Source organism: Enhydra lutris, unplaced genomic scaffold (assembly GCF_002288905.1).
Source record: "Enhydra lutris kenyoni isolate GAN:26980312 unplaced genomic scaffold, ASM228890v2 scaffoldscaffold3, whole genome shotgun sequence".
Lineage (NCBI taxonomy): Eukaryota > Metazoa > Chordata > Mammalia > Carnivora > Mustelidae > Enhydra > Enhydra lutris.
Window position 1 is genome coordinate 85,373,320 of NW_019154087.1, and position 136,376 is coordinate 85,509,695.

At 53.2% G+C, this 136,376-nt stretch overlaps 8 protein-coding genes across 20 annotated transcripts in view; 4 read left to right on the plus strand and 4 right to left on the minus strand.

Annotated features, from left to right (window-relative positions):
* LOC111156370 (piwi like RNA-mediated gene silencing 2) overlaps positions 1-10,236 on the minus strand; it is an 87,513-nt gene extending 77,277 nt beyond the window's left edge. The window contains exon 1 of the mRNA XM_022517200.1: positions 10,138-10,236. Within this exon, the coding sequence (XP_022372908.1) occupies positions 10,138-10,236 (99 nt within the window). The remainder of the gene's footprint in view (positions 1-10,137) is intronic.
* Positions 10,237-23,588: 13,352 nt separating this feature from the next.
* LOC111154669 (RNA polymerase III subunit D) lies at positions 23,589-28,591 on the minus strand. 2 transcript variants are annotated; one of them, XM_022514481.1, is made up of 9 exons: positions 28,481-28,591; positions 28,109-28,278; positions 27,175-27,218; positions 26,399-26,550; positions 26,115-26,239; positions 25,759-25,927; positions 25,137-25,402; positions 24,544-24,696; positions 23,589-24,383 (listed from the first exon to the last, which is right to left on the minus strand). In XM_022514481.1, exons 2-9 carry the CDS (start codon positions 28,271-28,273, stop codon positions 24,261-24,263), a joined length of 1,197 nt encoding a protein of 398 aa, XP_022370189.1. In that variant the 5' UTR covers positions 28,274-28,278; positions 28,481-28,591; the 3' UTR covers positions 23,589-24,260. The 2 variants fall into 2 exon arrangements, with proteins under 2 accessions (XP_022370189.1, XP_022370180.1); XM_022514472.1 differs by having other exon boundaries at positions 25,125-25,402.
* A 13,169-nt stretch (positions 28,592-41,760) lies between these two features.
* On the plus strand, positions 41,761-47,314 carry LOC111157762 (phytanoyl-CoA 2-hydroxylase interacting protein). The gene is made up of 4 exons (XM_022519392.1): positions 41,761-41,925; positions 43,153-43,327; positions 45,003-45,120; positions 46,780-47,314. The coding sequence occupies exons 1-4, from the start codon at positions 41,761-41,763 to the stop codon at positions 47,312-47,314; spliced, it is 993 nt and encodes a 330-aa protein (XP_022375100.1).
* A 6,699-nt stretch (positions 47,315-54,013) lies between these two features.
* LOC111156717 (bone morphogenetic protein 1) lies at positions 54,014-96,096 on the minus strand. 5 transcript variants are annotated; one of them, XM_022517780.1, is made up of 20 exons: positions 95,933-96,086; positions 88,726-88,836; positions 86,300-86,473; positions 86,004-86,121; positions 85,516-85,694; positions 84,649-84,754; positions 83,073-83,197; positions 82,397-82,512; positions 74,573-74,675; positions 72,873-72,989; positions 72,479-72,624; positions 72,197-72,392; positions 68,228-68,353; positions 67,300-67,460; positions 66,740-66,920; positions 62,600-62,725; positions 59,585-59,712; positions 58,997-59,210; positions 57,128-57,378; positions 54,014-54,734 (listed from the first exon to the last, which is right to left on the minus strand). In XM_022517780.1, exons 1-20 carry the CDS (start codon positions 96,084-96,086, stop codon positions 54,600-54,602), a joined length of 2,967 nt encoding a protein of 988 aa, XP_022373488.1. In that variant the 3' UTR covers positions 54,014-54,599. The 5 variants fall into 5 exon arrangements, with proteins under 5 accessions (XP_022373488.1, XP_022373473.1, XP_022373480.1 ...); XM_022517765.1 differs by having other exon boundaries at positions 86,300-86,464; positions 88,723-88,836; XM_022517772.1 differs by having other exon boundaries at positions 86,300-86,464; positions 88,714-88,836.
* Positions 96,097-97,074: 978 nt separating this feature from the next.
* On the minus strand, positions 97,075-99,798 carry LOC111157157 (surfactant protein C). 4 transcript variants are annotated; one of them, XM_022518445.1, is made up of 6 exons: positions 99,730-99,798; positions 98,835-98,993; positions 98,361-98,483; positions 98,003-98,113; positions 97,478-97,625; positions 97,080-97,280 (listed from the first exon to the last, which is right to left on the minus strand). In XM_022518445.1, exons 1-5 carry the CDS (start codon positions 99,769-99,771, stop codon positions 97,488-97,490), a joined length of 573 nt encoding a protein of 190 aa, XP_022374153.1. In that variant the 5' UTR covers positions 99,772-99,798; the 3' UTR covers positions 97,080-97,280; positions 97,478-97,487. The 4 variants fall into 4 exon arrangements, with proteins under 4 accessions (XP_022374136.1, XP_022374153.1, XP_022374145.1 ...); XM_022518428.1 differs by lacking the exon at positions 97,478-97,625 and having other exon boundaries at positions 97,075-97,280; positions 99,730-99,794; XM_022518437.1 differs by lacking the exon at positions 97,080-97,280 and having other exon boundaries at positions 97,488-97,651; positions 97,999-98,113; positions 99,730-99,771.
* A 5,776-nt stretch (positions 99,799-105,574) lies between these two features.
* On the plus strand, positions 105,575-112,602 carry LOC111157047 (leucine rich repeat LGI family member 3). The gene is made up of 8 exons (XM_022518261.1): positions 105,575-105,887; positions 106,796-106,867; positions 107,725-107,796; positions 108,143-108,214; positions 108,310-108,381; positions 108,987-109,156; positions 109,303-109,467; positions 111,785-112,602. Exons 1-8 carry the CDS (start codon positions 105,682-105,684, stop codon positions 112,600-112,602), a joined length of 1,647 nt encoding a protein of 548 aa, XP_022373969.1. The 5' UTR covers positions 105,575-105,681.
* A 4,892-nt stretch (positions 112,603-117,494) lies between these two features.
* Positions 117,495-121,517, plus strand: LOC111154779 (receptor accessory protein 4). 3 transcript variants are annotated; one of them, XM_022514697.1, is made up of 8 exons: positions 117,497-117,985; positions 118,786-118,858; positions 119,243-119,319; positions 119,414-119,534; positions 119,965-120,078; positions 120,470-120,605; positions 120,762-120,916; positions 121,021-121,517. In XM_022514697.1, the coding sequence occupies exons 1-8, from the start codon at positions 117,954-117,956 to the stop codon at positions 121,087-121,089; spliced, it is 777 nt and encodes a 258-aa protein (XP_022370405.1). In that variant the 5' UTR covers positions 117,497-117,953; the 3' UTR covers positions 121,090-121,517. The 3 variants fall into 3 exon arrangements, with proteins under 3 accessions (XP_022370397.1, XP_022370405.1, XP_022370413.1); XM_022514689.1 differs by lacking the exon at positions 120,762-120,916 and having other exon boundaries at positions 117,495-117,985; positions 121,021-121,516; XM_022514705.1 differs by lacking the exons at positions 120,470-120,605; positions 121,021-121,517 and having other exon boundaries at positions 120,762-120,897.
* Positions 121,518-128,821: 7,304 nt separating this feature from the next.
* Positions 128,822-136,376, plus strand: part of LOC111155178 (HR, lysine demethylase and nuclear receptor corepressor) — a 14,218-nt gene continuing 6,663 nt past the window's right edge. For 2 of the 3 annotated variants that reach the window (XM_022515276.1, XM_022515292.1), the window contains exons 1-5: positions 130,064-130,785; positions 131,533-132,307; positions 133,662-133,812; positions 133,892-134,079; positions 135,483-135,644. In XM_022515276.1, coding sequence (XP_022370984.1) covers positions 130,126-130,785; positions 131,533-132,307; positions 133,662-133,812; positions 133,892-134,079; positions 135,483-135,644 — 1,936 coding nt within the window. In that variant the 5' untranslated portion in view covers positions 130,064-130,125. Of the gene's footprint in view, positions 128,869-130,063; positions 130,786-131,532; positions 132,308-133,661; positions 133,813-133,891; positions 134,080-135,482; positions 135,645-136,376 lie in introns of those variants that run through there. The other variant, XM_022515284.1, reaches the window with a different exon arrangement.

Genomic DNA, 136,376 nt, shown 5'->3' on the forward strand with positions numbered 1-136,376 from the left:
TAAGGGGCGGCCCTGACCGGTCTGTTTGACAGTCGGTTTGATTCTTGATGCTTGGCGCGAAATAAAGTTTGGCTTGACCTTCGCTTTGTATCACTCTTGCTCCTTTGACCATGGACCCATTATTGGGGTACCCAACATCATGACTTCAAATACTCTGGCCCTTTGTCCCCGTAACTACTTCCATTCTGACCACATTTCCAGATTATTTTTGTTCATAAAATAAAGTCACCACCGCCACAGCAAGATCAAGGGCAGAAAATTACATTGCCTGTTTGGCCTAGAAACTATAGGGAGGATTTAAGTGGAAGTAGACCTATGTCTGCAGTACCTCTGGGTTCCAGGTAGGGGTAAATACAGATCCTCCCAGGAGAAATACAGCTTCAAACGGGCCCCAAAGCTCCCATATACAGTGTCAATAGATATGAGGTCACAAGAAAAATAAACAAATCACAAAACACATTAGAATCAAAATGGGTGAACTGTTCTTTTGTTTTTTGTAATTTAAATTTAAAATATACGAGTGCACATTTAAATACACACATTCACTAGGCTCAATTAGGAGACAAAACACCCCATTAAAAAGTAGAAGGTGGGGCTCGTGGGTGGCTCAGTCAATTAAGTGTCTGCCTTTGGCTCAGGTCATGATCCCAGGCTCAGCAGGGAGTCTGCTTCTCCCTATGCCCCTGGCCTCCTCCCAGCTCCTGTGTGATCTCTCCTTCTCTCTCAAATAAATAAATAAAATCTTAAAAAAAAAAAAGGGAGGTAAGTGATTAAACTGATCTTTCACCAAAGAAGATACAAAAATAGCTAATAAGCACATGAAAATATGCTCAATATCATTAGTCATTAGGGATATACAAACTAAAACCACAATGAGGTATCATTTCATACCCACTAGAATGGCTATAATAAGAAAAACAGATAATACCTGTCATGGTTAATTTTATGAATCAATTTGACTGTGCCATCTCTGGAGTGCCTAAAGATTTGGTCAAACATTATTCTGTGTTTTGGACGGGCTCAACATTTGAACTGATATCTGAATAAAGCAGACTGCCCTCTGTAATATAAGTGAGCCTCAGCCAATCAGGTGAGGGCCTGATTAGGACAAGAAGGCTAATTCTCTCTGGAATAAAAAAATTCCTCTTTACCTGCGTGCTTTTGAACTGAGACAGAACTTTTCCCCACCTTCAGACTCAAACTAAAACACTGACTTTTTCTGGGTCTTGAGCCCATTAGCCTTCCATTTGGAACAGCCATGTGTGTATCCTAATGGTTCTTTTTCTCCAGAGAACCCTGACTAATAACAGATTTTGGAACCATGAAGTGGGATGCTGTTGTAACAAGTACATAGAAACGTGACTTTGGAACTGGGTGGTTGATGTAGACTGGAAGAGTTTGGAGGTGCGTGCTAGAAAAAGCCTAGATTGCCCTGAAAAAAACTATTGGTAGAATTATGGATATTAAAGGTGCTTCTGGTAAGATCTCAGACTGAAATGAAGACCACGTTATTGGAAACTAGAGGAAAAGTGATTCTTGTTATAAAGTGGCAAAGAACCTGGTTGAATTGTGGTCTAGTATTTTGTGGAAGATTGAACTCATAAGCGATGAACTAAGCAAATTCTAAAATTTGCTTCTAAGCAAATTCTTAACTCTAAAATTCTAAGCAAAATGTTGAAAGTGAGACCTGACTTCTCCTTCCTGCTTCTAGTAAAATGTGAGAAGAGAGAGATAAATTGAAGGAAAAATTTAGTGAAAAGGAATCAGAAATTGAAGATTTAGAATGTTCTCAACCTATCTATATTGCAAAAATGAGAAAACTGGTTCTGGAGAGGACACCAAGGGTGTGGCTAGACAATCCACCCCATTAGGAGATTATCCATGATTATCTGTGGAGATAATCAGCTATCTCAGCAGAAGCTAGGAGTAAAGATGGGATTATATCCGCAGAGACACTGCCAGTTTGAATCAAAAGGAAAAGAGATGGGCTGAAAGAAAGAAGACTTTTGGACTTCTGGGACTCTAGAGGACAGGACAATAGAGCTATTCAGCATGACCTATCCTTTAAGAAGAGGGAAGAATAAAAAAAAGAAAGGATAGAACCCAAAGGTGACTCAGAGACCTTCAGGGCTGGCACTCCCACCCCAAGCCTGGGAGGCAAAGCTGTTTCTTCTTTATACGTTTGCAGCTGGAGAAGAGTATTACCTCAGGATGAATGAAACCTCACTTGTCACCCCTACCTGATTTAGATCCAGATGAGACTTTGGACTGGGGTTAATGCTGTAATGGGTTAAAACTTTGGGGGGGCATTGGGATGGGGTGAATACGTTTTGCATGTGAGAAGGACATGAATTTTGGGAATCCACAGAGCAGGAAGTTATGGACTGAATTTTGCCCTCCCTAAATTCTTATGTTGAAACCTGCTGCCGAATGTCACTGCATTTGGAGACAGGACAGAGATAATTAAGGTTAAATGAAGTCATAAGGGTAGAGGCTGCATTCTGATAGGATTAAGAAGAGGAAGAAACACCAGAAATGTCACTTTCTCTCCCTGCAAGCCAAAAGGAAAGACCTTGTGAGGACACAACAAGAAAGTGGCTATCTCTGGAGGCCAAGGAAGGCTTTCACCAGAAAGGAGTTTGCCAGAACCTTGATCATGCACCGCTTCTTCTTCTTCTTCTTCTTCTTCTTCTTCTTCTTCTTCTTCTTCTTTTTATATTTATTTATTTGAGCGGCAGCTGGGTGGTTCAGTCGGTTAAGCGTGGGCCTTTAGCTCAGGTTGTGAACTTGTAGTGCTGGGATCAAGCCCCATGGTGGGCTCCCTGCTCAGTGGGAGTCTGCTTCTCCTTCTCCCTCTCCCTCTGTGTGTTCTCTCTCTCTTTCTCTCTCTCGCTTTCACTCTCTCTCAAATAAATACATTTTAAAATCTTTAAAATTAAAAAAAAAATTTTTTTTAAGATTTTATTTATCTGAGAGAAGGAACACAAGCAGGGAGAGTGGGAGAGGGAGAAGCAGTCTTTCCGCTGAGCAGGGATCTGTATGTGGGGCTCTATTCCAGGACCCTGAGATCATGACCTGAGCCAAAGGCAGACACCTAATGACCGAGCTACCCAGGTACCCCTAAAAAAATTTTTTTTTAATTAAAAAAAAAAGATTGAGAGAGAGTGTGTGCGCACAGCGCACAAGTTGGGGGAGGGGCAGAGGGGGGAGACTCTCCAGCAGACTCCCTGCTAAGTGCAGAGCTGGCTTGGGGCTCAGTCTCAGAACCCTGAAATCATGACCTGAGCGGAAATCAAGAGCTGGTGGGTTAACCAACTGAGCCACCCAGGCGCCCCTTGAATGTCTGCGTTTAAGCACCGCCTTCACCACACCTCACATCTGTGGTATTTTGTTGAGGAAGATCTAGCTGCCTATAATAAATGTCAACAAGAATGCTGAAGTGTAAATAACTGACATTAAGCTTTTGATTGCTGAGGCATCCATTTCAAAGACATGCATCTCAAACTAATTTTATTGCCAGATAAACAACTAGATAAGGAGCCAGGCTGTCTGTATCCATGAAGTTCCCCTTAGGAAAGCCTTGTCCAACTCCAACTTCTTGAGTGCTCCTGCTTTTCCCTACCTACTCCCTATTTCCTGCTCTTATGTTTTGTTTTTGTTGAAAAATTTTTTTTAAGATGTTATTTATTTATCTGTGAGAGTGAAAGAGAGCACAAAGCGGGGAAGAGGGGAGGCAGAGAGAGAGAGAGGGAGAAGCCAACCCCCAGCTGAGCAGGGGGGGCGGGCATAACTCTGGCTTGATCCCAGGACCCTGGGATCATGACCTGAGCCCAAGGCAGACATTTAACCAACTGAGCCACCCAGACACCCCAAAGATTTTATTTTTAACTAATCTCTACATCCAGTGTGAGGCTCACACTCAAAACCCTGAGATCAAGGGTCACATGCACCACCAACTGAGCCAGTCGGCCACCCCATGCTCTTATGTTTTAAATACACCTAATAAAGAGTAATCCCACAAAAAACCCACCCTTGATCCTAATAAGGACAGAACCCCAGGTCCCCCACCCCCACCCCGCCACACACACACACCTCATCTCTCTCCTTCCTCTCTGTCCCCTAGACCTTGCTGTGTGGCTCTCAGGCATACTGTGTACCCTCCAGGACTTGTGGGTAATAAACTTTGGGCTTTTTTTTTTTTTTAAGTCCCTTAATGGTTGTTGCTGAAATGGGTCTTGCAATCCTAAGAACCACAATACTGGCTCTAGTCCAGGAAATATCTGTGGGGTTTTGCCACAAGTAGTACAGTGAATGCCAGGTGCCCCCAGGCATTCCTAGCTGAAAGCATCACAGTCAATAGGTTAAGCCTGACGCAAAATAGATGCGGTGAAACCAGAACCCCTCATACAGTGCTGCTAGGGATGTAAAACCGTGCAGCCACTTTGGAAAACATTTGGCAGTTTCTCAAAAAGTTGAACAAAAAATTACTGGAGGAACCAAAAACTTCACTTCTTGGTAACTACCTAAGAGAAATGAAAACATATGTCCACACAAACCGTGCACGCGAATGTCATAGCAGCATTACCGATTAGAGCCAGAGCTTAAAAACAGCCTGAATGTCTGACAACCGGAGAATGGATAAGCAAAATGTGGCATATCTAAACAATGGATAAATTCAGCAGGAAAAAGGAACAAACTATGCCACATGCCATGGATGAACTTCAAAAGCATTATGTTAGTGAATGAAGCCGGACACATACCACATATTATATGACTCCATTTCTAGGAAAAGTCAAGAAAAGACAAATGGGGGACGCCTGGGTGGCTCAGTTGGTTAAGCAGCTGCCTTCGGCTCAGGTCATGATCCCAGTGTCCTGGGATCGAGTCCCACATCGGGCTCCTTGCTCAGCAGGGAGCCTGCTTCTCCCTCTGCCTCTGCCTGCCATTCTGTCTGCCTGTGCTTGCTCTCTCTCCCTCTCTCTCTCTCTGACAAATGAATAAATAAAATCTTAAAAAAAAAAAAAAAAAAGAAAAGACAAATGGGTAGAAACAGAGTATAGAAAAGCAGTTGCCTGGGTCTGGGAGTAATAATGAAGATGAACTATTATTAATGAACCCAAGGGATCTTATTAATGTGATGAAAATGTTCTAAAATTGATTTATGGTGATGTCTGTACCACTCAAAAAATTTACCAAAAATTCTTGAATTGTACACTCGAATAGGGTCAATTTTATGATATGTAATGTATACCATAATAAAGCTGTTTTAAATACACACATTAGGAAACAAGCAGAAACTGCAGTGAATAGAATCGGACCCACAAATATCTCAAAACAAGGATCACTGGACACTATAAATAAATCTATGTTTTAAGAAGTAAAAAATGACAATTAAAATCACGAGGAAAGAGCAAAGTCTATCAAAATTAACTAGGCAGACTTGAAAAGAACCAAAATAGAGCTTCTAAAAATGAAGAATATAAAAATTGAAATGAAACACCTAGGGGAGAATATGACACAAGAGAGCAGACATGGCTGAGGGGGGCCCATAATGAATCACTAGGGTAATCTGAAAGAATTACCCAGAATGTAGCACTGATGGAAAATATGAGAGGTTGAGACACATGGAGAACAAAGTTAGAACAAAAGATCCAACAGACTTTGAGCAGGAGGAAATATAGAGAAAAGAGGAAAGATACATTTAAAAGAGTTAATGGCTGAGAATTCTTCAGAATTGATGAAGGATACAAATCTCTGGAATCAGAAGCCCAAGGAATCTCAAACAGAAAAGTAAAAAGAAATCTACACTTAGCATCACAGTTGCACTGCACAATATCAAAGCCAAAGATAAGATCTAAGAAAAAACACATTCCCTACAAATGAAAGAAAATTGGCTCAATACAAGAAGCCTTGAAGACAGTGGTATGATATATCCACAGGCCTGAAAGGTTAAGGAAAAAACAACAACACATTGCTGTCAACAGAGAAATTGCATTATCTAGTGAAATTTTCTTTCCAGAACAAGAGTAAAATAAAAATTTTTGAGAGAAACACAAAAGAGAGATTGACCTCCAGCAACTAAATAATTTCTAAACACTAAAATGAAGAAAAATGAAAAATCTGAGAAAAGGAGTCATAAAGTAGTTGGCTGAATAAAATAATAATAATAGGGGCACTTGGGTGACTCAGTTGGTTAAGCGGATGCTTTCAGCTCAGGTCATGATCCCAGAGTCCTAGGATCCAGCTCTGTTCCCTGCTCAGTGGGGAGTCTGCTTCTCCCTCTGCCTCTCATCCCGTTCGTGCTCGTGCTCTCTCTCTCTCTCTCTCAAATAAATAAATAATTTTTTTTAAAGTAGTAATAATAATGTCTAATAGGTGGGAAACCTAGCAGGAACTCCTCTGAAGACAGAACCCAAGATAAAAGTTTCAGTGCCAGGATTTTATTGGTCTGTGTGTGATCCCAGGGAACAAGAGTAAGGGATGGAGAAATGATGGAAGGCAGGAGCGCTCAATCAAGGATACATGATTAATTTGGCCACTGCTACAAAGTTCTGGTTCTTCCATCACTCAGGACCATTTGAGAAACCATATGATGTACATATCAAGACTACTCATCCTGGGGGATGTTCCCGCGAAGAGTACTTGGGATGCATGTATCCATTGATTCTCTCCTCTTCCTTGGTCAAAGGCTCACCTCAAAGAGTGTTAACCCCTTATATTTTCTAGGTGCACCATGGTGTCCCAGTGCTCTTCTATGCCTTGGCGTCAACATAGATGCCTCAGTATAGAAGGCAGGAGATGCACAGAGCAAGCCTGAGGCTAGGCATTTTCAGATTCTATCTGTGTAGACCTGGTAAGTGCCCACAGAGATGTTTACCACAGAGCGGCTATATAAAGAGAGGTAAGGCTGAGAGGATCTGTAATGAGGCATAGAAGTATTCAATACAGTGAACTTAAAAAAAAAAACAAAACAGATTTCGAGGGTGAAGAAAAAAAACATATAGGGATGCCTGGTGACTCAGTTGCTTAAGTGTCTGCCTTTGGCTTTGGTCATGATCCCAGGGTTCTGGGATCAAGCCCTGCATCGGGCTCCTTGCTCAGTGGGGAGCCTGCTTCCTCCTCTGTCCACCCTCTGCTCTCTCTCTGTCTCAAATAAATAAATAAATCTTTTTTTTTTTTAAAGAAAAATTACATATAAGTAAAGAGGATGTTAATTTGAATTAAAGCATTATAAAGTTCTGGAGGAGGGTAAAAATAATTAACTCTACACTCTGTAAGTATGCATATTAAAATTTTTAAAAATAATTTTTATGGGGGGTGGCTGGGTGGCTTGGTCAGTTAAGTGCCTGACTCTTGATTTCGGCTCTGGGTCATGAGATCAAGCCCTGTGTGGGGCACCATGTTCAGTGGGGAGTCTGCTAAAGATTCGCTCCCTCTCCCTCTCCCTCTGTGCTCTCTCTCTCAAAAAAGTAAATAAATCCTTTAAAAAATCATAATTTTTATTGGAGGTGCCTGGGTGGCTCAGTAAGTTAAGCATCTGTCTGTTGATTTTGGCTCAGGTCATGACGTCAGGGTCATGAGATTGAGCCCTGCATGGAGCCTACTTAAGATTCTCTCTCTCTCTCAGGGTGCCTGGGTGGCTCAGTGGGTTAGGCCTCTGCCTTCAGCTCAGGTCATGATCTCAGGGTCCTGGGATCGAGTTCCGCATCAGGCTCTCTGCTTGGTGGGGAGCCTGCTTCCTCCTCTCTCTCTCTCTGCCTACTTGTGATCTCTGTCAAATAAATAAATAAAATATTTTAAAAAAAAAAATTCTTTCTCTCTCTCTCTCTCTCTCCCTCTGTGCCCCCCACCCCAGCTCATGTTCTTTCCCCTTTAAAAAGATATAATAGGGGCGCCTGGGTGGCTCAGTGGATTAAAGCCTCTGCCTTCCGCTCAGGTCATGATCCCAGGGTCCTGGGATCGAGCCCCACATCGGGCTCTCTGCTCTGCCGGGAGCCTGCTTCCTCCTCTCTCTCTCTCTGCCTGCCTCTCTACCTACTTGTGATCTCTGTCTGTCAAATAAATAAATAAATAAAATCTTTAAAAAAAAAAAGATATAATAATAATTTTCATTGAAGCTTAATTAACATAAATTTAAAATTTTAATTAAAAACGAAGGTATAATCGAAATAAAACTTTATGTTAGTTTTGGGCGTACAACATAATGATTTGATATTTGTATACACTGTGAAATGATCACACAATATGTCTATTCAACACTTCTCACCGTATACAATCACAAAAAACAATTCTTCTTGTGATGAGAACTTATTTACTTTCTCAGCAACTTTCAAATACACAATACAGTATTATTAACTGTAATCAGCACTCTGTACATTAAATCCCATGACTTATTTATTTGATAATTGGAAGTTTGTATATTTTGACACTCTTCATCCATTTCTCCCAACCACCATCCCCTTCCCCATCTCTGGCAATCACCAGTCTGTTCTCTATATCTAGCCCATTTTTTTTTAAAGATTTTATTTATTTATTTGAGAGAGAGAGAGTCTGCTCGGGCACAAGCAGGAGGAGCAACAGACAGAGGGAGAGGGAGAAACAGACTTGCCTCTGAGCAGGGAGCCTGATGTGGGATTTGATCCCAGGACTCTGGTATCATGACCTGAGCCAAAGGTAGACATGTAACCGACTGAGCCATACAGGCATCCCTTGCTTGTTTTTTAGATTACACACGTAAGTGAGATCATATGGTATTTATCTTCCTCTGTCTGACTTAGTTCACTTAGCATAATACCCTCTAGTTCCACGCATGTTGTCACAAATGGCAGGACTTCCTTCTTTTTTATGGCTGAATAATATATATGCACGCATATGAAGTTGCAGATCATATGGATCATGTGGTAGTCCTATTTTAAGACTGCTTCTCTCCACCTGTTTTAAGAAGCATTTAAGGAAATAAAATGCATATATTTCCAATCAGTAAGAAAAAATGAGAAAAAATTCAATTAATCCAAACAAAAAGGCAAGAAAGAGGAGCAATAAATCACAGAAAAATCTGGACAAAGAGAAAGTACCAATTAAGTGGTAGAAATAAATTGAACAGTATTAGTAATAATGATAAATATAAATAGACTGAACTTTCCAAGTAAAAGGCAAGGCTTATCAGGCTAGATTTAAAAAACAAAATCCAGGGGGCACCTGGCTGGCTCAGTGGGTTAAAGCCTTTGCCTTTGGCTCAGGTCATGATCTCAGGGTCCTGGGATCAAGCCCTGCATCGGGCTCTCTGCTCAGTGGGGAGCCTGCTTTCCTTCCTCTCTCTCTGTCTGCCTCTCTGCCTACTTGAGATCTCTGTCTGTCAAATAAATAAATAAAATCTTTTTTAAAAATCCAATAATATGACATTTAATTAAATAGAGATAGACACAAAACATAATAATAGAGAAAGGTTGGAAGTCAAATGTTAAAAAAAGAAAAGAAAAAGGAATCTTGTGCTGCTGTATCAATTTCAGCTAAAATAACTTTAAAGTGAAAGTATTACTAGGGAACAAGTGGGTCAATGAATAATGATGGAGGATTCAAGGAGTTTTAACCATTCTGAAGTTATATGCACCTAATAACACAGCATCAAAATACATAAAACAAAAACTGATGAATAAAAAAAAAAAACCCACCGACAAACTGGAAGTTGACAACATACATCTCCCAGTAATTGATTGATCAAGCAATCCAAAAAAACAGTAAGGTTAGGGAAGACTTGGATAACACAGATCACAGGCTTTATTGGTTTTGTTTATGTGTTTGCTGTTTAACAAATACCCATATAGAGTTTATTATGTAGCAGGTGCTATTCTGAAAGAAATTTTGTCAAGAACTGGAAAGAAAGGGTTCTTATCTGAATATCTTCCAGAGGCAAGGTGGTGTCATTGATCACTTCAGCTAAATTCAGGGACAAATTTCACAGTACTTTTTCTAATAGGACAACTCCTATCATGAAGATAACTGCCTACAGCATGCACATGAGTAACAAGCTGGTTATCTCCAAGTAATAAAGGACATCCTCATTTTGAAGAGATCTCTGCTGTTGTCTGAGAGCCACAGGACCTACTGGTAGTGTTCTTACGGTCTCTTATTACTCACCATTAAGTGCAAGTCACCATGATCTGGGGAGGCAGGCAAGTTAACGCCTAGCTTCCATGAACCAAAGGTGTTCACAGTGCTCCTAGAAAAAAAGAGCATGATTTCCAACTGCTGGGTCCCCCAAGTAGGACCCTACCTCAGTCAGGGGTTCAGGCTGATAATATCTCCAATGTAGCCTGCCAGCAGGATTGTAATCCTTAGGGTTCTAAGTGTTGTTCCAAGAATCAAACCTAGCCCTTGTTTCTAGAGGGACTGCTAGGCGGCAGTCAGTTTACCCTCCTCTATCTGTCCACACCACCAGCCAAGTGGCATTCATCCATCCACCACACAAAACACCATCCATCCATCATGGGATAACTGATCAATGGCTAGGGAATGATGGTGAGATCCAGAGGTGCTATTGGGTGTTTTGTGTGGAAGGGGCAGCGCTAGGAGCGGATTCTGCTTTTTCTGATAGACTCTAGCTAAGATTAAAGGGAATGGTGATCGAATGGGAGGCCAACTTAGCAGTCAGTTCAGTGTCAAGGGCTTGCAACAGGTGGAGAGAAGCAGGATGCTTTTCTTTTGTGGGGAAGCTCTAGAGGCAGTTCTGGAAGACAAAGATCATTAATGTCCTGCCCTCTCCCATGCCTTCCACAGGACTGAAGTGGTTCCTCCCTGGTGCCTAATTCATCATTCTCCCCCCACTGTGTGCCACTCCAGTAACTATAAACTTACTATTTGCCACACCCAGACCATTTGTCCAGAAGGATCCGGTACAAGAGGGAGAAGGGTATTTTTATAAAATTTAATCAGTTGTGTTCCTAGTGTCTGAGTAATTTCTTTCACAGCAACTCAGGACAAAAGAAACACTTAAAAGTCCCATTATTAATTTGTCAGGTCCAAATATCTTAATACATATTTATTCTGTCACCGCTTTATAGCCATTTGAAAAAATAATACATATAAATGGAAAGAAAAATAATACTTTTATTCTATTTTTAAGCAACCATAATTACTTGCTAATGGGACATGCTGGGTACTATATGTGTTCTTAAACCTTGGCATCAGATTGAAAATCTCTCACACAGTTAGTGCCTTTTATCACAGCAACAGCAGGAAACCCAACTTTGCAAAGACACGACCCTACTAATAGTATAATAATTCAATGTTGGAACCATGATCGACTTTATACCAGTGGTTCAGTTTCCCACAGATGTTGAGGATCACAGTGCTTCCCTAGAACATTTAGAATATTCTCTGGTGGCCCATGGGCTTACTGCAGAACCCTGCCATGCATGATACAGTTTGGGAACTGTGGGTCTCACACGGAATTGTTTAGTTTGGGACACAATGTCCTTGGCGGGGAAAATTCAAAATCAGATTGTCACACTCAATATTCCTTAATGGTGTGAATGTTAACAAACTGTATAATAACATTTTTAAAGATTTTTTTTTTAATGTATTTGACAGACAGAGATCACAAGTAGGCAGAGAGGCAGGCAGAGAGAGAGAGAGGAGGAAGCTGGCTCCCCAGTGAGCAGAGTACCCGATGTGGGACTCGATCCCAGGACTCTGGGATAATGACCTGAGCCAAAAGCAGAGGCTTTAACCCACTGAGCCACCCAGGCACCCCTATAACAACATTTTAAACACTTGATCATCAGCACTCAACTTGAATGCCCTAGGCCTCCTTTCAGCTGGGCAGCCACCAGAGGATGAAGCTGCCAGGTCCGCTGGGGTTGCCTTCAGGAGAAAGAAACACCACATGCATCAGGGAATCTCAAATTCTCAAAATACGTCTGTGTAACATCCCACCTTTCCCCTGGTTAGTACCAGGGAGTGGCCACGAAGAAATGATTGCTTTCTAAAACAGTCAAATTCAGTGACCACACTGCCTTACTAACTTGCTCTGACCAGGAGGAAGTGATGGAGGCCGGGTCAGAAACGGTTTTGAGTTGAAATTTGAAGAATCAATTCCAATGTGCCACAGTCCCGGATTCCTGTGGATGGTGGATAGTACCGAAGGTCCGTGAGATACCTCGAGTAGCTTGAGAGCCCGCTGTGATCAAAGCTGCATCGTGGTCAGACCGCAAATGTCTGAAAACCCAGAAATAGAACAAATACCAGTTTCAAGGGCTCCAAGAAGCTAGCCAACAGTCAGCTGATTGGACTGAACACTGCAGCAACATTGCAACCCGAAAAATGGTCAGCGGGGTGAGCCTCCACCAGCAGCCCTGGGAGGGGATCAAACGTTCGATGGACTCAACTGCCTCACCCTGTGCAATGGTCTCCCTCTCCGTGAGGTAAATAGTTCAACTTTTATTATGAGTTGCAGGCCTGGTATGCCGTCATGGCTGATGCATCTGAAATACAGAGTCTTTCCTCGGTGCCCAGTCTATGCTGGTGGGTGTGCTGCGTGTCTTCTTTAATGACGGGTCCAGGCAGTGAACAGGGCTATCTGGGCAGGGCAAGCTCGATCTGCAGCTTGAATTGGGTCGATCTCAGAGGAAGGAGCCTCACCATGAGCACCTGCCCGAGTGACCTAAACAGTTCCATCAGCAGCCATGATTTGGTCCCACGGTTCGTGACCCCAAAGAGGGAAGAACCTGCCAGTCTGTAGTTTTCCGAGCAGTAGATCGAATGGCTAGGCCATTGTTAACAGCCCAAGAGGCAGTAAAAACGTAACAAGTTTCTTCAGCGATCCTCCCTGGAGCTGTGAGGATGGCTCTGAGCTCCGCCCACTGAGAGCAGCGAGCACATGAGCACATCTGTTTTCCACTCTACATCGCGGGCACCGATGCGGACCAGCCACAGCGGCCCGGCGGCCATGACAGGTTTCAGCAGAGCCAGACCATCAGGGAACCAGGCCCATGCATGTAGGGGAACCTGTGTGGACTGGGAGCCCCATGAAGCAAGTGGCTTTGCTTCAGCTGTGGAGTGGAGGATAACCTTTCCCCCAAAGGGAGAGCTGCCTTTTCTTCACGTAAAGCTGAAAGTGCCACCGAGGCCCCTTAGCGGTAGACTTCAATATACCATTTCCATCGGACAAGTGAGGCTTCTCAGGCCCTTTCCCACATTATCCGTTGTTCAGTCTGAGTTAACCTACTCCCTCCCCCCACAAGGTAACAGTCACAGGTATGTGTTTTAGCCCCATCAGGTGTTCAGCTTTGACAAGAACCCCACATAAACTAAGAGCTGCTTTTCGAAAGAGTTGTACCTCTTAGCCACATGAGGGAGGCAAACCCCTTCTATTCCCCCCCCCCCCGCCACAAAAAGGGGTGCCTCCTGGTGGTGGCCGCCTCCCTGGTAAATGATCCATCAGGAAAATGATGAGTCAGAGAGATATTTAGCTTAAAGGGGTCATAAGGTTATGGAGTCCCCAAAACACTAGCACTTCTCTGATGCAGAATTCCAGATTGATCTAATCCCTCCAGGCATTTCTGAGCATTCACAGTGCGTTCATGGAAAACACTGATGCCAATTACACACTCAGCATTGAAAGCCACCAGAACAGTACACTGACTTGGCCTAAAGCCCTGCCCACAAGGTCAATGAGATCCTTTCTTCTCTCCGGAAAAGTGAGGGACATTCTTTTTTTTTTTTTTTTTTAAAGATTTTTTATTTATTTATTTGACAGAGAGAGATCACAAGTAGGCAGAGAGGCAGGCAGAGAGAGAGGAGGAAGCAGGCTCCCTGCTGAGCAGAGAGCCCGATGCGGGGCTCGATCCCAGGACCGTGAGATCATGACCTGAACCGAAGGCAGTGGCTTAACCCACTGAGCCACCCAGGCGCCCCTGAGGGACATTCTTGAAGCGAGGAGACTTGCAAAGTCCTTTTTTTGCAATTGCTCAGAAATGTGGACCAATTCTTCAGCACACACCTACAACCTACATGAGAATAGCCTTCATTCTTTCAACAAATATTCATTTGGTACCTATTATGTGCAAGGAACTATTTCAAGTTCTGGGGAAACAAAATAAACAAATGAACAAAACAGTCTCTACTGTCACGTAGCTTATGCTCTAAGGGGAAAAAAGGGAAGTAAAAAAATACGTTGGGTGATGATAGATGCTATGGAAAAAAGGGAGCAGGAAAAGGGGCACTAGGAGCGTGGGGGATGGGACCTCACTAATTTCCACACTAATGTAGTGTGGTCAGGTTATGTAGTCTCAGAAACCTGAAGGAGTGAAGGAACAAGACATGAAGAGATCCGGGGAAGTGGGCTCTAGGCAGGGGTTAAATAATGCCAAGACCCTAAAGCTGGAGTCTGCCTGCTTTGTTTCAAAAGTAGAAAGGCCTGTGAGGCTGGGGTTGGGTGACCCAGGAAGGTAGGACACGAGATCATAGAGGACACACGAGGAGGATCCATGAGGTCTTCGTAGATTGAAAAGACTTGGCTTTTACTCTAAGTGAGGTGGTAAGTGGCATGATATGGCACATTTTACCGGGATCTCTCTGGCTGTGTGTTGAGAACAGACTGGTGGCTGGGGGCTAGGGTAGGAGGGTAGGGGGTGGCATAGTAGAGGCAGGCAGATTGTTTAATAGGCAATCATAAAAGTCCCACAAGAGAGGATGCTGGGTGGGTCAAGAGTGATAATGCTGAAAGTGTGGTAAGAAGTGATAACATTCCAGATAAATCCTTTTTAATTATGATTTTGAAAAATAGAATCACAGCACCATTATCACAGCTTAAAAAATAACAATAAATATTTAATATTATCAAATATCTAGTCAATACACAAATATACAAAATTACCTTGAGTTTTTTTTTTTTTTTTTACATTTATTAGAAATGTCAAAGATAAAGCTGGATAGTAGTTGAAGCAGTGAAAACAGATCTTATTCAGTATTCCCTGACAGTAGGCAAAAGAGCTGAGCTCCATTCTGATTTGTGAAGAGGCAACAGGGCATTTTAAACGGAGAATGAAGAGCATGGCCTCACGCTAAAAATTATAAAGGGTTGGTTACTGTAAATGTGATTAGGCCAGCAGTGTCTGCTAGCTGGCAATTATGGAAGTTAGGAATCCATTTTCCCAGAGACAGGGAGATGAAAGACCTCTTCTTCCTGATTATACTTCAGAGGAATGGCTTTCCGGTCCCTGAGACAGACATTCGGAAGTTACAGAAGGTACACAAACATCTTGAAGGGACAGAGGAAGGATTCACAACTGCAAGCCCTTTTTAATGAGTGCTCTAAGAAAATGAGATGGGGCCGATGTCAGGTATTAGCTAAAACAAACAGCAATTTTTTTTTTTTTTTTTTTTGACAGCTCTGAGCTTTTCCAAAAGGGAACTCAAAAGGAGCTGGGTTGTCCCAGGGATGAGGCCTTCGGCTGCTAGAAGGCATGTTAGAGTTTGGTCAAGCCTCAGGGTGAGGGTTTAAAGGGAGCCTTCATATTGAGAGGTTTTTGCAGTTCTCAGAATCTATATCAGATAAGGTCCATATATTGTAACTGACTGACATTCTCTCTTAAATTTCTTTTAATCTATAGGGCCGTCCTGATTCTTCCTTTTTATCCCTTACGACTTGTTTGTTGAAGAAGTGGAGTCATTTGTCCTGAGACACAATCAAGATTTTGCTTACTGGACTCTCATGGCTTATTTTAACATGTTTCTTGGATCCTATATTTCTCTGAAGTTGGTACTTAGGGTCGAGTTGCCTAGTAGACATACAAAAAGAGATGGGAGAGTAGGCAGCTGGATATGAGGTTTGGAGACAGGAGGGATCCAACTGGCAACAATAAATTGAAAGTCATGGGCATAGAGAGTTTAAAGCCAATTCCAGATGTGAAAGGAGAAAGCTGAGGAAACGAGAGGACATGAGAAACCCTCAAAGCATTTAGAGGTGCAGAGATGGGGAGGTACTGGGAAGGATGAGGAGCACATTCAATGTGAGGGGAGTGACCCCGAAGCCAAGAAAAGAAGGTACTTAAAGGAGTGCTCAACTGTGTCAAATATGGTAACAGATTCTATCAAATAAGGATTGCGAATTTCTATTGTTTGGTAAAGACGTCACTGGTGACCTTGAGGAGAGCTCTTTGGAATGAGTTCAAGAAAGAATCAATGAGAACATGGGGAGACATGTAAAGACAACTCTTTCAAGACGTTTTACTGCAAAGGGAAGCAGAGGAAAAAGGCTTAACTGGAGGTCAACACAACCTTGAAGGAAAATTTGTTGTTTTCAAGATGGATCAGTAAGAGCCCATTGGTATCCTGTGAAAATGATCTAATAGAGGGGGAAATTGGGGTATTGTGTAGGGGGGTTGCTGGAGCAATATCCTTGGAATAGGAAGAGGGGATGGAATCTAGTGCCCCAGGGAAGGGTCTGGTCTCAGAGAGGAGCAAGACAGTCCATCCACAGTAATAGGAGGTGAGGCTGTGCACTGGGACACAGATGCAGACAGAGCCCTCAATGCCATAGAGGGACCACGTGTTCTAAGTGCTCCTGCTTGCTTACTGCAATAAGAAACAGGGTTGTCAGCTAAGACTGAGAAATGGAGAGCTGTCGGAGGTTTGAGGACACAGGAATAGTGGTTAGCTGGTACTCTCTGGGGAGTGAGGAAAATAAAAAGACTAAGAAAATATAGATTATTGGTCTTAAAGTGAGACCATCAGCTTGCCGGGTGTTTCTCCAGCCAAGTTTAAGCTCTCAGAGGAAATGCAGAGTAAGCAGAGATTTAGATCTATCTAAAAGTGGGATTTTTTTTCCCAATGAGTAAGACAGGAAAGAAGAGCAAGGGCACTGAGGGTGTATGCAAGGAAGTTGTTATAATGACCACGCATGATATCTACAGAGGCAATTGAGGGTTTGCTTATGTAAGTGATGTGCCTTAGAAACCCTTCCCTGTCACAACTGGGACCAGCAGTTCAGGTTTGTTTGTTTTTAAGTAGGCTCCACCCAGCATGGAGCCCAGTGCAGGGCTTGAACTCGCAATCATGAGATCAATACCTGAGCTGAGATCAAGAGTCAGTGCTTAACCGATTGAGCCATCCAGGTGCTCCTGTTCAGTATTATTAAAGTAAGTTAAGCAGATGTGACAAAGTGTACTCGTTGTTCCACAATATCCTCTTGTTTCCTTCTTCCATGATCATGAACTTTGACTCTTAGGAGGGTACATGCTCATTCAAAACAAAGGCCGTATTTCTCAGCCTCCTTCAAGGCCAGGGGTGACTATGACTCTACTTTCTGGACAAAGATATATAATCATCAATATTACAAGACAGCTCCCAGGAAACTCCCTAAAAGGAGATACGATACACACTCTGTCCTTTAGCAAAGGGGAGGGCTATGAACCTTTCATTTATCTGGCTGCCTGGGGTGGGGATGCCATGACTAGAGCTCTGGTCTTGCACTTAGAACATGAGGATGAGGTCCACACCCTAGACACTATAGGGAGATAAGCTGGAGGAACCCTAGGCCCTTGGCTCTTTGTGGCCCAGAGCTGCTATCCATACCAGTTCAGACTACATTTTAGAGATTTTAGAGGAGAGAAATAAAATCCTATTTGTTTAAACCACTGTTTTTGGATGGCTCCATTTCTCATAGCTGAATCTAATGTTAACTGATACTCTGGGGAACATTCCTAGTAAAAGAAACGTAGCTATTTTAAATATTTTAACTTGACACTTATTAACGGACATTCATCCACTGGTCTTTTGGTGTAGGGACAAGTCCTTCTCTTTGAGTAGGGTTCCACTAATTAGCATTCCACAGAAACTACACATGCCCATGATGCACTGCTAAGATCACCAGTTTGGATTTCTCCAAAAGCAGAATACAAAGGCAAAGTCTTAGGGAACTTGTGAAACCATGTGAAGGCAATACCCTGGATGTTTACAATTACTCCCATCTTTATGTCTTCCTTGCCTACACCTAATTCAACAGTATTTTTTATCGACTCACTTTTATTAAGTCTTTCCACAGCATTTGCTTTGGTTTAGGAGAACTTTGTTTTAGCATTCGCTGTTCGTCAGTGTATATAGTATTTCATTACATATTTACCTTATTTTCATCAGAAGTACTTTCTTTTAGCCCTCATATTTTATTAGTTTACGCAATGTTTAACTGAATTCCACAATTAAAACAGCGAACACAACTGGCAGAAGCAAGCTGGGGAAAACATAACTGACTTTGCACATAACCCAACTGAGGGAGCAGTGCATTGTTCCCAGCATCAACCCTCTCTGATGTTTGTTGGGAGGGAAGAGAGGGAATGTCAGTTACCTGTCCACTTGAGTACAGGTCAGATCTGCTACTCAGCCTCTTTTTACATTTATATAATTTAAAAGAATCTTGATGATACATTTAACTTTACAAATGCAGGAGCAAGTCTTACACACTGTTCATGGGCATGTGAAGGCATTCTGGAGGACAGTATCTATCAAAGCCTTAAAAATGTCATAGACCTGACTCGGCAAAGCCATTTTTAATAAAGAATCCTACCAAAATAATTGAGACGTTTCTGAAAGAATTCCTATGATTATCTTGCCCTAGGAAAAGGTTTAAGAGCCACATGGAGTATGGCTAGTTTTATGTACCGACTGTGCTTTCATTTGGAATATACGGTTTTGAAGGAATGAATCAGAGAGAACTGTAACTTTGGATTGGCACCATGACATGGTCACAGAAAATTTTTATTAAAATTTTGGATCCTTAAGCCAACTGTGATGAATACAGCTTATGGGAGCTCAAGTGCTACCTGATTACTGGGGTTAGAAAGGGAATACCACCAAATAAATAAGTAAATAAATAAAAACAAAATAAATGAAAGAAAGGGAATACCACATTCCCCCAAATCTCTTGTGCTGGGGTTCTGGATGTGAATCAGGTTCCATCAAATGAGATGTGAAAGGTGGAAGGCAGGCCACCTTCCTACCATTATAGCTGATTCCTGCCAAAGTTGTGGAGTCTGATTCTTCTTTCCCTCACACCCCACCTTAATATCAGCGTAGCATGCTGGCTCCACCTTTGAAGGAACTACCCAGAATCCATGCACTTCCTAAAACCTCCCCTCTTCCCACCCTGGTCCTCAGCACAACCAACCGTCACCAGGATGACTGTAGCAGCCTTCAGACCTATCTCTGCATCTACCTTTACCTCGACCCGGCAGTTCCAGTGAGCCTTCTAAAACCCAGGTTAACACTTGTGACAGTGAACCATTTCACTTAGAAGACAGCCCAGTTCGCTTAGTGGCCTAAAGACCAGCTGACCTGGACCACCCACCCCACACTTCCTTTGCTGCGCTGCAGTTCTCCCTCCTGGTTTCAGCTCTAGCCAGCCTCCTTTGCTGCTCCCGATTCTGGCTGTCCTCACCCCCTACTGGTCCTGCCAGTTCACTTCCTCCAGTGACACTTCCTGAACTATGATATGCTGAGTTACCACCTGGAGACTCCCTCTCCCATTTCAAAAAATTCCCAAGTGCCTGTCACCTTCTAAATACCACACAACTTATTTTTGTTTCTTGTCTGTCCCCCCACTAAAATGTAAGTTCTGTCAGGACAGACATCTTCCACCTTTGTCACTGTCACTAAGCTGCAATGTGCCTAGCACCCAGGAGGCATTGTCTGTGGGCTTTTTCCTTCAGGTGTCCCAGGGTCCAGTCTTCAGCTCTGTGGTTCTCCAGAGGCAGCTGGAACTGTGGGGATTTGATCACTGGACTGCAGCTATGCAGTGTTCTGTAACTCAACAGCTCCACAGCCGGATTCTCCACCCTCCCCACTATCACTATCGTAGAGATCATTGTAGAGGTCGTAGCACCCCTGGTGGGAGTTCTCTGGTGTTCGGATTCCTGGAGGCTCAACCTATTACTCACTCCTCCAGCTTTCCAATGAGTCTATAAACACTTATTTTCCTGTATTAAATGCTTCTGTTTAGAATAACTGGAATGGTTTTTATTTTTCCACGGAACCCTGAAAATTACACGAGGTAGAGCTGTCGGACCAATGACAAAAAAAATGACTGCATTTTTTTCTGACTGACTGGGTCTTAGATGTAAATGAGCCAAACAGAAGAAAGCCCTGCCCCTACCTCAGTCCTTGGGGAGTTCCATCAGTGACTGCTCCAACACAAGGGAACAAAAGAAACTCTTCAGAAGAGCTGAATCAGAAGTTGGCCACACAGGGAGTTACTAGAGTTGGCATTCTCGCTCCATTTTTTTCAGAGGATACCCCTGAGATCCAGTCCCTCCAGTCCCTACCCTCTATTGGTAGAACTTTGGCAGCTGAACCATATCCAAGAGGAGCTGTAAACACCACATCTGTCACTAGCTAGAGCCATCTGAAGAGGGGAAATGCCACAACTGTGAATGTCCTGCATTAGGATGAGGGTTGCAGCACATGACTAACAGGCAGTGGATGTCATTTTTCACATAATACCTAAGAAATAAGCCTCCTTTCCTTTAAAGAGCCAAGTGTTAAGTGGTCAATTTAATTGGACCATGGAGGTAGGTCTAGGATTAAAAGAGCCTGTCTTTGGGGCGCCTGGGTGGCTCAGTGGGTTAAGCAGCTGCCTTCGGCTCAGGTCATGATCTCAGGGTCCTGGGATCGAGCCCCGCATCGGGCTCTCTGCTCGGCAGGGAGCCTGCTTCCTCCTCTCTCTCTACCTGCCTCTCTGCCTGCTTGTGATCTCTGTCTGTCAAATAAATAAAAAATAAAAAATCTAAAAAAAAAAAAAAAAAAAAAAAGCCTGTCTTTAATTCACTCAGCCAGCTCACACAAATCTGAACTACAAGATGCTCATTTAACAAAGAACTGTATGTATTTTTAAGATAAAGCACGTGATGAGACAACATAATATTTTTACCATTATTTTAGAGTCTGAAAAAGAATATGTACTAAAATGTTAAACTGATGTATTTAGAAGAAAACGTAACTGGACATTTAAAAAACTCTACCTAGATATACCTCAACTCTTTGTCATTCCTACAAATAAAACTCTGTTTCAGGGAACAGGTTGCCAAAGGCCCAGGGACAAACTGCTCCATCCATCTGCTTGGCAGCACCGCATCTAAGGGTGGGAACGTGACCCAGCTCTGTCAAAGAGACACAGGGGCAAGTGTCTTTGGGCTTCTGAAGGATATTGCCAAGAGCACAGTGAGGAGAAAGTTCCTTTACCACTGCCCATTTTGCTTCCTGCTGTGGCTTTGGACACTCATTTGGAGAAATGATCCTGAGCTGTGGCAGCCGCTTTGCAACATGGAGGCTAGCAGAACAAATGGATCTAAGCAAATCTTGATGACATTTTGGCTGCCACCCAACTCTAGAGCCATTTATCTCTAGGCTTCTGGTTACTGGTGATAACTACACATCCTGACTGCTTACGCCACCGTCAGCCTGGCTTCCTGTTATACTTGTGCTGCTCAGACTACAGAGCCACTCTTCTGTCTGGCACCAAATGAATGCTTTATGTTCACTCTAATTTAAAGATCTATTTATTTATTTATTTATTTATTAGAGAGAGAGAGAGAGATCACAAGTAGGCAGAGAGGCAGGCACAGAGAGAGGGGGAAGCAGGCTCCCCGCTGAGCAGAGAGCCCGATGCGGGGCTCGATCTTAGGACCCTGAGATCATAACCTGAGCCAAAGGCAGAGGCTTAACCCACTGAGCCACCCAGGCGCCCCTGTTCACTTTAATTTAAAAACAACCCTATTAAGTGGCTACTGTTACCTCCTGTTTATAGAAAACAAATAAAACTGAACTTAGAGAGACTAAGTAATTTTCCCCAAAGTTACTGGTAGAGTTGGATTCAAACCCAAGCCTGGCTTTAGAGCCCACAATGTCACTCTACTCACACAGTTAAAAAATGGACATGTCTATAGTTCTCTCGTTTAGAATTGTAACAAAATGCCTACACACAGATGCAGGTAGTAATAAATTTGCATACATTTGCACTCACACATATGAATTTGGACTTTAGGATTTTTCCTCCCGTTATTTGCGTTTATATGCTGGTAGGAACGTATGCTTCAGCGGCTTAGTCAAGAAAGCAGACTTGTTTCAACTTTTCCCCACACTTTCACTGATGACATCCATTCTGTGTATCGGGGATACTGAGACAGGTCATGGGGACTCTGATGCAGGGTCATTAACTGTCAATTCCCAAGATACCTGTAATGGAGAACGGGAAAGTGGTACATGCTCTTCCTCAAGCCTTCCTGGGAGAGCTGAAGATGGCAAAATACCAAGAGTTAACAAGGCAGGGCCTTTGAATTAGCCCAGAAAAACAGAAGAGTGTTTTTGAACTGAAGAAACAGAAGAGAAACAGAGGACTGCAACAGAGGCCCGGTGGCAGGTCATCACCTCTCTAAAAGAAGAAAAGCACCTGAGCACAGAGAACATAGCTCAGCCTTCGACCAAACAGAACTTCCACGGTTCATGTTTCCACAGAAGCCTTCTGTCCCTTACAAGAGACCAGAACAATCTGACAGATGGAGCGCATGTAAGCTCTTAGCTACAGGAGGGGCAATGTTCAATCCCCCTCACAGCTGCTGGCTAGGCAGTTTGAGGGGCTCAGCATAGGCAAACCACAGTCGTCATGAACAAAAAGCAGACTCCATGGGACAGAAAGGTGAGACTAAAGGAAGGCATACCCATCCTAAACCTCCAAGTCAGGAGGAGGCAGTCTTCTTGAGCCTGTGTGGTCCATCGCTGTTCCAGAGGTGGCTGGCTAAGCTCACAGCAAAGGGAGCTATGACATCAGTCACATGTCTAATGAACAGACACTGCTGCAGGCAGCTTTCCCAACCCTTAACATGACTCCCACCATTCAAACAGGGAAAAAATCCCCAGTCCTGTGGACAGGGGATGAGGGAGAAGCTGCTCCTCCAAGAATGACACACTGGAAGGATCAAGAGCATGATGATTTGGTAAAAAGAACAAGGTCACAGACCCATGAACTAAAAGGCCAGCAGGGATTGGGATGTGGACCTGGTGATGGCAGGACAGGAGGGACAGGGGCACCTCTCGAATTCAAAGGTTTTGAAGTGGGAGGCCATCTGTCAAGCATCAAAGAGGCCACTACACAATAAATCCCTAATTGCCGTCTTCCTAAGGTTTTTTAGCAGTATTTGAGAGTGTTTCTAATTCTGAGTGCTCACAGGGTTCTGTTGGGAAATATTTAAATGGAAGCCAAGAATACCGCTAGTTATTGCAGGGCTTGGGGGTGGGGGATGAGTCCTGGGAACCCCTGCCCCGCCCATGTCTCCCAAAGGCAAGTGTAGGGTGCTGGAAGGAGTCTCTGACTTCACCTCCGGTAGAACCTGCAGCTAGCACCTCATAGCACTGAACAGGTGGCACTTAGCTAAGAGTGCTCAGGAGAAAATGGGTAGAGCGGCTGAACCTGTATCTTCAGAGCTTCTGGGCCCAGGGGGATGGCACGTGCAGTCAGGAGGCAGGGAGAGAGCAGCTCTAGACACGTCTTCTGAGAGATTCCCGGAATCTCTATTTTGTTTGAAAACAGACTCAGGCAAAGGGAAGGGAAACTAACATTTATTGAGTGCCCATTGTGTTTATCTGGCCTTGTGCAAGGAGTTTTCACCTACAGCATTCCATTTCATCCTCACACCAACCCTGTGAGGTAGGTATTATCCTCATTTTTGTCCCATGAGGAGTATGAGGCTCAGAGAGATTAGGTAGTTTTTCCAAGGTCGCATAGCTAGTAACTGATGGAGCTGGGATTGAGCACTGAGTCCCAGACTCAAAAATTCCCTGCTCTCTCTCCAACACTGCTTCTTGGGAAAGAGAAGGGAGCAAAAGCAGCAATAGTCCTTACGCTTCCTACCCTGAGAACAAGCCAGTCAGCAAAAGGAGGAACATGGACTTTCCCACAGACCCTCCCCTCTCTACCTGGGGAGGGTACAGTCGCTCGAAGAGATAAGACATAAATATAAAAATAAATAGAAGGGACAAGTCCCCCAGCAGCGAGGATGTGCAGGATCCATGCTGTGGGAAGGCCACTGTGCCATTCACAGCTGCCGTGGGAGGGAGCCACATGGGCCCTGTGGGGGAAACTGGGACAATGGCTGCCAAAGGCTGGAGTGGGTGGGCTAAACGGGCCCCTTCTGGGTCGCACAGATTTGAGAACAAAACGTCTGGAGCAGGCAGCAGCCGTGGGCACAGTCACCATCATCCTCCATCTGCTCATTTTACCGGTGTTTGTGATCCAAGAGGGACTCAAAATCGGGGGAACATACAAGTTTGTGCTTTATGTGTCCCAGGACCGTCATCTCACCGGTCCGACTGTCTCCAAGGCCCACGGACACGAGCTCCTGCCAATCAAGAGACAGCGATGAGAACCGAAGCTACATGGCCTGTTATTCAGTCCTGATTTTCATGCAATAACCCCAAGAATGCGTCTCCCTTGGTGCAGACCCCTCAACACTCCTTACCTCTTAAGGAACCCCTACTACTACCCTTACGGGCTCTCACCTGCAGAAAGGAACAGGCGGTTCCCATTGTTACGTCTAGGGTCACCTTGCCCAGGAGGAGCTGCACCTTTCCTGACTTGCGGATGAGCAGCTTGCCAACCTGACCCTCTGTCAGGTCAGCCAGGGTACACGCATTCTCTGCCAGCCTGGCTTCCTGCGGAGAGAATCAGAAGACGGAAACAGGGTAAGGAGCTGCTTCCTCCATCCTCCATAAATGACACCATTTCCAAAGGAAAGCATCAGCAGCAGAGGTTAGAATGAGCTCCTCCAGAGGACCTTTCCCCAGGGATCCCTGCCATTGGCTGAATGACAAAACCCAAAGCAAACAGATCAACAAATGGACAAAATACTGGTAACTGCTCCGGCGGAGGGATGGTACATGAGCATTTATGTTCTCTCATCCATGTATGTTCAAAATATTTCATTATAAAAAGTAAACACGCATAATAGGAGTTGAAGTACAAAGCCCCAAGTCCCTTGTGGGTAGAGAGAACAACATTTTGGCTTGGGTGACACACCTCTGCTTCCCCAAGAGCTCACTGTTTCCCTTCCTGGTCCCCTTGGCATTTTCGCAGAACTCACTCCTGTGCATACCCGGTCTTTCTCCTGCTTTATAACCACCATCTGGCCATCCTCGCTCTGCACCTCTGTCTTGATAGGCTTGATGTCCTGAGTAGGCGGCTGGCCAGGGAGCGTGTCTGGCAGCTGAAGGAACAGCAGCTCTTCTTCCTGGGTGAGGCTCAGCTCCCTGAGCAGCTCTGCCACAGATACGTCCTTTGGGAGGCCCGGGGTCTTTCTGGCTGTCCTGGGAGGAGCCTTGATCTTGGCTTCCTCCTCCTCATCTCTGGGCTCCTCTTTCACTGCCCAAGGTAACACAAATGGAAGGGCGATGAAGTGGCCATCTCATTGTACCCATCCCTTCATCCCCCTCTGCTTCACGGTCACTCAGCCACGAAGTGGGAGGGAATCACTGGTTATGAAGAAGGATCCAGGAGTTGTGTGACTTATCTAAAAAGGAGCATCTGAGACTAGGCCCACAGATCTATGTCAGCATGAACCTTCTGAGAGTGAGAATTCAATGTCCCTGTTCAGGTCATGTATTTTATAGCCAGAATGGGAGAGGACCTGCTTATGAATCTGGGAGGCTCATTCCTGGAGAGGAGTCCTGAGGGCCAGCCACAGGGAAGGAGAGGAGACATTAATGGACACAGAGTACCTTTCACAACAGGTACATCCACCTCCATGTCCTCTTCCTTGGGGCCAGCCAGCCAAGGTTTAACATCTGGCTCTTCATTCTCTTCCTTAAAAAGCCACCCTGAGTGGGCCAGCGGCAGCTGCACAGGCATGTTTCGAGTGTCATTCCTCAGCCCAGGGTCATCGATGAACTACCAGGGAAGAGTCAGGGGGTCACGTGGTCTGGCTAGCATGCATACATACCTGGACTGCAGACCACCACAGCCTCTTCTGAATGAAGATTCCTGCTGTTCACAGGCTTCCAGGATATCAGAGAGCTCTTCTTCCCCCAAGCCCAGTTCCCCAGAAGCCCATTCCTCCTGGCCGAGTGGTACCTACATCATCCTTCTCCAGCATGCGCAGGATCTGTTTCGTTTCTTCATCTGTCTCCCTCTTTTCTTTTTTGATGTTGATGATATGAGAAGGTCCCATGTCTGACACATCCACTGTCTTATCCCAGTTCCCTGTGGGAAATCATTCAGTTCACCAGAGGTACGGAAGAGGCCAACAGCAAGGAAAACTGAACTGGGAGCAGGGGAATTTTACTGCCCTTGCCCTTCTCTTGGGCAGTCTGGACTGAAATCCACTGATTCTTTCCTCCCGGAACCCCAGAAGCTCTGTACCCTTTTTCTTCATCATTTCAGCTGGACCCTGCTCAAAGATGGAATGGGACTGGATCACTTCTGGGCGGCCCCGGCCCCGTCCATGCCCTTCTCGCTGTCGGTCTCTATCCCTGTCACGCTTCTCCTTCTTGATGGTTACTTCTTCCTTGGGCCTGGAAAACAGAATGGAGTTAGGGAAACCACTCACTCACTCTGTCTCAGAGAACTGGTCTTACTTTACCACACGACTCTACTCCACCTGAGTGGAGAATTAATGAGACAATAACTGTAGCAGAAGAAGCAGAATTAGACCCTAAGTCTAACACTTTTTTTATTTCCTTGATGGGGCAGCGTCCCTTCAGTTTGCTTTACATTTTACATTCTTGCTTGAGAATATGCATTAGAACTACAACTCAAAAACTGAATTACAGACTGCCCCAAAATGTGGACTTTTTAGTATTGCTTGAAAGCAAGAAGGTTGTAATACAAAAGAACGTAAGTGAAAACCTGACCCATTTTTTGTCTAAACTAGTGCCTCTCAACTCTAGCTGTAAAAGATAATCATTCTGTTTCATTGCAAAAAAGTAAAATCTACTATTTCTAGAGACAGACTTCCAGGCCATCAGTGTTTTTTTAAACTTGCACATTAGAATCACCTGGGAACCAGGGTCCAAAAATCACTAGTGAAAAAAATTAATACACAAATTTAGATTTCTGAGCCACATCCCTAGTTATTTCCCAGAAGACCCAAATTCAGAGCAGTAAGGGGAAAGTTTTTAGAACGCCCAGCTACTTACTCTTCCTTGATTTTCCGACTGATGATATTTGGGGTGAAGGTTTTCTGAAAATAAAATACGGGAGTCACTCATTTGGTAAGTTCTGATCCCAAAGTAGAGAGAAAAATGAACATTCTCAAAGGTCATTCTACCTTCACCATGGTTGTCAACGATTTAAAGAGACAGACATGTACCTAAAAGGGACAAACACCCTGTCCGGATAGCTGTGGACTTACACACAGAACAGGGCACCAAAACCTATTCAAGCTAGCAGCCTCAGCTTTGCCCTCTCCAAGGAGAGCCCTGAAGACTTTGAAAACTTATTTGTCTAATCTCACTTCCGGTCATCAAATTGCTATAGAAACCATAAGGTATCATAGGGAAGAGCACTAGCAGCAAGGTTCAAGTAGGAAGTGAGTCAGCCAGCACTCCCAAACAGACGATACTGCAAGACTGCCACCAGCATTTCCAAAGGCAAACAAGTCTTTGAAAACTGGCTGCTTTATGCTTCTATTACAGCGCCCACCCCAGGGGGTGGGATAAATTTTAGGGCTGTACTTACATCTACAGTCATAAACACAACAGAAAAGGACACAGAGCCTCCAATGTCCTGCCTAGGATTCATTGCCTGCTGGCCTTCATGGGTTTCTTAAAGGTGTCCAAAACACATTAAAAAAAAGGGGGGGAAATAAGCACTGCTCAAGTTGCTTGGGAAGTAATTAGGATTCTCTGCCCTTCAGCCATCTCTGAGAACCAGGTCAGCATCTCGCACCCAGTATCTGGACCTGAAAGTAGGCAAACTCCCTAGAATCTGTCAGCAGAAGTCTGGGGGCGAGTTTCGTTAGGCCTAATACCAGGCTTGGCACACGGTAGGCCCTACGTGAACATCAGCTGAACCCCAGGGTCCCGGAATTCAAGGTAGCAGGGTTTCTTTAGAAAGGTGCCATCGGGGTACCTTCTTGACTCCTCCAAGGGTGAGGTCCCTGGAGCGGATGGAGGGAAGGCGACCTGGAGTGAGTGGAGGCGCCGGCCGCCGCCCGATGAGCCCCCGTCCCCCAGAGAGGAGGGGGCGGGGACCTCCCGGAGCACTCGGCTCGCCCGTAGCGTTTCCTTGCGACATTTTGCCTGGGAGAAAGGAAGGAAAGGGGCAACAAAGTCACTCGAGGGGGCGGACACACGGACCCTGGGCGGAACCCCACCCACGTGGCCTCCCGCCCCCCAGTCAGTGCGTCCCTCCCTTTCCACGTGGCAAGACTCCCCGGACCACCCAGTCGCTCTCAGCCCAGGCCCCCGGCCAGGCACGAGGCAGAGACGCACCCCCGCGTACCTGGGCTGTGGCTCCACACCACGCGCGTCCCGACTTCACCTCCTTCGCGGCCCGCAGAAAGCCCTGGCTCTCTGCGCCCGGCGGAAGTCTGCGTGGCAGGGCCCGGGCGCCGCCATCTTGCCGCGGGGCGGAAGTGAGGTCGGTGGGCGGGGCCGGGCCACAGTATTTATCCGGCGGCGCCTCGCTCCCCTCCGCCTTCTCTTCCCGGTTCTTCCCGGAGTCGGGAAAAGCTGGGTTGAGAGGGCGAAAAAGGAAGAGGGGTCTGGTCTAGGTTACGCTGCGGGGCCGCGCTCGGGGGTCTTGGCCCGAGCCAAGGGGGCAGAGGCGCCTAGCTCCGAGTCCGGGGGCTGTAGCGGCCGCTACGACCCAGCATGGGGATTCGCGGTGGCGGAACCTCTGGGAGCGGTGGGGTCGCGGCTCGGCTCGGCTCGGCTCGGCTCGGGACGGGGGGCGAAGGCGAGACCCGGACTCAGAGTTGAGTAGGCCTGGGCCCGGCCGAGCTGCGGCTGTGGGCTCGATGATGACCTTGGAGTGGTCACTGTACTCTGGGCTGTGGCCTCGCCCTCGCTTGGGGGTCCTTCCCTTGGGCTGCTGGTGGGATCCTGGGGTGGGGTTGTGGGCGCAGCACTGGGGCACCCGCCCTGGGCTCCTGACTGCTTACCTTTGCACGCACCCACGTTCCAAGCCCTGAACCCGAAAAACGAAGTTTGCTCCATTGGGAGGGACGAATTTAAAGAACTTTCATGGTGACTGCGGCATTTGTAATTTAACATTAAAAATGCCTTTACTGGGGCGCCTGGGTGGCTCAGTGGGTTAAAGCCTCTGCCTTCGGCTCAGGTCATGATCCCAGAGTCCTGGGATCGAGCCCCACATCGGGCTCTCTGCTCCGCGGGGAGCCTGCTTCCTCCCCTCTCTTTCTCTGCCTGCCTCTCTGCCTACTTGTGATCTCTCTCTCTCTCTCTGTCAAATAAATAAAAAAAATCTTAAAAAAAAAAAAAATGCCTTTACTGTTCTCCATAATCCCAAACCATGTAAAAACCACGTAACATTGCCGAGAGTTTGAGGGGAGGAAATTATTTCTGCTACAATTCCACATAGAATACTACTATTAAAACTTTTGTAATATATTGCAATCCCCTGGTAGAGCTGTCATATTGTACCACAATTTTGAATCCCCCCTTTTGAAATAACATTTCTCTGTTGCTGCATCAAATGAGTAATTCTTGGGTCTATGTCATAATTTCCTATTTTCCTATTTGGACACTTAGATTGTTTTCCCCCACTGCTGCTGTAAATAACGCTGTAGTGAACATCTGGTGCATTTAAGGTTTTTTCTTCTTTTGGATTATATCCCTAGGACAACTTTTCAGACTTGTGATAACTGGCCAAGAGAAGATGTACTTTATTTTTTAAGTAAAATTTTTGAGAAAATAGATCACATGCAAGGTGTTTTGTTTTGTTTTTTTAGAGCGAGAAAGGGAGAGCAGGAATGAGCAGGGAGAGAGAGGGAGAGAGAAATCTCAAGCAGACTCCACGCTGAGCTGAGCGCACTGACCCCCACACTGGGCTTTATCTCATGATCCTGAGATCATGATCTGAGCGGAAACCAGGAGTCAGATGCTTAACAGACTGTCACCCAGGTGCCCCAGATGCACATGTGGTTTTAAGAAGTAATACAGAGATCTCAATTTTTTTCCAGTAGAAACATATCCTAAAACTATAGTACAATTATCACAACCAGAATATTGACATTGATACATTAGAAATATAAAACATTTCCACCAATGCAAAGATCTCTTTTAGTTGTCTTTTTATAGCCACACCTCCCTCTTTCCGCCCACCCCTGGTAACCACTAATCTGTTCTTCACTTTCATACTTTTGTTATTTCAGAAGTGGAACTCGTTCAAAAATGGAATCATACAATATGTGACTTCTTGGGATGGCTTTTTTCACTCAGCATAATTTCCTTGAGATGATCCAAATTGCTGAATGTATCACTAGTTCATTCCTTTTTATTACTAAGTATCCATGGTTTGTTTAACCATTTGTTCTTTGAAGGACATCCGGGTTGTTTCCAGTTTTTGGCTCTATTATAAATAAAGCCCCTATGAACACACATGAAACGGTTTTGTTCTTTACAAAGATACCTATTCATTATAGAAAATTTGGAAAATTTTAACAAACACCCAGAAGCAAATGAAAGTCATCCATTACATGCTTGAAATTGTTTTCCTAGGCATGTGGCTTTTTAAAAATTGAGATGTTTTACACAATGTTCAATAATCTGCTTTTGTTTCTCCTAACAATATACTATAAATATTTTTGAGTTACTGAATATTCTTTTAAATTATCATTTTTAATGGCTAAATAGTACTCCACATTGTTGTCTTGCACCATAATGTCTTTAACCAGTTTCCTGTTAAGCAGGAAACCAGTTTCCTTCCTGCAATGCTGATTGGAATTCTGCAAAATTTTTCACCCCAACAGGACAAGAGGAGAGAAGACTTAAATCAAGACTTCCATCTTTAACATTTTGGGGCTTGCTTCCTAACAACAATTACTATAATTTCCCATTAAGAACATTCTCCTGTGTTCCCTCTAATTAGGCTAATATACCTTTGGCACCATTCTCCTTTCTTTCATCTTCTTCTTCCTCTACCTCTACTTCTTCTTCTTTTTCTAGAGAGAGAGAGACAATGTGCACCCACGTTGGGTTGAGGAGGTGAGGTGGGGGAGGGAGAGAGAGAACGTCCAGCAGACTCCTTGCTAAGGGCAGAGCTGCAGGCTTGGCACAGGGCTCAATCTCATGACCCTGAGATCATGACCTGACCTGAAATCAAGAGTCAGAGGCTTACCCGACTGAGACACCTAGATGCCCCACACTATTCTCTTTTCTTTCTTTACTTGCTCTAACACCTCCCTCTCTGTTTTCTTCAAAGGCTATATTCTTTCATCTAGCCTCAAAAGAAACTAGTAAATCCTTACCAGCTGAACCCCATGTCATCACATCTGTGATTCTAGCAGTTTTTAATTGTCATTAGTAACAGTTTGTTTCTACATATTCATAGTAAAGGTGATCATCTCATTGTTGTCTCATTGATTAATGAAATTAATAAACTCTTAAGAGCAAATACAGTTTGTTGTTGCTGTTGTTGGTTCCCAAATGCAGAATTCAGAAGATGTAAACAGATTCTTTAAAAAAACTGTTTCTGTGAACTCTTGTTGGGCATTGGGAATACTAAATGAATAGGGAACTGTTTTGAATATGTATCAGTAGAAGAAAAGGAATGTGTGGTATGAAAAAGCTATCCAAGCTCAAGCCATTACATGTTCTCTCTGAGTAATTTCTCCTGATTTGTTTGCATCATTTTGCAGGCCATTATTTGCTGGTTCCTCCTCGTCTCCTTGACCTTGACACTTTGGAGAGCCCTTGGATTCAGTCCTCAGAACTCTTCCCTTTTTTCTCTATACTTACTCCTTTGGCCCTGTTCAGTTTCTCTGCTTCAAACCCTGTGCTGAATGATGATAATCCTCGGTGCCTATCTCAATACGGACCTCTCTGAACACCAGATGTGTATATCTGCCTATCCCCCACTTCCACTTTGATGTCTACAAGGCATCTCAAACCTATGTCCACATCCAAACTTTTGATCTCCCTCCTCAAACTACTTTGAAATGTTCCCCATCTCAGTCCGTGGCATCCCTCAGGCTGCTCAAGTCAAAAAAAAAAAATTAAGATTTTATTTATTAATTTGACTGCAAGAGGGAGATCACAAGCAGGGGGAGTGGAAGAGGGAGAACCAGGCTTCCTGGCGAGCATGGAGCCGGATGTGGGACTCGACCCCAGGACCCTGGCTGGGATCATGACCTGAGCCGAAAGCGGACGCTTAACGACTGAGCCACCCAGGCGCCCCTCAAGTCAAAATTTTGCAGTTATTCTTCACTCCTGTCTTTCTCTCATGTGATGCCTTCAGTGCATCAGCTTTTCCAGATATATCCAGAATCTTACCACTTCTCATCACATTCACTGACATGCCACCCTGGGTCTGGCCACCATAATTTTTTGGGGGGGCTGTGATTATTTTAATAGCCTCCTAACTGGCCTCCCTGCTTCCACCTGTGTCCCATCAGTTTAGTTGCAACATAGCATAATTAACATATTTCGCATCAGGTCACGTCTCTGCTCTCTACTTCCTAGAGGCTTCCCATTTCAGAGTAAAGACCAGAGAGTTTAGACTGGTCTACACAGCCCTACATAATCTGTCTACCTACCTACCTGCCCACCGTCTCTCTGTCCTTAACTCCTACCACATGCCTGTCACTCACTCTGCTCCAGCGGCACTGGTTCCTTGCAGTATCTGGATCAATCTGGGATGCTCCCTCTTCAGAGCCTCTGTACCAGCTACCTGGAAATGCCCTTCCCCCATGGAATTCTTTTTTTTTTTTTAAAGATTTTATTTATTTATCTGACAGACAGAGATCACAAGTAAGCAGAGAGGCAGGCAGAGGGTGGGGGGTGGGGAAGCAGACTCCCCGCTGAGCAGACAGCCCAATGCACCGGATCCCAGGACCTTGGGATCATGACCTGAGCCAAAGGCAGAGGTTTTAATCCACTGAGCCACCCAGGAGCGCCCCGCCCCCCCATGGAATTCTGCATGGCTCTCCTCCCGTCCTCAACCAGGGTTTTTTTTTTTTTTAATCCCAAAGTCACGTTTTCAAGAAGGCCTTCTCTGATGGTATTCAAAATTGTAACCTCCCCCATGACATTCCCTATCCCTATTTACTGACTTTTTTTTCTCCACAGCGCCATGACCTAGTAGACTCCAGAGTTTATTTGCCTCTCCATCTTCTCCCCACCAGAAAGTAAGCCCCGTAGGAGTAGAGACTTCTTTTCCTCCTCCCCTGCAGTATCCTCACTGCCTGAAACAATACCTGACACAGAGTCAGCACCCAATAAATTTTTGTTGAATGAACAAATGAATTCCAGGCTGCGTTGAGACCAAGTAGCGAATCCGGATGTGTATTAGAGAAATAAAAAGGGTGGATTGTTTCCAGGTGGATTATACAAGTGATTGAAGTTTAGCACGGCTGAGGTAAAAGCCATCCTTGCATTGCACATCCGTATGTCTTCTCTGTAGCTTCTCTGTGTGCTAGTTGCTTATGTGCACTAAGTAAAGTAAATGCTGAGCGAGTGGAGGGAAGGCTTTGAGGCATGAGGGCAGTTTCTGGATCCGCAGCATCGAAGTCTTGTCCCTGAGATCTCGCTACGAAGTGCCCAGGTGCATTCCATACCTTCTATGTTGTGCTCTTCCCCTTCGGGTACAGTTCAGTGACTATGCCAGTCTTGTGGATTCATCCTATCGGTCCTTCCACTTCTCACAAAGCTTGTGATTCTTTCTTCATTGTTCTGAGCTTTGTCCCTTGAAGTTTCTCTTTGCCCTTCCAGTATTTCATTACTGTCTCTCCTATAGCTTTTCAGGGTGCTTAAATATAATTCAGCATTTTTTCCCGTCTTAAAACTGTTAAATATTTAAGTAAAAAACAGCTAAAAACACTTTAAAAGTTCAATGGAGTGAGAGTTGTAAGAGGTCTAATATAATTTCAAAATGATAAAGTAAATAAGCACCGAGAAATCCATACGGTTCTTACACACAGTCACTGCCCTTTCCTGTCACTGCCAACACATTGTAAATGAACAAAGTGGTTTTTATGAGCTGTCTGGATGTGTCTGCATTCATTGGCTCTTGAGATCCTTACACTTAGCTCAACCATGGGGAAATACATGTAAACATCTTGAGTCTATAAAATTTACAAACAATATTAAGACTGTAGGTCTTTTTTGCTTACAGCTTCTCTCTATTGCCTCACACTCTATATTTGCTCTATGTCCTTCAATTATGAAGAACCCAGCCCTTGCACTCAGACTTGAATTTGAATCAAATTTTACATCTTATGGGCTGAGTCTCATTTCCCACCACCAACCCTACTAAGATAAGGTTGAAAGGTCCACCTCTCAGGGCTGTGGTGAGAATCCCATGCCTCGGGTCTTGGTGCTTAAGAATAAAATAATAAAATTAACAATAATAATAAAATAGTTTTTGTTATTATTGTAATCATACCCTGGATATAATATTAAATATGGAAACTTCCAAGCATGTGCAAAAGTGCAGAGGATAGCTTATTGGATCTCCAAGTACCCAGCTTCAAAAATTATCTACCCATGCCAATCTTGTTTCATCTGTCCATCTCATGCCCCTCCAGATTATTTTTATTTTTTCCAGATTATTTTTAAATAGTCACGGATACCATGTTACTCACTCATAAATATTATAGTATGCATCTCTGAAGGATATTCTTTTTATTTTTTATTTTTATTTTTTTTTTAATTTTAATTTATTTATTTGACACAGAGAGAGAGAGAGAGAGAGAAAGCATGAGAGCAGGGAGGGTCAGAAGGAGACGCAGACTCCCTTCTGAGCAAGGAGCCCCGATGAGGGACTTGATCCTGGGACTCCAGGATCATGACCGGAGCCAAAGGCAGTCGCCCAACCAACTGAGCCACCCAGGTGCCCCAGGATATTCTTTTTAAAAATAACCATAAAGTATCTTTATCAGAGTATCATTCTTAAATACTATCAAATACCCCCTTAGCATTCAAATTGCCCAATTGTCACACAGGGTTTTCTTTCTTTCTTTTTTTTTTTTTAAGATTTTATTTATTTATTTGACAGAGAGAGATCACAAGCAGGCAGAAAGCCAGGCAGAGAGAGAAGGGGGGTGGGAAGCAGGCTCCCTGCTGAGCAGGAGCCCGACGCGTGACTTGATCTCAGGACCCTGAGATCACGACCTGAGCCAAAGGCAGGGGCTTAACCCACTGAGCCACCCAGGCACCCAGGGTTTTCTTTTTTTAATGGTTCAAGTATCCAAATAAGGTCTATACCTTTGAATATTTTATTGGAGATATAATTAAGGTGTGGCAGAGTTTTTGCTGTAAAAATGTTCCTCGCAGTGTTGTTTAGAATGGAGAAAATGTAAAATAATCATAGTAGAGTAGGGGATTGGTGTATGATCTGACAACAGAAGATACTCAGCAATTTAAAACAATACCGTAGAAAGACTGTGTCATGAACAGAAAAGATATCGGTAAGTGAAAAAGGCAGGTTACAAAACAATATTTACGCTTTCTATTTTTGTTATTAAAATATGTATCTGAACGGTGGGGGAAATGAATGATTTTAATTCTCCCTTCAATTTTAGAATCAAAATTTCTCATCTTTTTATAGTGATCATGGATTCCTTGTGTAATAAAAAGCTATTAAAAATAAAAATGCAGCAGAAGGGCATCTTGGCGGTTGTCTGGTTTCATACAGAGTTAGTTCTATTTGGGTTGTGAAGCTTTCTCCTTACCATGTGTTCTCTCATGTGATCTGAGGAGAAGTCCTCAGAGACAGGAAGCAGCAAAAGCCCTGAAGGGGTCTGTGGCTTCCCTGGAGGCTATCACACAGCTCCACAGAAGCGCATACAGATGGCTACTGTTCACCCTTGGGACACATGATCTCATGCGCCCTCCAAGTGCCATCCCGGGAAGGTGGGAGGCAGAGGTGTGCTAGGACACGTCTTCCTCTTAAGGAGGGAAACCGAGTCACAGAGAACCTGACTTTTCCTCACACCACCCCTCAAGGTAGTTGTGGTGCCAGGTTTGGGTCCAGATGTCTGGCGCTGGCCATAACCAGGAGATTACGTTTTGCACCCCTTCAGAATTGCGACATTTCAATGTAGGTGTGCGAGGGGTGGGACCTAGGTATGTTTGGCTGAGGCAGTGCTTAATCCTGTCTCAGTGTACTGCACCACACTGCATTCTGTGGTTCAGGATCTGACCAGACTTGCTTGGGTTCTCCACACCCACCCAGGGAAGGATTGGCGCCTGCTTGTCCTTGCTCTCTGTAAAATTTTCACATTCTGTCCACTGTCACCTCCTCTAAACTTTGCTGCCTGCTGATGTCCGCAGCCCCCAAGTCCCTCTCGGTGAGTGTCCCTTGCATTCAGTTCATGCCTTCTATGGCACACTGAGCCCTCAGGCAGGAGCTGAGAGGTCTGTCCCTGGCTCCTGCCCCAAGCCCTCCCCACCCCCCACCACACTCCTGCTTCCACGGTCCCCTCTTGGCTGTGCTCTGCCTGGACTCAAGCTAGTTTTGACTCCTCCTTCTCTGAATCCCTATCTGTACCCTGCAATTTAGTTGTATATTTCTTATTCTCTATGTCCACCTCCCCCCGCCCTCAACAAAAGACCATGGGCTCCTTGCAGGCAGACACGAGTAATCATGATGGCAATGACAACAGTTCTGATGGGTCACTGGGCCCTTCTTGTGTACCAGCCCCACAGCTGAGTGATTTACACAATTTCTCATTTAGTATTGATTATCTCACTCGGCAGATGAAGAAATTGAAGCTCTGAGAGGTTGAGGAACTTGTCCAAGATCACCCAGCTAGAAAATGATAGAACAGGAATTTTAACCATATCTGACTGTAAAGTCCGTGCTTTTCCACACTGTGCATACTCTTTGTCACTGTTGGTTGTTTGATTCAAATTTCCTTGAGTGCTCTTCACAGCTGCATCCCTGGGGTTTTCGTGTGGTGGTGGAAAAGCCTCCTGTCAATAAGAAAGCTGATAGTATTCTCCCAAGCCCAGATGGTTGGTTGGGATGAGAACACTCCAAGCTCTCTGTGTGTTCTTCCCACCCCCACTTTCTTGCCTCTGCACACCCTTCTCTGCCCCACAACCTCTCTCTCTCTCTCTCTCTCTCTCTTTCTCATCCCTTTCCCTGGGGACATCTGAGCAGCCAGAGGACTCTCCCTAGATGATCGAGGATCGTCAGCGGGTCTAACATCTTGTGATAGCTTTGGTAAGAAAATGGAGCCATGGGTCAGCCAGAGTCCCCGAGGAGAGAATCCAGACTGAAGACCGAACTCCCATACCCCGTCTGGACCCTTTCCCGTCACAGCTCCCCTTCCCTTCCCCGACTCAGAATCCTTGTCTGGGGACTCCAAAGCCTCTGGGCTCAGCCTCACCCCTCTCCCAGCATCCTAAAGTTTGGGGGCTGCATTTAAGTGAGAGATTTCCAAGTCGAGGTGTGTTAGAGAGACTTCTGAGAGCAGCTTGTCCTGCAAGAACAGGGGAAAAGTGGCAGCCATCGCTGCTGTGTCTGAGGACATCAGCGGAACTTCCTGGGAGACCCTCTGCCCTTTCCCCTCCCACCAGCCCAGGGAGCGGGGACCAAGCTTGCTTATTGTCACCTGACGCTGGGCAGCCACTGATCCCATTGGTGGAGCCAGATTCGGTCTGGCTCTCTCGTTCTTTCTCGCCTTCTCTGCCTCTCTCTCTCTCTCTCTCTCTCCTCCACGCTGCTTTGATTTCGCTCTTGCCTCTCCTTGCACTCGGCTGGGAACATCGCCTCTCTGGGGGCAGCAGCCTGCGTGCGCTGCAGAGCCAGGAGGGAGCTGCCTGCGGGGCATGGAAGAAGCCTCTTTGGCGGCCTCCAGAGGAGCGAGAAGAGCGAGAAGAGCGAGAGGAGCAAGCGAGCGCCACTGCCTGTGACCCAGGCGTCGCCGCTGCCCCTCTCCCTGGGGAGAGCACGTCCACACAGAGGTTTCTCCCTTCCCTCCCTTCCAGGTCTTCCTCCGCAGAGCCCGGTGGAGCCAGGTGAGTGCGCGTCCTCCCCAGAGCATCCCTCTGTCAATTCTGAGAGCGACTCAGGTGGCAAGGGGCTAGGAGCTGGGGGCATCAGGGGCCTGCCACCATCCACGATGCCCACCTAGATCGCCAGGGCCAACGACCTTGTCCCCCGTACCCCGTCCCCCAGGGCCTTGGCAAAGGGATTAACAGCTGGATCCAGTCCCCTGGGGCACCACAGTCAGTCACCCCGTGACCATTCTGCTGCAGTCAGCTATGCCAACGGGGACAGCGCGGTGGGGGTCAATGTCCCCCCTGGCCGGTGGGGGACTTTTCTGGAAGGGCATGGGCAAGGGCTGTCGGTGTGTACGGCACGTAGGCATGCTTGCGAGGAGACTGGAGGTTTGCTTGCGTAGATAGTTCTGTATGCACGCACTTCTGCTCTCCTGTGGGCTTCCGCCACTGGGGGGCCTGTTTAGGGACATATGTTTCTTGTACACGTGAACTACGTGTGTGGGGGCTCACTTCTCTGAGTAGCCTCTGGGTTCCGGGGGTGGGGGCAGTGTGAGGCGGTGTATTTATGGAGTGGACATATCCTTGTCATGTGTGTGGGAGGACATGGTGAGGAAGGGATTGCATGTAACTAAAGGGTTTCTATGTGGGGAGGGGCAACTCCGGAGCAGAAAGGGGTAGGTAGGTGGAGAGTGTGGGCAGAAGCCACTGTCTGTGCGCAGACCCACGTAGCTGTGCAAACCTGTTGGCATGTGGAGGATCGGGGCTGGCAGAGTGTGGCTAGGGACAAACCAGATTTTCAAAGTCTGGCTCTCTGAGCCTGGAGAAGATTTGAGAGAGGCTACCGGGATCTGGGCGGGGGTGGACATGTGTGTGAGTGTGCATGTGTGTGTGCAAGCCGGCGTGTGAGTTGCGTGCCTTGCGTGGAGGAAGCACAGGTGCCTGTTGGCGCCTGTGGCTTTCTTTTTTTCCCCAAATATGGCTTGCAACTAGGTGTGCATGCATATGTGCGTGTGTGAGCCTGTGGACTTCAACATGTGTGGGTCTGGGTGGAGGTGTGACAGCTCGTAGAGGGAAAACTGAGGGACATTCTTAGACTGTGGAAGGTGGCGGAGGCACCTGAGTGCATAGGTGAGTGCGTGGGAGTGAGGCTGTCTGAGGAGGTGTGGGCAGCCCTTGTGTGGCAGGTGTGGGTGGGCACATTCGGCGCATGTGTGTGCGTGCGTGTATGTGTGTGCACTCATGGGCCTGCCTGTGTGTGGGTGTGTAAGTGCTTGTCTTGGCAGTGTGGGTGTTTCTCAGGTGCTGTCTCAACCTGTCCCTCACACCCTGACGTTCCCCAGGCACCTGGACTTGGAGAACTGGGGCTCACACCCACCCTCGGTCCACCCTGGCTTTGCTGTTCTCCCAAGTGTCACTCACGACCACTCTCCCAGGCTAGCACAGGGGGAGTAATCTCAGCGCTGCTAGAACTGTAGAAAGGAAATGATGAGCCAGCTCCTGGAGTCTGCACCCCCCCCCAAAATGGCTGCCCTTCTCTCTGGTGGAGAGTCTGAGGAGAGGAGTACTGAGGCAGGAATAGGTGCCCACCTGTGAGGTAGGCAGAGACTGAATCTGCTGTGGGTGGGAGGTGGTCACTCAGGCCCTCTGTGGGGTAGGAGTGTGTCTGTGTTGGTGTGTGTGTGTGTGTGTATCTGTGTGAGTGTCTGTGTGCATACGTGTGTCTCCCTGGGAAGCTCCTCACTGGAAGCCCAGAGCATACCAAATCCCCAAGTCTCCACATCTGTCCCCATGAATTATAAACTGGTTTATTACACAGTTGTTTCACAATCCTATCCTGCTTTATTTTGGGATGGACCTGGTACACCCCCATGCTTGTTTATCACAGGACTCCCTGTGCACAAGCCACCGACGTGTGGCTGAACTTCATGACAGGTAGGCTTAGAGTAGGAACCCAAGATGAAACTCAGGCTCAGGGAGCATCCTGGAACAGGTAAAAGCCATCACCCATATCCTTCCCTCTGTGCCTGCCACTCAGGCGCCCACGGATGAATTTAGCCCACCAGGCTCCACAACAGGCTTTAACTGACAGGCGAGTGTGGGTTGGATCTTCTGGAAGCTATAAATAGAAGTACCTGCTTTTGAAGGCACGAGGTACCCTCACCCTTAGCACCTGGGGAAAAAGAGGAGAAGCAGCAGAAGGGGGAGAAAAGGAAACAACATTCCAGAAACCTGAGGTGTGCTGGGATGGGGCTTTAGAAGGAACCGGGAAGGCACGAGCTCCACTGGGCACTAAGCAAATGGCCGGAGGCAAGTCCAACCCACGTTCATGTTCTTGTCCCACAGACAGTCCCGCCCCTCTCCCTGCCCCTCTCCCTTCCCACCCTGTTCCCCAGAGCTCATGAGCCAGGCCACAGTCAAGGCCAGCATTAGCTCTTGCTAGCTAAAGCACAGGTGAGCGCCAGTGGTGTGGTCCTCTGATCTCTGAATCAGCAGCCCAGGTGGAAGCAAAGGGGTGAGAGAAGAGGAAGATGAGAGAAAATGTAGTTACTCGAAAGGGAAAGACAGAAGAAGAAAGATAACAGTAAAACCATGTGCACTGACGCATATACACATGCCATGCACATCACACACATATCTCACACACACACAAGGGGACACAACCTTAGCTCAATGACTAAGAGTTTGGGCTCTGGAGTCAGATGTGAGTTCAAATCACTTCCTAGCTGCATGACCTCTGGCATCTCAGTATCCCCCCAACCTCAGTGAACCCATCTGTAAAATGGGGATAATAATAGTACTTACCTATGGTGAGGCTTGCTTGAGATGATACTTGGGCAATTATTACCACAGATCAGCCTGTCGTGGATGGCAAAGGTAAACCGAATTATTTAAACAAGTCGAGCAACAAAGGATCAGCTGAGAGGAAAGAGTGACAGTTGAAAAGTTGGGGGCGGAAGAAGAGCTATGGCCGGTGCTGGCCCCTCCCGCCACTGGTATATCCATGTGCATCTCCGTGGCGCTTGGACTCCCAGCCTTGGATCTTGGCAACCCTCCCTGAGTCACCCTGAGGGAGGAGGGAGGTCTGAGCCCGAGCGGCCTGGCACCCTTGGCCTCTTGGCTACTGGGGCCCTCTGCCCACCTCAACCCTCATGCTGGTCTCCTCAGTGGGTGCTTCCTGTCTCTCCTATACCGCCTCATACAGTTCTCTCCACCCCCCCCCCCTTCTCTTTTCACCCCTGCTGGCTGAGGGCTCCCCCCTCGGTTCCATCTGCTGCGAATCTGTCCTGTCGGCGTTTGCAGCATTCCCACTGCCTCGGCCACCTGTCAGGTGCCGTCTGCTCTGCAGACCCCTCTGAGGAGAGCCAAGAGCCCCCCCCCAGGGGGGACACCCCATCCCACCCTTGGTCCTACCCCTCTATCTTCCCATGCACTCTTCCCATCCGATGCAATGAGGCGGGTGCAGTCAATGGATTCCCAAGGTTCCAGTTTGCAAAGCATGTTGGGAACGAGACATTCCAGAAAACTCTGGTGGGGAAGAAGGGGCTAATTCTTCCTCTCCCCTCAGTCCCCACAGGAGCCAAGCCAGAGGGGAGCATGGAGCTGCTGTCCACGCCCCACAGCATTGAGGTCAACAACATCACCTGTGACTCCTTCCGCATCTCCTGGGCCATGGAGAACAGTGACCTGGAGAGGGTCACCCATTACTTCATTGACCTTAACAAGAAGGAGAACAAGAACTCCAACAAGTTCAAGCACCGGGTGAGTAGAGGGTGCCCAGAGGGCCTCTCGATCATACCCCTCCTTGAAGGAGTCAGGGTAATGGAGTGCTGTGTGGTGATCGTCGGGAGTCAGACAGGCCTGGTTCAAACCCAGGCTCTTCTCAGTGTGGAAACTTAGGAAAGTTATTTAGCCTCATTGAGCCCAAGTCCCTTCACTGGTAAAAAGGGAATAATAATGCCAGCCGCCATGGGCCTGTGAGAGGCTTCCGTGAGGTAATGTTCGCATGGTGTCTGGCTTGGGGCCGAGCTACCGTGAACACCATGATCGGCCTCACGACTGGGCCTTCAGACGGGGTGGGAAAACCTGAGGGGGGCCACAGACACCACACCTGGGGCTGGTGTCTCAGGGAATGACAAAGCCGCTGACTCAGGAAGCAGCTTTGTTGTTGACTGTGTGGGCGACACGGGCCATGGGAGGACTGGGGCTCTTTGCTTGGTCCTCACTGACCCCTCTTAGACTGCTGTGATCCTCTCAGCCCCCGGCCCTCTGGCCTACTGGTGGCTGGGTTGAGGAGAGCAACATGGCAGAGTCCTCCGCTGACTGGGGTGTCCTTTCCCTGGGTTAAAGCCGGTGTGGGGGTGGGTGGGAGGAAGGCTCCCATCTTCTCACACTGGCAGAGGGGAAGGGGAAGAGTGAGGTGGGAAGGAGCTGGTTCCCACGACGACTGCATCATGTGGGTTACTCACCCTCTCTCTCTTTGGAACTGGCTCTCCCGATCTGGGTGTCTTTTGGCAGGCCAGTTGCCACGGTGACGTGAATGTTCAACACCACCCCCTTAACCCTCCCCCCCCCCCAAAGAATAAGGCATATTTTCCCTTCCTCCCTGGCTCTCAGCATTTGCTGTTGCCGTGGAGACGGCACTGCAGTGTGCAGAGCTCTCGAAGTCTCCCTCGAAAACGGAGGTCTCAACGTGCTCAACTTTTCGGCCTCCACCCCCGTGGCCTTTCTCCTTAGCTCCCAAGAGAACGGGCATCAGGGGGCCATTATGAGGGGTGGAGGCTGGGGGTTATCTGTATGGCCTTTCCAATGGCCACTGCTTGCTTCCGCAGGAAAATGGTGGCCAGGGCACCGAGCCATTGAATCATGGAGATTTTGGCCCTCCTCAGGCAGCCTAGGGGCTGGCTGGGGAGCATGAGGCCTGGTGGAGTGCCAAGTTTGGGAGTGACCCCCTCTTTGACTCTAGGCTCTCTGCATCCCATTTCTCAGGATGTCCCCACCAAGCTTGTGGCCAAGGCCGTGCCACTGCCCATGACCGTGAGAGGCCACTGGTTCCTGAGCCCCCGCACGGAGTACAGCGTGGCTGTGCAGACGGCAGTGAAGCAGAGTGACGGGGAGTACCTGGTATCTGGCTGGAGCGAGACGGTCGAGTTCTGCACCGGAGGTGAGGCCCTGCTCTCCCGCTGCTTTGACACATCAGGCTTAGTTAGGGTCAGGAGGGGGCTGTGCCTTAGCCCTGCAGCCGCTTATGAACACCTCCTGAGGGCACTGGGCTTTGGCCGACAGGGCGGCCCCCATGGACGAGACCCACCACGCCTGCCCCCAACAAGCCTGCGGTCTGACACAGGAGGCAGACGTCAGGGCTCCTAGTTGTGTTGGCAAAACCACTTCCATATGGGGATGACCTTCTCTGGCTCGGGGCAAACATACTGTTCTGAATTGCGGTAAAATATACATAACACAGAGTCTCCCATTTCAACCAGTTAAGTGTGTGGGTCGGTGGCATTAAGTCCGTTCACAGTGGTTGTGCGACCAATCTCCAGATCATTTTCATCTTCCCAGATTGAAACCCTATACCCTCTACATGACAGGTCCCCTTCCCTCCTCACTTCAGCCCCTGGCAACCACCATTTCACTCTGTGTCTTCTGTAGCTATGACTATTCTTGGTATCTCCTGTGAGGGAAATCATGCAGCATTTGTCCTTCTGGGACTGGAGCGTTGGCTCTGTCATTTTACTCAGCATCCTGTCCTCAAGTTTGGTTCATCCGTGTTGAGCACGTGTCAGAACGTCCTTCCTTTTTAAGACAGAATAATAGCCCGTTGTATACGTAGACCGCACCTTGTTTATCCGTCATCCACTAATGGACAGTCAGTGAGTAGGAATAATAATAATAATCCCATTTGCTCGTCTCGAGTCTCCACTTAGCCGGGGAACATGACCCCTATTCAGGGGTCCTGCAAACCCTCTTAGCAGAATTTCGTTGGCAAATTCCAGCACGAATAAGCGCCAGGCTTATGTGTCCCCACCTGGTTTTGGATGACCCAGGATCTGCCCCACAAATAGTCCACTCTTTTGGTGTCCACAGTGAGAACTGCTCCAGATCTCTCTCTGTCACATGGAAAGGGCAGGGAATATTCTTAGCCCCAGGCTTTTGAGGCGGCTGGCTCCATCCTCTGCCAGGGCCCGTGCCCTAAGTCTCCTTGACTTGCCATTCTCTTTCAAGCAGTGCTTTTCCTTAGCTTGGCTGTAAAGCCCCACTCTGGGGTGCTCTTGCTCCCTGTGGGGAAAGCCTCTTGGTTTACCCCAGAGCCCCATCCGCAGTGGGAGTTTAATTCAAACTGGGGAGCTGGGGATGGCTGAGGTCCAGTCCCCACTCTTCTTGCCAAACCCAGCACCCTGGCCAAGGCTGCATCTGCAAAGGAGGAAAGGGCACCTTTTTCTAATCTGTACAAAGGCCCTGTCTTGGTTGGCAGCAGCTCTGCCTGGGCCCCAGGACTCCTCTTCACATGAGCATGGCCGGAGATCACAGCTCCTGGGCCCCCTGGTATGACTTTGTAACTGGGAAGCCCCTGCCCCTTTTGGACTCAGCGAGCCTGAGCCTCTGGCAATGGGAGGGCGGAGGTGATGAGGACGAACAGCATCCAGCTGTCCATGTTCCCAGCTGGGCCCCCTGGCCTGGTCCTATGTGGTCCAAGGTGCTGTGACTATTTGGTGTCCCCTGTTACTCTGAGGACAGGGGTGGGCTGACATAGTCTGTGTGCAGTGGGCGAGTGTGGGGGCAGGGCGAGGCTGTGATACCCAGCCTGACCCTGGGCTTACCAGCTGGGACTCTTGCAGATTACGCCAAGGAGCACCTGGCGCAGCTGCAGGAGAAGGCCGAGCAGATCGCAGGCCGCATGCTCCGCTTCTCTGTCTTCTACCGCAACCACCACAAGGAGTACTTCCAACATGCCAGGTACAGCGTGGTCCCCCGCAGGGCCCCGGTCTTGCTTTCCATCCCGCCTCTGTTTTGCCTGGAGGGTGCTGGCTGTCTCACGTCATGCCTACCTTGTCACTGCCAGCCCCTCCTAAGGAGACCCTATGATCTCTTACCCCAGGCTGGCTGCTGAGGACTGGGCTCCAGGGAAGGAAAGGGCTCTCGGGTTGGGGCTGCATGGGGGAACCATGGTATTTGGCCTGGTGAACAAGATCTTGGGTTTGCTCTTTCTTTGGGACAGTTCCTTTCACTGGGTTCTGATGCCAAGAGTCAGCTGTCTTTCCAATTCAGGCTCTGGGTTCTAGGGGAAGGTGGTGAGGGGAGCACAGGGCGAGAGGATTCTGTGCATGAACGGTCCTAGTCTTCAAGCTGTGTACTGTGGAGCCTGGAGTCTCCAGGGAGGTGTTGCTGGGCATTTTAGGGGGGTAATGAGGGGTCATAGGGGAAATCAGGGGGAGGCTTGGTGGGCCCCACACCTGTCGTTCAACTGAAGCAGCTTCAATTTCATTGCCTATCGACTGCCTACGTATAATATCCTTTGGGAAAGAGAGGGGCTCTGTAGTCCAAAAATATTTGATCCAATTGATGATCTGGTCCAACCCACCCAGCCTACAGATGGGGAGCCTGAGGCCCAGGGAGACAGTAAGTCACCAGTCACCTGGGACATCCAGGACACGACAAGGGTGAAGCTGTCTGGGGCTGCCCATCCCCCCAGGCCTGCTGCTCCAAGTCTATGCCATTCTAAGGCTGGGCTAGGGCAACCTGCTAGTCTTACTGTCTTTGTCATTGCATTCAGCTGGACTGGGGTGCTCCCACCCTACCCCGGGGTGGCAGGGAGCTAGTGGGGTCTTTGGTTTTTGTACTAAAGAAGAGAGGCAGCAAGGTGAATGGTGAGCACACTGGCCCAGTTCCAGCTCCTCTGTCAGCAAGCAGGCAAGAGAGGGAAAGCACCCATATGTGCCAGGATGTAAAGATGAATAAAGGACAGAGTCCCCCTCTTGAAAATCTGAGAGTCTATCAGTGGGACAGTACAGACAGACGGAATGTAAGAAGTACGTGTGATTGTTGGGTAAAATTCAGTGTCTGCACACAGTAGGCAGTCAAAGTTTTGTGGAATAGAAGTGCCTGATGCTCCTGGAAGATTCTGGAGAGGAGGGGACACCTGTACGGGGCCTGGAAGGATGATTAGGAGTTTACCGGGCCAGGTGAAGACAGGGGGGAAAGGCAGTCCAGGCAGAGGGAAGAGCACTGCAAAGGCACAGAGGCAGGAAAGTCGGGGTTCGTGTGTGGCTGGAGGATGTTACTTGTGGGTGTGGGGATGGTGGGAGGTGGGGTCAGAAAGACCAGATCTTGATGCCCTTGCTTTTCATGAAAGCTCCATCAAATGGTTTTAAGCTGAGGAGTGGTAGTTTCAGACCTCTCCTCTATGAAGGAGTGGGTTGCATCAGCCTATCTCCAGGGCTCTCCCCGCTCTCACATTCTGGAATGTTCTATTTGCGATGGACGGAGGCGGCAGCTGGTGGGAAAGCTGGGAGCCGTGCTGGCTCCTTTCTCAACCACACATAGCAGCCAAGGCTCAACCCAGCTAACCAGCAGCATTTTCTCTTCCCTTTGGCATTTTTCCCCTGGGATGGGTAGGACCCACTGCGGGAACATGCTGCAGCCCTACCTGAAGGACAACAGCGGCAGCCATGGCTCCCCAACCAGTGGCATGCTCCATGGCGTCTTCTTCAGCTGCAACACAGAGTTCAACACAGGCCAGCCTCCTCAGGACTCCCCCTATGGCCGCTGGCGCTTCCAGATCCCCGCCCAGCGCCTCTTTAACCCCAGCACCAACCTCTACTTTGCGGACTTCTACTGTATGTACACAGCTTACCACTATGCCATCCTGGTGCTGGCCCCCAAGGGCTCCCTGGGGGACCGCTTCTGCCGTGACCGCCTGCCCCTCCTGGACATTGCCTGCAACAAGTTCCTGACCTGCAGCGTGGAGGATGGGGAGCTGATCTTCCGCCACGCCCAGGACCTCATCCTGGAGATCATCTATACGGAGCCCGTTGACCTGTCCCTGGGCACCCTAGGGGAGATCAGCGGGCACCAGCTCATGAGCCTATCCACTGCTGACGCCAAGAAGGACCCCAGCTGCAAGACCTGCAACATCAGTGTGGGCCGCTAGGGACTCCTGGGGAGCTGGGGGGCTAGGGAGAGATGACAGGCAGGGTGGCGATGGGTGGCATAGGTTCAGGGAGCTGGCTTTCTCTCCCCTGCCCCCCCCCCCCCCGCTCCCTCCACGCCACGGCCTCCCCCTTTCCCACCCCTTGGCGTTAGAGGCAACAGAGGGTGTCCCCTTGGTAGGCGTGGCCTATTCACCGCCCCGGTGGACTTGGTAACGCTTCTTAGCCTCCGTAGGTTGGTGGAAGGAGGGTAGATTTCCGGAGATTTCCCCGTTCCTGGTTTCCCTCAATCCTGCTGTTTCTTGCTTCTTCCCAGCCTCCGTCTCATGGAAACTTACAGCCTGGGGGCTGTAGCTGAGCAGCCACCCCGGGCCAGAGCCCACGTGTTGCTTGTCCGCCCCCAGAGGCGCTGCAGAGAGCGGCCGGGCGCTCGTCTTTAGCCCCGCCCACCGCACTCAGGGCCAACCACAGAATACCCCTCCCCTCTGTGCGGGTCCCGGGGGCTGCAGACTCCAGGCCTGGCCCTTTTCCCTCTATACATAGTCTCCTGCACCGCTCTGACCCCCAGCTGCTCCTTGACCCCCAGCACCCTCTTCCTGCATGGGGAGAGCTGTCCTTCACCCCCCCTTCTCCACCTGCCCTCTAGAAAGGGGCCCTCTTTTTCCTCTTGGCTTTGGGGGTTCCGGGCTGTTGGGACTTTTCCTTTCTCGTCTGGAGATGCTGTATACCCCAGCGTATCTTCTCCCTTGCTCAGAGCACTGAGGTCTGCAGTAGCAGCCACTGGGGTCGAGGAGGGGGACAGAGACCCCTGAGACCCAGAGGTACCCCTTCTCAGCCGGAAGTGGGCCGCCTCCTGCCCTGAGGGGACCCGGTGTGGAACTATAGTTGCAGGGTTTCCGAAGAGCCCTGGCACCCTGCCTGACTGTGCGCTTTGCTCGCTCTCTCTGCCGCGGTGCGGTGACTGCACTGTGCCTGCGTGTGATCTGGACTGTGGCTTCCCTGCCACCGCACCTCACGCCTCGCCCACTGGCACTGTCTGCTCCCCACCACGAGCCTGTTGGCGGAGAGCCCCTTCCCTGGGGAGTTCTTCGAGAAGTCTTCCTGGGCCTCCCAGCGTTTTCGCCTATCTCCTACTTTGGTACGGGTCATGAAGGTGGTGAGGGTGGACCCCTGGGATAAGCAAAGGGGGTGGGGGGGGCAGGTGGAGGTGTGGATGGAGACAGCTAGCTGTTTGGGAGGATGGTGGAGGTGATGTCAGGCAGAGGACAGCAGCCCCCACAGTGACAGCCAGATTTCTGTAGTGAAGTACAGAAGGGGCCAGAAGGCCAACAAGGCCATATCTCAGTAAGGGCGCAGGTGGGACAGCTGGTCGCCTCTTGTGTAGCCACAGGGAGTGGTGTGGTCAGCTGTCTCCATGGCATGGAGCAGGTCTGGAGGCCCTGGGAGATGCATGGAGGAGAGGACATGGGCCCCCAGGCCTTTTCCCCCTCTGCTGACTGCGTTGCTGTGGGGGGTGGCCCTCTGCTCTCTCCTGGCCCTGTGTCTGCCCTGAGCTGGGGGCACACCCGCCTGTGTTGTGCTTGCGACCGTGCATCAATAAAGCGCCATGGCCTGAGAGCCTGACTCTCTGTGAGCTCTGGGAGGGGTGGGCAGTTGTACAGTCACAGAGGAACTCACCCAGGGACATCCCCCAGGACGAGACATCTGGAACCGTCTCAGGGTGTTCCAAATCTTGCTGCAGGAGGCAGGGCCCTATCTCTAGCTTGGAAGGGATTTTGGAGGTCTTTTGGTATTCCCCTGCACTTTGCAGAAGGGGAAACTGAGGCCTCTGAGAGGGGAACCTGGGGCAGTCTGGAGACACAACCAAGGTCCCCTGTTTGGAGCCCTTCCCCATGCAGCAGCCTGCCACCGCGTCAGACCCAGATGCTGGCGAATTTCCCTCCCCCAGAGCCCAACTCTCCCCTCCCCAGCAGGGCTCCTCATTTGCAGATCTGAGTCACCTCTGCGTCTATTATTATGGACTTATTAAAATGATCCTCTGCTGGAGTAGAAAAGCTCCAGAAAAATTAGAGTCACCTCGCTGACACTGCTGGCTCAGGACCAAATGAACATGTCATTCAGAGCTTGGGGTACAGCCTCCTTGGGCTAGGGGAAAGCTGAAGGGCAAGTGACCAATTCCGGAGGGCCTGCTATGGGCCAGGCATTTGGCCAGGTGCTTTCACACACATTGGTTCATGTGTTTACAATGGCCCTGTGCCGTAGTAGTCCCATTTAACAGATGAAGAAACTGAGGCACAAAAAGTTAAAAGGCTTGCCCATGCCTTCCAGCTGGCAGGCAATGATGCCTGGATTTGATTCAGGAGCTGGAATCTTCCCATTTCACTGTCCTGCCTCACCTAGTGTATGCCAGGAGCCACCTGAACAGTGTGACACGGACAGGCCGGTCTCAACACATGGCCCTTGAAAGGGTCTCCCCTGGACAGCTCTTCTGGCTGATCAAGGCTGCACCTTGATCTTGAATAACACCAGGGGGGGCTGTGGAGTCACAAATGCCAAGGTGCCTTCTTTTAAAGGAGTGGTGAGCAACACTGGGTGTCTAGAATTCCGCAGATTGGGAATGACCTCCAGGGCCCATCCTTCTCTCCTCTGGTCAGGAGACCCCCCACCCCACCCCAGAATCCTTCAGGGGTGCAGGGTTTTCAGAATCCTTCCCGGATTAGTCTTCCTTTTGTGGAGCCAACAGAAAGATTGGCTCCCAGTGTCCTCTTAGTGGGGGATGAAGGCAGCCAACTGAGGTGGGGGTGGGAGTGGGGCCACTTTCCTTGCTCTCTCCAGATGGCCGCTCTGCTCCGCTCGCCGGTTGCTGGAGGCGCTTGTCAGAGCTGGGTCAGGGCACGGGCTGGAATCTGGCCGCCTGGAGGTCCTTTCTGGCTCGTGCCCCTCTAATCTGACCTGATGGAGGGAGAGCGGTCTACATGCAAGCGAGCGCACGTGTGTGCGTGCCACACACACACACCACCTCCCTAGACACACTTGGCTGCCACAGAGAGCCACAAGGTAAGGGACGACCCTGAACTGTAGCTGCCACTGTCCAGCCGAGGGGCTGCCCGACTTAGACCTGCTAGCAGGCAGAGAGGGAAAATGAGGCAGTGGCCACCAAGGGGTGCCTTCAGGTGACAAGTGGGGTGTTCTGCTGTGGGGGCACAAATACAAAGACACACCTAACAGAGACACATGGTTGCATGCCCTCATGCCCCCAGCTGTCTGTTTCTGTCTCTCTGCTGGCATCTTTCTTTTTGTCTTGGATGGATGACAGTCTCCCCAAGGTAGTGGGTGGGGAGGTGCCAGTTCTGAGGACCCTCATGGTTTTGTGTGGTTTTGGTATGTGTCTCTTTTCCATGTTAGGAAAAAAGGTGGCAGGGGTTCCAAGGAAAGGGATGAGGAGGGACCATTCCCCCAAATGGAGAGAGGCCTTCAGGAAGCTGAACTGAGGTGATTGGCCATAAAACAGCTTGGCCACAGCATCTGGAGGAGATTGGAACCAGATGTTCCTGAGGTGGGGGAGGGGAGGCTGTGGGGCCGGGAGGAGATTGGAGCAGGAGAAGCAGGCTGGTCAGTAGGAGGCTGTTATTGGGGGCCTCGTGTCTCTCTGAGGAAGACATCTGGCTGCCCTCTCCCCACTCCCCAAGTCAGACACTATTTTTGCAAACTGGAGCAGCAAATCTTTTCACAGATTCTAGAATCAGCCCTGTGTGTAGGGACAGTCAAGCACAGGGTGTGACTTGGGAGGTGCCCAGAAAGGCTACCAGCTAGCCAGAAATGTCTCCTGCTGTCCCACAAGGCCCCGCCTTGCTGTGGGCCAAGCATGGCCTTCTCTGGCAGGAATACTTCTGCCCTAAGCTCCTAACGCTTGACTGGAAACTAGTGTACCCAGAAGTTTCCTTTTTGCATAGAAAGAGAATAGTCCAGGAACTGGAAAACTGTCTGGCAAAGAGAAGGAAAAGAAGGCCCAATATACAGAGAGCCTCCTATTTGCCAGGCACTGTATCAGGATCTCCTCTAAGGGCATCTCATTGTTTCCTTGAAACCCTGTAAGATGTTGTCATTCCATGTGTCTGGATGAAGAAACTGGGGCTCAGAGAGTTTAAAGGACTCACCCAGGGGCACGCAGCCACCAAAGGGTAGAGCTTGTGTTCGAAACTGGCTATATTTGCATGCAAGCTTATGACCTTTTGAAGAAAGAGAATCATATAGGGTTAGACGGAGGGGAAGGGAAAAGGAGGAAAGAGAAGGAAGAGGGTGGTGGTGTAGGGCATGTGACTTTCCTTCTACTATAGTTGAGCCACACTTGGCCCTAGGAGCTCCCCCGCCCCCTTACTGCTGAGGAACCCCACCCTTGGGCTGCTTGGAGCCTAAACCCTGGGTGTTCTAATCCACCTCAGCCATGGCAGGAAGGGTTGCCGGGGACAGGGGAGAGGCTTGGGGATCAAGGGCCGCAGGGAGGAGACAGCTGGCCAGCGCCATTGGACAAAGGATGGCAGAGCCACATCTCCTGACTGCCAGGCTAACGCTGTTGCCCCAGCCTCTGGCCTCTGTGGGCTAGAAAAGCACTCCCAGAGGCAGGACCCTGAAGGTCCATGGTGTGTGCTAATCTCAACCTGGGAGCATGGTCTGGGGCAGGTCCATCTCGGCTCTTCTACTCCTGGCCATGTACTCAGGAGTGAGGGAGCCCTCAGGGACTTGAAGATAGTTGGAGGAGCAAGCGTCCCTTTCCCTGACATGGAGTCAGCTCAGCTGCTGGGTGGCTAGCTGCACTGGAGTCAGCCTAGTCTAGAACCCAGAAGGTGAGGGTGGGTGGGGCTCTGAGGGCAGGCGTGCTGATTAAGTTCTGGAATTTGTATCAGTGGTCTGCACCCAGGTCCCAAGCAGCCTCTACCACTCAGAGGCAGCCTCTGAAGACAGGCCCAGGGCAGACAGCGAGGGCCCGCCAGCACGGTCCCTGTGTCATTAGAAGGGTCTGGGTCTATGGTAGTGATGGAGTCTGGGGACAGGGGCCTGGGGTGGCTGCCTGAGCTGCTCCTGCCTGTGGCATTGCTGTTCCCAGAGCCCTTATTCAGGGTGGAGGACCAGCTGCTCTCTGTGGGCTGGAGCCCTGAATTCTGCATGGGGTTTAGGATCCTGGCTCCTTCTGGACGTGTGGCTAATGACCTGGGAGCATGGTCCTTTGAGCTTCCGAAGAACCTGGAGGGCTGGTGAGGAGAGCTGTGGCGATGGACTACAAATTCTGCTGCGGAGGAGCTGAGGCCAAGTTGGTTGGCAAAGGGTCTGGGGGAGATGCCCAGGCAGCTGCCACAGTTTGGGGGCCTTTCTACTCTACTCATGGCCTCCGGGGCAAGGTCGGAGGAGGTGGGGGTAGGGAGGGGTGGCTATGATGTCCTGGGCTGTGATCTCACTGGAGCAAGAGGCAGTAGCCCCTCGGGCCATCACCCCCTGCCTCACAGGACCTCAAGGGCTCCGCTGCCATCAGGACTGGATGAGGAGCTGCAGCCTTGTGGTGGGAGCAGGCTGGCTTCCTGGAAGGAGAGGGTCCTGCCTACACATCAGATGCCCGCAATGCGTCTGGTTTCCACGACGGCATTCTGCTGAAAGGGCCCATCTGGGGTGCACCAGGCGATGCTGCTGCCTGGGGGTAGGTCCCCTCCCACGGTCCAGGGAGCATCTGGCACAACACGTGCCTCAGCAGTGGGTGGGGTGGGGGGGGCGGCACGCTGGAGGCCAGTGAAAGACCTACAGACCCACTGAAGGATCTCAAGGAGCCCCAGGGCCAGGAGCCAGATGCCTGGCTCTCTCTCAGATACGGTAGTGACTAGCCCAGGCCGGAGAACCCGGGTCCCCTCCCTGCTTTCTTTGCCCTTGAGATCCGTGAAGAGAGAGGGGAGAGAGAGGTTCGTTTGAATAGAGGGTGCAGGGATGTGACTTCTCTCCTCCTGGCCTCTGGGAAACAGGTCTGGACCTCACAGCTGGCTGGGGAGGGAGGAGGCAATGGCAGGAAGGAGGAGGCCAGATGAGACACAGCTTTGGGAGAGGGGGCCAGAGCTGGAATGTTTGCTCAGTGGCTGCTGAGTGTCTGGCTCTTGTCTCCATGAGAAGAGAAGGACCCGCAGGGGGCCAGCACTCAGCGTTTGACCTTCAGGAAGGCAGAGTTTAATGGAAGGCAGAGTTTAATGGCCATTTGTGGACCTGTTCCGGCTGATGCCAGTGTTCTGACTTCTGGTGGGCTTCGTAGGACACCCTCCAGCCCACCCACCCCTTTCCCCAGACAGAGACAGAAAACCTGGATGGACACCAGCTGGACAGAGGCATGCCCGTCCCCTTTTACATACCTCCCCCTCCCTGCCCCCACACAGCCTCTTTACAGAATGTTCCACTCCTCACGCTGTGTGGGAGGGCTATGAGCACTGCATGTATGCTGTACGCCTACAGGCTGAAGTGTGCGAGGCGGCTGTGTTTGTGTGTGCCTGAGTGTGAAATCACACCCTCAGGGATGGATGGGCAGCCAGCGAGGCCAGGTGTCCTGGCCATCGGCTGGTCCCAGACGCAGCAAGCCTGCACATCTGGAATGAGACAGCCCCCCTCCCCCACCCCCCTCCCCCGCCCCGCCATGTCCCAGACGGCATCTGGCACAAGATCCTGGCTGTAACACTTTCAGTTTATTGTCTGGGTGCCCTGGTGTGGCTGACCAGCCGCTGGGCCCGAGAGAAGCCCTGTCTTGTTTCCCCACCCCCTCCCCTGCGTTTCCCCACTGTGGCTCCTGTGGGACTCCTGTGGACACTCACGCCCCAGGAAGTGGGGAAGTGGGGGCTTCAAAAAACCAAAGGGAGTTTGGAGGAGGGGTGGGAAACGTACATTACAATGAAGATATACCACCGGCTCTAGGCAATGCAGCCAGCTCGCAGAGAGGGCAGGGAAGATGGGCGGCTGGGCTGACAGACGCTCTCCCCACCAGGCCAGGCCCCCAGAGAGGAACGGCCACTTCAAGTGTCTCAGTGAAAGCTCTGGCTCCCTGGCTCTGGCCCCCTTGCTCTGGTGGGGGCAGGGAGGAAGGGATCATGAAGGAGTCCAGTTCCCCCACCTCCTGAGGACAGCCTCACCTGGACCTTCGGCCTGCAGGTCTTGGCGCCTGGGGGACTCCTGGGGGACAGGGACGGGGTGCCCACCTCCCACTGTGCAGTCCAGGTGACTGAGGGCAGCAGGCCTCCCGTCCCCACCCCCACGGGAGGGCAGTGGTCATTTCCTGCTGTGCAGTGTGTCCTGGAACTTGGTGCTGGTGTACCGCAGGTGAAAGCCTTTTTTGGTGATGGTGTCATCTGAGTGGAATTTCACCAGGACAGAGTCTCCCGCTGAGTACACCTCCTCAGGAGGCTGACAGAGGAAAGGGATGGGCATGAGGCTGAGGCTGCTGTTTTTTTCCTCCCTGGGATCCCTTGCTCTAAGGAAGGTGGGCGCTCCCAGACATTCACCAGATTCCCCCAGCCCCACTGACAAGAAGGAAGACTATTGCTACCGGGAGTTTAAGGGGCTTCCTGGAGGAGGGAAGAAAGCAGGGGACAGGGGAACTTGTCTTTCAGTTCAGACTCACACTTACTCTAAACCCAGCGCTGCTATGAACTAGCTAGTTGTGAAGTCTTAGGCAAGGTGCTGGCCCTCTCTGGGCCTCACTTCCCTCAAGGGCAAATGGAAGAAAAGCTCCCTGCTCTCCAAGCTTAGAAGGGTGCCCCCGCCCCCTGCCCCCACCCCATCAAGTGGGGTAGTTCAGGGTGGGGAGCAAACGAGAGGAGGGTTGTGAAAGCATTTTGTAAAGGGAGTGGGTCCTCTGAAAGGCTGTCTTCTCACTGTCTCAGCTGTCTCCTGGACAATATGGGACAGCTGTGTCCCCAGGCGTGGATGTGGCCATTCCCCTCCTGTCCTCTCCTAGTTCTGGCCACGGTCAACTTCCCAGGCTCCTGCAAGCCCCTCCTCCCCTCCATCGCGGGCCTTCGGAGCAGAGCAAGAGCTACCGGCAGAGCATCAACACAGATGCTCTGGCTCTCATGGCATAGAAAGCGTCATTTCCGAGAACCTTGGGGACATTTCCAACAACCTTGCCAGGAAGCCCTGACGGGCTTGGGTTCCTTCCCCAGGTTCCCTCCCGTTGGCTGCAGCCTGGTGGAAGTCTCTGGAAGAAGCCACCTGGGGACACCGGATTTGATGTGTGGCTCAGTGGAATGTGCCAGATTAAGGGAGTTACAGAGGGCAAAGTGGGGAGGGGGTGCTGGTTTGGCAGCCAGGGGACTCCAGAGCAGTGAGCCAGGCAGGTGGGGGGCGGGCGGTTTGTGTGCCCTGCTCCTGCCCCACCTCCCCACCTCCTCACCCTGTCCCAGCCCTACAGAGGCTGAAGCTCTGTCCTAAGGGCACATTCAGCTGGCTAATGCTGGACCCAGCGGGTGCTGCAGCTCTGGGAAGTTTAACCCTTCCTCTGGTGCCCAGGCTGCCCTGGAGCATGGCCAGGAAAGAGGGGAGGGACCAGGGAGGTGACAGGAGGGAGGGTGTGTGTGTATGTGTGTGTGCGTGCGCGTGTGCGTGTGCGCACGCACGCACGTGCCTGTGTATAATGGTGTGTGTATGTGCCCGTGCGTGCACCCGTGTGTAATGGTGTGTGTGTATCCATGTGTGCACCCATGTGTAATGGTGCGTGTGTAGTGCGTGGATATGCCCATGTATAATGGTGTGTGTGTGTGGTGCGTGCATGTACCCGTGTGTAATGGTGTGTGTGTGTACCTGTGTGTAATGTATGTGGTGTGTGCATATGCCCATGTGTAATGGTGCGTGTGCACACCTGTGTAATGGTGTGTGTGCACCTGTGTGTAATGGGTTGTGTGTGGTAAGTGCATGTGCCCATGTGTAATGGTGTGTGTTTGTGGACCTGTGTGTAATGGGGTGTGTGTGTGTGTATGTGGTACATGCATGTGCCTGTAATGGTGTGTGTGTGTGCCCCTGTGTTCACCCATGTGTAATGGAGAGGGAAGATGATGTTCTCTGAAGGGGGAAAGGATTCACAAAAACAAAAGAAAAAAACGAAAGAAGCCACAAGCTCTGACTGAGGGGAAAATAAATCCACCTTTGTGGTTTTCCCGTGGCCTCGGTTAAAATCCCATTGAACAAGCTTTTGCCCACTGCCTCTCCAAGTGCCATTTTTATGACCCAGGAAGCAATGCTCAGCATCTGCTTGGACAACAGCACCAACGGCTCCGGGACCAGCTGGCCTCCCACCAAGGGGAGAAACTGGCAGTGGAAGAGATGAGGGTGTTTTTACGGGCCAGCCAGAATGACTGGTGAGCACAGCTCGGCTCAGGCCTCAGGTTCCTGGCTCTTGCCCCAAACCTCTGCCCCTGACCCCAGGCCCTGGTAAGCTGCCTTGGGACTGAAACAAGGGATGGGGGGGTGGTTAGGCAGAGGGAATTCCAGCCTCCTCTCCAGATGCAAGCTACCCCGTAGGTCCAACGAAACAGTCCTGAGCCGGCTTGGGTCAGGGCAGGGCCCGTCCCAGAGGCTGCAGAAACCACAGTGTTGGCCAAAAAAGGACCAAATTTCCTGGGTGGGGATGGCCCAGGGCAGGGCAGGCCTCCGTGAGCAGCCACCCACCAGGCCGGGTCTCCAGGCTCCTGCAGAGGGCCGGGCCTGTGCTACCACCCATTCCGGTATCCCACAACTGCTGAGGCCGCATGGGCGCTGGGGGGTGGGTGGGAGCACGGGGGCGGAGGGGGGTGGGGTCTCACCCCTGAGCCGCAGTAGCGTCCCAGTCTGGGGGCTGTGCTGTCATAGCCATCGAAGAGCTCCATGTAGTCATAGCCACAGTCTGTCTCCTCCTCCACCTCGAAGGTCTGGAACACCAGCTCCACGCCATAGCCTTCCTCCGCCACGATGACCCACTCGCAGTCCACCCCCCCAGGGTAGTTGTTGTCACCAAACTGGGCGTGGGAGTAAAGATCCTTTGTCTTCACCTCTGCCCGCACCTGGCCTCCACACTCTGTGGGAGGACAGCAAGATCAGCCACCAGTGCCCGAGCCCAGCCGAGGGCCAGGTGCTGCACCTTACCACGCTGAACAGGCACAGCTGGATGGAGACCCCGCAGGGAGGGCCACATGGCTGGTGGTGGGCAGGTGTGGACCTGGCCTAGGACTCGGCCCAGGACAAGTGGATCGACGCCCACAGAGGCCCGGGGACACACTGGGCTGCTTGGGGAGGGCATGCTTGTCAGAAGAGGACATTGCTAATTTGCTCCGTCTGACGGCCGCTGTGGAAGAATGTGGGCCCTAGTTGCCAGAGCTTCCATTCTTCAGAGAGAAGAGCTACATCTGGATATTCGGTGAAAACTCTTGATTTTTAAAATATTGGCTCACATTGTTAAAAAACACAGTGTGGGCCAAACAGAGCAGGTCTGAGGACCAGAGAGAGTTCTGGGCCTCCAGTCTGTGACCCTCTGCTGGGAGGGGCAAAGGAGAGCATGCTTGGCAGGGACGGTGATGTCCATTCTCCCCAGGAAGCCCTCTGGCCTCTAGGAGGCCCGGTGCTTATGCTTCCCTGGAGGGGTGGGGAGGGGGTGGGACGGGCCCCAGAGCAGGAACTGAATTGCAAGGGTGGAGGGGAGGCTGTGCACCCATTGGTCCTGGGGATGCCCCAACAGGGGGCTCAAGACCCACAAGGAGCCTGTGAAGCCTGCGCCAGACACCCTTGCTCTGACGTTCCAGGCCTCCCCAGCCTGGGCTCCGGCCTATCTCTGCCGCCGCTCCGTTTCCACCTTGCGCCTCTCCTCACACACCTGTTGCTCAGGCCAAACGAGAGGACCTCTGGCCACCTGTACATACCCCGAGTTATCTTGGGGTTGCCGCTGTGCCTGGGCTCCTCCCACCGCTGGAATGACCCCGACTCCCACTCGCCGCTCGAGCTTATCATGTTTTGTCTCGTGCTCTCGTTATCTGTGCACTGCCCGGCTCACCTCTGGACTGGGAGTTCCCGGGCTGAGGGTGGGGGAAGGGTTCCTGCCTGATTCACCGCCCTGTGCCCCTCGGAGGCTCGCAGCGGGGCCACAGCTCAGTAAAGGGTTGCTGAATAAACAGACAAGGGATCATGAAGGAAGCCCCTCCAGGGCCGAGATGTTTGCTTCATTTTGGGGACCAGCACCTACAGCACTGCCTCAAACATGTTATGTGTTAATAAATATCTGTAGGATGAATGAATGGGTGACTTCTGGGGTTGGAATGTGGGTGGGCTGCTGTATGGTCAGGCATCCTACCGCTGGGGACTCTGGGGCTTCCCTCCCTATCTCTGGCTTCCCCACCCACTGCAGTCACTGCCCTCTGTTTTCCAACTTCACGGTCCCTAATCGGGACCTCCCCCACTCTCTTTTTAATGCTCCCTCTCTGCTCCCCGGCCCAGCCCCTGGAACACAGCCTTTCCCCACCCAGGCCGCAGGCTTGGTCCAGCTGTGCCCTCACATGCTCTTTATCACAACCCCCGACACCCCACCACCACCTTGAGCCTCCCGAGCCTGGGCCTGCCTTTGGGACCAGCACCAGCAGATGCTTGCTGAACATGACAACATGTGGGCACTGGCTGCCCAGTGCCCTGGCCTGAGGCGGCCTCACCTGTGGAGTGTGATGCCTGGAAGCCCTTTCTCTGGACGGAGTTGTCCGAGTAGAAGCGCAGGAACATGCGGCTGCCGGTGGCCAAGACCGGCTCGGGCTTCTTGCTCCCACAGAAACGGCCCAGGACAGGGGCCTTGGCATCCCGCCCATCGTAAACCTCCAGATGGTCATAGGCACACTCGGGCTGGGACTCGATGTCCATTTCTACGAAGGTCTGGAGGGCATGAGGGAGGATAGCAAATTCAGAATGTGGCTGAGGGGCAGCAGCAAGGGGGCCCCATATCTAGGCCTCTGGACCCTAGCTCCTGGAGACTGGGGACGTGGTCACTGCTGGTGGCACGGCTGGAAGCAAGGAAGGAGGACCCGGGTCGGGGGGGGCAATGGAAGACAGGGCCTATGTCCAGACCCGACAGGGGTCTCACTAGGATCCTCAGAGGGGTGACAGCCTGTGGGCTCAGCCAGGCCAACGGCCTGCAGTCTGCGTCACTCTGAGTCACCCAGGGTTTTGGAACCGACAGGAAACAGGCGGCGGCAGGATGGCACGCAGGAGCAGGGGTGTCCGTGCAGGCTGGGGTGTGGCTGCCTTACCAACTTGACCCGGTGGCCGGGGGTGCTGGAGATAGCCCAGGTGCACTCCTTCTTGCTGGGGTATTTGTCAGGCCAGTTGGGGCTGGTGATGGTGCCACTGGTGGATGTCACCTTGTGGTCACAGCCGGCTACGGGGAAGTGAGAGGAAGAGGATCAGCAAGGACCCCAGGGCTCCAATGCCTCCTGTGAAGGAAGAAACAAAGCCCTTTCCTCCTGCCCTCTTTGCTTCTTTCTCTTGTCCCTCATCTGCCCCTGGATGGAAGGCTCGCATGACTTCTTTTCTGTCCTGGTACCTACGGCTGGAGAAATAAGCTGCTAGCTTCCATGCGGGGCCCTGCCTGGCAGCATCCATAGAAGCCACCCTCACAGCTGCCCCTGTGCAGATCCCTGGGTCTCGGAGGCCATCGGTCACACCCCCTCTGCCCTCCGTGACGCTGTCATCCTCTGGCTTGCCACACCTCCACAATCACAGAAGACATTGGTACCTGACTCAGTTCTCTACCCACTCCTGAGGCCAACCTAGGGCTGGCCTTTCTGTCCCTGATCTTCTCAGCTCTCCTGGTGCTTATCTTCTTCCTCTCAAGGGGGGCTTGCTTATGACCTTACCCTGGGCCTTGCCATTACCCACCAAATCCTCGTGCTACAAATATTATCTCTCTGTGACTACCCCCTGTTCTTCTAGGGTGTTCAGGCCCTCACTGTCCCTTCACTGCTTCTTCAGCTTTAAGAGAACACTCCATGGCCTCTATCCTTCTGGATTCTCCCAATATTTCCTCCTTGGTTGACTTAATTTACTTCCCTATCTGGCTGGACCATGGGGCCGATCACCCTGGCTGCCCTACTATACCAACTTGGAGAACCTCAACTGTGGCCCAACCACTGGAGACCCAGACCACTTGGTACTCTTGGAGCTATCCTTCACCAGCTCTGCCTCTCACCTTCTCACCTCCTCAACAGCAGCTCCAAACCCTCAGCCCTCTCAACCCCCAGCCCCTCCCACCTGGACGACCAGCTCATCTCCTGTCTCCTGGAGAAAATCAGGGCCTCAGATAGGAACCACTTCAACTTCCTGGCCCCTACCTGCAAACTCACCTTCCCTTTTCCTCATCTCTAAGAAGGTGTCTCTCCTTCTGTGAACTGGGGCTCACTGCTACCCACCAGCTGGGAATGCTTATACTGCAGATTACCCACCCTCACTCCCTGTGCCAGCTCTGCCAGGCCGTGGACCTTCCTAAAGCTTTGCCCCACCCAGAAACAGCTCTCCCATGGCCCTATGATCCCCTCCAGCTGCTGCCTATCCTCTCTCCTCTTCTTGTCCGTCGACCTTCAAGAACACTTGCTGTCACCACCCCCTTCTCACTCCTTCTGGCTGCTCCATCCATTGCAATCTGCCGTCTGCCTCTGAGAGCGTCCTCCCCAACAAATGGAAGAGCTGGTGCTCGTTATTTATTATCATCCAATCTGACAGGTCCCCCCGGGGAAAACGGGCAGCCGGTGCACGGTGGGCTGGGGAGGAGAAAGGGACAGGCGGGGCCTATGGTCAGCTGCTCGCGGGACGGATGCATAGCCACGAGGCTCTGGGAGCAGCGGGCGGGCTGTGCAGAGGCCCTCATGGAGGCAGGTGGAGCCCCCGTCAGCCTTCTGTGGTTCCCCACCGCCACACTCACTGCCATCCCCCATTTCTACACTAGCCTGCCTTCCAACTTCTGTGTGCAGGCCCACCTCTCCCCCAGCTAGACTGCAACCTCCTCGGGGGCAGAGGGACACCCCTTGAGCCCCCTGCCAAACTCTGCACAGCACTCAGGAACTACTGACCTGTAACTTGCCTAGCATGTCAGTAAGGCTGAGTGCTTCTGAAGTGACTCAGCATGAGGTCCAGGCTATCTGCCCAGAAGCGTAAACCCTCTCCCAGCTACCGTGTTGGTGTTGATGTACTCTTTTTCACACAGTACAGAAAGATGGGGGGAGGGAGTGCACTTTGGACAGCCTCGAAATAAGGTCCCCTCCAGTTAAAAGATGTAGAGGCCCTATGAGTCAGGAACTCCGTATTTGGAGAGCCCGAAGGGATGGGGTTGGAAGCTCTGGAACGCCCATTGTGTCACTGTGGAGTGCTTCAGTTCTGTTTGTCTTAGCCAGAAGTTTATTTGTCTGTACCTTGGTTGACAGTGAGAAGAGGCATTTGCCAGGCATTGGGCTAGGTGCTCAAGCGAGATCTATAAAACATAGCATGTGCCAAGGTAGGGCCCACTGTTTGATCATCTCATGAATAAGGAACCTGAAGCTCAGAGAGGAGAAGTGACTCACTGAGAGTCACGCAGACATTCAGTGGCAGAGCCGAGTCTGCATTGTGCTGCTGGGATAGTGTCCCCAGCAGGCAGGGGACACGATAGAATTAATGACTTGGAAGGCCAATGCTATGTCGTGGCCACAGAAGTACTGGATGATATTGGTGATGATATGAGAGCTGTTTTCAAATATCTGCAGGGCTTCAGTGTCTGGGAAGCAGTGACCCTGTTCTGAGTGTCCCTGGGGGGTCTGAAGCGTGACCCATATGGTTGACATATGTAGTTGTGCTTGCTGTGAGCTCCGTGCCCTGAGGAAGTGGCTCGGTGACCACCTAGCTGTCCCGCGGGAGCAAAGGGAGGCCCTTGAGGGTGTGCGGCTGGCCAAGCGGCAGGGCTGGGCCAGGCAGTCCATGCCCTTAACTGCCATGCCATCTGGGACATGGATTTTAAGAACCAACAACCACATCACTCTCAGGATGGAGGTTGGGGATGGGCGTGAGCGCCTCCCCTCCTGTTGGGCACAAGGAGAGATGGAAGTGTGTGGGGGGAGTCTTCGGACCTGGTGGGAGGCCGAACAAGGTGACCTCAGAGGCCACACTCATGTCCTTGGTCGACGGGAGCCAGATGGTGTTTGGCACCCCCAGCCTTCTGGGCCCCGGCCTCCAGTCCCTGCGGCTCTAGGTGGGCCCTGCCCTGGGGGCTCTGGTGGGGCTGCCCCAACAGTGCTCACCTTCCTTGCAGTCGTGCTTGTTGTCGTGGAGGACGAAGCCGCTGCGACACTGGCACTCGTAGCTGCCGAACGTGTTGACGCAGTCTTGCTGGCAGCCACCGTTATCCTTGGAGCACTCGTCCTTGTCTGCAGGGGAGCAAACAAGGCGGGGCCCAGGTCTGTGCAGGGCCAAGGGCCAGGTGGTTGTCCCAGGGGCAGCGGGAGGCTGGCTGGGCTTCCTCCCCCCGGGGTGCCCAGGCCATGGTGGCGATGGCGGTGGTGGTGGTGGCAGGGTCCCAGGCGGTGCCTCCAGCAGAGCCAGCAGAGCGGCCCAGCTGTGGGGAGAGAAAGTAGAAGTGGGATGGACGGAGGGCTGGGGGCTGGAGCTGACCAACGTGGGCACCCTCTACCATTACCTGCTTACTGGACAGACGGACAAGTGAAAAAACAGACACACGGACAAGCAGACTGCAAGAGAAAGGAGCAGGACGCAGGGGTCCCTCTTTTACTTCACAACAGGAAATGTCACAGACACCATCAAAATGGGAGGGGTGGGGGCAGGGAAGTTCCCCTGTCCATGGGAGGGGGGACAGGGGGAGAGGAGAGCACCAGTTCTGTCCGGCCAGAAGGAGGGCAGGCCGGAATGGCCGAGTGGAGGTGGGGGGTGGGCGGGCACTGAAGCCCCCATCCCATTCCGTCCAAGGTGAGGTTCCTGAGTAACAAAGGGTCCGGGAGGCCTGGCAGGCCTCACTGGGGGGTCCGGTTTCTTTTCTGCACTCGGAATTTGAGCTGGTGGGGGCGTCCCCGAGGGGGCTGCAGAGCTGGCCTCTTTTCTGAAACGAGAGAGAGAAGGAGAAAGGGGCCCAGGGGGGGGGGGGGGAGGGCAGAGACCAGGGAGGGCGAGCCGTGAACAGCAGCCCAGCCTCAGAGGTGGAGTCACAGGGCGTTGCGGGATGGCAGTGGGAGATGCATGCGGGACAGCCATGTCCAGGCAGCCAGCTCAAGGAGGAGCAGCAGGTGGGAAGGGGCACAGCGACAGGGGACAGAGTGGGAGAAAGCCTGTGGCAGGAAGAGGGCCTGGAGGGGTTTGGGGCCGTTGTGGAGGAGGTGAGAGGGGGAGCTGGTGAAGGACAGATCCAGGAGTATCAAGTGGTTTGGGTCCCCAGTGGTTGGGGCCGCAGATTGGGGGAGGAGAGAGACAGATCTCCGCTAGAGGGGAGCCGCCCACAGAAAGGGGGCGCCTGGCCTATAGCCCCGCCATCTCATTCTGGCCCCTGCAGCTTGCCTTGTGCACACTCACACCCACGTGCTGCCAGATGCAGGATGCCCCCAGGGATGTGCTGTTGTCCCTACACAGCAGCAGAGACACTGACCCGCGGGGACGCACGCACAGAGGCCCAGGACACACCGGCAGACACGGCTACCCAGTGCACGCACATCACCAGCCGTCCACCTCACTCCTCACTGCCCCACCTGTGTGAGGAGGCAGGCACGCGCGATGACACAGAGGCACAGGTATGGATGCGGGCACTCAGGGGCCAGCACATGGGTGCAAAGACACATACGTGCAGAGACCACAGGCTCTTTGGCAGATGGGGGGGGTCTCAAGTTCTCTCACACACGTAGCTTCTCAAGCTCAGGTCAACCCCCACACGCGCTCTACCACGCACATACCCACGCGCACTGACGCACAGAGAAACACCTGGTTCCGGGCACCCACATATTCTCCAGTCTGTTTGAGCTCACCCTGGGGACTGTGTGCCTGGCACAGAGGCAGGCATTCGGGGAAGGTGTGTAGACTGGATGGACACCCAGAATTCCAGAGGGGAACTGCGACATAGAAAGATGCCCCCTGCCATTCAAATGGGGTCCTTGACAAAGGGAGCCCTTTTCCTGGTCTCCATCAGCAGAGGGGCTGAGGACCTGAGCCCTGCTTCTGCACTCCATTCTCATGTAGGCCAGACCCCTGGGGGCCCGTGGGAACTCAGGGTCAAGAGGTGGAGTCCACAAGTCCCTCCCAGAGCTCTGCCTCAGAACCTCACCAGGGACCCCGGCTGAAGGTCCTGTGGAAGCTGCCTTCGGGGCACACCCCACCCCTCCCGCAGGAAGGTGGTGGGGAGGAGCATCCTACGACTTGTTTTGGGGGTTTGCCTGTGACTATGCTGGGAGCTTCAGGTCTCCCAGCTCACGAACTGAGCAAAGATTTCTCAGAAACGTCTTGATCTGCACGCCTTCCTCATATGTGTACCTTAAATGCCTACCTAGTACGGTGCCTGGCACATAGGAGGGATAGAAGAAATAATTGCCCGTGAATGACTGCGTGGGTAAATGGGTGGTTGAACAGACAAGTGATAGAAAAGTGAGTCCCAAGGAAGGCCTGCCGCAGTGTCCTGGGCTGGGGCTTGGACGCTGGTGGGAGTGGGTGTGGCAGCCTCCCTTAGAGCTTGGGGAGCAGGGTGCAGGAGGGGCAGGAGCAGGGGGCGGGGGTGGACACGGGCCCGGACAAGGAGAGGGCACTCACCCTCCAGTGCCAAATGCCCCGGAAGGTGGCTGGGGTCAGACTGAAGGTCTTCAGGCTCTTTCTTCTCCTTCTTGGCTTAGGGTCTCCTCGCTGGGTGTCCCAAAAGTCCAAAGAGCCCCCCTCCTGGGAAGCCAGAGTCAGATGCCCCACGCCCTGAGGGCTCAACCTTGATGCCCACCAGTGCGGGTCTTCTGCAGGTTTCTTGTGTCACAGGGCATCACATGTGTGCGCGGGTGTGCAGGTATGTGTGTGTGCGCGCGTGTCCGTGCAGGGCTGAGGGGTGGCTGGCCCAGTGTCATGCCAGGGTAGGGCAGTACCTGGGGGTGGAGAGCCCTGGGCTCTAGGCCTGACGGATGTGCTGGTGTTGGTCCCCCTCCCCCTTCTAAGACCAGAGCGACAGAAGGGCAGGAAGAAACGAGAGTAAGCAGGTAATGGTTTCCCCAGGACCAAGCCGATCCCTGAGTAGGTGTTACATCCCCTCAGCCCTCAGGTGAGCACCCTGTAGGATTTCCAGGTGGGCACAGGGAAGAAAAGGATTCGTGTTGCATGGGGAGGGGTCTGAGCAAGCAGTGGGGCAGGGGCTGGGGCTGGTAAGCAGAGCAGGATGGCTGGCAGTGCCAAAGCAGGGACCAGGGCACAGGGGCAGAGCATGGCATCCAGGTGGGGGCAGGCAGGGGTGAAGGACCACAATGTAGGGGGCTCGAGGATGCAGGACCCTGGGCAAAGGAGGGGAGAAGGAAGGCAGCATGGACTCGGCCAGGGGCTTCCTGCCTTCCTGCCACCCATGCCCGGCCCACCAGGCCTGCTGGGGATCAGGATCCCTGGTCCACTCCCGCAGAAAACCAGCCGCTCGAGCCACTCCCTCTGCCTCCCACTCCCCCTACTCAATTTCATGGAGTCCCCACCCCACACTGTCAATGTCCCAGGCCCAACTGAAAGACCACCACCCTCACCCCAGGATGAAGCACAGAGAGATGAGTAAAGCAGGGGAAGGGTCCCTTGGGACCCCTGAGGGCCTTGCTCAGAGACTACCTTTCTGGCCACCCAAAGATGAAGCCACCAAAGGGACCCGATCCCAAGCCTTATGTGGGACAGCTTTTAGTAAATGTATGTCGGTTGGATCTGAGTCCCCCACCCGAGGGCTGAGGACGAGTGGGAAGGCTTTGACCTGGAAGAGAGGGAGGCTCCTCATCTTTTCTGAAGGTCCCGGCATGAACCTTTTGGCATGTGTAGGTTCTGATTAGAGATGTGGTCGCCCCCAGATCACCTGCCCCACACAGACCAAGTCAAAGACCTTTCTCCTCTACATGTACCCCGTGTTCTCTGGCCACAATGAACTCCCTGTTCCTAGGGCCTGCCATCTCTGGGGCCTCAGCGTGATGGCTCCTGATTCCTGGAAAGCCCTCTCCTTTCATTTCTGCATGCCTATGTCTTGCCCATCCTCAGGCTGGCCCCAAATCCCAGAGGATTTGGGAGTAATAGGGTTCCGGAATGGAGGGGCTGGCCTGGTGGTGGAGGGCTAGTGGGGGGAGTAGGGGACAAAGCCTGCTGACCTGGCAACTGGGAGGGCTAGAAAATGCAGGAGTACAGTGGCAGGGACGGGGGGCGGGGGGTGCTCAGAGCTGGGGAGTCCGGGTTACCTGAGAAGAAGTGGGCCTTGAAGCCCTTTTTGGAAACTGTGTTGTCGGACTTGAACTCCACGCGCATGTTGTTGTACTGGGAGGTGATGACCTCGGGCTTCTCGGAGCCGCAGAACTTGCCATGTAGCTTGGAGTCAGCTGTGAGCCCACTGCGCACTTCCACAAAGTCGTACTTGCACACCTGCAGGGCAGTGCAGCTCCAGGTCTGCCTCCTCCAGGAAGTCTCTCCTGACCACCCCTACCTGGGAAGGCTCCCTGTTCTGAGGGTCCTTTTGTCTTCAGTCACCCACTTTACAGAATCTAATAACTCAAAGAGGGTGTGAAGTCAGCCCCACTGGATCCTCTCGTGCTCTCCACGCAAGCCCCAAGTCTTACCTCACTCCACACCACCACGTGTGTGCCCCTGGCCTTCAAGCCCTCCTCCTCCAGCCTCCCCCGCTTCCTAGAATTGGGAGCAGTCCCTCCTCCTCTACATTCTTTGGGTATTTCTTTTATAGGGACAGAAGCTGGCTCCCACGCCTCAGACCTTCCTGCATCTTCTCAGCCCAGTGGGCACTTACGTCATTGCCCTCTGTCTCGAAGAAGTCGAACTGCAGGGAGATGCGGTACTGGGTGGGGGCCACCAGTTGCCAGATGCAGTTTTTGTTAGGGGGGTACTCCTTGGGCCAGCCCGGGCTGGTGATGGAGCCATTGAGCTTGGTGAGAAATCCACCACAGGCAGCTGGGGGGGCGGACAAGAGAGGTGCCATCACCCGCCAGGAGCCCCCACTCTAGGTCGGGGCCAGAGACAAGTGAGGGAGCTGGGGATCTTGGATTCCCTGCAGCCCTGGGGCTCGTGTCTGTCTCTTCTGTCAGGAGCAGGAGGGAAGCAGGCAGGGTAAGGAGGGTATCTTCAAGAGTATGAGGAACTGAGGAGCTGTGTGTGAACACTTCTACCTTCTCAGCAACAGAATGGCCAGGACATCTGCTGAGAAGGAGGAGGGCGGTGAGGGGCTCAGGGAAGGCTGGGCAGTGGGCACGGGGGACCGGAAGCCCGGTGAGGCGGGTAGATAGAAGCCCGCCCGGCAGGACCAGGTGGAGCTGGAGGCAGCTGGCGGGGAGTGCTTTCACCAGCTTTCACCTAGGCAGGGTATCGGCCAAAAAAAAAAAAAAAAAAAAAAAAAATCAGTGCGTGTCTGAGGACAGTGGTTTCCAAACTGGGGATCATGACCTTCTGGAGGGTGACGAAATCAGTCAGCCAGTCAAGATCGGCATTTTAAGGCAATAAAAATGAGAAAAAAGAAAAAAAAAAAAAAAAGAACGACCCAGAGTGCATCCACTTAGTAAGTGTGTTCTGGGGGACTTCCTTGTCCACTCACTGGGAGTGAAGAACGTGCTAGGGAGTTCTAGCTTCGCAGAGGAGGGGAGTGTCGAAGAGCAGGAGAGATCTTGGCTAGAGGGCTCGGGTCATAGGGGCAGTTTCGCGTGGGTGGGGGAGGGGACACTCACCCTCACAGCGGCGCTTGTCCGGAGCTAGCTCGTACCCAGGGTCACAGCTACACTTATAGCTGCCCAATGTGTTGAGACACCGCTGCTCACAGCCCCCACGGTTGGGGCGCGAGCACTCGTCCACCTCTGCCGGTTGGAAGGAAAGGGGGGTAATGACTGCCAGGCTGGGGCCTGAGTCTCTTCTCCTGCCCTCTGCTTGTGAGTCAAGTCTGGGTTCCCTCAGGCTTCCTGCGACCACCTCCAGCCCCATTGTAGGGGGTGGCAGCAGTCTGTGGACCACTCAGAGCTCTGAGGCTGTGGGCCTCCCTGCCCCACCCAGCACCCACCCAGTCCCCAGGTGATCCTACTCCTGAGAGCCCTGAAGGAACAGGTAGTGACCTAACGAGGGGACAGGTGGACCCCCCAGAGCCTTCCACAGTGGCTGGGCTGGTGGCTGCCACCATGGACTGGTTCCTCTTGTGTGCCATTCCCTGGGTAAGTGCTATTTCCTCCTTTCTCCTTTAATCCTGACATGAGCTGTGATGGAGGGGCTCTTACTATCCCCATTTTACAGATGAGGAAATGAGGTTCAGATGGATTACCGGCCCCTGTGACACCCGGAAAGACATCTCCACACTGTCTGGCTTCCTCCCCAAGCTTCTACATCACTCCCTGCCTCTGGGCTCATTGGCATGTCTTCCACACAAACTTCTGGACTTTAGGGCCACTCTTGAGTTATTATTTCAGTTCATAGCTCAGCACCTACCATGTGTCAACTACTTTTACATAACTTTGTCGTTTACTCAATGAGATATGCAGTTTTTCAGTGGAATTCACATTTTCTCCCCAGTTAGGCCATAAGTTCAAGGGCAGGGCACCAGGGTCTATGCACCCCTCCTAGAGCCTGTTGTCGAATGGCTGAATAAAGAACATGTGAAGTCACCGCAGCAATATCATAAGAGCCAAGATGTAGAAACAGGCTAAATGTCCACAGACAGATAAGGATAAAGAAAATGTGGTAGGGGATGGGAAGAATTAACACTGTTGCAACATCCATACCACTCAAAGCAATCTACAGATCTGATGCAATCCCCATCAATATGCCATTTTTCACAGAGCATAACACATGATCCTGAAATCTGTTCGGAACCACAAAAGATTCTGAACAGCCAAAGCAATCTTGAGAAAGAACAAAGCTAGAGGTAGCATGCTCCCATAATCCAAACTATGCTACAAAGCTATAATCAAAAACAAATCAATCAACTCTAAAAAAAAAAATCAATCAATCAAAACAGTATGGTACTGGCACAAAAATAGAAAACTAGATCAATGGAAGAGAATAGAGTGTCCAGGAAAAAAAACAACAACCCATGATTATATGGTCAATTAACCTATGACAAAGGAGGCAAGAATATACAATGGGGAAAAGACAGTCTCTCTTTCTTTTTTTTTTTTTTTTTAAAGATTTGGTTTATTCATTTGAGAGACTGAATGAGAGAGAGCACAAGCAGGGAGAGTGGCAGGCAGAGGGAGAGGAAGAAGCAGGCTCCTCGCTGAGCCGGGAACCTGATGTGAGACTCGATCCCAGGACCCCGGGCTCATGACTGGACCTGAAGGTAGATGCCTAACCAACTTAGCCACCCAGGCACCCCGAGAGTCTCTCTCTCTCTCTCTCTTTTTTTTTAAAAGATTTATTTATTTATTTATTTATTTGAGAGAAAGAGAGATCACAAGTAGGCAGAGAGTCAGTCAGAGAGAGGGGGAGGCAGGCTCCTTGCTGAGCAGAGAGCCCGATGCGGGGCTTGATCCCAGGACCTTGAGATCATGACCTGAGCCTAAGGCAGAGGCTTAATCCATGAGCCACCCAGGCGCCCCCCGAGAGTCTCTTTAATAAATAGACAGACTGGACACCTACATGCCAAAGAATGCAACTGGACTCTTACACTATACACAGAAAGAGACTAAAAATGGGGTAAAGACTTAAATGTAAGTCCTGAAACCATAAAACTCCTAGAAGAGAACACAGGCAGTAAGCTCTCAGACACTGGTCATAGTGATATTTTGGGGGGCTCTGTCTCTTCAGGTAAGGACAATGAAAGCAAAATAAACAAATGTGATGATGTCAAACTAGAAGGCTTTTGCACAGTGAAAGTAACCTTCAATAAAATGAGAAGGCAGCTTAATGGGAGAAGATATTTACCAATGTCATATGTAATAAGTGGTTCATATCCAAAATATATAAAGAACTCATAAAACCCAATATTTAAAAAAAAACAACTGTTGATTGAAAAATGGTCAGAAGATCTGCACAGATATTTCTCCAAAGAAGACATCCAGATGGCCAAGAGACACACGGAAAGATGCTCAACATCACTCATCGTCAGGGAAATGCAGATCAAGACCACAGTGAGCTCTACCACCTCACGCCTGTCAGAATGGGTAGTATCAGAACGATAAGAATAACAAGTGTTGGTGGAGGAGTGGAGAAACGGGAACCCTTCTGCACTGTGGGTGGGAATGCAAATTGGTGCAGCCACTGTGGAAAACAGTATGGAGGTTCCTCAAGCAGTTAAAAATAGAAATACCATATGATCCAGCAATTCCACTTTTGGGTATTTATCCACAGAAGATGAAACAGCGATTTGAAGAGATACATGCACCCCCCTGCCCACTGCGACGTGATTTACAACGGCAAAGCTATGGAAACACCCAAAGGGTCCACTGATAGATCAATGGATAAAGAAGATGGGGGAGAGTCATTCAGGGGAATATCGTTCAGCCATGGGAAGGATGAAACCTTGCCATTTGTGACACCATGGAATAAGTGAATTCATACTAGGTGAAATAAGCTAGACAGAGAAAGACAAATGCCATATGTTTCCACTTAGACGTGCAACCTAAAAACAAAACAAATGAACAAACAACACAGAACAGGGACAGACTCATAGACACAGAGAACAAACCGATGGGTGCCAGAGGGGAGGGACTGGAGAGATGAACAAGACAGGTGAAGGGGATTAAGACATACAGTTTTCCAGCTATAAAATAAACGAAGACGGGGGATGTAAGGTACAGTGTAGGGTAGAGTCCATAAGATGGTAACGACTTTGTAAGGGGACAGATGGCAACTAGACTCACTATGGCGACCATTTTGTAATGTACATAAATGTTGAATCACTATGCTTGAATGCTTGAAACTAATAGGATATGGTATGTCAATTATCCTTCAATTTCTTTTTTTTTAATTTTTAAAAAATGTTTAATTTTTTATTAAAAATTATTAGCCCCAGGGGTACAGGTCTGTGAATCACCAGGTTTATGCACTTCACAGCACTCACCATAGTATCCTTCAATTTAAAAAATGTGTTCTGGACACACCGTGGAATACTATTCAGCCTTTAAAAAAGAAGGAAATTCTGCCATATGCAGTATGGATGAATCTTAAGGACATTATCTTTTTTTTAAGATTATTTGAAAGAGAGAGAAAGAGAGAGAGCACGAGTGGGGGAAAGGGCGGAGGGAGGGGGAGAGAGAGAATCTCAAGGAGACTCCACATTGACTCAGGGCTTGTCCCAGGACCCGAGCCAAAATCAAGAGATAGACGCCTACCCCACTGAGCCACCCAGGCGCCCCTAAAGGACATTCTGTTGAGTAAAAGAAGCCAGTGGCAGACAGAGAACTGCAGGATTCCACTTACATGAGCTGTCTAAAATAGTCAAGTCCAAGAAATAAGTACGAAGAGATAGAGCGGAATGATGTTGCCAGGGGCTGGGGGAGGGAGAAGATGGGAGTTGCTGATCAACCCACATAAAGGGTCAGTCAAGCAAGATGAGCAAGCTGTTGAGCACGTTTTGACCTGTGGACACAGAACAGATCTCACGCGAAGGCTTCTGACCACACAACACCAGACAATTTTAAATACTAGCAAAAGGAATGAAGGGGCTGGATCCGCCGCGGGGGGTGGGCTGCGTGGGGAACGGGAGGGAGCACCTTTGAAGAAGTTGACAGCAAAACCGGCTTTGTTAATGGATCCGTCAGAGACGAACTTGAGCCAGAGGCGGCTGGACGTGCTCTTGATGTCGTCGGGCTTCTCGTAGCCACAGTAGCGTCCGATGAGGGTGCTGCTCTCACTGTGCCCATCACGCACCTCCAGGTAGTCGTAGGCACAGCTGTCGTGGCGCTCGATCTGAGGGTTGGGGCTCGGTCAGCAGGGGGAGGGGCGGTTGCCAGGCCCAACACCTGGAAGCCCACGAAGAGGTGTGCCTGACCTACCTCGAAGGACTGGAAGGTGAGGCCCACGTGGAAGCCTTCAGACACCTGGATCCGCCAGATGCAGACTTTGCTGGGCCGGTAGTCGTCAGGGTAATTGGGTGACTGGATGTGGCCATTGTCCTTTTTCACATCTCCCCCACAGATGGCTTCGGGGACACAGAGCGAGGTCAGTTAGGATGCTCTGCCCAACTCAAGAGCCCCTCTCTCCCCCTCCTCCAGACCTTCCCACAGGCCTCCCCGATTCTCAGTGCCCCCGGGGCCTGGCCAATCCCACCAGGATCTCTGCTTCCTCCCTCATGGGCCCTCAACCTTGCCCCTGGGGTGCCAGGAGCAAGCAGTTCTGGGATGCCCGGGGACCCCATATTTGACTCCTCCTGTCACTCTTCCTCAGTACCTTCATAGACGGCAAAGAAGCCCTTCCCGACCCAGTTGCTGCTGCTGCGGAACTCCACCCAGAGGCGGCTGTCAGTGGAGACAATGGGCTCGGGTAGTTTGCCCCCACAGAAGCGGCCTGTGCAGACAGTGTGGACAGAGGGCAATGAGGCCTAAAGCAGGTCATTCTCACCTCCCTGCTCCAGGAAGCCAGTTCTGCTGCTGCAGGGGGCTCAGGGGCTCTGGCCCTGCTCTGCACTTGGCACGAATTCCCAAGACCCTGCAGCTGGTCTGAGTCTGGTCCAGGGCCTAGCATGGACCTAGCATGGCCTTGAAGAGCCAGAGAGTACTAGACTTCTAGAGGGTTCTGTGCACCTGTGGGATGGAATATGAGTTCAGGGAGGAAAGGGGCTCCTCACGATAACTAGCTGTATCTGTGTTTTATTTACTTTTTTTAAAGGAACATTTACCGCCATTACTGTTCTCATTTGATCTCCATGCAAACAAGTAATCACCAAGAATGAACACAGTTTTCTTTGGACATTACTAATGTTTTCATCTGACCAAATGCAAGAGATGTCAGAGGACCCCAAGGAAATCCTAGAATCCAGGGACTGGGTCAGAAAATGTCCCCTTTGAAATAAACCCTGACAAGAATCCGTGTCAGCAGACGGGGCTGGCCATTTGTGGAATTCTTGGTAGTCAAGAATCAACGAGGGATGACCTGCGTGTTCCAAATAAGATTGGGTGTTGCCCAACCTTCGGCAGGGGACAGAGGGTGCTGACCTAGGAATGCAAGTTACGAGAAAGTAAGTGGAATCTTGGAAACCTTTCCACATCTGCAGGAGGAAGTGTTGTAATGACAGCTGCTTTGGGTGACTAATAAGAAGTATTCGAATATCATAAAGAGATGGATAGCGATGATTCATCAGCCTGCTTCAGGCCGGGCTGTGGAACAAAGGTTCTAACGCTAATGGGCAGTCCTGGGCAACTTAGGAGTATGTCCAGATTGGAGGAGAATTCACACAGCTCCTCAGGCTTGAAGGAAAAGCCTCTCTTAGCCCTAACTCCATGCCATTAAAGCATCTTCTGTCCCGTGCTTCTGAATACTCACCCCCTGCTTACTCACCACTCCCCTCACCAACAAGGGACAAAGTATCCTGTGCAAGCAAGTGGGGGCCACTATTCCAGGTGGGGAGCCCCCACAGTGTGCCAGGCTACCCTGTGGGCACCCTTAAGCCAGACCTTGCAGAGAGAGAAAATGGAGCCTCTGAAAGTGCCCAGATGAGGAGGAGAGCCTGGAGCTGGGGAGTTGTGCCTGTCTCTCTCCCTGTGTCCACTTGTATGACTCCCGCGACCCACACACTAAGCTTTACCCCGGCAGGAGGCCCAGAAGCCCGTACCGAGGACTCTGAGGTCCAGATTGGGAAAGGGACTTAGTGATAGAGCTAGAAGGCACTAGTTCTGCCAGGACTCTTGGCTCCCACACCAGGGTGGCCAGATCACCCTTGGCCAGGCTTTGGGTTTCAGCAGAGGATGAAGAAACTGTGATTTAAGTAGTTCTTAAGAAGGAATTAGCCACATCAAACTGAAAGCTTTTGCATAGTGAGGGAAACTGTCAACAAGACAAAAAAGCAATTCACTGAATGGGAGATGATATTTGCAAATCATACACTGCCACAGCCACAGAGGAGGCGGGGAAGGGGTGGGCTCCTGCGTTACCTCGGAGGGGCGCCTTCCTCCAGAAGCCGTCCCGGACCTCCACATAGTCATACCAGCACAGGCGGCTGCGATACAGATCCATGGACGTGAAGTTCAGAATGATCTAAGGGACATGGGAAGAGGAGGAGAGTTACGCAGCTCCCTACGCCTCACCAGCCTCGCCTGCCAGCCCATGGTGGGGGCCTGCCTTCCCCTCTGTGAATAGTGGAGAGGTCCCGAAAATGAGCTCCGGGCACAGAAACGTCCCTCCTCTCCCCAGTTGTCTGCCAATGACGGCCAGCATCCTTCTCAGACATCCTGGTTCTCAATATATGTAGCCTTGTGGAATCTAATAAGTAAAATGTCTCATTTTTCTTATTCCCTTCGAGAGGAGCCATTGCTTCCGCCTTGACCCAGCTCTCCTCCCGGTCAAGTTCAGTAACACGAATCCAGCACCTTTAGAGGAATGCCGCCTCAGTGGGAGGTGTGTGGGTATCGGGGACTCTGAAATGGGAATGAAGGGTCCAGAGAGGAGAGGCAGAGAAGAAGGGCTGAGTCACTGTGGTCACATATATATTGAACAACGTTCCCAGGCAGGGGGCCATCCTAGCGGCTGAGGGGAATACCGGGTCCGAATGCTTCCTGTGAACGGGTTTCAGGTCTGTCCCTGTCAAGGGGCTTAGGGTTCAGAAGGATATATACATCTGAAAATCTCACTTAGTAAAAAAACTCAGACTCCACACACATGGGCCTGAGCTGGGATGTCACCTCTGCATTTCCCGATGTGAGTCCTTGGGTAAATCACCCAAGCTCTCTGACCTCAGTGGCCCCGAGCATGATCCGAGGAAAGAGCACGTCACCCTGACATGGGAGCTCATCGCCACTGCCCTGAGTGCCTCCTGAGCATGAACTCCAGCTGGTCACATCACACTGGAGGGACGTTTGACACTTTGGTAATGTCCAACTCTCCCCTGCAGGTACACATACTAATAGGTAGAGAAGCTCACTGACCAGAGGGAAATTGCTTTAGTAGTTTCCAGAATGTGCCCCAAAGCCTCTTGTTTCTTTAGAGTCCAACAAGCAGGGAACTCCAGGGAACGGTTCGCTGTGACCTAAGGGATGTGTCCAGTGCCCCCCGGGGCCCACATGTTAGATCTAGCTGGCTTCCCTGCTGGAGGAAAAGAAAATAAGGAGATCTGTCTCCCCTTTGGCACATGGCTGAGTTAGAGGCAGGCAGAGCAGAGGCGAGAATGAAAATGATCCCAAAGCAGGCACTGGCGACCGTGGTCCATAGCCTGTCATCAAAGCTGTGATGGTCAAGGTTCAGGGAAGAGCTCTGGCTCGCTGTCACTCCCTGACACGGACCCCTTCAGAATGTTCGGTGATTTCCACATCCACCTAGATGATGCTTCCCATTTCCTGGCCTCTCCGCCATGACCTCCTCTCCCCACCTCTTCTTCACACATGGCACATCATGCCCTAGACCTTGTTCTCACCAATAACTGTGCCTCCTCCCACAGAAGCTCAGCTTCGAGGAGCCTACCGTCCGGCCATGTGCCCCCATCTGTCCTCACTCACTGCTCTCTACGGAGTCCAGCAACCCTTCCAATTCACCAGGACCGTCAGCCAGAGCCTATGGGGTTTTCCTGCCTTCTACCTTCACGTACTCACATCTCTCCTTGCCTAGCTTGGGACCCACACCCATCCTACTTCTCTTCTTTTGATTTGTAACATGGGCTGAAATGTGTTTGTGTTTGGGGAAGTTTTTCTTAATTGTGGTTCTCTGGGATGTAACCAAACAAGCCCAGGTCTGGAAAAGTGCCTATATTACTCTCGATGATTGTTACCAGTCATCATGAGAGCTATTGTTATTATCCAGATAGAAGTCCTCATATTTTGAAAAAACTGATGTTGAAAATCTGGCTCTTGCTCTGGAGACAGTGTGCCCAACATTTTATCTTTCTAGAAAATGCCTGAAATAGGACACAGAGGAAGTGGCAAAGACCGGCAAATCCATGGTCTAACTTTATCATTACCTCCTTGCAAAGGACCTCAACTTTCTCCTCTTCCTGAAAATCCCTGATTAAATCCAACTTCTACCTATTCTGTGCCTCTTCCCAGATGGTCAAATGTAGTGGCTAGAGGAAATACAAGCACATTGACTGTCTCCCTTGAAATGTGAGACTGACTGGCCCTTCGAGCTGCCAGGCCCACCTTTTACAGCCTCCCCTTCTCTCCTCAAACCACCCGTTCCCCTTCTTGACTCGCGGTCCTGGCCCTGCCATCAACTTTTTCCAAGATTAGTTCAGTAGTCCCTACTCTTGATACTACCTCTCACCACAGCAGGCCTTTCATGATGAAACCGGATCTTATCTCCCCACTGCTCAAAATCCTTTAATGCATGTTATTCAGAGTAAAATCCAAAGTCTTCTCCATGTCCTCTAAGGCCATCTGTGGTCTAACACCCTGCTATCTCTCCCCACAATACCCTCCTTGCTTACTTGGCTGTGGCCACATTGGCCTTGCTGGTCCTCAAACATACCAAGCCTGCTCCTGCCTCAGGGCCTTTGCATTTGCTGCCTAGAAGCTCTTCCCAGCTATCTGCCCAAAGTGTTCCCTCATTTCCTGTCCATTTCTCCTCCAACTCACCTGATGTGAATGAGGCCTTCCCACATGCAATAGTAATCCCCACTTCGCTCCTTTATCTCCTACTGCTGCTTTTCTTCATGACATCGATCACCATCTAACTTACTGCGTTTACTTTTTATTTGCTTGCCTGTCCCCCAACCCTGCCAAACCGTAAACCCTTCAAGGCCAAGAATTTTAATTCACTACAGAATCTTTGGTTCATGGCATGTAGGAGTTGCTTCATAAATACTTCTTGAATAGAATTTTGCTTTTAGGAATCTATTTTACAGATACGTTTGCCCCAGTGCATAAAGATCTAAATCTTGAGATATTTACTGTAGTGATTTTAGTTAATACTAGAAACTTATAAAAAGCTAAAATGAAACATCCAACAGTGAAGACCTACAGGGGATGGCCGAGCAGTGAAGAGAAATGGGGATGACAGCATGCGAAGCGGCCATGAACATGCCTGAGGTAGAAGTTGATTTGTGGACACGGAACCCTGACCACAATTAACTGTTGAGTGAAAAGAAGGTACCTGAGACCATATATCCATACACACATGCACACAAACGTACTCAAAAGGGTCTGCAAGGACCTAGCAAGTGTTACTCATGCCTAGTTGCCTCTGAAGAGTGGGATTTGAAGGAGAATCCAGGGGAGAATATCCACTTTTTACCTTAGGAATTCTTCTATTTTTCAAAATTCTTACAGCACGGATACATCATCCTTCTATCTGACAAATAACAAAACTCTCTTTTAAGAAGTTGCTGGATGGAAGAAGGAAAGCAGAGGGCCCAGGGAGAGAGCTCTGGCTCTTTAGCTTACACCCCTCACCATGATTCCATGTGGCCTCCCCGGGTCTGCCAATCAATTTGGTCAGCAGCTGGGCTAAGAACAGCAGCAACTTTCCCGTCATCCTCGGGAACAACTCTGGCTCTGTTCGGGGCGGATAAATTCACAGCCTCAGAGGAGACCACGCCCAGCCAGCACTGTCCCAAAGGGCCCACCCGAGACCTCCCACGGGGCAGGAGGAACCCGCGGTCGCCTCACTCAGGAGGAAGAGACCTGTGCTGGCGGTTAGGGTCACCCTCCAGGGAGGCACGGCCATGGCTATATTGAGACCAGAGCTGTCTAATTAAGTGTCGTAACAGCTTCTGTCATGTGGAAACAGCTGTGTTCTGGTGGCAGGGGCACTGCCCTTGGCCAAAGAAAACCTGGCCTGCTCCACCACTTCCTGGCTGGTGACTCTGGGCCCGTGGCCTGATTTCTTTGTAACTCGGTGTCTTTGTCTAAAACGTGGAGGCGAGCCTGAGGAGCTGGGGGATTAAATGAGATAAAGTGTGCGGGGTCTCCAAGTGCACCCTGCACATGGGAGGTACGCATCACGTTTGTGGGCTGCCGTCAGGGAGCAACTGGGACAATATGTCGACTCCTGGGGACCCACGGCCTGGCTTCTGTCTGCCTTGCTGGACCGCTGAGGTCCATCATTTCACACCTCTGGGCCTCCATTCCCTTCTTTGTAGGATGGCAATGGTCATAGATCTACCTCACAGGACTCAGGGAGCTAATATACGTAAGGTTTGTAACACTGACGCATGTAAGAGTCACACATACAATGTACATACAGGCCACACATATATACTACAGTGTACGTCACTCAAAAAAAGTTAATTTCACTACTGGAGCTGAGTTTGCCTAAGATTTTGAACTTTGAAATGGGTTCATTCCAGAAACTGGAAGTAGAGGGAGGCAGATGGGGGATGTGGAACCTGGGGAGGTTGACCAGGGATTTCTCCGTTAACAGAATGATAATAACAGCTAGCCTCGATTGAACCCCCACCACGTGCTAGGTGCTGCTCTAAGCACTTCACGTACATGAACTTGTTTAATCTTTGTATCATCAGCCCCCTGATGGAGGCACTACCACCAGGCCCACGTTACAAATGGGGAAACAAAGCCCAGAGTGGTTAAGCAACTTCCCCGAGATCATATATCCAGTAAACAGCACAGCAGACCGGAGTCAGACCCAGACACTCTTCAACTCTGGCTCTTCAACTCACACCCTGAACCACCACTCCATGTGGCCTCCCCAGGCCCGCCGCTCGATTTGGCCGAACAGTTGCGCCAAGAATGAGGGTCAGCTTGGCCTTCGCCTTCAGAGCCCCACGCCCTTCAGCACGGGGAAGCAGGAGCTCAGGGGAGGGTCCCGCACGGGCCTTGCCAGAGGAGGGAGGGCTCCCCTCTCCCAGCTGGGGGATGGGAGGTGGGGTTCAGAGAAGACATGACAGAGGAGGCGGGATCTGAGTGGGAACTTGAAGAACGGGAAGGTTATCACAAGGCAGGGATGGGAATGGGGGTGGACACTACTGCCAAATCCAAAAGACATTTTCAGTTCTTATCTTCTCGGCTTCTTTGCGACAGTAGATCGTGATCTCCTAAAACCACTTTCCCGCTCAGAAGGAGCTGGGTTCGTGGTTTGAGAGACACTGTCAGTCCTCTTTGGAGCAGCTGCTAATGACGCACAGTGTGGACACTTGGGGGTTCTAAAAGAAGGCTTCCAACCGGGCTCTTTCTTCTCTGACTGACATATCCCTGACTTGCATAACCATATAAGATAAAATGCACATATCACGCGTACTTTTGGCAATAAGCAGAGAAGTGGAGAGCGAGTGAAAACAACCTCTCAGCCCAGGAGAGACATCAAAGTCCACCCCTGAACAGCGGCGGGTTTATCCCAGAGTGACTGTTGAAAGAGCATAGACTTTGGAGTCGGGCAGTCCTGGAACTGAAGGCTGGTTCCACCACGACTGCCTGTGTAAATCTGGGCAGAGTTCTGACTCCCTCGTCCATACCTGAGAGATGACAGCCCCTGCGTCACGAAACAGATGAGAGGAATAACGAGGTCATGCACACGAGATGCCTACTACTCTGCCTGGCACATAGTGGACGCACAGCGAGGAATGGCAGCTGTGGCATCACGATGCCATCCTCCCTAGCTCCCCAGCCTCCGAGAGCCCTTCAAGGGCACCTGTCCCCCGGGGGTCCATCTCTGGCTCACTTACGACTCTACAACTGCATCCAGGACTGGGAGCGAGTTTTACTTTTGCTCTCTCTGCAACCACACACTGATGAATCTGGAATTTTTCTCTGTAGCCTTCTTCTCTCCCTGGAGCCCCAGGCAGCCCTCTGAAAAGGGCTGGAGAGTCTCTGGGGAGTTGTAGAGGGAAGAGGCTCCAGGCACAGAGAGGCTTCTGCGGCCCAGCCATGTGTCTACTGGAGACTTGGACCAGCCCATGCCAGCTCAGAACCGCAGGGAAGGAGACGGATCCTGACCAAGTTGTCATATCCTTACTGACTGAGCAAATCTTCTGAACAGGAAAGACGGCAATATTCTACCCTACTCTATGTTCCCGGAGCCGGGCCTACCTCGTGCCTCTTTCCGTCCCCCTGTGCTGGGCGAGCAGTGTGCACAAGGGTCTGGGGAAGAACACTTTAGCAATTGTTGATACGGGGCAAGGCTTTAGAATACCCACTACTGTAATCATGGATTTTTGTGTCGTAATCCAGTTTCTTGGGCCAGCTCCTTGATTTTCCCAAGTCTGTTCTCTCATATGCAAAACGGGAATGACATGAGCACCAGCCGAGAATGTCACTGTGTTAATTACAAGACATAACACATAAAGAATTTAACACATGCCTGGCCCATCATGCGGTCAATAACCGTTAGTTGTTTTTATTGTTATCCGCTGTGAGATCTCCAAAGGCTGCAGCAGTGGAGACCTCTGGCAGAAGGATCAAGGAAGCCAGGGCATGCTCCGAACGAGGCAGCAAAAAGGACAGCAATATTTTAAGTTCAATTCAGAATTTAAAAAAAAAATAATAATAACAAGGAGGGGATGGGTTGACTTTTCAAGGTGGGTGACAGAATTTTAACTGAGAGAGGTGATGGAATTACTCAACTCTCAACAGAAGTCTAGCACAAATGAGAATGATCTTTCAATTGCGAAAAATAAAATAAGCACAGTTTGGAAAGGAAATGGAAACCGATTCATATTGGAGGAGAGTCGGGGAGCACCTCTTTAAACTGGCTTTTGCCTCTAGGCTCAAAAATGACATCAGAGGACACTCAAATAACTTACAGATGTGATCAGTGTCTGTAATCTTGAGAGCTCAGAACAAAAGCTTTGCCAATTTTCAAAAGGGGGGGTGTGTGTGCGCACGCATGCGTGCCTGTGTTAGAAGGAGGGTTTGGAGTGAATTTTAGGAATTGCAAACCACTGAGTTGAATGTCAATCCCCAGTTAAACAGACAGTCTGCCACCATTTAGAAAGGAGACACTTGAATCCTAGGAACCAGTTCAGGTTCACTTGAAACAAAGTATCAGACAAATGTCACTTCCATTTGAAAAGGCGTTTTACCATCTACTACCGGTAGATTTGATTTGGTAAGGCAGTCTGTCTACCTAGTCAGTGTTCAGCAACTACTTCCTGTACCAGGAATATGAAGATGACAAAAGCATGGTCTGAGAAGCTCACTTCCCAGTCAACAAGGCAGTGACTCATGGCTGGTTGGTAGTGATATTAAGGGGTGTCATAGCCAATGGAATAACTCTGCCCAAAGTCTGCCAATGAACCATGTCAGCTCAGAAAAGGATCTTGGATCTGTGTTGATTCGTGCCATGTTCAGTGTTTCGGTCAAAGACCAGGTTCCAAAGACCCAGAAGACATGCTCATCGACAATTCGGGACAGAGTACGAGGGACAGCTACCTGCTGAACGGAGGATTCCACATGGTCCTGAGAGCTGCTGGACTGGACAACAGGACCAGGAACGAAATCTAGCTGGGCTCCATACTGTACAAGTACATTAAGTGCCATGTTCCAATCAAGGGAAATAAAGTCTTAACGCTGACTTTTGGAAACAGTCAAAATGCATGGAAGGACATGGGAAGTGCAGGGGTGGGTGAAGGGTCCAGATTCCACGTGAAAACCCTGTGGGTGAGCCTGAGAAGCCCTCAGAAAAGTGCCTCTTGTGTAGCAAGGGCTCTCTGTGATCCAGCCATCCCTTACAAGGATGGCTAGAAGCCCCTCCTCGAGGCAGTGCTCCTTTTTTTATGGGGTGAATGGGTCTACGTCTCCCAGGTAGGTCATTCACAGCCACAATGGACTATGCTCTCCTACTCTGGGGTCCTGGCAGAGGAGGAGACGCTCGGTTACCTTCTCCCCGGGTGTGACTGAGATACGCCATACGCAGTGCATGTGGGCGGAGTAGCCATTGGGGTACTCGGGGGAGGAGAAGTTGCCTGTGCTGTCTTGTAGGGTCTCTCCGCAGGCTGTCAAGGAAAGGAAATGACTGAACTGCTGGCTGCAGATGCGCAATCCCCCCCAGCCTTCTGGCTTCCCACCCTGAACTCTGGCATCCTTTGACGGGGAGAAGAATGTCTGAGAAGGGGAGGAAGTCCGGGGTGGTCCTGTCCCTTTAAGATCCACTCCCTGCTCCTCACATATAAGCTCACAGGTCTGACCTCTTCAGCCTAGTGCTGCAGGATGCCCTGTTGTCAAGGCAACAGGGTTTCCAGAGTAAAGGTCCAGTTCCTTTGGTGGGCCTCGCTCTACCCTACTCCTGAGAATTGCGCTGCTAGCCCTCTTTACTGCTCCGACTGCCCTATTCTCCCAGAGCCCCAGAAGGTGGGGCACCACCCAATCCCAGCCCCTGTTTGGTTCCTTATCTTGAACAGTGCCCCTGCCTGGGTGTTCCCACCCCCAACACCAGGCAGCCTCTGGCCTTCCCTAAGACTTATGGCTTTAGCCTCCTCAGACCCAGGCCCTGGCCACTGGCTGCCTCGGGGCTCTGTCCTCCACCCCTCCCTGGCCCGTCCCTCCCCGCCCCGACCTGGGCACTTGTAGAGCTTGCGGGCCTGGGCGATGTCCCCCTTGCTGAGCCGGGTCCTTTGGCCGATGGGAGGTTTCACCCCATTGACCTCGTACTTGGGAACAATGGTGTCCAGGAAGATGCCCCTGAGGAGGAAAAGCCCGACCTGGGTGAGAGTCTGATGGAAGGACGGGTGACGTGCCTGTGTGCACCCAGGTCACGACCCTGCCAGAGCCCAGACATTCCTCCGTAGGGTCAGGGACGGGTGGAAATATCTCACCCTGTCATTATGCTGCCCACTGACCAGCAGCCACCCTGCTCCGTGGCAGCCACACGGCTGGAGCCTGGGGGAGCCCCAGGAATACTCTGGGAGTTCAGGGACGCAGGTTCCACATGCCTTGGGGACCTGTTGGTGCTCTGGCTCAGTCTGGGTGCAGTGTCCAGCATCAGGAGATCTACGGACCCCGGCTGATCATGTGGCCAGCCTCTCCCAGTCCTTGCTCCGTAGCCCCTCGTGCTAACCCTCTCTTGGGACTGCCAGGGCCCGCACTCATCCTGCTGCTACAGGCTGCTCTTGACAAGTTCCGCCCTGGCCAGACCAGACCCTGGGGAAAGCCCCATGACTCCTAATCCATCAGTGCCTCCTGTCCCCCCTGAATTCCTGCCTGCTAAGTCCTGGGTGTTGCTATCTGGGAGGAGCAGGGCGAAGGAAGCAGGCGGCCCTCCACCTCCCCAGGGTCCCTGACTCACACCCAGTTGGGTGGAACTCGGCAGGGGGGAGGGTGGGATGTGGTGGGAAATGTCCAGGGGAGGTCTGTGGCCATCGTGGGGGTGGCGGATGACCTCACCACCCTTCCTCCTGTCTCTGTTCCCTCAGGTCTGGAGGCAGGGAGACTGAGGAGGGGCTGGGACAGAACAGGAGAGCAGACAGAGGATGAGGAAAGAGCCAGGCATGGGAAAGGCCAGGCCGGGAAGGGGAGCCTGAGGAGGAGGCGGGAGGGGCCTTTTCCCACACTTTGCTAAGGAGAAGCTGTGGGGGCCAGAGGCTGGGCCACTACCTCAGGGGGTTCTGGCTGTGATTTCTGGGAATGTGGGCCCAGGAAAAGGAGTAAGTATGCATGCACTTGTGAGCAGGAGAGAGAGGCTAGTGCAGGGCAGGAGGAAGCCTTTGTACAAATTAGCCAGTTACAAAAAGGCAGACTGATTAGAAAGGATGACCCCAGTGAGAAAAATATGCCTCTTTGGGCTGAAAGATGAGGGAAAAGCTCAGCTCCCTTGGGCTGATACAGCTCTGGGGCGACGGCATTTATCTAGGCGGCCAGTAGAGTGGCTGGATTTTCAGCCTGCTGGGCCAGGTGCTCTCAGTTACATGGTACTAGGCTTTGTGAGTCCCGGCAGGGCCATGGACCCAGCATGGAAGAGGACAGCAGGGCAGGTAGCTCCCACGGGTCCTCTGCTTGGGGGCTGCAGCCACCAGGAAGTCCATGCTTGTCCTTGCCCAGTCGGGCAGCCTAGTGCAAAATGAGAGGCCCAAAGAGAATGGCCTACAGGGGGCGGGACTGGGCTGCCCCAGAGGAGGCCAGGCCCCATCTCTCACCTGGAGAACGTGTTCCGGGCATAGTGCATGATACTGTCAAAATCATAGGTCTCCCCCAGGGACTCCACCTCCTGGAGCTCCATCTTCAAGAAGTTATACTCCTGCCCTGCGAAGACCAGGAAAAAGGTGTGGGGGGTAGGCGGGGTGGGTCTGTGTGGGGTGCAGTGCCACATTTTCAGGGTGGGGTTCTCCCTGCATTTGAGAGGTGCCCCCCCTACCTGGGGGTCCGGGGAGTGGCCAAGGGAAGTCTAGGGGTAAGGGTAGGTCTCTAGAAGAGTCTGTCCAGCAGAGGGGCAGGGTCAACGAGGACTGGCTGGAGGGAAGGCTCAGGGAGTATGGGAAGGAAGCACTCATTTCTAGAACCATAGGGAGATGTGAGCCGGGAAGAGTGGAGGAGGCCTGGGAGGGAGGAAGGAAGCAGGATGGGAGGGGAGGGAGGTAGCCTGGAGAAACAAGAAAGAAAAAACCCTTAGAGGAGAGACTAGGCAAAGGGCAGAAGACTGAGGAAAAGTGAAGAGAAAGGCTGAGATGGCATGGGGGATGTGCCAATTCCCTCCACCAAATCCCCGCCACCCCAGGGCAGCTGGGCTCTGGCTTGCCCGATGGCCTCTCATCCAGGACCAGGATCTCTCCCAGCCCCCAAGCAGCTCTATAACTGATCAACCGTGTCAGAGCTGCCCCTGGCAGGGAGCAGAAGCCTCAGGGCTGGGGTCTGGACAAACCTGGGCCCTGGACAAGGGCTGCCCACTAAGCTGACCAAAAGCGATGGCTCCAGGCAGCAGCTCTCACCCCCACCAGAGGCCCTGGAGCGTGGGGCCCCCCGGGGCTGCTGCGGCACACAGCTAGGCACCAAGGTCAAGGCGCTACCTGGCTGGATGTTTTCCCGCACGATGGAGACGTGGCGGTCCCGGTCTGGCCTCGTGTGTTCGTGCCAGAAGCCGATGACATGGCCCAGTTCGTGGACAACGATGCCGAACTTGTCACAGTTCTTGCCGATAGAGATGGCCTGTGGGCCTCCGCCACGGCGACCCACGTAGGAGCAGCACCTGGAGGGCGGGGCCAGCTCAGGGGGGCGGTCCCGAGCTGGGGGAGTGCATCCACTCAGGGGCCGGGCGAGGCTGCCAGGGGGGCGGGGGAGCGAGGCGCGGGGGAGGGGCCTGAGCGCAGGATGCCCAGGCTGTGTGCAGGGGTCATAGCCACATCAGGGCCGCTCCTGGGGAGATGTCCCAGGGCAGGGGTGGTGGGGGGAGACAGGTGACGCAGTGTCAGGTCCCGCTGGGGCAGCAGCAGTGCCCGGGGCAGAATGTAGGTTGGGATGACGGCCGAGGGTGCAGCGCCCAGGGGCCCCTGCTCACCCGCAGGGTCTGTAGGTGAATACGATGTAGCTGTCCTCATCAGTGCGCTCCAGGAAGGTGACACAGGTATGCTTCTCCCAGTGCCTCATGGCTTGCCGGAAGACTGCCCTCTGGCTACCTGCCAGGATGAAGGGGATCACAGGGTCCAGCTGGGCCCACGCACTATTAGAGTGTCAGCCTGTTGTTGGACAGGTACACAGAAGGTACCACTCCTATCCCTACACGTGACCAGCTGCCCCACGGTCAGGTCCAGACGCAGGCTTCCTCCCTCCCCCGTCCCCCATAATCACACTCACCAGTGAAGTTTCCCCCAATGACAAAGGGGATGACCCCATCTGGCCACACTCGCTCTGGTCTGGATGTGGCCGCCCGCCGGCTCCGGGACCTGCCCCTCCATCTCCCACGGCTTCTCCTCTGCAGCTGCCCACCAGTGCTCTGGCAGTCGAGGGCAGAGGAATTTCCTGGGGTTGGAAGACAGAGACGTTGGTAGCAAGTGAAAGAAGGGGTGGCAGGGGAGACAAATTATATAATCTATCCTCATTTTGGGGGGATTCCATATTCGCCCACTCACTAAAACTTATTTGTAATCCCCAAATCAATACCGTCCGTTTTCTCATGGTTATTCGCCGACCTATGCAGAGCCGGGGAGAAGAGCATGAGTCACCCACATGCCCACCCAGCTCAGATGGAACAAGGTGACGCTGTCAATAAGTATCCTTTTTAGAGTCTTTTTAGTGCCACTCTTTTTTTTTTTTCCTTGCATTTGGGGGCTTTTTGTCGGTGACTTCGCTGTTTAAAATGACTTCCGTCCACCCCGATGGTGCTGAAGCACTGTCATGCCGTCTGGTGTCCCGAGAGCTAGAAGGATTTCATGCGCTTTATGGAGAACATACATGTGTGTTACAGAACCTTCATTTGGTCATGGGTCAGAGGGCTGTAGCCATGGCTCCATGTTAATGAATTCACTATGTGTTAAACCAGGGGTCTTTTTGTTTTTTTTTTTAAGATTTTATTTATTTATTTGAGAGAGAGAGAGAGAGAATGAGAGAGAGAAAGCATGAGAGGAGAGAGGTCAGCGGGAGAAACAGACTCCCTGCTGAGCAGGGAGCCCAATGTGGGATTCAGTCCCAGGACTCCAAGATCATGACCCGAGCCGAAGGCAGTCGCTTTACCAACTGAGCCACCCAGGCCCCCGTAAATCAGGGGTCTTTAAACAGAAACACACGTACACATAAGACGGCGTTACAAACCGATCAGTTGATGAAAATCATATGACAAGAGGCTGGCAGGAAGCGAACACTGTGTTTCTCCTAGGAGTGATGAATGGCTTAGGGTCGCGAATTCAGTGTTCACAGAGACTTTATGGAGCAAGGTTGTCCAATAGCTCTATTCATAACTACCATGGAGAGCGAGGATTGAGCATAACTGAAAAGGAAAACCATGGTGTACTAATTTCCTAGGAACTGCAGGGGGCTTGGGACTAGGAAATGCTTCCTTCTCACCTAATAAGACTTCCTCCTTGTGGAGCATACGGAACTTGATGTCTTTAAGTGTTCCCAAATGCACGTTCTCCTGTGACATAGTAGCTTTCTGGGGTGCACTGGGCAAGTGTCACTATGTATACTGGACAGATGAGAAAACTGAGGCCAAAGATTTGCCCAAAGTCACCTGGTGGGTTCGTGATGGGCCCTGGCACTCCAACCCCTCCCTTCTGCCTGTACTGTCTGCCGGTCCTCTCTCAGGCCCAGGAAGCCTTTCCAGTTATCAAGCCACCATGTCACCCTCCAGGGCCAGCTCTGTACAGCTGCCCATGCCACAATCCTCCCTCATGGGGAGAGGGCAACTGCCTGAGCCCCGCAGAGTGTAAGCTGAATGGGCTCCAAGTGAGAATCCCCATCTCTGGCAGGTGGAGAGCTCCCTGGAGGCAGCACCACGTTCCAGAGCAGTGACAAGGCTGGACAGAATGGAAGCAGCCCATGCCCTGACTCCTCCTCTTCTCTCACCCATTCCCAAGGGCCACATGGGTTGCTAGCTGCTTGGGCCACACTCAAGGGTGAAAAGGACTCGTCCCTGACCTTGAAAAGCTTTGAGTCCAGCAGGGAAGATAGACATATTAAAAAAAAAAAACAAAAACAACTATTGAAATATGGTTCACTGACATGGTCAACAGAGAGTGGAGGGATGATCAGGGAAGGTTTCCCCAGCGAAGCTCTGGAGATGGGCTTGGAAAGATGCATAAAGGCTTGCAAAGAGGGAGCACGAGAAGCCAGAAGGGGTTGGGGTGTTGAGTGAAAGAGCCTCAGATTTGGGGTGAGAAGGCTTGGGTTCCTATCCCAGCTCTGCCACTGACCAGCTCTGTGATCGTGAGCAAGTCATGTTACCCCCGTGAGCCTTAGTTTCTGTATCTGCAAGGCAGGGCTTGTCCTGACGCCTACCTGCGCAGGTGGCTGGGGACAGTTAAGTTAGATAATGTTTTTGAAAGTCCTTTGTCAACTGTAAGCAAAAAGAATGTCAGGTCTAGCTCCCAGGTTTGTCTACACTTGCTGTTCCTCTGGGGAAGGGATGAAGCTATCCCAAGGGAAGACAAGCCATTATGCTGGGTTCAAGCTCATAGCCTCTGTCCTGAGAGACCCTGGCTGGGAAACAGGGAGGTTCCTTGTTTCTCCAATTCTGGAACCCATTTCTGGGACATACGAGGGCCAGCCTATACCCAGCATACCTGCAGTTTTGACGGAAGACCTGTGGGTTGCCCGCTGCCTAAGATCCACAGCCTGCTGCGCCTGGAAGGCCCTGAGGTCCTCCTCATCCAGGGCGATGTCCCCAAGGAAGGCAGCTAGAGAGAAAAGAAGAGGCCAGGGGGAGTTAATCCTTCTACCCAGCACTGACAGCCTCCACCCCAGGGGCTCCCTTATAGCAACTTTCGTCCTCAAACGCCTTCTGAGGAAGAAGGCTGTGGGGGACTGGCTTTGAGGCTCCCTCAGGAGACTCATGCTCACTCTGGAGTTGGGAATCCTGCAAAGCTGATACCCACGCCCTACCAGAGGAAGACACAGTCATGTCACTTTGCCCATCACTCTGTAGCGAATACTTAGTAAGCACCTTCCGTGCACCAGGCACCACTCAAGTGATGAACCAGGTAGAAAAGGGCCCTGTTTGTGGAGAGCGAACCTTTGACAATATGCAAGGAAACAAACACTGAACTCAAGAGCGGTGATGGGTGCCATGGAGAAAGCAGAAGGTGGTCAGATAACAGTGTCTACTCGGTGGGCCCAGACCCTTGGCGCTGTGCTGAGCCCACGGTATCCACTCAGCAAATGCAGTTTCAGTTAGAAGGAGGAGAGGATGTGAATAAGAACAGAGCAGAGAGACGCATCAGGGAAAGCAGGACACAGAGCAGGAGCTGCCCAGCTAGGAGGAAGTTGAACCGTTCTCAAGGGACTCCTATTCTGAGTCTCAGGGTCCCTTCTCTGGAGCAAGAAGGGCGGGTGGTTGGGGGGACAGAGCCCCCTGAATAGGCCATTTTGATCTCCGGACCTGGGGAGAGATGTGTTTGGAGAGATGGGCTAAACAATTTGCCTGTCTTTTGAGAAGTCGGGAGCAGGAGGACGCTGTGGTGCTGAGTGCTCTGGAAGGAGCTCGGAAGCAGCTTCATGCTGGGCTGGGGGAGGCGGGAGGCTGAACTGGATGGAGCTGGAGCACAGAGCCGCTTCCCTGAAGCTCCACCCATGGCAACATCTGCTTCTCATCCTGAGTGCTACACAGGCCTGGCGGCAGCATTACACAAATTGTTTTAACCTTGAGGCCTTGCACACAGGTTTCTCCACCCCAGATGGCCTGCTGGGTGGACACACACACACACACACACACACACACACACACAAACACTTCATCCTATGCAGAATCAGACACACGGTGACATCCACAACCATGCCCTCAAACACAAAGCAGCGTAAGCCACAGAGACGTGCTCCCTACCTCCCGCCCCCCCCCCAGCAGCGCCTGCACTGCCTGCACCGCCCTGCAGGTGGAAGGCACTCCAGAATGTTTGTTCGAGTGGGGCATCACGTCGATATTCTTTGGGCCTGCAAACACATACTCTGATGCAACCTAGACCTGGATCGACGGAACGTGGGAGTCCCTCTAGCAGTTATCCAGGCCACAATTCCATTTTACAGATGTGGAAACTGAGGCCTGAAAGGGAAATGGTCTCCCAACTGCTCGTCATTGGGGAGGCTGGATGCATAACTCGGGCCTCCTGATTCCCAGTCTAGCACTCATTGTATTCAAGTGCATTATTGCTGTAGAACCCATATTGTAAATACACACAGAAATAGACACTCACGCAGACACACACAACCACACACACACAAAATACAGTCATAGACGGTTCTATAACACGTATGTGCACAAGCTCCAAGGCCCATAGACGAACTGCGAGCTCCAGACCCAGGAAGCTGGTCATGGTAGCCATAAGGACACTCTATGTAAAGGCTGAAGTCTACATTGTGCTTCCCAGCTGACAAAGTGCTTTCCCATTAACAAATTCACTTGACCCTGGCCCACTCAGGCCATGCCCATTAAATCATACTCCACCTGTCCATTTGCCCAGGAGTGTACAGTTACAGACTCTTTGAGAGAAAACCTCATGGCTAGATTCTGCCCCACCTCCCTGACTTCAGAAATCACAACCCTTGGGCCTAAGAAGGGAAATGACTTGCCCAAGGTCACCAGCTGGTAAGTGGCCCAGAATCTATTCCACCACAGGAGAAAGATTCTTTTCTGTAAAACGTCATCTTTGGGGGCCTTGGCTTGGCAACTGATGGGACAGCAACAGGAGATGTTTCTCAGCTGACCCGCAAAGCTCACAGGATGAGAGGTACACTCTGAGAGGCAAGGCCAACATTCACAAAAGCACACGCACGCTACACGAATACCCTCACACCTTTACACGCTTTGCACAGACACTGGCATCTCCAGGCTCACGTGCCCACACCTACGGGCATCATCATATACACATGTAGCTGGACATTTAGATTCATCTTTGGACATCGCAGCAAAAAGCAAAGTCTTTGTAGGCAGACAGACCTGTCTTTGAATCCCAGCTTGGCCCCTATTAGTTGACAAGTCACATAAACTCCTCTAAACCTCAATTTTCTCCTACATAAAAAGGAGCTAACAATAGAATCCGTCTCCCAGGATGATGGAATGAAATAAGCATGTGAATAAAGTGCCTAGCACAGAGCCTGGAGCACAGTAAGCACCCACTAAATGGCTCCTATTAATCTTAACCCCAAAACAGCCTCGTAAGCTCAAGATCAGCTCTCTACTTCCTAAAGGCATATCGGTTCACCCCCATTGGGCTCCTGGTTGAGTGAAGCCCCAGAGTGCTCAGAAGCAGAACCTTGAATTCCAAGCACAGAGCACACGGAACCGTGCTGGTCTATGAGACCAGGGCAGTGTGGGGGGCAGGGCAAGTGGAAGGCGGGACAGGCCCTCGGCCGGCCAGAGAGCCCTTCTGCCGAGCGGGCGTCCTGTGGTGGGGAATGTCATGGCTGAAGAATGTGTGGGAACAGAGTGGGGGTGGGGAGACATGGGGTGGGCAGGCGTTGAGTCTGAAGGCCCTGCCCATTTGGGATTCCCCCACAGGGAAGCTCTTGGGAATCTGGATGGCTGAGAGTCCAGGACAACCCCCCACCCCCTTACCCGGAAGGAAGTCCTGGGGTCAGGGTCAGGGTAGTAGCTGTTTTCAACACAGGATCAAAAGTTTGTTTTGTTTTCTGGCTATAAACCAGCCAGGAGCCCTCGTGGCCACTCCATAGCCAGGCTGGGAGCAGGCGAGGAAAGAGAAGAGTAAGGTGGACTTCATGTGCCCATTCTCTAGGCGGGCCTCTTGACTGCAGAGTCTCCTCCCCAGGGATGCGGCAAGGCATCCCCGTCTGGGGGAGAGGGAGAGGAGCTCGCCAGTGTGATGGCGCCCCAATGCCACGTGCATAGGGCATACGCATGTCCCATCACACAAATGCAGCTTCTGGCTGGAGGAGAACGTTCTCAAGCTCCCACAGACTCGCGCGTGTACTTAATCACAGCTGTGTGCTGCTACACAGGCGCGTATTTGCACGCCTCCTGATGTGCACTCGGAGTACCCACATGCACAGTTGAAGGGACTTGCCCAGAAAGCAGGGGGACACCCACAAATGTGCCCACTCTCTTGACTACTTCCTTGTGCAAGCCCTCATATATTCAAACACACAGCTAATTCCATGTATACATTTCACAGCCCAATACCCCCTAAGGGAGAAGGGCACCCTTAGAAATGAATGGGGGTGGAGAGAGAGAGACAGAGAGATGAGCTGATTCCTCCTGATATCCTTAGGCGGCTCTTAGTGGCCTGAGAGACACATCCTCCCCATCCTCCCCCAACATCTTCTCCCAAAACCTCTGGAGAAACTAGAATTCTTGAGAGTTCCTTTTTTCTAGGGGAGTCCCATTGGTCCCCCTCCATCTGGAGCCCAGGGAGATTCTAAGTCTTTTCCTCCTCCCTTGGGGCACCTAAAAGAGAAGGTGACTCAGGGAGCAGGGGCACAGGTGGGTGGGTGACTCATTCCGAGTGTCTGGAGGGGGAATGTGGTCCGGCAAGAGAAGGGATCGCTTCTCAACCTCCAGAGCTTATGACTGAGGGCCCTTGAAGTCCAAACCTGGGGCAGAAGGCCCCTGGGGTAGGGACAGTGATGAGGGTTGGTGAGCTACTCCCCCACCTCCTCTTCTAAGAGCAAACCTGTGAGCTGCCATCAGGGGCCGAAGTCAGGTCCTCACTGGCTCAAGGGCAGTCCCCGTGTGCTTCTCTGCCTATGGGAGCAACTGTGTCCCAATTCCTGCCTCCTGGGTCTCTCCCAGAGCCCCGAGGGTCACTCCCAAGAGCTGGGAATCTCAGGGAAGTTCCCCCGGATGGTTTGGCATCCTACCATGCAAGAAATCAGGCTCACAATCTCTCTGATTGACTCACAATCTCTCTGGGCAAGGGGGAAAGAAGGAGAGAGAGAGACAGTTCATATGTGCACGTGAGAGCTTGCACACCAGAGTGTGAGCTTGGTGGAATCAGCTCTCAGCACACACACAGACCAATGCAGCTTCCCACTTATTGTTCTAGTGTTGCCCACAAGATCCAGGAAACTCCCCAGGGTATCAAGGGTCTTAATTTTGCCTTGCTGGCCTCAATTTTGCCCTAGCTCTGACAGTAAGTGCAAGGAGGTAATCTCACAAGAAGGGGCCTGGTTATCCTGAGAGGTGATCCAGGGGAGTCAATAGGGCTTTCAGGACTGGGAATAGTCCTTGTGTGCAAGGAGGACCAGAGGAGAGAGCCGGAAAGGGTCAAGGGAGCAGAGGTAAGTGGGCCTATCAGGGACATCCGAAGGCCATAAAGCCGGGTGTTTCCACAACCATCACGTCTAGCACCCGGACAGCGAGGCTCAGAGGGGGCAAGAGGACACAGCAACGCGAACAGAGATAAAAGCCTAGGGACCTGAGGCATGAAGCTGTTGGTGTGGGGTCTTAGGGAGTCAGGGCGGAGGTAGGAAAGGCTGCAGCAGTCACACCCAGGAGGGAGGCCTGATCTGACCCTGACTCTTGGCCTTGTCAGGCTCTCAGGCCCTCTCGGCCACCCCCAGGCCTGGCCCAGCTCCCCACCAGCCTCACTTCACCCTGGGGCAGAGCCTTCTCCAGAGCCCTTGTTTGAAGTTCCAACTCAGCCAGCTCCACCCTAGCATGAAATCTGAGACTGGGGATAGAGCCCTCAGCCTCCAGCTGCCTCCTCCAAGAATCACTCCAAAACCCTCCAGGAGTGAGATACGTCAGATTGACTTCCTTCCCATTCTTCGAGGTCTTCCCTTCTCCATGAAGAACCCCCAAACCTTCCCAGCCTCCCGTGACCCCTGGTTCTCTGACACCACCACCGTCGCCAGGACTGCAGTGGGGGAAGAGGCTCCTCGAGCCTTTAAGCCCTGTCCTTCCAAGGTGGCACAGAACGCATCTTGGTTGGTGCAGTCGATTACATCCCCATCCATCTTGTGCCCTCCCGGACTGGAAGCCCTTTGAGGGCAGGGGACATATCTTACACTTTTCTCTTTCTCCCCCAACATCAAGCCCAGGGCCTGACACTTATTATTAGCATTCAGTCCATGTTGATCAGCTGAATGAATAAGTGACACAAGGACAGGGACAGGGAGACACTCCCTTTTCCTGCAAACCCAGCCCATTCCTTCAGGAAAAAAAAAAAAAAAAAAAAAATGAAGTGGGAGTGTGAGGCATAGAAAACAGGGGAGTAGGCAGCACACATTTATTAAGTGTGTTAATCTCTAATAAGTGTTTTATATATGTTCTCATATTTAATCTTTACCACCAACTCTACAGAGAGACATAGGATCAGTTCCATTTTACAGGTGAGAAAAGCAAAGTTCAGAGATGATAATTAACATTCCCCAGGCAGTAGAGCTAATGAGTTGTGGGTCCAGGATTGACAGCTTAGGTCTGCCAGCCTCCAAAGCCCAAGTTCCATCCGCTTAGCCTCATGCCCACTCCAAGCCCAGGGAGAAAGATGATGGCTAGAGTCTGGTTTACCCACAGCCCGGCAAGGGTGGAGAAGGGCTGAGAGATTTGGCTTCTCCTCCTCCCACTGGAGGAAGGGTCTACCTCTTCTGTAGCTGGCTGTGATCCATCCACCCAAAGGAGGGAGCCCAGGGTCAAAAATAAAGGGACCCAACCCCTTATGCCACATACAGGCACTTCTAGAACTCTAGAAGTCCACTCTAGTGGACCGGGCCACTACCCCGGTCCTAGCTATTTGGAGACAGGCCAAAATCAGAGGCAGGAAATTGAGGAAAGATTTTGATGGTATCTTATGGCCTGTGTGTTCTCTTGCTCCAGGCAGCCCTGTTCAGTGTCATCTGATTAGGCAAATGGCCTGAGTGCCTGGCCATCTGGTCACTCCAGGGGCAAGACCCCTCTGGGTCCAGCAAGAGTGATGGGGTTACATGGGGTCTTCACGGACAAAAAACACATACACACACAGACAAACACACACTCCGGGGCTCTGACCTCAGCTAATTAGCCTCCAGTGTCTTGGACTAAGAGAACTGATACACAGTACTTGAGTTTTCTGTGGTTTTCCCCTTTCCACCTCAACTTGGCCTTGGTAGGTACCTCTGGCACCTAACGGCAGAGGTAATCCCCCCTCCATGGCTGGCTTCTCTAACTTTGACAGCTGTCTCCTCTGTCCCAGAAGCCTTGTGTTTGGTGGGGGGGACCAAGGGATACCCCAGGAGCATGACATCAGAGGATCCCTTGAAAAACTTTCTTCCTTCATTTGGGCTGGGTGGGGGGCCTCAGGAGACTTGCTCCTCGGAGATGCAGGCCTCCCGCACCGCCTGGGCAGACAGATGTGCCGGCTGGGGGGCAGCCCAGACAGGCTGGAAAACAGCAACGTCCTGGAGCCCGAGCTGAGGGAGAAGGGAAAAGTGCGCGCGTGTACACACACACACACACACACACACACACACACACACACACACCACACACACACACACAGGAGTTTGGCCAGAAAAGTTTCCTGCAGGAGGAAAAGCCTCCTTGGCCGCAGGTTTCTCCCGGGACCCAAGGAGCTTTCCCCAGGAATCCTCTGGGAAGAGAAGGCAGCAGCAGCAGCTTCCACAAATAGCAGCAAAACTTCAGTCCTAAAAGTCCCCCAAAGTTCCCCCTCCCTCTCTCCCTCTTTCTTTTGTTCCCCACTGCATTGCCAACCAGGCAGCTCCCGGCTTCCCACACTGGACTGTCCTCCCCCAACCCCGAACCCTAAGCAGCCCGCGCCTCCCCGCCGGGCCTGCCCGCGCTCCGGCCCCTGCGCCCCGAGGCCGGTCGGCAGGGTGGGGGGCGCCTACCCGCCTTGCAGGGGTCTTTGTAGTTGACGGGCTCCGAATCGTCCTCCTCCCCCAGGTCATAGGTGTAGTCGGCCAAGTCCAGCGGCCGGCCCGGGCGCGGGAGCAGCAGCAGCCAGAGCAGTAGCGGCAGCGGCAGGCGGGCCACCCCGGGCATGCTGGAGGGCGCGGCGGCGGCGGCGGCGGCGGCGGCGGCGGGCGCGGTGGCGGCGGCGGCGGGTCGCGCCCGGACGCGGGAGCCGGCGAGAGGGGAAGCGGAGGACTGGCGGCGAGGGGAGGGCGCTCCCCTCCGCTCGCCCGCGCGCTCCCTCCCCGCGCTGCCCCCCCTCGCGCGTCCCTACCTCTCCCCCTCCCCTGTCCTCGCCCCCCTCCTTCCTGTCTCCCGCCCCCTCTCCGGCCCGGCTCCTCGGCCCTCTCCCTGCGCCTCCAGCCTTCTCTGCTCCCTTCCCTTCTTTTCCTCTTTCCTTCTCTCCTCCCCCCCCCCTTTTTAGGGAAATGAGCTCGCTGGAGGGCGGGTTTTCGCCGGGAGCTCGGCCCCCCTCGGGTCCGGGACAGCTCTCGGCCAGGCCGGGCGGTGCGCCAGCCGGGGGCGGGGACGGCGCGGAGCGGGCCCGCCCCGGGAGGGGGCTCGGGCGGCCCGGGGCGCGGGCCGGCGGGGCCGGGGAGGGGGCGCCGGGCCCCGGGGTGCCCGGCCGACGGCCGCTCCCGCGAGGTGCCCTCTAGCGGCGGCTCGTCCCGCGGGCGCTGGGCCCGAGCCCCGTCCCGAGCAGCGGGACACGCTGTCAGGTCGCTCCGCGGCTTCGGCGCACCTCCGCCCCTCGGTCACCGACAGCGTTTCCCCGCCGGCGTCTGTCGGTCTCTGCCTCTCTCGGACCTTCGCCCTGTCCCATCGCGGTCCCTGTCTCTCGAGTTCTGTCGGTCTCAGTCTCTGTCTCGCGTCCTCTCGGGAGACACCACTGGAGGGCGCCTAAAGCCCGTGGATTGCCTCGTCCCCTCGCCACTGCCCCCAGTCCCCCATCACGCCCTGACCGAGAGGGGAAGAGGGAAAGCCCCGTCGTTCCCCCAGGGACCTATCCGTCTCCTAACTGGCCCCACCAAGAGCAGGACTGAGGGGGTGTGGGAGGATGGAAGAGGCGCATCCTTTGTTTTTCAGTCAGGCTGCTTTATTCTTTCGTGCTAGGAACCCCTTGGCCCTAGGAGCCGCATCTCCTCTGCCCGCTCCCACCTCTCCCCACAGCTTCCATTTCTCCAGCTCCAGTGTCTGTGGTGTGGGTAGGAGCAGCTTTCTGCCTCTCTGCAGAAGAGCCTTAGCGCATGGCTCTTTCCTCTTCACTTGGGGCTTCCACAGGTCCTAGGAAGCAAAGAAACACTGTTTATTACGTCAGGGAGAGAGACTAGGAGGGGGCCATCTATGAACCTTCCCCCCCACCCAGCTCCCTAGATGACCCAGCTCAGTGGATTCCCCAATTCCTGGTCAGCTGACGTGTCAAGGTGGCGTCAGCCTTCCTGGGCCACTGCTGCTCCACGCCGAGGGTCACACCTGCTCACCTGCGGAGTCCTAGATGTAGTAGAGGGGCACCTCGCCACATAGGGTGCTCACTGTGGTGCCCAGGAAGTCCAGGTCCCCAGGGGATGCTGAGCCAGCATCGTGGCCCTCTTCCTGGCCCAGCTTAGAGGTAGACACTGCAGGCTTGACCTGGGAAGAACACATGATTTGGAGCCCTGGACCTGAGTTTCTGTTTTGCCTGTGGCTCTTCTTGTGGGACCTCTGGCATGTCAGGCCATCCTTCTGAGCCTCCTAAAAGTCTTACTTTCCTCACCAGTGAAGAGGGGGCTGTGCTGGAGTCAGAAGCCCCCAGGAGGTGAGGTTCAGCTGAGGCCAGCAGCTTGGCATCAGAGAAGAGCTGGGGAACAGGTAGGGAAGGTGTGGCACAGGTGAGTTTAGAGAAGGGCACACACCTGGCAGCCCCCAGGGAGTAGCACTTTACAGGTGACAAACAGCTGCCATCTCAAATGCTCCTCCCAGCAGCCCTGGGAGGAGGACAACCCCCTCCTCCTCACCAACACACCTACCTGGAAGTTCTGGAACTTTCTAGTGAGAGCCTCAAGACTTGGGATGTTCTCCGGAGCCATCTTCATGATGTAGCAACAGGTTCCCGGGGCTGGCTTATAGGCAATCAGGAGCTGAACACAGGAACCCCAGAGTGCATTCAGGAAGGCCCTGCCTTGCTCACTTCCTAACCCTGATCCGGGACCATCTCCCTCTAGGTTAGGCCCCAGAGGGAGACCTGTTGGAATCTGGGGCTCAGCCTGGGGAGGAAAGGGCTAGGGGCTGGGGAGAGATGGATGTGCATGGAGTGACACAGCTGCGTGGTCTAATAGTCTTGTCATAGGGCCACCTCCCCAGGGTCAGGGGCTCAGGGATACCCACCCGCTGGTAGTCATACACTACGATGCCGGTGGAGCCAATGGAGAAGGTGGCAGTGGTGCCTGCACCCTCCTGCAGGGCCAGGCGCTGCTGGGCTTCCGGCCCCCCAAGGCTCATCTCTAGGACCTGGGGGAGGGCACAGGGTGGCCTGGTATTTCTCTTTCTCCACTCATCCCTTTGGTCCCCATGTCCACCCTCAGCCCTCTTTACTAAAATGCAGTCCTTTCTTTGCTGAGAGCCCAGAGAGGTTGGGTGGGACCAGATGCTAGAAGGAACAGGCTGCCAGGCCAGCGACAGGCCTGGTGGAAAAGCCAAAGCCAGGGTTGCCACCCTGTTCCTGCTTCTGTTTTTTCTTGAGGCACCCCTTACCTCCTCCCTTCCATCCCCCTCGAACAGTTCACTCTCTGCCCAGCCCACCCAGCCCCCCTTTTAGGCGGGTCCTCTACCCACTGCCTACCCCGTTCTGGGTCTGCTCACCATTTCAGTGTGTTTCTGGCTCATGTGAAGACCCATTAGCAGGGCCCCTACAATCATCACGACCACAAGGACTATCACCACCACTATGATGAGAAGGCGCTTGAGACTCGAAGGGAAGCAGGGGAGGCCAAAACGGCCCTGGGGGGCTGCCGAGTAGTCCTGGCATGGTAGGACAGGGAAAGAGACAGGTATGAGGTCATGAAGAGGATACCTCGTCTCCCTGCACAAGCTAGACACCCTCCCACAGCGTGACACCAATGCTATGGATGTGCAGAGGAGGGCTGAGATCAGAGAAGGCTTCTTGGAGGAGGTGGCCTGGATTCCAACAGAAATGCTTAGGTGTGAAGTCTAGCGCCAGTCTCATCTCCTGCTGTTTCCTCTGTACCCCGGCACCCCAGCCCTCCCCATCCCTCTCTGTTCCCCAGAACAATTCCCCCAATCTGCTCTGTTTCAGGAAGGATCATCTCAGTGTGGGGGAGGATCTGACCATGGGGTGTGCTCTCTCACACCTCCCTGCCTTTACACATACTACCCCTTCTTCCTGCAGTGCCTACCTTCTCCACCTAGTGAGCTCCTACCTATTCTTCTGAAGCCAGCTCAAATGTCATTTTCTCTGTGAAGCTTCCTGTGAATCCCCGCATAGTGGCTGCTTACACAGTGCCCTCTGCAGCCCTTTCCACTGACCATTGGGGTGGCTCTCGGCCCCTCATGCTGGAATGATCGGTTGCCATGTCCCTCTCCCCAAGGGACTCTCCCTTAATGGTTGGTGTCCCTGACCTGACTTAGCACGGTCCTCGTTAACTCAATGAATGAAGCTAGGTGAAGAGACCAACTCGAAGAGCTTGGATGAGGCGGAGCCCAGCTCACACGCATGTCCCCACACGGTCATACTCACCGGCGGGTTCTCAATCAAGACCTCCTTGCTGCCCACATCCATCTTGCTGCAGGCACCTTACCCTCTCATCCCACAAGTGCAAATAGGGTCTTATATGTGCCAGTAGGGAGAGCGGACAGAGGTGAAGGATCCGGCCCCCTTCTGCCAGCCAAGCCCTTGACTTTGAAGCCTGTTTGTTCCTGGCCCTCCAGAACTGAGGTCCCGATAAGCCAGCTGCAAGAGCCCCTGAGGGCCCTTGGCCCTGGCACATAAGTCCTCTTGGCTTCAGCCAGAGCAAAGCTGGGTGAGCTGAGCAAACTTGCCCTTGGGCAATCTGCGCCTCTCACGGTAGGTGTCTTCCTGGCATTGGCCGCCTTTCTTGCTGGCACCTGCCCCTGCAGTCTGTGGCTTTCCCTGTTCCTCCGCCAGGTTGAACCTCACAGGCAGCCAGGGGTCTGACCCAGTGCGGAGTCCACTACACTTCCTAGCAGAATTTCCCCCGTCACAGGGATGAGCGTCAGGAAGGGGAGTGAGGAGGCAGATCCTGCAGACCCAGGAGGCCCTGCTGGAGGCAGGTGGGGGCTTCAGCATTACATCGGCATCCGCATCCGTGTGGCGGTTTGCATGTGGCCATCTCTCAGAGAGCCTCACATTTTCACTTCAAGTATGCCACCTGCCTGGGCTCTTCCCACACATCTGGTACCTAACCTCCCTTGCCGGTAGCCATTCTTTTCCTAATTCTGAAAACTCCATCCCCTCTGGCTATACATTTTACCTACCACTGTGTGGTTTTTCAGTCTTTGCTATGGGCCTGTTTGTAAGCTAAAGGCATTTCCCGCCTGCTTTTATTCGCATTTATTTTAGGCTGAATTTATCCCCAGGCCATACGTTGTTGTTTTTCCAGTCTTCTTGTGGGCTATCTTTCTCATCTGTACCACCTCCTCTTCTGGGCTGGGAACATTCTGCTCTGTTTCGGGAAGGATCATCTCAGTGTGGGGAGGATCCGACCATGAGCTCTGTAAATTTAGCGGCTCATCTGGGGCTCTGTTCACCGGGATGTGCTCGATGACCAGAGCATCTACATCTAAACCCTCAAGTTCAGCATTACTCACTGCATTTTTAAGCAGGTGCAGCAAAAATTCAGCACTCTTTTGAGGCCACTGGTCCTGTGTCCAGCCCACCGTTTGGCCCTGGGCACACCTACCAGCTCCACTGTTACGATGATGCAATGGCCCGCATTGCTTCTGTAAAGTGACTCCTTCAGATACTTGGTGGCTTTGGGCATGTACATGCCCTTAATGACCTGTGCAGTTTCATGAGTGTTCTTAAAATGAACGTGAAGATTTGAACCTCTTGATGTGAATGATTTTGGTGGGTTTTCTGCATCAAGAAAACAGTGAACTATTTTCAGAGATCAAGTGGAAGGCTTTTGATAGCAGATTCCACACTTGACACTTCTCTTTTGTGCCCAGACAGCCCAGCACAGGGCTGGGTGTGATGACTGATGGGGTCCCAATCTCTTCATTCTTTTTTTTTTTTTTTTTTAAGATTTTATTTATTTGACAGACACAGAGAGAGAGAACACAAGCAGAGGGAGAAGCAGGCTTCCTGCTGAGCAGGGAGCCTGATGCAGGCCTGGATCCCAGGACCCTTGGATCACAACCTGAGCTGAAGGCAGACGCTTAACCGCTGAACCCCCCGGGTACCCACCAATCTCTTCATTCTTAAATCTCATCTGTTTGGTGTCACCTATAACCCTATCCCTCTAGGCTCCTCTTTTTAAACCCTTTGACCCTAAATTTCCCCCAAGAATACTCCTCACTCCATGTGATGCCCTTTCTGGACCTTCTCCCTCCCCCTTCCAACTCTTTTACCTCCCTCCTCAAAGCCACGTCTGTTGCTTTGTTGTACTAAACCAAATCGACCCACGGCTGCGTCCCTTCTCTTGCGTTCTCCTCCACTTGCTGGGCCAGGTGGTTTCTACAGTGTCCTTTCCTTTGGAACTTTCTAAGTGTCTAAGTCAGCGGCCCACCCTCACTCCTCTGGTTCCTGCTACTTTACTTCCAACACTTCACCCCAGTTCCTGTCCCTGGCCTGGGGGCTCCCTCGCACCTTGGCCCCCAGCTCTCCAGTCCTGGCGAGTTACCCCGTCCCCATGAGGACCTCCTCTCCAGCAGGAGAGCCTTCAGCCTCCAGGTTGCACAACAGCATGACATCTGAGCTGAGAGTGCCTGAGAAGCTCAGGGAAGGACAGAGGGGAGGGAAGGGAATGTTTGCTCCCACCACCCTCCTCACCCCCCACCCCACACCAACTGCTCCTTTAAATATTTGCCGAAACCTCTAGCAGCAAGTGTCCTAGGAACAGTGTGTGTTGGTGGCTGGGGAGAGGGGGGGTGTGGGGGCGGTGTCCAGGGAGGAGGGGGAGGCATCTTCCTCTCAAATGTGTGCAGGTGCCAGATGTAGGAGACAGCTGCCTGCGGTGCCCACCCCTGCCCACCCCCAGCGCCCCTCTCCCGCCCCTGGGTTGTCCTAGCAACACTGGGATTGATTGGCTGACTCCCATGCACTGGGCCTGAGCCAGGTGGGCAGCAGGCCAGTGGGAGAGCCAAGGAGGACTGCAAGCATCTCGGGGTCCCTGCGGGCATCTCGGGGGGCCGCAGGGTCCAGCTGTGGGGCTTGTCCTGATCAGGCACTGCGTGGAGGGCTTGCCGTCATCAGCTGGGGCTGAGAAAGGAGTCTCTTGGAGAGAAGCCTCTGTTCTCGCAGGTCCTCAATCTCCCCTGCAGGATGCCCTTAGGCTGTAATTCTCACAAGCTTTATGGTTTTTCTTTTTCTGTTTTTTTCCCCTCACTTGCTTTTGCCCGTTTGGAGGTTGGGGAAGGAAGGTTGCCCTTAAGTTTCATAAGGGGAGTTCAGATGCTAGCACCTACCCCTCTGACACTGACCCAGTAGAGGTCTTTCTCCAGAAGTGAGGAGGGAGGGACCTTTAGCTGGGCATTGGGAGCTGTCCCCCCATTCACCCTCCCCCCACCCCAGTTCTCTGCTTTGCTGCAGACTTCTCACATGTTGGCATTTATTTAGGCCTTTTCTCTCTCCTGGAAATCCCACCCTCAATGCCTCTCCACCTCTCCGAGTGCCATCAAGCTCCAAAGGCCAGGGAAGGGCCAATGGTCTCTGCTCTGCCACCTTGCTGACCCAGGCTGCCACGCCCCCCCACCCCCAAATCTCTGGGCCTCCTGCTGCCTTTTTGCCTGCCTCTTAGCCCTCACTGCTGTTCTCATCAGCAATGCGGGAGCTTCTCATTGCCCTATCTTCCCTGGGGACTGGCCCTGAGACCATGGTTTCCTGAGGTTTCTTTGTACCTGCTGCAGGGCACAGAGCATGCGCACAGCCAGCATGTCATTATATGCAAGGATAAGATGGTCATCAAGCATGAAGGGGCTCCAGGGGAGTCAATAGCGGAGCTCTTGATGCTTAACTAGCCAGCTCTGCGACCCTGAACGAATCCATTTTTCTGCCTTTCCTTTAGTGTGTTGGGCTGTGAAATGGGACTAGTCTGCCTGTCCTGTCCCCTTCTCCAAGCTGTTGTGAGGATCCAATGACATCATCAATCCAATCGTCATGATTAACATCATCTATTTCATTCCCCAAACAGCTCTTCTCCCTAGCTGAGAATAGGGCAAAGTCTGGATGTCTCTGGGCTAAATTCCTCTGGGAGAACCGTGGGTGATGGAGAGCTCTATGGTAGCCACCCCTCCTATGTGGACCTCCTCTTTTCCCCCTTCCAGCTCCCCTGCTGCAGTGGCTGGGACAAGAATCACTCCGCCCTTTGTGTGCTGGGCAGAGCTGTGCCAGGGACGGGTGGGGACGGCTGCCCAGCTGCCCAGGCCTCCCTCCCTACCCCCATTGCTTGTTGTCCCACAAGCTGGCATGCGGAGGGCTGCACGGGCAGCTGGATGGGCAGTGGCAAGTGAGCATCAAAGGGACAGGGCATCCCTGGTTGAGAGAACATGGGCAGACGTAAGCTCTGACCAGAGAAGTCCCTGCTGGCAGAGGCTGGGCACAGCTGGGGACCCATCTTAAACCCAGAGATCTCAGTTTCCTAGCCTGCTATGGAAAGAACACCAGACAGGCAGCCCATTCACCTGACTTCCAGGCTCCCCTGATCCTGTGCGAACTTTCAGCACAATCAGTCCCACACAGAGATCCCCAGGGAAGTAACACGGAGGGGAGCAGCAGTTCTCAAACATTTTGGTTTCAGACCCCTTAACATTCTTAAAATATTGGGGACCCCCAAGATCTTCTGTTTATGTGGGTTATATCTATTGATATTTACTGTATTGATATTTACTGAGAAATTTAAAAGTATTAATCAATTAGTAAACATTGCAATAATAAACCCATTCTGTTTTAACATATGTAACATAAATCTTAAAAATGATTTTACAAAGCAAAAAAAAATTAGAGATAAGAGTGCCGTTGTTTTACATTTTTGCAAATCTCTTTATTTTTTTCAAGATTTATTTATTTAGAAAGAGAGAGAGAACATGAGCGGAGGGAGGGACAGAGGGAGAGTGAGAGAATCCTCTAGCAGACTACCTCCTATGTGCTGAGCCCCACGCTGGGCTCCATCCCAGGACCCTGAAATCATGACCTGAACCAAAATCAAGTCTTTGGCTTTTCAGTGGACTGAGCCGCCCAGGTACCCCTTGAAAATCTCTTTAATTGCTGGCTTAGTTGAAGATACATGGCGTAGCCTCTGGAAAACTCCAGGGTACTTTTGTGAGAGTATGAAAGTAAAAAAAGTTAAATTAAGTTTTAACATTCTTAGGACAATTATTTTGACCTCAGTGACTCCCCGGAAGATTCTCCTGGACTCCCTGGACCACGCTTTGGAAAGCCCTGGTATAGAAGTCTGACTCTGAACTTTGGAGTTGGGGCAGAGTGGGTTGAAATCTCTGTTCTGTCCCTTTCCTCTGGTACCACCAGCTTCACTTCTCTTATCTGTAAAAGGGGATTAATATCATCTACCTTAAAAGGTTGGAAGGATTAAGCACGCAGGGCACACAACGCACAGCAGATGTGACACCAAGCTGGGCTGCTTTCCTCTTGGTTTGGGCCTCCGTTTCCTCATTTGTGACAAAGAGCTGGCCTGGGAAACATCCAGGGCTCTACCCAGCTTCAACAGTCTGTGGCTGGGTAGGGAGAGCTGTTCCAGAATTCCACACACTCCCACTCGGACTCAGTGACAAACATTTCCCTTTTCAGCTCCCAGAGACACAAAGGCACATTCTGTTCACTGGCTCGTGGAAACACATGTGAACACAGCTACACACACATGTGGCTTATGACACACCCATGAACTCTTGTTTAGAGGTTATGTCCCCTTGAGGGTCACGACAGACAGGCACACAGAGGCACGGGGATCCACAATGCAGCAATGCTCCCACGAGGGGATAGGCGCCTACTTGCAAGTGCCCATGCAGAGGCAGAGGCGCACACGTGCACAGTCATGCCAGCAGACGATGCTCTTGCACACCTCGCACACCTGCACTCGCGACAGTCTCTCTGGGCGCCGGACGTGCAAGCATACGGCGGCCCCGGAGACCGCCGTAACCACTCCTTTCTTTGGCTACTCCCAGCACGGGACTCCCCCCTCGCCACTCCCCCCCGCCCCCCCACCCGCCCTGAGCGCGCCCCCGCCGCAGCCCGCGTCCGCCCCCGCCGGTCAGCCCTTGCTCCGCTCCGGGCCCGCGCAGCTCTCCTTGCCGGCTCGCGAGAACGAGCAGGGGAGGGGACGGAGCCGGCGCCCGAGGGCGGGAGGAGTCCGCTTTCCGCAGCGGGCAGCCGGGCTCCTAGCTGCGGCAGCGGCGGCCGGCGGCCGTGGCCGGGAGGTGGCAGCCCGCGCTGGGTGGCGGAGAGCCGCGGGGCGGGGGCTGCGGCCGGTGGCCCGCGAGAGAGCTTGCAGGCAGCATGGCGGGGTTGCGGGCCAGGCGGGGCTCCGGGCTCCGGCTGCTGGCGCTGTCCACGCTCGGCTTCTGCCTGATGCTGCAAGTCAGTGCCAAGAGGCCCCCTAAGACGCCCCCCTGCCCGCCCAGCTGCTCCTGCACCAGGGACACCGCCTTCTGCGTGGACTCTAAGGCCGTGCCCAGGAACCTGCCCTCCGAGGTCATCTCTCTGTGAGTGTCCTGCCCTGGCTCAGGAGGTGGGGGAGCGGAGGGAGGGAGCAAGGCAAGAGCCTTCTGACAGTGGATGGGGAAAACCCCTGCTCCCCCTGCACAAAGTGTGGGGAGCAGGAGGACTCCAGGGGTCCTTAGGACTGGAGAAACAAGGCACCAGCCCTGCGGGGAGTTCTGTAGTCATGCAGGCTCAGCAGCCATGGCTGGGGAAAACAGGAGTTTAGGGCCAAGAATGAATCATCACCCGCATCAGCATCAATGAGACCTACTGTGTGCAGGGCTCTGGACACGGGTGGGGGGGGGAGGGGTTGTTTACAAGAGCATGTGGTCCCCTGCCTGTGATGTCACTCCAAGGGCAGAAAGGCTTTTTGTAGGGGGAGGGAGGGTGGAAGCAGGGGGAGGGGTGGAAGGGACATACACCCACACAGTGCCCTGGCACGGGACCACCGCCTTGCACTGGTCTTCCATCCACTCTGGACTGGGCCAGCCAGCCTGTCCCTTGCAGTAAGTGGCCTCAGGGACCAGATGGGCTGTGTGGTCCTTGAGAACAGGAGGCTAACCCCCCCACCCCCCATTCCAGTGCCCCATCCCTCAACAGCACCTAGCACACGGTAGGCATTTGGACGATCTTGAAGGTGTGGGTAATGGAACCTTCTTTTTGGCTGAAGGGGAAGCTCAGCCTGGGGCCACTGGTGCTCAGGGAGGCCGTAGGGGAGGATAGCCATGAAGGAAGGCAATGAGTTTCTGAAGGGAAAAGAAAGATAGCCCCAGGTAGGGGGCCCAGCCTGGTGAAATGGGGAGTGTCCAGGGTAAGAGTGTGGAGAAGCAGTGCCCTGTTCACCTTGGGTGCCCTTCTACCCCCAGTCCCTGCGTAGTCCCGACAGTACTGACTCCAGTGTCCCCTGCAGGACGCTGGTGAATGCCGCCTTCTCAGAGATCCAGGATGGAGCATTTTCCCACCTGCCCCTGCTGCAGTTCCTGTAAGGACGCTGGACCTTGGGGAAGGGTGGGTACGGGGTGGGGCAGTGGAAGGGGACAGATCCTGGACTGGGGAGAGGAGAACAAATACAGGTAGCCATTGCAGGTTAAGAGGCAGGTGTCCCTTAAAATTCTGCTGCTTAGGAAAGCCACAAAAGGTGGAGCAGCATAGAGTCAGAAAGGGTGCGGGGAATAGCAGTGGGGAGAAGGAAGGTAGGGGGTGCTTGTGAAAACCAATAGTGGGTATTTGGGGCCCAATGAGGAATGGACTTGCCCCCTCTGGAGACCAAAGGAACTGGGTGCAGTAGCTGGGTATGGTGCCAGAAGGTGGACACTGCAGGGGACAGGTCTCATCTTAGAGACAGTTGACCCCGGGCACCAGGATCTGAAGAAGGAGCTGGGGGTCAAAAGGGAGGGATGTGGGAAGGTGTGGAATTTTAACTAAGGCTGTTCCTGTTTGAAGCCCCAGTCGCAGGAGATAGTGCTTGTGAGTTACCCCAGCTCCTTTTCAGCATGGGTTACCTACCCTCAAGCTCACCACCACTCTGACAGGGAGTGAGTGAGCTGGGGTGAGGGTGGGAGACAGAGGACGGACACAGACACAGAGACAGAGAGACACACTGGGGAAGGACCCAGCTTGGTAGGAGAGCTCTGCCCCTGACTGATTCTACCCTTGAAGCAAACAGTTTGTGGGCCCAGAACAAGCTCCTGGCTGATCTTGGTGCTGGGCTGCTCTGGGGTCCCGACATGGGACAGCAGGGCCCTGGGACTGTGAGGAAGCCCCAGGGTGTGGTGGCAGGCTGGGGGCTGGCACAGCGGGCACACCCTTGGAAGCTCTAATCGCTCTCTGTCTCTCCAGGTTACTCAACTCCAACAAGTTTACTCTGATTGGAGACAACGCCTTCACAGGACTGTCACACCTGCAGTACCTGTGTGTGTCAAGGAGTGGGGGAAATGGGAACCAGAAAGGAGGAGGGAGCCCCAGCCTGGGTGGGCTGAGAAGGCAGCTTGGATGAGGAAGGCTGGGGATAATGGGGAGGGAGAGCCCTTGAGTCCTCTGACTGCTGGACTCAAGCAGACGGTCATTTCATCCATCCCTCTACCTAAACCACCCCTTTCAGATGCCCTGTCACCACAGTCTTCATTTATGTCACCAGAATCAGAATGGAAGCCTGCCTTAGGACCACGGGCAGGAATCTAGCTGGGGCGGAGAGAAGTAGCTGATTGGGGGTCTGGGATACTGAGTGGCATCTACAACAAATTCTCATTGTCTCCAGCTTCATTGAGAACAACGACATCTGGGCACTATCCAAGTTTACCTTCAGAGGACTCAAGTCTTTGACACACCTGTGAGTATATCGCGGACATACACACACGGGACCAAAGCCTTGCATCTCCTGTGGTCTTTGGCCTCAGTCAGGTGACCCAGGGGTCTCTCTTGCAGATCGCTGGCCAACAATAACTTGCAGACATTGCCTCGAGACATCTTCCAGCCCTTGGATATCCTTAGTGACTTGTAAGTCTGAGCCCTACCACTTTCGACAATGGCACAGAGGGGCACGTCCCTGGAGAGAGGGGCATGCGAGCTAGAATTGGGAAGATCATAAGTTCTTGAGAGCCTGGGAGGGCTTGGGTTCAGGGATGCCTCCTGGAAGGTTACTTGGATACACAGTGTGTATGTATATGCTTCTTAAACATGCGCTTTTAAAACATATGTTTGATTTGATCATACATTAATGTCCTATTGTATAGCCACAATCATCAGTCAGTATTTACACAAGAAAAAAAGCAACAACCCAGGATTGTGGAAGGTCTGAAGGAACTGAGATGTGACATAGTGGTGCAGGTTACACACTGAAAAGGGTACCCCACTCAGGAGGCCAGCAGGGACTGAAACTCGGCCCCGGCTCCACTGGCCAAACCCATGTCCATGAGGGTGCATCTAGCCCAAGGGGGACTTCTCTCTAAAATGCGGAAAGATGCCATGTGAGCAGCGAGCGGCAGCCTTGATTATACCCACTTGCAAAAGCCCAGAGAGCCTCTGGGTGGAAGGTGTGGGGGGCGCAGAGCCACTGGGAGCCTGCTCCTCTCTGTGTTCCCTCCGTCACCCTCGCGATCCAGGGACCTGCGGGGCAACTCGCTCAACTGCGACTGCAAGGTCAAGTGGCTTGTGGAGTGGCTGGCGCACACCAACACCACCGTGGCTCCCATCTACTGTGCCAGCCCGCCCCGCTTCCAGGAGCACAAGGTGCAGGACTTGCCACTGCGAGAGTTCGACTGCATCACCACTGGTAGGAGGTACCCCCCTCCCCCCATCCCCGGGGCGCTCACAGGCACTGCCGGAAGCACCCCCAGCCTCCACCATCCCAGTCCAGCAGCACTTTCCCCCCAACAAGCTCTAAGCCTTCTTCCCACCGCTCACCTCTCATCCCTACAGATTTTGTGCTGTACCAGACCCTGTCCTTCCCAGCGGTGTCAGCCGAGCCCTTCCTTTACTCCAGCGACCTCTACTTGGCTCTGGCCCAGCCAGGTGCCAGCGCTTGCACTGTCCTCAAGTGGGACTATGTGGAACGGCAGCTTCGAGATTATGATAGAATACCAGGTACCTACCCCCGGCTGGCTTTGGTGGTCCATATTTAAAGGGGTAGAGAGGCACTGGGCTCCATTGTTCCTCTCCATTGAGTACCTACAGGTAGAGGCATAGATGAGACATGGTCTCTGCTCATAATAACTTTCCAGTCTTTGGGGAGAGGCCAATACATACACAGATAACATCCATATAATAGGTGGGTATGAGGAGGGAGATATGAATATGATGTTCTAGGACCACAAAGGAGAAGCATACCCTGGGCAATCAAGGAGGGCTTCCTGGTGGAGGGGATGCCTGACTTGAGCCTTGAAGGGTGAGGGAAAGTCAGAGGTGATGCCCAAGTGCCTGGCTTGAGTAACTGGTTGGTTCCAGCGAACGAAGAACGAGATAGGAGTGGCTAGTGAGCTCAGTTTGGGATCCACTGAGTTTGAGCTGAGTCTAGAAGGCTGAGGGAGAATTAACGCAGAGAAAAATGTGGCAAGGGTATTCTGGCAGCAAGAACAGTATGAGAAAATTCAAGAAGGTGTGCAACAGCTTAGTGCATGAGTGCGTGCATGTGTAAACCATAAGGAGCTCATGTGACTACAGCATAAGGTTCAAGGTGGAAAGAGGCAGATGAGACCCAAGAGACGTGAGGATCAGGTCACGGACAGGTTTTGAGCAGATTGTGTGAAACAAACCACCTGGTATTTTAGAACAGTCTCTCTGTATGCCGTGTGGAGAGTGGCTTGGCATGGGGCGAGACATGTGGGCACACCGTTAGGGGGATAGGCAGGAGTTTGGACTGGGGCAACAGTAGGGGGGATGGAGAGAGAGATTTAGGATGGAGGAGTGAACTGACACAAGAGGAAACAGAAATTTTAAATTACCCTGTATCTCTGAAAGAATCTGAAGTCTTTATTTTTTTTTAAAGATTTTATTTATTTATTTGTCAGAGAGAGAGAGAGAGAGAGAGTGAGCACAAGCAGATAGAGTGGCAGGCAGAGGCAGAGGGAGAAGCAGGCTCCCTGCTGAACAAGGAGCCCGATGTGGGACTCGATCCCAGGACTCTGGGATCATGACCTGAGCCGAAGGCAGCGGCTTAACCCACTGAGCCACCCAGGTGTCCCTGAAGTCTTTATAAAAAAGAAACCCTTCCCCCAAAAGAAGGATCCAGGGCCAGATGGTCTCCCTGGTAGATTCTAGAAAATGTTTACAGAAGGAATAACAGCAATCCTACACAAACTATATTAGAAAGCAGAAGGGAGGGCTGACAGGACTTGGGACTGATCGGCTGTGGGTGAGTGAGGGACAGGGAGGTGTTGGGGATGGCTCCAGGCTTCTGGAGGTGGCGACTGGGTGGAGCCACGGATGGAAATTGAGAACATAGAGGAGGAAGAGCAGGAATAGGTTTGAGGGTAGATGTGTGCCCAGTCATGGCCAGCTGGATTTTGAGGTGCTCTTGGGTGTATGGGCATGGACGGTCTGAACTTGAGAGCTGGGGAGTCGTGAATATCTGGGCAGGCGGACCAAGGCTGTCGAAGGGATTTGCGGTGACTGCCAGAGGCCTGGGGTTCAGCATGGGCTTTCTTGGGGGGAGAGATGAGGAGGCGGAGGGTGCGTAAAGCAGTGCTGCGAAGGAGGAGAGTTGATAAACAGAGGCAACAGGGCAGGTGAAGAGTGCGGCCCTGTGTGCTTCACGTGCTTGAGAAGAGGTCAGATCGATCTGGTTGTTGAACAGAAGGAGGTTCGTGCAGACATCCTCATACCTAACAGCCCTTGCAAAAGTGGGAATTCTTAGGATAATGTGTTTTTATACACGACTATCCAAACATCAAAGTGTCATGGTGTGTACCTTGGCTCTATGACCTGGCTGTGGACGGGCTCAGTCTCTTCCTCCTTCCACTGACTGGCATCCGGCCAGCCAGGGAGCTTTGGGCGTCACTTAGACTTTGAGCCTGCTCCTGTCAATGTTAAATGGGCAAAATAACAGGATCCATTTCCGATGATTAGTTGTTCATACTCAGCCCAGGGGCTTCACACAATAAACATTCCATAATCAATATTATGGATAAACACTCGGTCAATACGTAGGGACACCTGTTTTGTGCTCCATGTCAGCTGATGTTTTAACCCTGGGGGCAGGGGTGGCGGGAGAGTGATGCTGAGACAGATGATCAGCTGGGAGAAGTGGGTGAAGTTCGGTGGGAGGGCCACTGTCCCCGAGAGCCTTAGTTCTGGGCCAGGGTCGGAGGGGAGTGACCCCCCCCTCTTCCAAGGGCATGGCATGGGGTGGGGGCCTGCGGGGCTGCCTGACCCTGCCTGAGGTTGCTTCTCTCCCTCCCCACAGCCCCCTCTGCCGTGCACTGCAAGCCAATGGTGGTGGACAGCCAGCTGTACATGGTTGTGGCCCAGCTGTTTGGGGGCTCTTATATTTACCACTGGGACCCCAACACCACACGCTTCACCAAGCTGCAGGACATCGACCCACAGCGCGTGCGCAAGCCCAACGACCTCGAGGCTTTCCGCATTGATGGCGACTGGTACTTTGCTGTGGCCGACAGCTCCAAGGCGGGCGCCACCAGCCTCTACCGCTGGCACCAGAACGGCTTCTACTCCCACCAGGCCCTGCACGCCTGGCACCGTGACACTGACCTGGAGTTCGTGGACGGTGAGGGCAAGCCACGGTTGATTGTATCTAGCAGCTCCCAGGCGCCTGTCATCTACCAGTGGAGTCGCACCCAGAAGCAGTTTGTGGCCCAGGGCGAGGTGACCCAGGTGCCCGACGCCCAGGCCGTGAAACACTTCCGTGCCGGTCGCGACAGCTACCTGTGTCTCAGCCGCTATATCGGCGACTCCAAGATCCTGCGCTGGGAGGGCACCCGCTTCTCTGAAGTGCAGGCCCTGCCTTCCAGGGGCTCCCTGGCCATGCAGCCCTTCCTCGTGGGCGGTCGCCGCTACCTGGCGCTGGGGAGTGACTTCTCCTTCACGCAGATCTACCAGTGGGACGAGGGGCGCCAGAAGTTTGTGCGGTTCCAGGAGCTGGCTGTGCAGGCCCCTCGGGCCTTCTGCTACATGCCTGCTGGCGACGCCCAGCTGCTCCTGGCCCCCAGCTTCAAGGGACAGACGCTCGTGTACCGACACATCGTGGTGGATCTCAGTGCCTAGAGGGTGCCCGGCCTCTGGGGTCCGGGTGGCTGCGGGAGGCTGAAGGGAAATCTCTCTGTGAGCAGCACGTGTGCCTGCACATGTGAAGACACGTGTAACCAACCTGCGTACACGGCCTCATGGACACGCCCACCCGTGCCCCCCCCCACCCCCACCCGTGAGCATGGATACACACTATGGGTGGGCCCAGGGGAGCCACTCACCATAGTTGTCATCAGCATGGAGACCTGGAGATGTGCCAGGCAACTCAGCGGCCCTGTGCCCTCTCCTGTGTGGACATTGGTCGCCCTAAGACTCTGCCCCCCTTGATCTGCTGCTTTCTCTGGGCTCTGGCCTCAGGGGAGGGGGCATGGGGGAGCAGAACCACCCGTCCCATTTTTCAGCTTAGCTTTCCTACTCTCTGGTCTCTCCTGTTGGTGCTCCGGGGCTCTGTTTACCTGCTCACGTCTGTACTGCAGCCTGAGGCCGCAGCCTCCACACTGCGGGGCTCAGTCCCCTGCGCTATGCTCCTTCGGCATGCACACGCAGACGCTGATGGATGCCCTCAGTTTACACACATGCACCCTGCTAATTCTCCCACTTCTGTGTGCACACATGCAGATGCAGGGCGGCCTAAAGAGGCTCTCCTTCATCACCTTGGCTCCCTTCTTGGAGAAGGCACATGGTCCCTGCCCTCCTCGGCTCACTCATCCCTCATGTGCCCACCCTGTAACTGATAAGGATGAGAATGGTGGTGCCAGGCTCTGGGCACCAGCTTGATCTCCTGGGGGCAAAGCCCCTCTGTCCAAACCAATAACAAAGCAGACCCTGAGCTCTTCTTAGGGTCCTCTCTGTTCTCCCTGGAGTTTCCTGCTCTGACCTTGAATCCAGCTCACCTGGGGATGGGAGACCACCCAGATAAAAGCCCTTCAGCTTTTCTTCACCGTGGCTGCCCCAGCTTTCTGACCACCCCCTGGTTCAGCCCTGCCTTTGGGATGTGGACTTTGAGCTGTGTAGGCTCTGTAAGGTGGGTCCCAACGCTGGCCGAGCCAGGGCCCCCGGCAAGCACCCGAGCCAACTGGGCCAGAGCCAAGAGTGGAGGAGGGCTAGAGAGCATCCTGGGGATCCCAGGACCTCTCCAATCCACAGAGGCAGGCCCCAGGAGCATTGTGTCTTAGTGCGAGCTGAGGGGTGGAGGGGGGTGAGGGTCCGCAGAGGTAGGACCTGGGAGCCAAGCTTCTGCTGCCCTCTGCTGTAGGCTGGGAATAGGCAGCTCGGAGCTGCAAGGCTGGCGGAGAAGGCATGGGGTGAGGTGGGCAGAATTCCCTGTGCCCAGACTCTGTGAGGGCCCACTGGTGGCGGACGCCCAGGGGCACTTGGGGTCAATGTCATGACTTCACTGCTGCAAATAAAAATGTCCCACCCCATTGTTGGCTCTCAGGTGTCCAATGGCTACTGTTGGAGGTGGCTGTTTCTCTCAGAACAGAGCCAGGGCTGTGTTCTCTGTCCCTGCTGTCTTCAGGGGGCAGTAGCCTTCAGAACCCCCTCTTCCTTGCTCTCTTTCAGAGGAGCAAGTGGGCACCCCACAGTCAGCTAGTGCTGGGGTCAGGAGTTCATGATGATGATGACATTCAAATGCGGATCAAGTGTGACTAGTCTCTACCACCTGGGGCTGACTCATGGCCCAAGTGTTCCTTCCTGGAGATCACAGACTTGGGGCCCATGAAGACTGGAGTCTGTCCTTCCATCAGGTCAACTCCAACCAACATGGCCAAAGACAAGCTCAGCAGTCCCTCTCCATTCTGTTCCATTGCATCCAGCTTTTGCCTGAGGTGGGAGTTTTCGAGCAAGTGCACTGATTTCCCTGGCCCTGGGTTTCTCCTCTGTCAAGTAGATACTAAAACTTAGTCTGTCAGTTCTTGATCCTGCCACTTAGTGGCAAGGGCAGCCTCAACCATGTCATTGAGCCCATTTGTATCTCTGTTTTTATCATCGATGAAATGTGGATGATCAAGATACCTGGCTGACAGAGTTAGTGTGAGATCTAGATGCATTAAAAAAATGATACATTCATATGTGGAAAGCCGTTGGAATAGTGTGTCTGACACAGCACTGTGCCTTGTCTTTAGGACTCTAGTCTTTAGGACTCTAGGAGATGCCGAAGGGGCTCAGAGAAGGGTGCTTGCTGGAAAAGGAGGAGGTTGATCTTTGGGGAGAACTCTGTCTGCAGACTAGGACTCCTCACCCATCAGTCTCAGAGCCCCGGGCTCTCCTCTAGTGTCAGGTGCACCCCCAAGCTTGCCCCTGAGCACCCCCTCACCATGGGGAACCTCATGGGTGCTGTGTCTGGGGTTCCACCTCTTCAAACCACGTTCATGTGCTCTTGGCTTAGCAGATGTCCCTCAGGTCCCCCAGCCACACTGTCCTGGGAATTCCTGTCCTGCTTCTTCAAATGGGGAATGGACCCTCATGCTGGGCCAGGAAGAAGTTGTCAGGGGAAGTAGGTTGAGTGTCCCAGACACGTTGGTACTCTGTTGCCAGGTAGAAAGATAAACATTTTGTCACTCCCCCTGGGACTCCCTCCAGGGGTGGGAGACCCTACTACCCTTGAGTGCCCAGCTTTCTGTACATGGGGAATGAGGCCTGATGTATGCCTGCCTGGTCAACTGCCCTGGGCATCATCAGTGTGTCCAGAGAGTTGCCTAGCAACCCAGGGTAGCTGGGTGACTGTGTCAACATCTCACGACCAAAGGCCATGAGAAACAGAGTCCACTCACTTGGCACCCCTCAGCCGCACGCCCCTCCACGCTGAGCCCTGCTCTCAGGAGCAGACCTCTGCTGTCCCTTAGATTCCCTAAGCACAGATCTCCGTGTGAGAGCCATTCCTCGTGGGGATGGTCTTTTTTTTTTTTTTTTTTTAAGATTTTATTTATTTATTTGACAGACAGAGATCACAAGTAGGCAGAGAAGCAGGCAGAGAGAGAGAAGGGGAAGTAGACTCCCTGCTGAACAGAGAGCCAGATGCGGGGCTTGATCCCAGGACCCTGGAATCATGACCTGAGCCGAAGGCAGAGGCTTTAACCCACTGAGCCACCCAGGAGCCCCCCGTGGAGATGGTCTTAAAGAGGGCCCAGGAGAGCTCTTCACCAGCAAGTGGGGGTAGGTGCTGAGGTCAGGTGACTCTGGAAGGCAGCCAGGAAGGAGGTGGCCGTGCAGCAGGTACCAAAGGACCAGAGGTGCGCACACACACCGTCAGCCCAGGCACCCTCACCTCCTGAGGATCGGGGCTTCCTTCCCTCTTCTGCAACCCCCTGCTCCTCCTGAGCTGTCCCAAGGAATCAGTCACATCCTTCTGCTCCCAGGAGACAAGGAATGTGTCTCCTCAATTAAACTCAACTTTCATCTCAATCACATTGTCTGGGCCTAGAGATGGGTGGTGGGACTCTGGCCCTTGCAGTCTCTTGTTCTTCCAACATAAGGTAGGAGTGAGGCCTAGTGTGAGGGGATGGTTAGATGGGAAGAGGGAGGCCTCAGGGCAGTTTCTCCTGTGGGTCGGTTTCACTGCTAGCTCTCACACCCAACACCACCAATAAAATGGATGATAGTAATTAAGACTACATCATTACCTGGTGTTTATTTATTCCCAGGAAGCCTCCTTTCCCTGGCCCCCATCATTACCTATGCCATCCTTTCCATAGATGATGGGTGTTAACTATGGCTCTAATAAAAATTAATAACTGTTCAAGTTTCCCATCCCCATGGCTCAGGGTAACTCTGCTGTCTCCTTCACCTCAGCTCTGTGAAACAGAGGGGGTGGCTGCCCAGGGTGGAGAGGTATGGTCCCTATTGTCAGAGGGAGGAATGGGGCACTATGCCGAAGAGAGAACAAAGAATGCAATCCTATGTATAAAGTTCTAGAAACAACAAAGCTTGCCTTCTCCTTCGAGCCTCCCACTTTCTTTCCCTTATACCCCTGCCCCCAGAGGAGCTTCTCTGTTCCCTCTCCCCTTCCTGGGCTGTGCTCAGAAGACGGATCAAGTGGAGCATTCACCATCATCCAGCAACCAATGCCACAGAGGGAATGTATTTCCTAAATGGTAAAAAATAAGGTTGGAGGGGATCTTCATAAGGGTCAAGACCTTGCACACAAAAATTAGCTACAAAGTGGCAATTGTTGATATGATTCAGCTCTCAGGGATGTTTGTGTTCTTGACACGCAGGAATAGAACTTCAAACTTCTGGTGAAAAGGGCATGGGTGGGGGAGTGGTGGCAGGGGGCTCTGTCCGGAATCTCTCAAATCATCATGGTCAGCCCACCCAAATAGGTGGGCTCTAGAGAGGTATTCCAGAGAGAAGTCAACTCCTGAAACCCATTCTTCAGGGTGACTCCGGGGAGAGGGCAGGGGCGCAGTGACGAGTCCCTCAGATTCTCTCTCCTACTTCTTCTTGCTTTCGCCCTAGGTCAACTCAGCGTCTTCGGGGCGCTTAAGCATCTCCTGACCCAGGGCTGCAAGACCTGGATCTGTTGGCGCTCAGCCAAGCCTCCTCCCACTTGTCCATGAGCCTGGAAGTGGGGTACTGCACCCATCCCATGCCTTTTCCCATTTTACAGAAGGGAAAGACAAGGCAAAAGGGGGAAGCCAGGGAAGAGCCGCGAGAACTCTGGACTCCAGGTTTCCTTCGTTTCCTCTTCCCCACCTTTTTTGCTGCCGTTTCCCGGCCCCTAATCTTTCCAATTAGGGCGGCCGCTCACCTACTGGGCCTTATCCACGAGTAGGAGGCGCATCGCCCCTTTAAGTCGGCAGGCCTCTGGCTTCCTTGACCTCGCCCCGCCCCCCTCCGGGGCCTCACTGCGCCTGCGCCAAGCGCCGGAGCCCTGGGGTTGGGCAGAGCCTAGTTCCGTGCAACTTTCAAGTGAGTTGCAAACTCCGCCCCGAGGCCGGTACCCGTGGCAGGGCCCGCTGAGACGGCGGGGACCCGAACGAGCGAAGGCCGTGACCGCCACCCGCGGCCCGGGACCCGCAGCAGCGCCACGGCGAGAGCCGAACACCTGGTTCCCCGCAGCAGGAAGTGCGGGGCTGAGCCGTAACTGCCCCAGGAGCGCCGCGGGGCGAAAGAACGCGCCCGCCCTTACCGGCTCCCAAGTCGGTTCCTCCGAGCCCTGGCCTCCTCGCTTCAGCCCACGGGTCTCCCCACTCTTCAGGCTCCGCGCACTGCTGAGTGAGGGGGTGGCGGGCTCCGCCTCTGCCAAGGGGCAGCCGGAGCGCCCCTCTGGTTCCTGCACTTCCACTGATTACCCCATCCCAGCCCCGCGTGAGCGTCCCTCTGGTCATCTTCTTGCGGAGGTTCCCCCTTCGTGCCGAGGCTGCAGGATGGTGTCCTGGATACTCTGTCGCCTGGTGGTGTGAGTATGGCTGCTTTCAGACACCCTCTATCCCCAGGAGCCAGACCGCTCCTGAGGTGGAAGATTGATGGGAACGTCTGGTGGGAGAGGGGGCACAGCGCCCTCAATTCTCACACAAGGGTTGACGGACCTGCGGGCACGCACCTGCCAGCCGGCACCCTCGCTTGTCCTCCATCCCCAAAGTCTCCTTGGCTCCTGGCGACCCCTCCCGCAATCACACACACTGCAGACAGGGCTGTGGGACCGAGGCCCTCACACCGGCCTGGCAGCCCCTTAGCAAACGCAAGGTGTTGTGGCACCTTGTGGGTGGAGATTCCAGGTGCCTGCTTCCCATCTGAGCAGTCACATGACTCAGTGCCCTGGCCTCTACCTCCCCACTCTGTCCTCCTCTCACCTTTTAGTATTCCAGCACCTGGCTCCTATATTCCTGCCTGCAACCTGGCAGTGCCAGGTCTGGTGGCTCCGGGCCTGATTGCATGCCCATGGGAGGGGACGGCCTGGTGCTCTCACCAGCTCTGAAGCTTGCCTCCCACCCACCTGTGTGTGGCTGTGTGTGCTCCCGCTCCATCATGCACCCATAGGGTACCCGTGCAGGCCTGGGCAGGCTTGGGGTGTTTGTAAACAGCAGGGTGGGGAGGTAGCCTTCAGGGTACTGACTCAGGCACAGGTTGTGCAAGCCAAGCAGGAAGAACGGGGTAGGCCCTTGCCACTGCACACCTATGAGGGAGGTGGCCATCTGGTGGGGGGCAGGAGGACATGATGGCCCTCATCCTCCCGCTCATTTTTACCGGCTTTTCTAGGTTGGTGTTTGGGATGCTGTACCCAGCGTATGCTTCCTACAAGGCTGTGAAGACCAAAAACATTCGTGAATATGTGAGTGTGGTTGTGAGCAGGAGGGCTTGGTTTAGACTGGGTGGGACGACAGCCTTGGGGGTATGGAGGACTCGGCAAGGTGAGGAGGGTCGGAACTGGCCTCCCCTTCTTCCAGAGGCATAAGCAGATGGGATAGCCTGACCAGAGTGGGTGTGGTTGGAAGGCAGGCTGTTGAGGATGCCTGTGCAGGATCCTGTGGGTGAAGCTTCTGGGGGGGGGTGGGCATAGAAATGGGTGGCAGTTTCTCAGAGACAGCTCTCTGGGGCCTGCCGGAGCCAGGAGAATGCAGCAGCACAGGCTCTCTGGAATCTCGGGTCAGCTTGGGACAGGGGAGGTGGCTGTGCGGGCTCAGCTATTGGCCTCTGACCGCCACCTGCCCCCCAGGTGCGGTGGATGATGTACTGGATAGTCTTTGCACTGTTCATGGCGGTGGAGACCTTCACGGACATCTTTATCTCCTGGTATGCATGCAGAAGGTCTATGGGCAGTGGGGAGGTGAGAGGCCACTCTCGGCCTGGCCCCCTGGCTGACCGTGCCCACCCTTCCCTTTGAAAGGTTCCCTTTCTACTATGAGATCAAGATGGCCTTTGTACTGTGGCTGTTGTCACCTTATACCAGAGGGGCCAGCCTGCTTTACCGCAAGTTTGTCCACCCGTCCTTGTCCCGTCATGAGAAGGTACTTGGTGGGGGTTGAGTAGGGAAACATAGGGGTGGGTGTGAAAAAGAGGGCCCTAGACTTGGGGTTCCAGATACTGGGTGATAATCTGGGTTCTAATCTGAGTCCTGCTGCCGCTAAGCTGTGGGACTGACCTTGACAGAAATTAGTCATCTTCCTCTCATGGTAATCAAATGCAAGCACACGGGAATGACCATTCGAGGCTGTGAAACACCAGCTCGAAGTTGTTTTGGGGATGGTGGGAGGAGGCTGCGTGTGGTCACTCACAGAGGTGTGGAAATGGGTGGGTGGGGAGCTCTTGTTGTGGCTGCCGGGGCCCTGGTAGGTGGGGATGGGCAGGGAGGCACGGTGCGCAGCAGAGGAGTGACTCAACTGTCCAGCTGAGTCCAACTGTCCCAACTGCCCCCCCCCACTTCCCTGTCTTCTGCAGGAAATTGACACCTGTATTGTGCAGGCCAAGGAGCGCAGCTATGAGACAGTGCTCAGCTTTGGGAAACGGGGCCTCAACATTGCTGCTTCAGCCGCTGTGCAGGCTGCCACCAAGGTGCCCTGGGCCCCAGCCCTCCAGCAGCACTCCCATCCCCAGTGCCTTTTGGAGGGGTGCAGCTCTCTGTCAGGGAGCCGAGAGAGAGCACTTGACCATACCAGGGAACAGGGTGAGGGGTGACAGGTGGGGTGTTGGCAGGAGGACGGAGCTGGAAGTTCAGACTTCTCCTGGCTGGGACAGTGACCATGAGTGCTTGTTCCTGCTCTCTGGGCCTTCATTTCCTGTTGGTGTCGCAAAGGCATGGGGCTAGAAGGTTACTGAGCTCCTTTCAGTTCCTTGGCCTGGGCCCCTTCACCTCCCTGAGCAGCTGTGCTGGCTCAGACCCCTTTCTGCTAGGATCCCCAGTCCCATCCCTTCAGGTGACATGGTGGCTCCCCGTCCCCTGCAGAGTCAGGGTGCACTGGCCGGAAGGCTGCGGAGCTTCTCCATGCAGGACCTGCGCTCCATCCCCGATGACCCTGCTCCCACCTACCAGGATCCCCTCTACCTGGAGGACCAAGTCCCTTGCCACAGGCCACCCATCGGTGAGTGGGAGAGCAATCTGGAGCTGTTTGTTCTCAGGGGGCTGATGCTTCCATGTAAGCCAGGGCTTCCCCAGGGTTTCGAAGAAGGCCTGGCTTGGCCTTCCCATTATGGAAATGCTCAGCTTTGCCTCCCCGGCCTCCCCCTCCTCAATACAGGGTACCGGGCAGGGGGCCTGCAGGACAGTGACACCGACGATGAGTGTTGGTCAGATACCGAGGTAGTCCCCCAGCCACCTGCCCGGCCCCGAGAGAGACCTCTGAGCCGCAGCCAAAGCCTGCGTGTGGTCAAAAGGAAGCCGCTGGCGCGGGAGGTCAGTGGCAAGGGAGGCATGAGGGAGGTGGGAGGGAGGTGTGCTACCCGGGTACCCAGGGCCTAGACCTTCTCAGGTCATACCTGCTCTCCACCCCCCACCAGGGTACCACCTCGCGCTCCCTGAAGGTTCGGACAAGGAAGAAGACCATCTCTTCGGACATGAACAGCTAGGGTCTGTGGAGCCTGGTCCAGTCTTACCTCTCTTGCCTTATGAGATGCTGGGGGCTGTTTGGAGGAGACCTCTGGTGGCACGTCTCATCTGTCTAAGGCAGCTGCTAAGGGTCTGTCCTCCTGGCTCCCAAGCTGCTGGGGCCATGCACGGGGCTATACCTGTAATGTACCAAAGTGGGCTGTTCCCAGGATTCTATTTATTACCTTTCTCCTCCTTCTCCCCTCCCGGGTGTGTGGGACAAGTGCCCTTCCCAAACCTCTGCAAGTGAAACCAAAAGTCCACCCAGCCATGTTCATTCCTTTCTGTCCTTCAAAGTACTTGACAGCCTCCTCCAAGGCCCTGTGTGTGTGTGTCCTGGTTGTGTGTCTTGTGTTGCTGAATGTGGTCAGGTTTATGCACGTTTTGGTAAATAAACACATAAAAGTGTTCTGCGTGTCTTGGTTTAATACACATTATTAGATAGCCTGCTACAGGCCAGTCCCAGTCCTAGGATGGGATGAAAGGACAGACTGACTGCCAGAAGGGCCCGGTCTCCTGGGGGAGGGAACCATTGATGTATGGTTGTGATGTGGCGAGTACTGTCACCGGAGGCTCTTGGAGACCTCTGAGAACACAGATGGGAGAGTGGGGCAGGGGGGAGGACACTCCTGAGACAGTTCAGAGCCTAAGATGAGAGTCAGAAGGAGATGGAGTTGGACCTTGATGGGAAGTAGAAGCCAGTGGGGACAGAGGTGTGGAGGGAACACGGGCAGCACAGTAATCTCCTGGGGATTAGCTGGAGCTGTAAATAGATTAGGCCCTGGGAGGCCACCTTCCTCCATGGGCCCATGGGGGTCTCTAGGCAGCTGTAGGGGCCCTGAGTTCCTGTAAACACCCAGGTTGGCCTTGGGAGCATTGCAGCTCTTCAGAGTGGCCGCAAGAGGGCAGCAGCTGCCAGGGTCTGGGCTGCCCTAGCTTCCAGGTCAAGGAGGGTGGGGTTGAGAGGCGGGCCAGAGCCCTGCCCTAGAGGGGCCTGGCCGCTGGCCGGCTGGCTGGCTGGCTGGCTGGAGAGATGCAGAATTCTGGCCTGGCCTCCAAGGGCCCTCTCTGCTGTTCCTTCTTGTTGTTTGCAGTCCTTGGTCCTGTCTGCCCCATCCCCGGAGTCTCCCCTGTTCTGAGATCCAGGTTCTTTGCCAGAGCTGACTCTATGTCATCCCCGACTCTAATCCCTGAGGTAGCCGGGGCTGGCTTCGCCCCCTGCTGCCCTGGGTGCTGGTCTCACCGCAGTGTCCCACATCTGTTCCCCTCAGCCACCCCGTGTCTGCTCTTCCTTCTCACTTTTGATGAAGCGAAGAGGGGGTGGGAAGAGGGGAAATGTGTGTGGGGGGGTAACCCTGAGTGACCTGAGGAGTGTGGATTAACTCTTGGTGTGGGGATTATCTGGGTTTTATTTCGGGAAGGCACGTAATCGGCTGGGGTGGTTTAGCTCCTCACATACTGATGTTCAATGACTTCCTATCTAGGCGTTTCCTTGCATCATGGTGTTGCCTCATCTCTGCATGTATCCATTCAAAAAATCTCGGGTGCGTCTCTCCCAGGTGCCAGGCCTGTTTCGAGACACTCAAGATGCAGAGTCTAGGAATGGCTAGCACTGAGGACATGACTGCCCAGCCCTGCTCTGAGCCCCTAACGTACATGTGCTGAATCTTCCCCACAACCTCCTGAGGCAGGTACAATGATCACAGCGCCCCTTTAAAAATGGGAGGACAGGCACCGAGAGGACAGGTGATCTGCCCGAGGTTACACAGCTGAAGCTAATAAATGGCAGAACTCATCTTGGAACAGGCAGTGTGGCCCCGGAGTCGGTGTGCTTCCCCACAGCGCAGGGTGAGATGAGGCAAGGACAGGGAGATGGACCTATGTGGAACATCGGTCTCGTGCCTGGCCTTGCCCTGGCCATTTTTAGACATGGTCTCCTTAAATCTTCCCAGTGAGCCTGTGGGTAGGGCTTAGACGCATTTCTCAGACAGAAAAACGGAGACTTGGAGAGGTGAAACAACTTGTCCCGGGTCGTGTTGCCTGCACATGGGGGTCCTGTCTCATGAGGCAGGATGGCCCAGAAGTTGCTGTGGCAGACCTGGAAAGGCGGGACCCAAGCCCCCGGCACTGGGGGTGCACAACAGAGGAGTGTGCAGTGAATGGGCAAATGAGACATAGGCTCAGAGGAAGGGGGCACTGGGGGAGGCCTGAAGCTATGGGGTGTTGAGGGAGCTGGAGCTTCCCCTGCCCTCATTCCTACAATGGGCTTTAGAATGGACAGCAGAGTCCCTTGGGCCCCTGAGGAAAAATAGTGACTTTTCTCAGGTGCGAGATCTTCTTCGCCTTACGCCCACCCCTGGCCTCCTCGATAGCCCGGCTGCCCCACAAGTCCTGACTTTTCCGACCCTGAGCGCTCATGTTCATCCGTTCATCCAGGTCGGCCCCCGGGCCTTTGTAGCAGCGGTATGAATCTCCCGGCCTCTGAACAGCCTTTCTTTCCCAGCCCCCACAGCCTTCCTTACAGACCTGCTTTCTCCAAGAAGCCTTCCCTGACTTGCCAGCTCCTCCTCAAACTCCCAGGTCTCCTATCTCTGGCCTGCTCCCCAGTCCTGGGTACACTGTGGGCTGTGTTGGTGCACGCATCGCCCTTCCCTTCCCTCCCAACAGGCCTCCCCTAAACCTTGCTTTGTATTTGCCCCTCGTCCATCGGACTGTCTCATAGCTCCATGCTGTTCCCCTGACCCGATCTTCCTCTTCTACCCAACTCCCTGTCCTATTCCTGTTTGCCCTGTGCTCCCCACTCAGACACCGCCTGTCCCAGGAAGCCCTTGGCCAGCATGCCCCCTGCCCCCTGGGGGTTGGTGGCTTGTCCAGACCACACCATATCTATTCTTACATGGACTCCTGAAGTGCCTTGAGCACTTCAGATTGTCTGCCCGTTCATGTGACTTCGTAAAGCACAGACTTGCGTCCTGCGCACTTTGTATCCCAGGCTGGAACAAATGGTCCAAGGGAAATACTGTCATACGTGTGTGGCTCAGTGGTGAAGGCCCACTTATTCTCTGGCCTGCCAGCTTGAGTGTTACCTGCTCTGGGAAGCTCCCCCCACTTCTCAGGTGGAATTAGAAGCACCTTGTCCTCACCTGTAAACATGCCGCCTCCAGGAGTCACCCCATGGTGCCCTGCGCCGGGCCAGACATGTCAGAGGCCCCAGAGACTGCTGGTACAAGAACAAATGCACTGAGTGACTATATAAGGTCCTCGAGGGCGGAGATGGCCTTGTGCTTTCATCTTTGCCCACTCTGTCTCCTCGGTGCCAGTCACAGAGCCTTGAAAATGGCGGGTTCTCTAGAACACACATTTGCCAAATGGCTGCTGCAAGTTATGTGGGTTCTGAGACATGCGGAGCCCAGAGGGGAAGGGACGAGGAGAATTCCAAGTTCTGGGGCATTGCTGGCCAAGCACACACGTGATCCTGAGACTGGAGCATTGGGTATAGCCTGGGCCTCCCTCAGAGCTTCCCGTGTCCCTCTGAGAATCACAGAGGTATCTGCCGCCCTCTGTGTGGGGTTCCTGGCCCTAGGGCCTCTAGGCTCTGGCTTGCCCGCAGCCCTCAGCCTTCTATTATCCACCAGGATGCCCAGGCAGATCAAGGCTGGGCCTCCGTTCCAACGGGCCTGGAGCAAAGACGTGCTGGGCTCCGTGCTGGGCACTGAGGAAGATGAAGGCACCTGGGCCAGGCCCCTGGGAAGAACATGCCTCAGCTGGGCCCAGGGACTTGCCCCTCTCAGTTTGCACCCTGGGCTGACTTTCCAGCTTCTCCATCGTCCGCCTGGTCTGTGTGAGGGTCTCTTCCATTGCCTCCCAGTTGCCGGGTGTGTGTGGTCCTGAATTCCTGGTCTCCTATTTCCTGCCTCCACACTGCCCCACCTGCTTTCGGACCTTGGGGGGCTCCTCCCTTTCCTTCCCTCTTCAGCTCCTTCCTGCATGTGGTCCTTTTGTGTCCATCCAGGTCTCTGTTCCTGCCTCTGGCCTCCATGTGCCCTTGGCTCCTGCTGCAGTCATAGTGGCCACTCTGGGGCTCAGGGAGTTAGCCTCCTGCTCCAGCCCTGCCCTGGCCTAGGCCCAGTTGGGGAGTCTGGGCTGGCACTGCCCCGCCCAGGAGGGGGTCAACAAGAGCCCCCAGGCTCTCACCCCTTGTCCCCCATAAACATCAGGGACTTGCCAGGAGGTCCGAGTGCTGGGTAGGGGACAGAAATCCTAGCAGAAGGATGGTGCCTGCTACTCAGGAAATCCTGGGGGCCAGAGCTGGGTTGCTAGGCAGAAGGTCCTGAGCCTGGGGCAGAATGAGGTAGCTTTCTCTACCGGGGCGGTTGGACTGCAGGGGAGGGGAGGTTGGGGGAGGGAGGAGGGGCAATGGGGAGGTACAGACTGAGAAGAGGAATTAGGTCAGGGATGTGGGTGGGTGGGCACGAGGGGAGGGGGCATCTGCTCCAGAGCTTCCTCCTGGCTCCAAAAGCATCTCCAACACTTCCCTTCCTCTCCCCCTCAACCCAGGTCCTGGGAGAATTCTCCCCGGTATTCCCCCTCCCCCACGCCCTCCCCAGGGTCCAAGCATTGCCACAGGGGTGGGGGGTAGGGTGGGGGGAGGCCAGCCTCAGCTGTCTGAAGGATGGAGGGGCTGGGGAAGTAGGGCTAGGTGCCCAGACGGCCGCGTGTGTGGGAGGGGATGTCCTCAGATGCCCTCCACCCGGCAGTCCCCGCTCTGACGTGGGTGCCCCCCCCCTCTCCCGCCCGGATTAGTGGCAGCTTGGCCTGACTCTCCGGGGCTCCTTCCCCCGCCCCGCCTGTTGCCCTCCCCTGGGCAGGGGGCTGTTCTACCCGAGGGGCACTGTGCTTGCCCAGGTAAGGGGCTCTGGGGACAGGGTGAGGGCAGCTGGCTCGTGAGTGCTGCTGCGCTTGTCAGCATGAACGTGTGTATCAGTGTGTGTGTGTGTGTGTGTGTGTGTGTATGTATGCTCGTGAGGGGTCAGTGTGAGCCCAGGGTGGGCCCAGGCGCTTCTGGGGGTGCTGGTCAGCTTGCTTTTGTCCATGAATCCAGCATTGTGTCCACGCATGTGTGGCTTTCCTTCTGTGTTTGTATCTTTTGTGTCTCCTTCGATCCGCTCTGTCCTCAGGCACAGAGCAGCCGGCTACAAGGGCTCTGTGTGCCCGTGGCATGGGCTATGGGGCAGGATGGGAAGCCAGTGAGGGTGGAAAGGGTCTTCTCCCCCGACCCCTATGACCCCCTGGGCATTTCAGAAGCCTGTCCTGAGAGTCCAGTTCTAGTTCAGAGACTGACCTGACAAAGCAGACATGGCAACTGGGGGTGGGGGGTGAGGTGTGGGGGGATGATTGTCCTGCTCCCCTGGGACAGTCCCATCTCCTTGGGGATGACAGCGACAGGCCGTCAGCGCCCAGGACAACCCAGGCTCCCACCCTGCCCTGCCCAGCCTCTTCTAGGCCCTAAGCTGAAGGAATCTCTCCCTAGACTCTCCCACAAGCTTCAGCTGCCAGAGGACACAGATGGGGGACCACAGGCACACCCCAGCCTCCCACCCCCCCCAGCTGCACCCTGGAGCCAGCCTTGCTGGGGACACGGTCTGGACCTTGGCATTATGGTCCACATTGGGCCCTCCACGGACATTTCCCCTGGCACACTCAGGTCCAGGCCACCCCTCAGGGGAGCTGGGGGAGGAAGGGAGTGTTAATAACTAAGTCATGTAAACAACCCCTACCAGCCTGCCCTGCCACAGAAGCGGCCCCCCGGGGGCAGGTGGAGGGGCTGAGGGAGTCGGTGCCAACAGGGCCAAGTCTTGCCCAGCGCCCCTTCGGGCCTCCTCTTCTCCAGCCCCCTCCTCTACTCCTCAGCTGGTGAAAGGATTCCTCTCCTCTCTTTGCCTCTCTCTTCCTTCCAGCTCTTCATGGCTCCCCCTCCAGGGGTGGTAGAGGGATGGTGACTTGGGACCAGGCAGGAGGCATCTGAGAACTCATCCCGTCAATGGGATGGGGTTGGGTGGGGTGGCACTGCCTCTGTCCCAGGCTGGGTGAAGGCAGGCCGGGGATGGCTTCCACGGGGAGGCCGGGGAGTCGTAGGGTGGGAGGTGGGGGGCCTGCAGGGAAGGGAAGCGCCCGTTGGGCGTGTGGGTTTCTATGTGTGTCTGAATCTGTCTGTGTGTGTTTGAATCTGTCTGTTTGTGTCTGTGCTCTGGAACCACCCCCGCAGAGGAGCCGGGATGCTTCCCCGGGTGGAGGGTGCCCTGCTTTCCCATTTCCTCTCCTCCTCTCTGCTCCCTCCCAGGAGCCACTCCCATGGGCTCTTCTCCAGTGCTGGGCCTGGAAGCACTAGGAATCAGGATGGGGCAGACCCTCAGAACACTGGGCTAGAGCAGGTGTTGGGGCTCATCTGGTCCGACCGCCTGTCTGGACAGTTGGTGAAACCTAGGCCCTTAGAGTAGGGATAGACTAGAGCCCAGGTCTCCCCAGAACTGCTAAGGCAGTACCCGGGTTCACTATTGGGCCCTGGAAGGGGTCTTGAGTCAAGAATGGTGAAGAGCAGCTTGGCTCCCTGAGGATGAGGCAGGGCAGACATGGGCCAGCGGGTTGTGCCCATGTGACAGAACCAAAGGACCACAAGCAAGTGTTCCAGGAGGCACAGGGTCGGCTGGCGTGGGTCAGGCGCCCATCACTGACCCGTGAGAACCCAACTGCCCCTGCCAGCTCTGGCACTGCCCCCCTCCCAGCCGCCCCGCCCTAGCACCCCGGGGGGCACCCCGCCCCACCATGGCCTGGTCCGGCCCCTCCCGCCCTTTGCTCCAGTTCCCGGGCTTGGCACCTATAGTGGGGGTGCTGCCCGCCTGCCAGGCTCCGGGGCCGGGCCCACGGGAGGGTGGGGCGGCTGGGAAGCTGGCACGCTGCCCCGGGGGAGCCTCTCTCGGCAGGCGCCCGGGTGCCGCGGGGGGGAGGGGGGAACAAAGGGCTCATTCTCCCGGTGCGCAGCCGGTGGCATCGCCGGGGCGTTGGCGGAAGCCCCCGGGGCCCGGGAGGGGGCAGGCCCAGGCGGGGCCGCCGAATCACGGGCTCCTGTTTCCCGCAGGGTGCTGGAGGAGGAAACCGGCGGAGCAGCTTCCCTACTCTCAGTTGTGCGTCTGGCGATGGCGATGAGAGGTCCTGCTGCGCTGTCCGCCGCGCTCTGCCTCCATTAGTCGCACTGCGCGGTGCTGCGCCCTCGCTGGTGCCTCTCTCCTGGGACCCGGGATCGGCCCCCACTTCCAGGCACGACCCCCTCCCCCGGCCTCTCGGCCTTTCCCCCCCCTCCTCGGCCTTCTCCGACCCGGGGCGCACGTTCCCCCCGGCCCGGCTCCCACTCTCCCTCCGGGGGCACCCGCTCCCTAGCCCCGGCCCGGCCCTCCCCGCGGCGCAGCACGGAGTCTCGGCGTCCCATGGCGCAACCCACGGCCTCGGCCCAGAAGCTGGTGCGGCCGATCCGCGCCGTGTGCCGCATCCTGCAGATCCCGGAATCCGACCCCTCCAACCTGCGGCCCTAGAGCGCCCCCGCCGCCCCGGGGGAAAGAGAACTCGAGCGCGCTGAGCGGAGAGCCGGAGAACGCGTCCTCGCTCGCCGGCCGGGAGGCCCCGGAGCCGGCCCATGGGGAGCGGGCGCCCGGCGCTGGCCACGACGACCGCCGCCGCCCGCGCCGCGCCTGGCCCGGGAAGCCCAGGTAAGCGCCGAGAGGGGGCGCCAGGGGCGGGCCTTCTGGGGACACTCGTAGCTGGGCATTTCTGAGCCGAGGCCCGGCTGCCCGCAGCGAGGGAGTTCCCCATGCTTCTCCAAGGTGCTGCGCCACAGGTCTGAAAGTTAGGATGCCCGACGGGGCTGGACCGCGACGGAGCGGTGGCCTTAGAAAACCCGAGCGACCTCTGTCATGGCTCCCTGGGCTACCTCCCCTCTCTCCTGGGGCTTCAGCCAGCCGGCCAAGGGGGCCGCGCTGGGAGAGCGCTGCAGCTCCGGTGCCACCTGTCACCCTAGTCCTTCGCACGCACGTTCAATTTTCCCTCCTTTGCCTCTCTCTGGGGCGCAGCCCGCATTCCCCGCCTCCTTCCCTCCCCCTGCCAGGCTGCAGTTACCAGCGGCCGCCAGCGGCCCTGGCACTGCCTGCTGGACTCAAGCAGCTTGACCTGTCCCAGCTGAGGCCTCTTAATCCCCCCTCTCCTGTGCTGGCTCCCTCCTTCCCTTGGGGGCTGTGGTGGAGATCTCAGCCCCCAGCAGTTGTCCCCGGACTCTGCTTCCAAAGCCAAGAAACCATAGAGAGATGGGAAGAGACACACCAGCGACTGCCCAAGTGTAGGGAGAGTTACCAGCCAGCAGCCCTGCCAGGAGGCTCTCCCCCGGTGACTCCAGCCCATCCTGCCTGTGCTTCCCACCGGTACAAGCTTGAGTGGAGCTGAGCGCTGGGGGTAGGCAAGCAGTAGCCCCTGGCCCCACAGACGGCAATGTGGAAAGAGGCCTCCGAGAGACTGCTGGTTTCCAAACCCTATTTTACACAAGGCCACACGGAAGCCCAGAGGAGTGATATGACTTGCCCAAGGTCACATAGCAGGTGCTGAGTCAGGGCCGGGATCCTGCCTTCTTGTCCCCAGGTGCAGTAACCTCCAGCGACCTCAGCTTTTTGGGGTCTCTCCCCTTGGCCTGCCCCATGGCTCGTGCCCGGGATCCAGACCCATCCTGCAAGCGGCAGTCTATGCCGAGGGCCTCTGGCCCAGGTGGGCTTGGGCATTTGGGGCAAGGGCTGACCGCCCCACACTCGAGCATCCCACCCAGGCAGGTCCTTCGGGTTGCATGTGGGCAGGTGGTGTGGAGCTGAGCTGTAGGCTGGCACTGGCCTTACTGGTTTGAGCTGCCTTGGTGCTGCAGGGCGGTGCCCAGCTCTGCACCGGGCGGTAGGGTGCTTGGGGCACATGCTCATGGTGTGTTGGTTATGCTCCAGGGACCCCCTCTGGGAGAGCCCCATGAGGGCAGGAGAGTGATGGAGAGTACGCCCAGCTTCCTGAAGGACACCCCAGCCTGGGAGAAGACAGCCCCCGAGAATGGCATCCTGGGACGGGAGCCGGATACCCTGCCACGAGATGGTCTGCGCCGTGGTGCACTGTGCCTCGGAGAGCCTGCTCCCTTCTGGAGGGGTGTTCTAAGCCCCCCAGACTCCTGGCTTCCCCCTGGCTTTCCCCAGAGCCCCAAGGACACAATCCCACTGGTGGAGGGAGAAGGCCCCCGAAATGGGGAGAGGAAGGCCAGCTGGCTGGGCAGCAAGGAGGGGCTGCGCTGGAAGGAGGCGATGCTCACCCACCCACTGGCCCTCTGTGGCTCGGCATGCCCACCTCGTTATGACCCCCTGATTCCTGAGCATAGTGGTGGCCATCCCAAGAGCGACCCTGTGGCCTTCCGGCCCTTGCACTGCCCCTTCCTTCTGGAGACCAAGATCCTCGAGCAAGCTCCCTTCTGGGTGCCCACCTGCTTGCCACCCTACGTAGTGTCCAGCCTGCCCCCAGAGCGTCCGTGTGACTGGCCCCTGGCCCCACACCCCTGGGTGTACTCAGGGGGGCAGCCCAAAGTGCCCTCTGCCTTCAGCTTAGGCAGCAAGGTGAGATTGTTGGAGCAGAGTGGGTACCTGGGGCTTAGGCCACACAAGGTAGCTGAGTGTTCCCTAGCAGCCACGCCAGGCCACAGTGCTCTGCTCTTCTGTTCTGACAAAAACGTCAGATGGCACCCCTAGTAGAGGAGCCTGTCAGCTCAGACAGCGTCACCCCAAGCAATGCCTCCTCCTAGTGATTCCATCTCACCAAGCCTTCCCCCTCTTTGGGCCATTTCAGGGACTGACACACTCATTGTCCCCCCCAGAGCAAGGCCCTGGGAACTGCGGTTTCTGAATATGTGGTCTCATCCTGGAGCTTGGGGGTGGGGCAGACAAGGCCCTTTATCTGGCTGCGGGATGTGGCAGGTATCCCCATGGCCTGTGTCTATGGCACATGTTCCCCCGCCCCAGGCAACCCACCCCCTTGCCCAGGAATAAGATTTACGCTATTTGAAGACCAGTATGATACTGGTCATCAAACGGTCTAAACAGATCCTTTGGTGGTGGCAGGCTCTGACCCTTTAGCTGCTGGATTGTTTGGAGGTCTGAGAAATCCCAGGGAGGCCCGGGAGCAGGGTAGCAGGGCAGTGGGGAGGCGCTTAGGGATCAGGATCTGGAAACCAGTATTGAGTTCCTCAGTGTCTTCCCGACCCTTCAGGCCACACAGGCACATACCAGCTGGTCATCAGGTCTGTCCATCCTTTGAAGTGCTGGGATCAAAGTCAGCATGAGCTCTACCCCTTCTCCTCTCTTTAGGGCTTTTACCACAAGGATCCAAGCATTCTCAGGCTGGCAAAGGAGCCACTGGCAACCTCGGAACCTGGGCTGTTAGGCTTGGCCCCTGGTGGGCATCTCCAGAGAACTGGGGAAGCGGAACGTCCTTCATTCCACCAGAGAGATGGAGAGGCAGGAGTCGGCAGACATCAGAACCTTTGCCCATTTCTGCTGGGGCATCCGGATGCTGTTCCCCGGACCCCCTGGCCCACTTGTTCCCCGGGCCTGGTTCATACTCTCAGCAATGTCTGGGCTGTACCGGGGGGTGGGAGCCTTGGGTACCAGCTGGGGCCATCAGCCACATCCAGGTGTCCCTCTCCTGGGCCTCCTACCCCCCAGGGAGGCTGTTGCTCATCTCATCCACCTGCTAGAGATGGAGGTCTTGGCCCTTGTGGGAAGTGCCAGGAGGGGGGTGCCATCGGGCCCAGTGAATCCAACGAGGAAGCGAACAAGGCATCTGGTCCCAGGGCCTGCCCACCCAGCCATCACACCAAGCTAAAGAAGACATGGCTCACACGACACTCTGAGCAGTTTGGGTGCCCAGGGGGCTGCCCCGGGGAGGAGGAGAGCCCCCCTGCCCAGCTGCAGGCCCTCAAGAGGGCAAGTAGCCCTGAGGGAGCAGGTGGCAGCCCAGCCGCCAAGCGCCCACCCGACCCTTTCCCAGGCAGTGTGGGCCAGGGAGCCAAAGGCTGGCAGGAGATGCTGGAATCCTCGTTTGGGAACAAGGTGGAGGCCTCACAGCATACTAACCACAGAGGTAAGGGTGCAGAGGGCCCTACCTGGGAGGGGGCAGCCAGGACTGGGGCTTTGTGGGGAATTGGGGTCGTTGGGCCCTTTACGAGGGGATCATACAAGTGGTCTGGTTTCCAGCCAGATGTGATGGTTCTCTGGGAGTTCCTTAGCATCTACAGGCCAGAGCAAGTGGCTTCTTACTTCCGTCGGCCTTCTCCCAAGCTGTGATGTGTCTGTGGCATTGTAACAACACCTGGGTCCTGACTTTGCTGCCTGGTTCTTTGTGACCTTGGGCCAGTTACTTCACTTCTCTGGGCCTCAGTTTCTTCATCTCTAAAATGGGGCTAAAGATGGCACCTGCCTTGTAAAGACTGCTGCAAGATGAAATGGTATAATTCACATCAAAGACTTTGAAGAATTCCTGGCGCTGAATTAAGTGAGCACTTGGCAAACATTCATCTTGGTGACTGTCTGTGCTACATAGCCCCGTCTGGGGGACTGTCCCTCCTGAAGGACCCCTTGTCCTGCCTTAGGAATGAACAACTCCTCCCTAGGCCAGCCGGATTATGGGAACTCATTTTGGACTCGGCCAGTAGTAGGACTTTGGAAGGTGCCTCCTGGACCTGCTGTCATGCTGTGCTCTTCACGGATGGTTCTCGGGCTCGACTCGGCTCAACTGTTCAGGGTCATTTCAGTTTCTTGGTCGAAGCTTCTGGATCGAAGCCCCCAGGGGCCTTGCCCAGGCACCCCTGCACCTGGTGTGGGTCTGTCTGTGCTCTTGCAGGCCTCTGCCAGGGCTGGGAGGCTGTTGGCCCCTCTCCCTTCTTGGGTTAGTGCACCTGTGGCCTGTGTTGAAACTCTCCGGCCTTCTCACCTTCTGGCACCCTCCGTCCTATGCCCGGATTGTCTCCTCACGCTGACAGGCGGTCAGCGATATCACTAAGCCCACTGCGGAGCTATCCAAAGTTTGCATCGACTGAGGGACGCCTGGCTGGCTCAGTCAGTGGAGCATGCGACTCTTGATCTCAGGGTCGTGAGTTCAAGCCCCGTGTTGGGGCATAGAGCTTACTTAAAACAAAACAAAACAAACTTGCACTTAGAGCAGGGTGATGGCCCAGCGGCTCCAGCCTTGGACAGCAGACCTCTCCTCTTGGCCATCAGGCCACATCAGGGCATTCAGAGGCTCCCCCACCCAGCCCTTCCTGTGAAGGTTCTGGCTGTCTGGTTCACTTTTACTAGCTCCAAATCTGGCTCTGTAGACCAGGGCCTAGGGGCTGGGCTTGCTCTACCTGTGGGTGGGCTGGGCGCTAAAGGCAGGGCCTGGGGCTCCCATAAGCTCAGGAGGCCCAGACCCCTGACCAGCTTCATTGCCTCCTCAGGACCCCAAGATGGCAGGGCCAGCCTCCAGGACCCGGGGCTTCATGACACATCTTGTTCGGCTCCCCTGGCAGGCACGGCTCGGTGCCAAAGCTGTGCCCATGCAGCTGGAGAGGCGGGAGGGCTGGCCCGCCCCTCCCAGCAAGTAGCGAGGTGAGCCTCTTGCCCCTGGCTGCCCCCAGCACCCTCCCAGTCGGGACTCCCTCCTTATCTTCCTGTACCCCGTCTCCAGATTGCCTCTGGGAGGGGAGCAGCCACAGGAGGAAGACTCTGCAGCCTGCCCTGAGGAGGGAGGATGGTCTGGCCCTGAGGCCAGGCTCAGCAAGGGCCTCGCCAAGCATCTGCTAAGTGGTTTGGGGGACCGACTGTGCCGCCTGCTGCGGAGGGAGCGTGAAGCTCTGGCCTGGGCGCAGCGGGAAGGTGAGCAGGACACGTGGGGCAGGTGGGAGCCGGGGAAGGCTGGATCCTGTGGTCACTGTGCTTTGACACAGAGCATGGGGCCTGCAGAGTGTGGGCCCCTCCCTCCCATTAGCACAGTCCATCCTGGTACCAGCTCGAGAGAGCTCCTGCCCTGCTTTGCCCTTATTCCTGGCTTAGGCTCCTAGGCGACAAGAGTTCTGAAGTTTGTTGCCGGGGCAAGGGATGTTGGGAGGGTGTGACACCTGGTCCAGTCCAGCTGCCTGAGAGTTTCTGGGTTTGCTGGGGAAACAAGACAGAGTGCCACGTGTCTTCAAGGGCATTGGAAGGTGGGGGCCCTCCCTGCTGTTTGGGGCTCATAGGCCCTGGGAGGCTAGTAGGGTCTGGGCCGATGCAAAAAGACGGGTGGGGTGCCAGCCATTCAATGGGCCCCTCTGGCTTCAGGGTCTCCCTCCTATACCCTCCTACAGCCCCGCATATGCATTTGAAAATGTGTGCACGCCCCTGCAGGAAGGTCACAACCTGGGTAGGAGCCCCTTATGGCTCCCTCTTGTCCCAGAGAGTCCAGTCCCTTCCCCCTCCCCTCGGCCAGTCTAGTCTGCCACTCCCTCAGCCTGGATTCCCAGCACTTCACATCACCGGCGGCCCATCCTCCTCGGCTCACCCCAGCTTGTCCATCCCCTCGGGCCTTGGCACTCTCTGTTCCTTCTGTCTGGAATGCCCTTCTCCTCCCTTTCTCCCCGATGAATGAACACTTACTCATCACTTGGGGCCCGTGTCTGTTGCTGCCCCCAGCATCCCCACCCTAGTCATTCTATCCTAGTCTCCTCCTCCAGCACTCTGGAGTACCATGATCACTGCCGTGTTTGCGGACCCATCTCCTCTCTTGGAATGTGAGCCCTGGGAGGGCAGCTCTGAGCCCTGACCCGCGCTGAGGTGCCAGCACTCAGCCCTGCACAGGACAAAGTGTTTGTTGCATGAGTAAATGAACGCATGCTCACTGGTGTCCTTCCACCGACCGAGGAGGGCTTAGTCAGAAACTCTGGGTGAGGGAAGGAGTGGCCTCCTAAGGTTCCCTCTTCTGGTATTCAGAGTCTCCTGAAGGGACACCACCTCGGGATGGAGGGAGGTGGGTGGAGGACTGTGTTGGAAATGGTGTGGATTGGTAATTCAGGGCCGATGGGGAAATCCTTGGAGCAGGAACTGGGGAGGTGAGGCCTGCACTGTTGATGGGAGAGTTTTCTGGAGACAGTGCTATGGGGAGGTTCTTTACAGAGGCTGTCTGACAGGGGCCTGTCTCCCTTCTGGGGTGCCCCCACTGTTCCACTCCATCCCTGCCTGGAGGTCCTCAGAAGGGACCTGTGGTCTGAGCCTTCTCTGACCCTGTTCTCTCCTGTGGCTAACAGGCCAGGGGCCAGCCAGGACGGAGGATAACCCAGGTGTTCCTCGCTGCTGTAGCCGCTGTCACCGGGGACTCTTCAACACCCACTGGAAATGCCCCCACTGCAGCCACCGGCTGTGTGTGGCCTGTGGTCGCATGGCAGGGGCTAGGTGGGCCAGGAAAGCAGGTAGGAAAGGAGCTGGGAGCTGAAGGTGGGAGGGCAGGGATGGAGGCCTGAAAAGGGCGGCTCTAAGGTTTGTGGCCATTTCTGGGCTGCCTTTCCCCAAGAAAGCCTGGCTGCCAGCTCCAGCCTCAGTCACCATGGCTCAATGCCCCTTAGAGCAGACTTTTCCCTCTCCCCAGTTCAGAGGGTTACACCTGTGTCCTTGCCCACCTGTAAAAGGAGCCGAGTGCCTACTCTATGCCTCCCACTTTGCTTGGCTTGCACCTTTTTAAACCTTACAACACTGTGAGGTGGTTATTACTGCCTGCATTTTTCCAGATGAGAAAAACACAGAGGTTACGTGACTTGTTCAAGGTCACACAGCTAGTAAGTGTTGGGTCTAGGATTTAGACTCAGACCTTCCGATCCCAAGTCTTACTGTTCTCATGGTTCACAGCTTCTTCTCCCTTGGCTCCACTTAGTCGCCTGAGGGCTTAAAATTTCCCAGTGTTCCCATAGAGGTAGCCAGAAAGAGTTCCAGGGTCAGAAGCATTTGAGAACACTGTATTCTACAAGATCATCTTGGAGTGTGGCAACGAGTGTCAGCATTTTAAAGGCTCTGCACTCTGCAAGCTAAGGATCCTATGTGATTCTTAAACCCAGGTGTCCCAGAAAGCCCGTGTTTTATGGATTTATGGATTGTCGAGTCCCTCGATTTAGATGTCATGCCCTTGCCCTTCTTCACCAACCTTAAGC

What these genes read in the sequence shown, in the direction of transcription:
- LOC111154669 (XM_022514472.1), bottom strand. Translation starts at nt 28,273, where the DNA reads ATGTCGCAAGGAAACGCTACGGGCGAGCCGAGTGCTCCGGGAGGTCCC. An exon ending in TGAAATGATGAAGAAAAAGG is followed by an intron (nt 26,240 to 26,398) that starts GTACAGAGCTTC and finishes GATTTCCCACAG; the next exon opens with GGAACTGGGATAAGACAGTG. An exon ending in GGATGTACCTGTTGTGAAAG is followed by an intron (nt 25,403 to 25,758) that starts GTACTCTGTGTC and finishes TACCTTGGGCAG; the next exon opens with TGAAAGAGGAGCCCAGAGAT.
- LOC111157762 (XM_022519392.1), top strand. Translation starts at nt 41,761, where the DNA reads ATGGAGCTGCTGTCCACGCCCCACAGCATTGAGGTCAACAACATCACC. An exon ending in GGTCGAGTTCTGCACCGGAG is followed by an intron (nt 43,328 to 45,002) that starts GTGAGGCCCTGC and finishes GGACTCTTGCAG; the next exon opens with ATTACGCCAAGGAGCACCTG. An exon ending in GAGTACTTCCAACATGCCAG is followed by an intron (nt 45,121 to 46,779) that starts GTACAGCGTGGT and finishes TGGGATGGGTAG; the next exon opens with GACCCACTGCGGGAACATGC.
- LOC111156717 (XM_022517772.1), bottom strand. Translation starts at nt 96,086, where the DNA reads ATGCCCGGGGTGGCCCGCCTGCCGCTGCCGCTACTGCTCTGGCTGCTG. An exon ending in CAGTCACACCCGGGGAGAAG is followed by an intron (nt 74,676 to 82,396) that starts GTAACCGAGCGT and finishes CATGTCCCTTAG; the next exon opens with ATCATTCTGAACTTCACGTC. An exon ending in CAAGGCCCACTTCTTCTCAG is followed by an intron (nt 62,726 to 66,739) that starts GTAACCCGGACT and finishes GCTCCCCTGCAG; the next exon opens with ACAAGGACGAGTGCTCCAAG.
- LOC111157157 (XM_022518428.1), bottom strand. Translation starts at nt 99,771, where the DNA reads ATGGATGTGGGCAGCAAGGAGGTCTTGATTGAGAACCCGCCG. An exon ending in TCTTGATTGAGAACCCGCCG is followed by an intron (nt 98,994 to 99,729) that starts GTGAGTATGACC and finishes CTACCATGCCAG; the next exon opens with GACTACTCGGCAGCCCCCCA. An exon ending in GAAAGTTCCAGAACTTCCAG is followed by an intron (nt 97,281 to 98,002) that starts GTAGGTGTGTTG and finishes TTTGCTTCCTAG; the next exon opens with GACCTGTGGAAGCCCCAAGT.
- LOC111157047 (XM_022518261.1), top strand. Translation starts at nt 105,682, where the DNA reads ATGGCGGGGTTGCGGGCCAGGCGGGGCTCCGGGCTCCGGCTGCTGGCG. An exon ending in CTGTCACACCTGCAGTACCT is followed by an intron (nt 107,797 to 108,142) that starts GTGTGTGTCAAG and finishes CATTGTCTCCAG; the next exon opens with CTTCATTGAGAACAACGACA. An exon ending in GTTCGACTGCATCACCACTG is followed by an intron (nt 109,157 to 109,302) that starts GTAGGAGGTACC and finishes TCATCCCTACAG; the next exon opens with ATTTTGTGCTGTACCAGACC.
- LOC111154779 (XM_022514689.1), top strand. Translation starts at nt 117,954, where the DNA reads ATGGTGTCCTGGATACTCTGTCGCCTGGTGGT. An exon ending in ATACTCTGTCGCCTGGTGGT is followed by an intron (nt 117,986 to 118,785) that starts GTGAGTATGGCT and finishes CGGCTTTTCTAG; the next exon opens with GTTGGTGTTTGGGATGCTGT. An exon ending in CCTTGTCCCGTCATGAGAAG is followed by an intron (nt 119,535 to 119,964) that starts GTACTTGGTGGG and finishes TGTCTTCTGCAG; the next exon opens with GAAATTGACACCTGTATTGT.